Genomic DNA, 144,179 nt, shown 5'->3' on the forward strand with positions numbered 1-144,179 from the left:
CAGCGGCCCTCCTGTTGGTGCGGTACCTGCTGGCTACATCCTACAGTAGAGCAACGCTGCTAGTGTGGCAACCAATAGCTCTTTCCGGTTAGCATGTCCCCTGCCAGGGCCAGTCTGATCAACCGTTTTGTGGTGGTGAAGTGGAACAAGCCTAGTAATCTATGGGTAAAGGTTAATGTGGATGGGTCTTCCAAAAATAACCCAGGTTCAAAGGGAGGTGGTGGTGTTTGTAGAGGAGACAGTGGGCAGTTCATCTTTGCTTTCTCGATGGGTCATGGGGTCGGGTCCAACTCCTATGCGGAGCTCCGGTCGGTGCATGATGGGCTCGTTTTGTGCCTCTCTATGGGCTTCAATCGTGTAATAATCGAGTCAGACTCGCAGCAGGTGGTGAATGTATTAATGGGATCTCATAGCTGAGTTGGAAGTGGAGTTACTGGATCTGCAGGATCAACAGGCTAAAGAGTAGGGGTCAGATAGTGTTTTCCCACATCTTTAGGGAAGTGAATGCCCCAACGAATGCCTTGGCGCACCTGGGTAGCGAGGACCAAGTTTCTGTCTATTTTGGCCAATTTTCAGACCTCCCTTCCTGGATCAAAGGCCTCATTTTCCTGGATAAGATGGGCTTAGGGGCGATCAGGGAGCTTTAGAGGCAGGGTAGTGCGGGTCCCTCCTTTTGTCGAGTTTTGGTTTTTTATTTTGTCGGCTTCCTTGGTGTTTAGCGTTATGATAGGTTTCCCCATGTCCTTTTTCTCCCGGGGAAACCCGAAAATTCTATAATTACTTCCTTATATCAATGAAGCTACAATAAAAAAAAAAAAACAAAAAACAAAATAAAATACATTACATTGGTGAGTTGATTAGAGATATTAAAGTTAATTTAGGAATTAAATTCAAACCCCTATAAATATACCATACATTGCTACTTTTGAAATACAAGATATTCTAAATCCAGGGTGCTAAATACAACAAGAAAAATTCCAAATCCAAGTTATTTTAAATCCATGGTACCAAATGAGGCCTAAGCTTTAAAAGAATAAATAAATGAAAAGATGTATTTTGGGCACGATACATTCGGTGTGTTCAAATAATTGGTATGCATACCATACTGGAAGGAACCGGAATATCGCAGAGCCATCATCGTTTTGTCTAACCGGCATATTTGTCTACTAATCGGCTTCATTCATTTACTGGGGTTTGCAGGGATGGCCAGTTTCTGAAAAAATAACACGTATTAGAACTTCTTATCTTCCTGACCTTTGGCTATTAAAGCATCAATGGGTAACACGATTAATTAATAATCAGAAAATAATTGATAGATAGAATTGTCCCACAGCCTTGATTTTAGAATCATAACCCATTCTTAGTGGGGCCCAATTGATGGATGGACCCGATTGATAATTCATTCTTCAATGTGCACCACAGAAGGCGCAGTTCCCTACCAACTTCTTACAAAGAAAATGTAGCGATATGATTGGTGGAGGAAACTTCTTAGCATTATCGTTAGCTTGGCCGTCTATTCGGCAACGGATGGAAGTCAATTCATGTACACGCATCATTCATAATCCACCCAAAGTCTCCATTTCTCCTAGAGCTTAACCCAAGAAAGAGAATATCATCAGTCAAGGATCATGAGCGGGAATCTAGAAGCAGTCCTTAGTTCGGGAGAGAAGATCCCATTACTAGGCATGGGAACAGCGGCCGCGGCCATCTCTGATGATCTCGTGTCCACATTCATCCAGGCTATCGATCTTGGCTACAGGCACTTCGACACGGCGGCACTGTATGGGACGGAACGGTACCTTGGTGAAGCCATAGCAGAAGCACTCCAGCGTGGCATAATCAAGAACCGCAGCGAGCTCTTCATCACCTCCAAGTTATGGTGCACCGATGCGCACTGTGACCGGGTCCTTCCGGCGCTCAAGGAAACCTTAGGGTAATTATCTAATTCTCCTTGTCTTAGTTAACTCAAAACTCAGCCCAGTCCGATCGAATTATTTGGTCCAACTCGTTACTGGTGGGATCAAGGATGCTTCCAGCAAGAAATATATCAAAGGGTTGATGCCGGGCTAGCTGAAAATCTAAGCTTGTTGGAAGCTTGGTCTAAAATTTTCCAAAAACATAGTTTTTTATGATTACACCAGTAATGATCTGGTAAAAGGGGATTGTTCCGCGCAGGCTCACAGTGGTTTGAGTAGCTGGTTGATGGTTCGGACAACCCATCGAGTTGACTCATTAACCGAGTCGGCCAAGATTTTTAGCTGAGCTATCGTGAAACTCAAAACAAGCACTATAGAGAGAGAGGATTGGTTGCCCACGTGTAGTGGGCCTAAAATACGAACGGTCCATGTGATGCGGCACCCCATGAAACCCCATGATCAATTTTCACCATGATCCAGAACTCTAATGGGCCATAGCAAAGAGATGCAAATCAACCGAGGAAACTGTTTTGTTTTGCCAAGATAAAAGTTGGGCTAAGATATTTCACGGTGCTGCATCACATGCACTATTCTAATTTTGGGCTCACATCACATGTGATGACTTCTCAAAAAGATTTCACGAGGAGTGGAGTATGCAAGTAGTTAAACCAATATATATATATATATAGATATATATATATATATATATATATATATATATATATATATATATATATATAGGGAAAAGGTACTATGCGCTCCACCTCACAAGTCCGTCCCATGAGATCGAGCTATGTGGGCCCCACCGTGATGCGTTTCGAACATCTACCCCATCAGTCAGATGCACCATTCCATCCTGGTTCTAGGTCTCAAAAATCAAGTCAATCCCTGACTTGTTTGGGCCACACCACATACAGAAGTGGAGAGGGGCCGTGCACCATTAAAACATTCATAACCATTTTTTGGTCCCACCGAGATGTGGTTTGCAAATCCAGCCCATCCATTATGTGTGTCCCACTTGGATGAGGGTTCAGACCAAGTTTCAGATGCATGCAAATTTCAGGTGGGCCTCACCAAGTGCTTTTATATGTTTTAACGATGTCTTCACATGATTTTAGATGGTATGGCCCACCTGAGTTCCGTATACGGATGATTTTTGGGATATTCCATAATTTAAAGGGACTCATCAAATGCATGGTGTTGATGGTCGACACGCATCACGGTGGGGCCCACACAGCTCGACCTCACGGGAGCTTATCATGAGGTCTAACGCATAGTACCTTTTCCCATATATATATATATATATATATAGGGTGCGTTTGGTAGCATATCCAGCCAGTTGGACGACAAGTCACGGTATACACAGCTCATGACCTCTAGAAAACTAAGTGCATGTAAAGACAACCTTTCCAATGGGTTGACCCCACCATGAGAATTACACAGTGCAAAAATCAGATCCATCTACTTGTCGTTGAGCTACACCATTTAAAATAAATAAAAAAATAAATCTATATAATCATTCACAAATAGAAAAGTACAATTTTGATCAACTTGACAAATGGATCTAGTAGATCCTTACGGAAGCCGACCCTCATGAGGGCGACCAATGCACATGAAAATTTGAAAGTTATCCACTCGGTGGACCGTAGCTTACAATCCGATCGGTTCGATTTGAGACGTACAAGAGGTTGAGCTGGTTGAAGACACAGCCAAGCAATAATTTCGTGCGTGAGTGATTTTGGACTCGAATTCTTAGTGAACCCTCCAGTAGTCAGTGTTCTGGGGGCTCCACCATGATATATGTATTTCAACCGTGCTACCCAAAATGAGGCATATCCAAATGCAATGGACCACACCATAGGAAATAGTGATTATTGAATGTTAAAAACTGCTTGGAGCCGAATTAAGCTGATATTTGTGTTTTTTCTTCTATTTAAGTCTATGACCTAAGAAACAGGTTAGATGATCGAGAAATAATCATTACAGTGGGCCTAGAAAGTGTTAAGATGTGGAGCCACATCTGGGACCGTCCTCGACTGGTCGTGAGCCATGCTCGACCGGTCGTAGGGTCCGGCTCGACCGGTCGTGGACCGGCTCGACTCAAAGTCCAGCGAGCACTGTTTTTGATCCCGAGGTGTTCGACCGGTCGTGGCCCATTCACGACCGGTCGTGGGGTCCTCTCGACCGGTCGTGCAGACTGCACGACCAGTCGAGGTTAGGCAGATTCATTCTGCGATTTTGCGCGGATTTCGTGTCACAAGTCCTTTCGCAACTGGGATGCGGAAATGAGAGTTTTCTAAACTATAAATAAGGGTTCCTAGGGTTTTTTATATAGAGAAAAAGTAAGGAAAAATTATTCTAAGGTGTGGGCAAAGGGTTTTTTATGTGCTTCCAAGGGAGAGGTTAGTATATTGCTTTGTAATCTTCGTTCTTCATAGTGGAAGTTTGCATCCGTGATTTTTTACCCTAGTTTGGGGTTTTTCCACGTATATCTTGTCTTGTGGTTTGTTTTGAATGATTTGATCTATTTCTAGTTTATATTTCTTCCTGCTTATCGTTTGTGGGTGAGGCCTGAAATTGGATCTAGGCTCACTGCGTTGTTGGCGTGTTGCGCAACAACTGATATCAAAGCTATTGGTTTAGTTCTATTGGGAGCGATGATGGAAGAAAGGAAAACTAGAATTGAGAAGTTTGATGGTTCAAACTTTGCTTTCTGGAAGATGCAGATGGAAGATTATCTGTATCAGAAGGACCTCTATATTCCTCTAGGAGGAAAAAAGAAGAAACTACAAAAGATGACAGATGATGAATGGTTTTTACTAGATAGGAAGGCTTTAGGAACAATCCGACTCTCTTTGTCTAGGAGCGTCGCCTTAAATATATCCAATGTAAAAACGACAAAAGAATTAATGGAAGCCCTAGCCACCATGTATGAAAAACCCTCGGCATCCAACAAAGTTCATCTTATGAAACAGTTATTCAACATGAAGATGTTAGATGGTGGGAGCGTGGCTGAACATCTAAACGAGTTCAATACAGTCACGAGCCAGTTGGAATCCGTTGGCATTATTTTTAAGGATGAGGTAAGGGTGTTATTGATCTTATCCAGTTTACCAAACAAATGGGATGGTTTGGTGATTGCTGTGAGCAATTCTTCAAGGTCGATAAAGTTGAAATTTGATGATGTGGTTAGTCTAATTCTCAGTGAAGAATCTAGAAGAAAGGCATCAGGAGTTTTAGGGGATTCAGGGAATGCTCTAAATGTTGAAGGAAGAGGAAGATCGCTGAACAAATGAGGCAATAAACATGGGTGTTCTAAGTCAAGGACGAAATCCAAGGGACCTAAAGACAAAGACGGGTGTTGGCATTGCGGCAAGAAGGGGCACATGAAACGTGATTGCAGGACGCTCAAGAAACAAGAAGGAAGCCCTCAAGGCGGGAAGGATTCAGTGAATCTATCTGAGGAGAGTGACACAGAGGCCTTAATCTCGTCTCTTGATGCGAGGAATGAGTTTTGGGTTATAGACTCGGGTGCTTCGTTTTATGCCACTTCACGTAAGAAAGTTCTGCGTGATTATATGTCAGGTGACTTTGGGAGAGTCTACCTGGGTGATGATGAGTCGTGCAGTATTGTTGGAAAGGGAGACGTTCATGTCAATCAGAAAGATGGAACGGTTTTGAAATTGAAGGATGTCATACATGTACCAAGTTTGAAACAACTTGATCTCAGTGGAGCAATTGGCCAATACCGGTTATATGACGACATTCACTAGTGATTCCTGAAAGATCACAAAAGGTACCTTGGTGATATCTCGAGGGAAAAAGGAAGGTACTTTATACATGACTTCAGGATCGTATTGTTCACTCTCAGTCGCATCAACTGGAGTGAATGGGCAATTATGGCATCAGAAGTTGGGACATATGAGTGAGAAAGGGATGAAAGTGTTATTGTCAAAAGGGAAGCTACCAGGGCTGAAGTCTATTGACTTGGAATTCTGCGAGGACTGCGTATATGGCAAGCAGAAGAGGGTAAGTTTCAAGAAGACAGTACGCACTCCAAAGACGTATTTATTGGAGCTTGTACACACTGATGTGTGGGGACCGACACAGGTATCATCTCTTGGTGGCTCACGTTATTTTATTTCCTTTATTGATGATGCTAGTAGAACATTGTGGGTCTATTTCTTAAAGCATAAATTTGATGTATTTGACGTATTTAAGAAGTGGAAAGTTATGGTAGAAAACGAGACAGGTAGAACAGTAAAATGTCTCAGATCTGATAATGGGGGAGAGTACTATGATAAGAGATTTGAGGAATATTGTGCAGCAAATAGAATCAAATATCAGAAAATGATTCAAGGGACACCACAACAGAATGGTGTGGCTGAGCGCATTAAAAGGACCATCCTTGAGCGTGCCAGGAGCATGAGGCTACATGTAAGGTTGCCCAAGACCTTTTGGGCAGATGCTGTGAATACTGTCACATATCTCATCAATAGAAATCCCTCAGCATCATTGGATGGTGGGCTACCAGAAGAAACGTGGACTAGGAAAGAAGTGAACCTTGCACATCTCAAGGTGTTCAGTTGCACTTCATATGTTCACATTGATGTAGAGCACAGAAACAAGCTGGATGCGTGAAAAGGCCTATCTATATGTCCTAGAGGGGGGGGGGTGAATAGGACAATGCCAAATAAACCTTATAACAGCGGAATTAAAAAGAATATGATAGCCAAAATAAATGACAATGCAAGAAAGTAAAATAACCTCAAAATTCAGATCTTGAGAGGTTGATACAAATGTTGTTCTAAGGACAACCTTACACCAAAAACCAGAGTTTATGGTAGGACAACCTTATTTCTAGAAAGATCTTTGTATCAAATCTCAAATCGAAGAGGAATACAGAAATAAATACAAACTGAATTAAAATAAATTGTAATAAAAAATGTATTGTTCTAGGGACAGCCATACACCATAAAAATGGCAGGGCAACCTTGCTGGAACAACTTTTAATGGAAATTAAATAACAAGATGATAAAGGAATAGCAGAAAATAAATTCTATACTATTACAAAATTCTCACAATGCTTGAATTAAATGATTACAACATTCACCATCATACATACATCCCACAAAAGAATAATTAAAGATCAGAAGAATAAATCATTCAACCACAACACAAGGGATTATAGTGGTTCACCTGTGTGTTCACCAACTGTTAAACAACAGCCACACAAAATGCTACTCCACTCCTAATATCCTCACACAGGGGATATTAGCGTTCACTAACAAAATAGGTTTTCCCAGGTTCACCCAAAACCTTTACAATTGTGTCTTTATATGTGGGCTTACACAATTAAAAAACCCCACTTCTGAGTTTTCCAGGCTCTCCTCAGATAACCAATACAACAAGATTTTTCTGGCAAATCTTGAAAGAAACCAAAACAGAAAGGAATTTACATTTAAATGTAAAATACCTGATTATCTCCTTCGTTGTAGCAACCCGGTAGAACCAAATCAGAGTAGATGATTGAATGTCCAAGTTCAATGTCCAGTACTCAATTACAATGGTTCTAATTCTAATAGATTTTAAATTAAACCGAATAGGGCTTGCCTTAATTGATTTTGATTCCAAAGAAAGGGAATAACAATTCCTCTTATCAAATTACATTGGAATAGCAGAAACAAAATCAATTAAATAAAGCTAAGGAAAGAGAATATTAAATAAGCACACTTAGCTTAGATGGAGCACAAAATTATCTCTCAGAAGGTCGATGAAGATTGGCTTGAATGGATTAATTAATTCGATAATTTCTTCTGAGATTCGTGCACTATTTATAGGTGAGCAGATCGCGTCTTCGACTGGTCTAGGGAGCTCTTCGACTAGTCGAAGCAATAACAGATATTTGAAAGATCCAGCAGGATAAGCTCTAACCATTCTATGACTGGTCGAAGGTCTCCTTCGACTGGTCATAGGTCACCTTCGACTGGTCGAAGAACCTGAAAAACATCGCTGGATTTTGAGTCGAAGATTTTCGACTGGGTCGTTGTTCGAGGTGGTGAGGAGGGTCAAGAGGTATGTAGTGGATTAGGCTAACTATGTTAATTTTATCTGAAATTTGTAACAAACTCACGACTGATCGAGAAATTTCTTAGACTGGTCGAAGCAACTCTAGGACTAGTCGAAGAAGGCCTAGGACTAGTCGAAGAACAGACCAAACTCATATAAAATAACATTCGACTTATGTATCCAAAATGACCTACTTCTAAGGTCAACCTATGGTCAGTCAAACCTCAGCCATGAAGTAAGGACATTGAAACATTAGGAACTAGTGACCTTGAAGTATGAGCCTTGAAGTCTTGATGTAGTTCAATCTTGAAATCTTGATGTAGCTCAATCTTGAAAGTGTCTTGAGTTCTTTATAAACTGCCTTGTACTCTTCTTGAAGTCTTGCAGCTTGAGTCTTGTCTTGTGAGCAGTTCTTACATTCAAGTTTGATCCTTGTACCTGTGAGCTTTGCTTGTTGTGAGCTTTGGCTTGTTTATGAATGTTGATCCTTGAGAGAGCTTCACTCATGCAAGTTATATATAACAGTGATTTTGGCACCACAAATTTGACAACAGATAGGGATATAAACTATAGCACTTACATTCTCCCCCTTTGTCAAATTAGTGACAAAACACATAACCAAGATAAACATAAAGTAAAACAACTGGTTAAAGAGTTATGAACCAGGTCATGTAAACTGGCTTACCTGCAAATCAATATTCAATATTCAATATTCAACATTCAACCAGTTTCATTCAATCAACATTCAACATTCAAACATACTCCCCCTGAGTAACATAACTAATGCTACTCCTCTCACAATCACATCGTTAAGAACAAACTATTCTCTCTCTTTTTGTCACAATATGACAAAGGAAACAACAATAAAGAAGAACTAAATAAAGGGATATATGAGAGTAAACATGAGAAGTTATGAGAGTATAGTAACACAGTGATAGACATACTCAGCATAGCTTCACATAGAATAAATATCCAGCATAAAACATAGATAGTATCCAACTCAAAATCAGTCAATCAAGTGCTAGGTTATAAAGATATTACAGACCAAAAATCTCATATAAACTAGTCAGAACCAGAACCAGATGATGGAGCAGGAATAGAGGGATCAAGTTGGTGCATGCCTTTGCTCAATCGCCTAAGATATTTGCGCATGTACTTGAATTATAAATCATGAGCAACAGACATGTTTTTCAACTTTACATTTATATTCTCAACTTTATCCTCTAATGCACTCAGACGTGCATCAATATCAGATGGTTCAAAATCTGGATCATTTGTTGAGTCAGAATCCAGTTCCTCAAAAATGTCATCCATATTAATGTCATCACCAGCTTTTTCATGACCACCACTACCACCACCACCTTGTTCAGGAAGTAGATCCAGCTTCATCTTATTGATATTAGTATTGTTGAAGATTAGATGATGGATAGGTGCCTCATCAACCGGCATATCGACTAACATATGTGTAGCCAATACAGTCATTAAATAGGCAAAAGGAATGTCACTATGACCAGGATGGAGTCTAAACTGAAGAATGAAATGACAAATTAAGGATGGTAAACAAATTTGAGTACCATTGAAAATAGCATGGATAACACGAACCATAAACGAAGTCAAGTCAGATTTATTACCTGAACGAGGATACAGATTAGACACAAAGATTTTGTGGAGAATTCTGCATTTGGGTAACAAATACCTTGCGCGAAGCGCATTTCCTTTTTGAGTCCATTTAACATCCATGTCGCACAAGTCTCTAGTGAGCATGCGTTTTTCAGACATTGAGGGTTTATCAGTTAAGTTATGGATAGGAATACCCTCATCATTCACAGGAATGTCCATAAGGGCTGAAATTAAATGACGATCAACATCAAAAGGCCCTTCTCTAGTAGATATTTTAAAAGTTAAATTATCCTGTGAGAAAACACTAATACATGTAAACATGGATTGGGCAATGGACCGGTATGCAGGCCCACCCCAATGTAATAAGTTAACCCAACCTACAGCTTCAAGCATAGGAAGGATGTCAAAAGGTGTAATATGATTAACATCAACAGGATGTTCAACAATAACATTACGTAATCTAATGTCCTTAACATATGATGGATCATCATTGGGAACAAGAAGATGACGTTTAGAGATAACGGTCAATCTGGAGGAAGAAGAAGGACCACGGGAAGTAGTTTTTCTACCTCTAGAAGCCATTTGCAACAAGGATATCAAGGAATTAAGAAGTTGCAAAGGATTGAGAAGTGGGTTTACTCAAAACAGATTTTTCAAAATCCAAACCCCAAATCTCAATGAAATCCAAAATACAAAGCTTAAAGCTTGAAAAGAAAATAATCTAGACACAAATCTGCAAGAAAAACGAGATTTGGAATACTAACCTTGAAGAACAAGAAAGATGGGTTCGACAAGTCGAAGCACGGCTCTTGAGAGAAGAAAATCGAAATGAGGAAGAAAGCAAAAATCTCCAAATTTAAGTGATTCCTGAGTTCTACGACTGGTCGTGTGTATCTACGACCGGTCGTAGGTCGACTGGTCGACTATACTCACGACTGGTCGAAGAATGCCCAAAAATTCATATTTCTTGCAAATTATACAAAAATTGGAATTCAATCTAGCAAATATATACACTATAATATAAGTAGGCATAAATAATCAATTTAAAATGCACATGCTAAGATCAAATTTCATCTTTTTGAACCTGCTTTTATCGAGAGGTTTTGTGAAAATGTCAGCACGTTGATCTTCAGTAGGAATATATTCTAGAGATATAACTTTTTCTTCTACTAATTCCCTTATATAATGAAATCTAATATCAATGTGCTTAGTACGAGAATGCTGGATAGGATTTTTTGAAATATTTATCACACTAGAATTATCACAATGTAATAACATAGAATCCTGTTTAATTCCATAATCACTTAGCATTCTTTGCATCTAAACAAGTTGTGTACATGCATTACCAGCTGCGATATACTCAGCTTCAGCTGTTGAAAGTGATATAGAATTTTGTTTCTTACTAAACTAGGAAACTAGACAATTTCCAATGTAAAAACAACCACCACTGGTTGATTTTCTATCATCTAGATTACCAGCCCAGTCAGAGTACCCAGCTAATTGGGCACTAGTCTCATGAGGATACCAGAGACCGAGATTTACAGTACTTGCGACATATCTAATAATTTGCTTGACAGCAATCAAGTGAGATTCTTTTGGATCAGATTGATATCTTGCGCAAATACCAATACTTAGAGAAATATCAGGTCTACTAGCAGTTAAATATAACAAACTACCAATCATACTCCGATAAAGTTTTGAGTCAACATTTTTACCATTAGAGTCTTTTGAGAGTTTCAGGGTAGTACTCATAGGAGTATCGAAATTCTTGCCATTCTCAAATCCAAATCTCTTGATTAGATTCAAAGCATACTTAGATTGAGAAATGAATATTCCTTCAGGTTATTGCTTTACTTGCAATCCAAGGAAATAAGTCAATTCCCCAACCATGCTCATTTCGAACTGTGATTTCATCAAATCTGCAAACTCAGTAGTCAAGTTAGTACAAGTTGATCCATAAATGATATCATCAACATAAATCTGCACCATCAAGATATGATCATTATGTTTTTTAACAAACAGAGTTTTATCAACAGATCCCATTTGAAAATTATGACTTAAAAGAAATTTCGTTAGTTTCTCATATCATGCCCTGGGTGCTTGTTTTAATCCATAAAGTGCCTTTTTAAGCCGATATACATAATCAGTATTTTTGGAATCTTCAAAACCCATTGGCTATTCAACATAGACTTCTTCATGTAAATCGCCATTTAGAAAAGCACTTTTCACATCCATCTGATAGATCTTTATCTTTCTAAAACATGCAATGGATATAAATAGTCTGATAGATTCAAGACGTGCTACTGGTGCAAAAGTTTCATCGAAATCAATCCCTTTAATTTGAGTATAACCTTGTACCACTAGTCTAGCCTTGTTTCTAATTATATTTCCACACTTGTCAGACTTATTTTTGAAAATCCATTTTGTTCCAATGATGTGTTTATCTTTAGGTCTTGGTACGAGATACCAAACATTATTTCTTACAAATTGGTTGAGTTCTTCTTGCATCGCAACAATCCAGTTCTCATCAGCAAGAGCTTCTTTTACATTAGATGGTTCTATTTGGGATGTAAAACATACATAATTACATATATCCTCAAGTTGTCTACGGGTGCGAACACCGGTGAGAGGGTTTCCAAGAATTTGTGTGGTTAGATGATCTTTAACAGTCCTCAACTCAAAATCAGTCTGATTCGATGAAGTATCGGGTTTATCAATGATTAGTACTTCATCATTATCTGAATTAGAAATTGGCGTGTTTAAGTGATCATCAATGACAACATTAATGAATTCTTAAATCACACCAGTCTTTTTGTTCAGAACCCTATAAGCTCGACTGTTTAAGGAAAATCCTAGAAAAATACCTTTATCACACTTCGTATCGAATTTTCTCAAATTTTCACGATCACGTAAAATATAGCACTTGCTGTCAAAAACTTGAAAGTATTTAACAGTAGGCTTTTTATTGAACCACAATTCGTAAGCCGTTTTATTATTATCTTTGCTAGTGTAGACTCGATTAATAATATAGCAAGCTGTGTTGACTGCTTCAGCCCAAAGATTTTTAGAGAGCTTCATGCTATTCAACATGACATTAGCCATTTCTTGAAGTACCCTATTCTTTCTTTTTACAATTCCATTTTGTTGTGGAGTTTTGGGAGCAGAGAATTCATGTAATATTCCTTGGTCGATACAGAACTTCTCAAAATTGCTATTCTCAAATTCAGATCCATGATCACTCCGAATTTTACTGATTTGAGAAGATTTTTCAGTTTGAATCATTTTGAAAACTTTTCTTACTTCTTCAAGGGTTTCAGATTTATCCCTTAAGAAGACTACCCAAGTGAATCTGGTAAAGTCATCAACTATTACCAGGATATACTTTTTCCCACCATGACTTTCTGTTCCGGTAGGTCCTATCAGATCCATGTGGAGAAGTTCGAGTGGTCTTGATGTGGTATTTGAATTCACCTTTTTGTGTGAGTTCTTTGTTTGTTTGCCTATCTGGCACTCACCACATATTTTATCTAATTTCTGAAGTTTGGGTAAACCTCTTATAAGTTCTCGTTTGCTCAATCTATATAAATTTCGATAATGTACATATCCAAGATGTTTGTGCCATAAATCAGTCTCGTCTGTATGGACCATGTAACATGTTTGATTAGATGAGCTAGATTCGCTAATAATATAGCAATTTTCAGACGTTCTACGTCCAGTTAATATTACAGAACTCTTATTATTTAGTATCTCACAGCTTTGATTAGAAAACCGAATACTATGGTTATTATCACATATTTGAGATATATTAAGCAAGTTATGTTTTAAGCCTTCAACAAATAAAACATTTTTAAACACAGGAAGATTAAAAAGTTGAACCGTACCTTGGCCTATAATCTTGCAGTTGCTACCATCACCAAATGTAACTGAACCATCAGTCATATCTTTCAGATCCGTGAATAAAGCTTTGTCACCTGTCATATGCCTGGAGCATCCACTGTCTAGGTACCACTTTGAATGACTTGTTGCTTTGAAAGTAGTGTGAGCAACCAAGCAGGTAACTTTAGGAACCCATTTCATAACTGTTTTGGGTTTAGGAACATAATTGATCTTCTTTTGTGTATATTTGTATGAATGACCTATAGAGTTAGATTTTAAGAGCTCCTTGAGTAAATCAACTATCTTTTCAGCTAGTGGATTTCGTTTCTTATTAAAGTTGACATGGCTACTTCTAGGTTTTTGAAAAGTTTTTGAATTTCTAGAAAAATCTTGATAAGTACTTTTCCCTTTTGAGTTTGAGGACTCTCCTTTAACAAACATAGGAGGAGTATACTTTTGTTTAGGAGGTAGATTTTTATCATAGCCCAACCCGGATAGATCGCCACATTTTCTTGATTCGGATAAAAGTTTCTCTAACTTTGGATCACCTTGGGCATATTTTCATGTGTCCTTTAGACTCAGAAGAGAAGATACTTCAGTTTTAAGTTTCTCAATTTCAGATTTTAAATCAATAATTAGGGAGTTTTTGAAATCCAAATCGCATTTTGATTTTTCAAAACAATCTGAAATTTGTGATTTTTCTAAGACAAGTGATTCAAAACAATTTTTGAGTTTAGAAAACTTTTTTTTTTGAAGTTTAAGTTTGACAGCAATTTTACAACTTTCCTTATATAGGGCATTGTAAGCGTCTTGAAGATCATCTTCATTTTCACATTCACTACTCAGATTTTCTTCACTTGTTGAGTCATTATCTGAAAATGTGAATTTGACTAGAGTCATAAGAGCTTTAACCTCATTGCCCGACTCAGTTTCAGAATCTTCTGATTCAGAAGAACCTTCAGAATTAGATGATTCATCCCATGTAGCCAACATACCCTTCTTCTTGGGTTTGTCCCTTTTAGGACATCTATTTGCTGAGTGCCCATATTCTTGACAGTTGTAACATTGACTATCTTTCAAAGATTTTCGAGATTTGGGTCTAAACTTCTTTTTATCATTTGATTTTTGAAAATCAACCCTTTTCTTGCTTTTGAAAATCTTGTAAAATTTCTTAGCTAAAAGAGTCATATCATCTTCTGAATTAGAATTTTCTTCTGAATTACATTTAGAAGATTTTAGTGCGATAGATTTACCTTTAGGAGCTTTAAAGTTTAACTCGTAGGTTTGTAGAGAACCAACTAGTTCTTCTACCCTCATATTATCCATATCACGAAGTTCCTGGATTGCGGTTACTTTAGAATTGAACCGTTCAGGAAGTGAGCGTAATATTTTTGCACACACTTTACTTTCTGGGATTTTATCGCCAAGACCCCACATTGAGCTTACAATGTCATTCAATCTAGTGTAAAAGTTCATAAACATTTTATTTTCCTCCATATGAATTTCTTCAAATCTAGTTGTGAGGAGTTGGACTTTAGATTTTTTGACAATTGTAGTACCCTCGTGTGTCATTTTTAATATATCTCAAGCTTGCTTTGCAGTATCATAGGAAATGATTCTTTTGAACTCATCCGGTGATAGTGCGCAAGTAATTGCATTTAGTGCTTTAGCATTTGTACTACTCTCACTTTTCTGAAGAGTGGTCCATTGGTAATATGGTATGACTTTTATAGATTTTGAACCATCAACCCCAGTAACTTCCATGATAGGAGGATTCCATTCAATCATTGTGGCTTGCCACACATTTTCATCCATTGATTTGAGGAAGATCCTCATTCTGGCTTTCCAATAGGCATAGTTGGAGCCATCAAAGGGTGGAGGCCTTATGACTGAAAGGTTATCAAAATTTGACATCTTAAATAGCTTAAATCGTTAGCTCAGGAATTAAATCCAAGAATTAAAAAAGAGCTATTAGGCTCTGATACCACTTGAAAAGGCCTAGCTATATGTCCTAGAGGGGGGGGGAGGTGAATAGGACAATGCCAAATAAAACTTATAACAGCGGAATTAAAAAGAATATGATACCAAAAATAAATCACAATGCAAGAAAGTAAAATAACCTCAAAATTCAGATCTTGAGAGGTTGATACAAATGTTGTTCTAAGGACAACCTTATATCAAAAACCAGAGTTTATGGTAGGACAACCTTATTTCTAGAAAGATCTTTGTATCAAATCTCAAATCGAAGAGGAATACAGAAATAAATACAAACTGAATTAAAATAAATTATAATAAAAAATGTATTGTTCTAGGGACAGCCATACACCATAAAAATGGCAGGGCAACCTTGCTGGAACAACTTTTAATGGAAATTGAATAACAAGATGATAAAGGAATAGCAGAAAATAAATTCTATACTATTACAAAATTCTCACAATGCTTGAATTAAATGATTACAACATTCACCACCATACATACATCCCATAAAAGAATAATTAAAGATCAAAAGAATAAATCATTCAACCACAACACAAGGGATTATAGTGGTTCGCCTGTGTGTTCACCAACTGTTAAACAATAGCCACCCAAAATGCTACTCCACTCCTAATATCCTCACACAGGGGATATTAGCGTTCACTAACAAAATAGGTTTTCCGAGGTTCACCCAAAACCTTTACAATTGTGTCTTTGTATGTGGGCTTACACAATTAAAAAACTCCACTTCTGAGTTTTCTAGGCTCTCCTCAGATAACCAATACAACAAGATTTTTCTGACAAATCTTGAAAGAAACCAAAACAGAAAGGAATTTACAATTAAATGTAAAATACCTGATTATCTCCTTCGTTGTAACAGCCCAGTAGAACCAAATCAGAGTAGATGATTGAATGTCCAACTTCAATGTCCAGTACTCAATTACAATGGTTCTAATTCTAATAGATTTTAAATTAAACCAAATAGGGCTTGCCTTAATTGATTTTGATTCCAAAGAAAGGGAATAACAATTCCTCTTATCAAATTACATTGGAATAGCAGAAACAAAATCAATTAAATAAAGCTAAGGAAAGAGAATATTAAATAAGCACACTTAGCTTAGATGAAGCACAGAATTATCTCTCAGAAGTTCGACGAAGATTGGCTTGAATGGATTAATTAATTCGATAATTTCTTCTGAGATTCGTGCACTATTTATAGGTGAGCAGATCGCGTCTTCGACTGGTCTAGGGAGCTCTTCGACTAGTCGAAGCAATAATGAATATTTAAAAGATCCGTGGGATAAGCTCGATCGTTTCTACGATCGTCGAAGGTCTCCTTCGATCGGGTCGTAGTCACCTGATCGGTCGAAGGATTCCTACGATCGGTCGAAGAACTCGAAAAACATCGCTAGATTTTGAGTCGAAGATTTTCGATTGGTCGAAGATGATGTCTTAAATCTTGGATGTCCGAGATTCTCGACTAGTCGAAGCCTGACAGATTTTATCCGAAATTTGTAACAAACTCACGACTGATCGAGGAATTTCTTAGACTGGTCAAAGCAATTCTAGGACTAGTCGAAGAAGGCCTAGGACTAGTCGAAGAATAGACCAAACTCATGTAAAATAACATTCGACTTATGTATCCAAAATGACCTACTTCTAAGGTCAACTTATGGTCAGTCAAACCTCAACCATGAAGTAAGGACATTGAAACATTAGGAACTAGTGACCTTGAAGTATGAGCCTTGAAGTCTTGATGTAGTTCAATCTTAAAATCTTGATGTAGCTCAATCTTGAAAGTGTCTTGAGTTCTTTACAAACTGCCTTGTACTCTTCTTGAAGTCTTGCAGCTTGAGTCTTGTCTTGTGAGCAGTTCTTGCATTCAAGATTGATCCTTGTACTTGTGAGCTTTGCTTGTTGTGAGTTTTGGCTTGTTTATGAATGTTGATCCTTGAGAGAACTTCACTTATGCAAGTTATATATAACAGTGATTTTGGCACCTCAAATTTGACAACAGACAGGGATATAAACTATAGCACTTACAATGCGAAGTCCAGGAAGTGCACGTTTATAGGCTATGGGCAGCATAATTTTGGCTACAGGTTTTGGGATGCAGAAAATAAGAAAATCATCAGAAGCAAGGACGAAATCTTCAATGAAAAAGTGATGCATAAGGACAATATGCAGGAAAATGAGGCCGAGGAGAAAAAATTCGTAGAGATGGAAGAGTTACAGGACACGGGTGTTACAGCGCCACAGGATGATCATGCACAGGAACATTATGGGGCAGAGCCGCATACACCGGTTGTGAGGAGGTTTACTCGGGAGAGGAGACCCACGGTTCGATACTCACCCTCCTTATATTATCTACTGCTGACAGATAATGGTGAACCAGAATGTTTTAAAGAGGCATTAAAGATAGATACACGGGTTAAGTGGTAGCAGGCCATGGATGAGGAGATGGACTCTCTTGAGTCCAATCGTACATGGGAGCTAGTCACCCAACCTATGGGTAAGAAAGCTCTTCATAACAAGTGGGTTTACAGATTGAAGGAGGTGCACGATGGTTCGAAACGGTACAAGGCTACACTGGTTGTGAAAGGGTTTTAACAAAAGACAGGTATCGATTTCACTAAAATATTTTCACCTGTGGTGAAAATGTCTACGATTCGTATAGTCTTGAGTATAGTGGCTACAGAGGACTTACATATATAGCAACTAGATGTTAAGATAGCCTTTCTTCATGAGGACCTTGAAGAAGAGATATATATATGCATCAGCTGACAGGATACGTGGCACCAGGAAATGAGAACAAAGAGTGCAGACTGAAGAAGAGTGTATATGGCCTGAAGTAGGCCCCGAGGCAGTGGTACAAGAAATTTGATAGTTTCATGTCAGGAAGCGGTTATAGGAGATGTCATGCAAACCATTGTTGCTATTTGAAGAAGTTTGATACGTCATATATCATCTTTCTTCTGTACGTTGATGATATGCTTGTGGCCGGTTCAAACATAAAGGACATCTCAGATCTCAAAAGACAGCTGTCTAGAGAATTTGCCATGAAGGATTTAGGAACTGCAAAACAAATCCTAGGCATGAGGATAAAGCATGACAGGAAAAATAAGAAACTAGTTTTGTCACAGGGAGAGTACATAGCCAAGGTACTTAATCGATTCAATGTGGGAGGTGCTAAGCCAGTTAGCACTCCATTAGCCAACCACTTCAAGCTATCTAAGGAGCAAGGTGCAAAGACGCAGGAGGAACGAGACTACATGGCTAAAGTCCCATATGCGTCAGTTATTGGGAGTCTTATGTATGCTATGGTGAGCACGAGGCCAGACATTGCTCAAGCAGTGGGAGTTATTAGTAGGTTCATCAACAACCCCAGTAAGGAACATTGGGAAGCTGTGAAGTAGATTCTTAGATACTTAGTAGGTACTAAGGATGTAGGGCTGTACTATGGTGGATCAAAAATCAAGCTACAAGGCTATGTGGGATTTGGCAGGAGACATCAACAGCAGAAGAAACACTACAGGTTATGTCTTTACTCTAGGTAGTGCTGCAGCCAGTTGGGTCTCTCAATTACAGAAGATAATATTTATCAGTACGACAGAAACAGAATATGTTGCGGCTACAGAAGCGTGCAAGGAGATGGTGTGGATGCAAGGTTTTATAGAAGAGTTGGGTAAGAAGCAAGCAGATTGTAAGATGTACAGTGACAGTCAGAGTGCAATACACTTGGCTAAGAATTCAGCCTTTCATTCAAGGACCAATCATATTGCCATCAGATATCACTTCATTCATTTGTCACTGGAAGATGGATCGATTGCTCTGGAGAAGATTTATACAAGTGAGAATCCTACGGATATGCTGACTAAGGCGGTCACACGGGAGAAGCTAAAGCTCTGTTCAGCTTTAATTGGTCTTCAGGCTTGAAGACAGGGAGGTGATGCACTCCGGATGAAGAAGACGAAGGTTTAAGGCGATGTGTCTCAAAATGCGAGATTGTTAAGATGTGGAGCCACATCTGGGACCGTCCTCGACCGGTCGTGAGCCATGCTCGACCGGTCATGGATCGGCTCGACTCAAAGTCCAGCGAGCATTGTTTTTCAATCCCAATGTGTTCGACCGGTTGTAGCCCATTCATGACCGGTCGTGGGGTCCTCTCGACTGGTTGTGTAGGCTACACGACCAGTCGAGGTTACGCAGATTCATTTTGCGATTTTGCGTGGATTTCGTGTCGCAAGTCCTTTCGCAACTAGGATGCGGAAAGGGGAGTTTCCTAAAATATAAACAGGGGTTCCTAAGTTTTTTTATATAGAGAGAAAGCAAGGAAAAATTATTCTAAGGTGTGGGCAAAGGGTTTTCTATGTGCTTCCAAGGGAAAGGTTAGTATATTGCTTTGTAATCTTCGTTCTTCATAGTGGAAGTTTGCATCCGTGGTTTTTTACCCTAGTTTGGGATTTTTTCATGTGTATCTTGTCTTATGGTTTGTTTTGAATGCTTTGATCTATTTCTAGTTTATATTTCTTCCTGTTTATCGTTTGTGGGTGAGGCCTGAGATTGGATCTAGGCTCATGCGTTGTTGGCGTGCTGCGTAACAGAAAGTTCTCAGTGGTGGGCGTTAAAGCACCATTGTTTCCTATCGTGTGGTTTACTGAGATTTAATTAGATCTGCCTAGCTTTTGGATTCATGCCTTCATGCCTTGAAATGAGTTGAAAATGTGGATGGGCAGCATGGATAAGAACACTTACATTACAGTGGGCCCATAGAGCTTTTCCAGCACCAACTACCACCAAGTTTTTTTTTTTTTGGTAAAACTTTGATTTCATTTAACAAAAGAGAGGATTTACAGCTCTACCAACAAGACATCGATCCTTCGGACTCCCCCTAGAAAACGAAGGCAGAGTATATCATATAGAAAGAAACTACCTCTTGAATCTCCTTCTGACCACCCCTAAACCCACTCTGTCAAGGAAGAGTTGGCCCCTCACCACTTGACGGAGGTTAGCTTGGGAGGAGATCAGGGCACAAACTTGATTCTCACTACCCCACTTGGCCATCCCATCCGCCAGCCCATTACCCTCCCTACAAATATGAACAAAATTTACATTGCAAGTACTACTAATCTTCCGTATTCTATCTATCCAATACGTCCATTTCCAGCCCAGGAGAGAGCTTCCCAACAATAACTGGACCACCAGAAGGGAGTCGGACTTAATTATGATGTCTTTTAGGCCCTAGTGGTTGCAGTGAATAAGGCCATCATGTACTTCTTGAAACTCAGCGCATGTATTTGAGGCAAGGCCGTAACCTGCATAAAATCCAAAATGAAAATCACCCTTGTCACCCCCACAGACACCCCTGCCACCAGCCACACCCAGGTTCCCTCTAGATGACCGATCGACATTGAGTTTCACCTAATCCAGCGGGGGCTTACTCCAACGCACCACCTGAGAAATCTCCTATTGAGGCTGCCCCTGCCATACCCAAGGATCCCAATGCCCCTCCATGGCTGTGCACACGGGAGGGATGTGTGCCCCACCTAAGTATAATGGCCCGCAGCCAACCGGAGACACGTGAGATCAGTGTATTCATGCTAACTAAGGACCCATCGAATCTGGAGGCATTTCTGTCCTTCCATAACTACTAAAGAATGAAGCAGGGATTAAGGTTTTTGAATGGTCCAGCAGGCCTGTGCGTAGGACGCTGTCCCCATCAATGGTGTAGCCTCTCCTCTACCAAGCCATTGTGGCTCAGACATAAATTGAACAGCCAGGCGAAATGGGACCAGGTTTCCTTTGCTCGGGCACTGTGTAAGAAGAGGTGCTCTGTTGTCTCCACTGCAGGTCTCTGATTTTAGGACTCACTACAGCAGCTGCAATGGGATGCTAGGTGGATACCGCGATTCTGAATGGCCTAGTCAACCGGCAGTGCCCTTCTGATAATTCGCCACACAAGGACAGAGACTTTGGGAGGGATTTTCACATCCCAGATTTTCTCTCCTCAGCTTGTGCGTTGGCTATGAGCACGACTGATTTCCCACGCCGACGAAACTGAAAATATGTCCGAAGGGTTTGGCGGCCAGAAGGGGGTATCCTGGCCGTCCGTCAGATAGAAGCCTCCCTGAAAAATGGCGTTAATGTCTTATTGCGAGAGGAAGGAGAATGCCACCGATGGAGGAAGCAGGCCCATAGCACCCAGGAAATCCTGAACTCTAAGATTATAAAGGGATGGAGGAATCGAGGTTGTTGCTCTATCTTGCAAGAGGCCCAGGCCTGACCAGTTGGCACTCCATAGGCTAACCTTAGCATCACTAATTTGCCATTGGGTCATAGCTTTGATCAAAGGGAGAAGGGCTCTGATTCTTTTCCACAATGGAGACGCCACAGATGAAAGGAGGGGCTGCCCCTCCCGCCGGAGGTCCTGACTGTACCTAATTTTCATAAAAGAGCTCCACAGCCCCTTATCCACACCGTTCGACACGGTCCAGGCCATTTTCAGCCGAAACGCAGTCATGACATCTTTAAGGCACCTTATTCCCAGCCCCCCTTCACACTTGGGCAAGGAAATATGTTGCCAACTCCTCCAATAGAGTTTTTTCCGACCATTCGTCCAGCCCCATAGAAAATCAGCAAAGCGGCTTTCCATCACCTTCAAGATTCCATCAGGGACGTGGGTAGCTGCCAACGTGTGGACTGGGATGCTAGCTAGAACGTGGTTCACAAGCGTGACTCTCCCCGCCATCGATAAAAACTGCATTTTCTAGCCTTTGATATGAGCTTCCACCCTGTCAAGAAGCTTCTGAAAGAAGTCTTTCTTTCTTCTACCGGCTAAAATCGATACTCCTAAATATGTGATGCTCTCCCTACATTTAGTCATCCCTAATTCCCTTTGAATTGAAGCAGCCCTGGAAGCCCCTATGTTTTCCGTACAGAGGAAGACACTCTTGTGGAAGTTAACTTTCTAACTTGAGCTTTGCTGATAGAGTTAAAGGAAATGTTTAACCGCCCGGATAGAACGGAGGCGCCCATTCAAGAAACATAGTGTATCATCCGCAAACAGCAGGTGGGACACCACCAGATTTCCACATCGCCCTTGGAAAGGGAGACAGGAACCGGCCTCCACTAGATTTCTGAAACCTCTCCCAAGAACCTCAAAGGCTAGAATGAACAGGCTAGGTGACAATGGGTCGCCTTGGCGCAGCCCACGGGTGGCTTTGAAGTAGCCTCCGATTTCTCCATTGACTAGCACCGAGAACCAACAATTTCTCCAACTTCGTTCCAATAAGTTAATCCATAGGTCTGAGAAGCCAAAACGCCGCAAAACCCTCTTTAGAAAGAGCCAATCCACTTTGCCGTTCAGTACTAGAGAGTTCACTACCAAAACCAAGTCTGCCATTTTGGGCCACGGCCTACTCACTTGAGCATACGCAGTTTCGGTAGTGACCTCTCCAGTACCCATCTTGGTACAGTAGTGGTTGGTGTTGAAAAAAACTCCGTAGGTCCATCATGATGTTTTTATTTTATCTATGCCACTCATCCAATTTTTTTAGATCATTTTATGGCATGAGATTAAAAAAAGACGGATCCAAATGTTAGGTGGACCACACCATAGGGTAATTGAAGACATACCATTAAAAACCTCCTAGGGGCCATGATATTTTGGATCAAGTTAGATATTTCTATTATCCCTTCATCCAGGTCTGTATGATTAAATCCACAGGTGGATGGCAAATAACAATTACAGTGGGTTGTTGCGCACTCCTCTGTTCTTGGTAGACTTCTCCAATGGAGAAACGCCGAAGCTTCCCGCATCTCGGCAGGTTAGAATTATTCTCCCCCTCATTATCCTGTGGGAACTGTGGAGGGCCAGGAATGAGGCCACCTTCGGCGAAGTTGAGATGAACTCTGTTAATTCTATTGCTCGCATCAATTGGTGGGCTTCCCAAACTATTCCCAAATCCTCTCCCTCCTCGTTAGATCAGATCAGTCTCCATGGTCATTAAATGGATTCATCCCTCCCCAGGCTGGTTCAAATTAAATGTTGATGGATTAGCAAGGAACAACCCTGGCCTTTCCGATGGAGGAGGCATTTGCAGAAAGGATGATGGTTCTTTTATCTTTGCGTTCTCTGCCGGGTATGGGGCTGGCACCAATAACCTAGTGGAGATAAGAGCTATTCATGACGGATTGCTGATATGCTTAAGAAAAGGGTTGCACCAAACGATGGTGGAATTAGACTCAAAGTTCATAACAAACATCCTTCTTGGTGCTATTACGTGCCCATGGAATTGGAAACCATGGATTAACAGGATCAACATGCTGAACAGGGCAGGCAACTTTCAATTCAAGCATTATTTCTGTGAGGGCAACGGCCCGGCCGATGCTATGGCGAAGATTGGGAGCGAGTCCCAGGTGACTTTTCTTCATGACCACTATGATTCGCTCCCCAGGCAAATTAAGGGGTTAGTTTTTCTCGATAAGCTAAGCCTCGGATCGATTCGCACAACTTCTTAGCTCCCATTATTTCGTTGCGGTGTAGGTTTTGTTTTTTTGCTTTTCGGCTTCCCATCCATTTTCTATCGGGTTGTCTGGTCTTAGGTGTTTTGTTGATTTGTATAAATGGTTATAGGGGAGACACGATAGGAGAGGTCGGTAGTCTTTTTATTACGACCCTCCCGAAGGACTGTAAATTTTCAGCTTAATGGATTTTTGGTGGCAAGAGTCCACTTTCCCAAAAAATAAAAATAAAATTGGTGGGCATTCAGTCACCACTATAATGTTTCCTGTTGTGTGGTCCACTTGAGATTATTTTTGGGATCATGCCCTAAAATAAGCTGGAAAAATGAATGGATGGCATGGATAAGATGCATAAATCATTTTGGGACGCACAAATTTTTTTCTGCACCAACTAGTACTGAGCTCAATATGGAAGGGGCCACTATTAAAGCCGAGTTACACTTGAGCTACCATTGACAATTTGAATAAGCATAACCGTGTGGGGTCCATCCATCAACACATGGTAAACTAGCATGCATCTTATATGAGATGGACCCCATTAGGGGAAAAATGGACAAGTCAATAAGTCGGCTTATGGAATGGACCAACTCTACTGAACCAGCACGGGCCCAGTGAAACCTGAGCCTAATAAGGCCTCTACGTCCAAAAACAGACCGACCTCTAAGGAGGTCGATACAACTGTAAAGACACTCAAAGAACAGATTATGAGCCCATTCGGATAAACCGTATTATGACCCAGTGGGTCAATTACAGATTGACCACAGATCGGCCATAGGTCGGTCATAGGTCAGATATAAGTCGACCATAGATTGACCCTGTGACGAGATCAAGGTCTGCTAGTACCCAGCTAAACAGAACACGGACCCTCCGACGTAAACATTAGTCAAAGATAGTGAATGTTGATCTGTCGAGAAGGTCGGTATTACTTATTCCCGAGTTATCACCCGCCTATGGGAGCCGACCTGAAACCGTGCTACAAATTCGAAGAAATCCCTAATGTCCTGAATATCTCTCCCTAAATCTTTAGGGAATAAGATCAGATCCCAGTAATCTCGGAGGCTGGTAATCTCTAAGGATCCTGGATCTGGACGAATCTCCAAGATATCGGGAAAAATCCTCATTCAATCGGACTCCCTCTCCTACATATATAGAAGTATCCCCAACCTTAAAAGGTACGACAATTCTTACCCTAGCATTTGACTAGTGTCTCTTTTCTGGAAATCCTACCCTACAAAAAAAGGACCTTATTCCTGATTTAGGCATCAGAGAGTTCCCTGCACTAGCCAGGATCTCCTTTGTTTCTCTCTTACACCCGTGTAGGTATAAGAGGGTCAACCACCGAGGGTCTGCCAGAAAACGTTTCCCACTAAGATTTCTTGGTTGGTTGTAGGAATCTAGGGTTGGAGTACCTCGATCTCTATCTCATTCATTGGCCCGTGAGCTTGAAGCCAGGGAAAAGAGGATTTCCCATCAACAAGGACGACCTTCTCCCCATTGATTTAAAATCTGTATGGGAATCAATGGAGGAGTGTCAAAAGCTGGGCCTCACAAAATCAATTGGTGTCAGCAACTTCTCTTCCAAGAAGCTATTGGAACTAATGGCTCATGCCAAGATACCTCCAGCAGTGAATCAGGTATGATATGTGTACACGTGGACTATAACAATATTTATGTATTCATATGGCATACGTGCACTAAAAACACAAATTCTCGACCCTACTTAGATAGAGTATCAAATTATTTTGATGACTGCACATTTGTTAATTTCTTGAACTTGGACCATTGAAAAGTTTTCTATCATAATGGTCCGGGCAATCTTTGTCTGAATGTTTGTCTTGGGTTGTCAAACATCCGCAATGGGGTCAAGGATTTGGATGGTTTGGATCGGGGTACATTATGGCAGGAATTCAATGGCTGTATGCATGTGTAAGCGTAATACCTTGATGATGATAATTCGGATCACAATGACGAAGAAAGTGACGATGATGTTATGTTAGGTGGAAATGAACGCAGCATGGCAGCAAAGCAAGCTCAGAGAGTTCTGCAAGGCGCATGGAATTCACGTTACTGCATGGTCTCCACTTGCGGCCAATGGAGCCTCCTGGGGATCGCTTGTAGTGATGGAGAGTCCAATCCTTCAACAAATTGCAAACGCTAGGGGAAAAACCGTTGCTCAGGTTTGATCTCTCTCAACAAGCTCTCTCATTAAATCTCAGCTCTTGCCCGAATTGTAGAAAATGTAGCAAAAATTTTCCCTATGCCGTACTTTTTCATTTTGTGATTTTTATAAAGGAATTAGTTTAACAATTCTTATTTGCAAATTGGAAGATTAAATTTTTTTTTAAAATAAAATAAATAAAATAAAAATTGGGAGATTAAATACGAGACATTTTGTATCTATACACCCCAAAAATATGGAGTCGTTGAACAGATGAATAGATATTTGCTAGAGGTAACTAGAGCTAGGATGACTCATATGTTCATTCCTAAAAATATTGAGGTGATGTCGTTGTCACTGCCACTTATATGATAAACTATATGCCAATCTTATTATCTAAGAAATTGTAACCATCTCCGTATTTTAAAACCAGAGTATCTCCTATTTAGCTTACCTCCTAGGGTATATGGGTGTATGCTTTCTTCATGTTGGACACTCCAACTCCCAAAAGAGGTATAAATGTTATCATCCAATCACTCACCATAAATACGTATGTAAAGATGCCACTTTTTTAGGATATACCCTATTTTACACGAGTGCGGATCCTATGTTTCGCCGAAACAGTGAACGGCTGAATCCAGCTTTATTATTGGTCCACGTCACTGTAAGTGCCACATCACCAATTCTATTAAATATATTTAAAATATTACATTTCACGGAAAGTCGAACGGAAACGGTAGACGGTTTCCATTTGGAAATCGGACTGCGTACTGTGTACAATACACTCTTATCATACTGAGTAAACTCAGTTGGGCCCACCTTGTATGTATGTGGTCTATCCATGCCATCCATCCGTTTTTCCATCTAATTTGAAGGGTTGAGCCCAAAATTGAAGTATATCCAAATATCAAGTGGATCATACCACAGTAAACAGTGGGGATAATGATTTCCATTGCTGAAATCTTGCTAGGCCCTACAGTGATGTTTATTTGTCTGATGGAGGGAAAACAGAAATATAATATTGATTCAAAACTTTTGTAGCCCCCAATAAATTCAACGGACAAGGTTCAATTCAAGTGTTTCCTATAGTGTGGTCCATTTGAACATTGTATATGCTTCATTTTTGGTCTCAAGCCTTAAAATTATCTGGTAAAATTGATGGACAAAGCGGATAAAATACATAAATAATGGTGGAACCCACAGAGTTTACTCAGTACACTAAGCATAGTGAGTTACTCATTGGGCAATCCGATTAAGCAAAATCGGATTGCGTACTAAGTAACTCAATACGCTCTTAATGTACTGAGGAAACTTTGTTGGGCCCACCGTGAATGTATGTGGTTTATCCTCACCGTCCATTCGTTTTCCCAGCTCATTTAAGGGGTTGAGATCAAAATTGAACCATATCCGAAGCTGAAGTTGACCATACCACAGGAAACAGTGGAAATAATGATTTCCGCCATTGAAACCTTGCTAGGCCTCACAGGGACGTTTATTTGTCATCCAACCTGTTAATAAGATCACAAAAACATGAATGAAAGGGAAAACACAAATATAGCCTTGATCCAAAACTTTTGTGGCCCTCAAGATTTTTTCAACATTGGATTTTCAATTCACATTGTTTCCCATGGTGTGGTCCATTTGAGATTTATATATGCTTTAGTTTTGGGCTCAGGCCCTAAAGTTATGTGGTAAAATGGATGAAAGGAGTGGATTAAATATATAAATCATGGTGGACCCCACAGAATTTACTCAGTACGCTAAGCATACTGAGTTACTCACCGCAATCCGTTAGCGTACTGAGTTACTCACTCGCAATCCGCTTCCGGATTCAGGGCACTCGCTACTAAAGTGACGTCACCTAGTTATGTGGGTCCCACCATGATGTATGCTTTGTATCCACACCATCCATCCATTTGGAGAGATCATTTTAGGGCATGAGCCAAAGAATGAATTGGATCCAAAACTCGAGTGAACCCTAGCACAGAAAACAGTGGAGAGAGTCACGCCCACCATTAAAAACGATATTTGTGTTTTCCCTTCTTTAATGTTTGTGTTAACTTTAGGTCCACCATGATTTTTATTTAAGTTTCCATTTGGGGATTAAGCCCACAGGTTGAGTAGCAAGACTCGCTACTGAAGTGACATCACCTAGTTATGTCGGTCCCACCATGATGTATGTTTTGTATCCACACCGTCCATCCATTTGGAGAGATCATTTTAGGGCATGAGCCAAAGAATGAATCAGATCCAAAACTCGAGCGGACCCCACCACAAAAAATAGTGAAGAGAGTACTCTCACCAATAAAAACTTCTATGGGCCACAAAAGTTTTCAATCATGCTGATAGTTGTGTTTTCGCTTCTTTAATGTTTGTGTTAACTTATGAACAGGTTGGATCTCAAATAAAAATCACAGTGGACCTTAAGAAGGCTTCAACGGCGGATGTCACTCTCCTCACTGTTTTCTATGGTGGGATCCACTCTAGCTTTGGACCTGCCTCATTCTTTTGATCATGCCATAAAATGATCTCTCCAAATGGATGGACAATGTGGATATAACACATACATCATTGTGGGCCGCACAGAACTTGGTGGCGTCACTTTAGTAGCGAGTCTTGCTACTCAACCTGTCGGTAGCTAATCCACCTCCAATTTCTTTCTTCTAATATTTAATTAGGCCATGTCATCTCACGGCAATTTTATAAGATAAAAAAAAAAAAATTCAAAATCTGCTTGATTAACAAGGACTATTATCTACGACCCAAGATGAGTGATGTCCGTAGGATCCTCACTGTGGGCCCACCTTGATCTATGCGTTATATATCAACTCCATCCATCCATTTTCTCATATTATTTTAAGACTTAACCCGAATTGGTACTTGTGATCAGGTCAAACTCAGTCTGGATTAGTCCGGGCCAGACTTGGACTCAATCGAGTTAGGCATGCTAGACTTGGTACCTCGTCAGGTCAAGTTCAGGTCAAGCCTATTTCAAGCCCGAATCAAGTCAGATCAACCCTAACTTGGTTTGAATTGACTCGATGCCCACCTCTAACCATGATGATTGTTTTTTAATCCACACTGTTTATCCATTTGGCTCACTTACATTAGGGCATGAGTCTAAAAATAGATAGATCGATATCTCAAGTGGACCACACCATAGGAAAAGTGGTGATTGAACACATACCATTATAAACTTCATAGAGCCCAATGTAATGTTTATTTTCCATCCAACCAACTGATAACATCACAAAGACATGGATGAAGAGAAAATACAAATATCTGCCTGATCTAAAACTTTTGTAGCCCCCAATAAGTTTTTAATCTTCTAATCATCCATGTTTTTTGTGGTGTGGTCTACTAAGATTTAGATCCTCCTCAATTTTGTGCTCATGAACTATAATGATCTGTAAAAATGGATGGACAGTGTGGATAAAATACATACACCATGTGGGAGCTAATATAGCTTTTCCAATAACTCACAGTATTGCAGTTGGTGGTATATGCTACCAGTGTCCCCTTCGCCAAAGCCACTTATGTGAGCAAATAGTCAGTGACTCAGGTGAGCCATGCTATGAATTTTCTAGAAAATCAACCTGGATCACAAGGTACCTCACCCCATTTTAGGCCACAGGCCGAAAAAATCAGTTTTATCTATAATTTAGGTTGACCACATGATTGTAAACAGTGTATAGACAATCCCCGCCTTCCAAATTATTATTATTATTTTCAATAATCTAGTTGTTGAAGTGGATTTTGAGATAAGTATAATGTTTGACCCTTTAAAATAAAGGGTGGACATCTCTCTCCCAACTATTTCCTTTAGTGCATATCTTTAAGCTCGATAATGAACTTAATAGCCAATGATTATAATGGATATTACATAATCATCGTAGTGGGCCCCAGAAAAATTAAGAGTCACGCCCCATACAAATATATATATATATATATATATATATATATATATATATATATATATATATATATATATATATATATATATATAATATCTTTGCATGGGAATGGGAGTGGTTGTGACATGGGCCCACCATGATATGTATGTAAAATCTATTCTGACAATTAAATTTGTAATAATTTAGGTCTGAATCCAAAAAAAAAAAAAAAAAGTTAACACGAGATTCATGTGGACCACACCAAAGAAAATATTTGGAAGAGAGACATCCACCCTTGAAATTTAGAGGACCCACCTTGATAATTATATAAAATGGACACATTAGTTTATCTAATGGAACCCCAAGATTTTATCTAATGGAACCTTATCACTTTGTGAAATGAACTCGTCACTTTGTCTATTAAAACCTCGTCATTTTATTTGACAAGCCACTACTTTATCTAGTGAAATCCTGTCACTTTGCATAGTAACATCATCACTTTGTTTAGTGGAACCAAGTCACTTTATTCGAAAGCTCGTCATTTTATTAAGCAAAACTCTATCAATTTGTCTAGCAACCCCATCACATTATCTAGTTGAACATCATCACTTTGTCTAATGGAACCCCGTTACTTTGTTTAATAATCATGTCACTTTGTCTAGTAGAACCTTGTCACTATGTCTAGCACCTCTTTCACTTTATCTAGTAAAATCCCATCACTTTGTCTAACAACCTCGTCACTCTCTGTTTAGTAGAACCTCATGACTTGATATAGTAGAACTTTGTCACTTTATCATACTATATAGTCTCTTTATCTAGTAAAACCTCATCACTTTGTCCAGCAACCCAATCACTTTGTCTAGTGAACCTCGTCACTTCGTCCAATGGCCTCATCACTTTATCCAGCTACCTCATCACTTTGTTTAGTAGAACTCAATCACTGTCTTCCAGCCTCGTCACTTCATTTAGTGGAACTAGGTTACTTTGTCTGGCAACCCATCACTTTTTTCGATAATCCATAACTTTGTCTAATGGAACCCTATTTGCTTTGTCTCGTTTAACCTTATTACTTTGTTTAGAAAAATCATGTTACTTTGTTAGGCAAACTCGTCACTTTGTTTAGTATAATTCTATCACTTCGTTTAATAACATCATCACTTTGTCTAATGAACCCCATCACTTTGTCTAATGACTAAGAAAAATTATCGGGAATTGATGGTCTGTATTGTTGGTGTCCCCACATGATTTAAGGCCCACGTTGAATTGTGCCCTATATAATGTACGGTCCACATCAAAGGTTGCCCTCACATAAATAGAGGTTGGGGCTCTAAATCATGGATGTTGTATTGCTAACTAGTATAATGTGCTGAGTAAACTCCGAGGGGAAGTAGATTACATCTTTCCCACACATATACCATATTCCCTCTAGGTAGGGGCTATGTTGGGCCCACTGTAATGTATGGGTTTTATCCATGCCGCCCATCCAATTTTTCAAATCATTTGAGGGTTTTAGCCTAAAAATAGGTAGATATGAAGCTCAAATGGGCCACACTAGAAGAAGTGGTGATGATAGTGATTTGAAACCCTAAGATGGGTGTCATTATCACCACTACTTTTAGTGTGGCCTAAGGAGTTTGGAAGAAGAAGAAAGAAAAGAGAGAGAGAGAGAGAGAGAGAGAGAGAGAGAGAGAATAGAAGAGGAGAGAAGATGAAAGGGATTTCCAGTCTACTAAGTCAATTCAATCATCCATTTTGGTGCCAAATTTTCAGCGTTGTTGTTAGATCATTTAGGCTAAAGCGTTTTAATCTGGAAGAGGAAGGAAGAAAAATGAAGAAGGAGAGATGTCGATCTTAAAGTGCGAACATCCAACTCTAACAACATTGAGAGATAATTCAACTCTAAGGTGAGGATCACCCTTCAAGCTTTTCTACATCTTGATAGCTATATTTGTTTATTCATCTTCGTTCATTACCTCATTAATTGCTTAATATGGTTGATTTCTCTTATTGATTTTGATTATTTATAAATGATTGATGGATTGGATTTAAATTCAAATATTTGAACATGCGATGAAATTAATACTTCTATTTTGATTTCAAATGAACGCTTTAGATATGTGTGTGCTATCGATATTGTGTGTAATCTAATTTATCAAATTAACGAGGTTACATTAGACAAAGTGACGATATTCCACTAGATTAAGTGATGTGGTCGCAGCTAATATTCCTTGGTAATTAGGTATATTTTATAAATTAAAAAAATTATCTTATAAAATTGACATGAGATGACATGGCCTAATTAAATTTCAGAAGAAAGAAATTGGAGGCGGATTAGCTACCGACAGGAGGTTGAGTAGCTAGACTCGCTACTCAAGTGACGTCAACAAGTTATGTGGGGGCTACCATGATGTATGTGTTATATCCACACTGTCCATCCATTTGGAGAGATCATTTTAAGGCATGGTCAAAAGAATGAGGGAGATCCAAAGCTGGAGTGGACCCCACCATAAAAAATAGTGAGGAGAGTGACGTCCACCATTGAAGCCTTCCTAAGGTCCACCATGATTTTTATTTGAGATCCAACCTGTTCATAAGTTAACACAGACATTAAAGAAGGGAAAACACAAATATAAGCTTGATCGAAAACGTTTGTGACCCTTGGAAGTTTTTAATGGTGGGCGTGACTCTCTCCACTATTTTCTGTAGTGGGATCCACTCGAGTTTTGGATCTGATTCATTCTTTGGCTCATGCCATAAAATGATCTCTCCAAATGGATGGACGAGGTGGATACAAAACATATATCATGGTGAGACCCACAAAACTAGGTGACATCACTTTAGTAACGAGTCTAGCTACTTAAGCACTATGTTGAATCTCCAAATGGAAGGAAGCGGATTGCTTAGTGAGTAACTCACTAAGCTCAGCGTCCTGAGTAAACTCTGTGGGGTCCACCATGATTTATGTATTTTATCCACTTTATCCATCAATTTTACCTGATAATTTTAGGGCTTGAGACCAAAAATGAAGCATATACAATGTTCAAATGGACCACACCATAGGAAATAGTTGAATTGAACGTTCACCGTTGAAAATTTCTTGGGGGCTACAAAAGTTTTAGATCCAGCTTATATTTGTGTTTTCCTTTCATCTATATCTATATGATCTCATGAATAGGTAGGATGACAAATAAACATCACTGTGGGGCTTAGCAAGGTTTCAACAGTGGAAATCATTATCCCCACTTTTTATTGTGTTATGATCCACTTGATATTTGGATATACTTCAATTTTAGGCTCAACCCCTTAAATTAGATGGAAAAACGGATGGACAGTGTGGATAGACCACATACATACAAGGTGGGCCCAACTGAGTTTACTCAGTACAATAAGAGCGTACTGTGCACAATCCGATTTTCAAATGGAAACCGTCTAATGTCCGTGAAATGTAATATTTTAAATATATTTAATAAAACTGGTGATGTGGCACTTACAGTGACGTGGACCAATAATAAAGCTGGATTCAGCCGCTCACTGTTTCCACGAAACAGTGGATCCACACTCATTTTATAGACAGAATCTCTACATCATCTCTCCCTTTTCCAATTTTAGGACCTACGGACACCATTGAGCAATTAACTATTGAGACTCATTTTTCCTGCCTCATCTGACTCATCAGTTACCAATCCTTATGTTTTCACTTCATTGAGTGATCTTCCCATTGCCATCCAGAAAGCTACACACACTATTCTTCCTCCGGTCTGAAATCATACTGACTACAGTATTACTCACCCGATTGGTAATTATGTTTCTTATATATGCTCATTTATCATCATCATTTTGTGCATTTATTTATGTCATTTTTGACTATTTACATTCCTTCGATAGCTATAGAGGCCTTAAAAGATCCATGATGGAAGGCAGTAATACTTGATGAGATAACTACCCTTGATGGATAAGGGACATGGGAACATGTTTCTCTTCCCCATGAGCAACACATAGTGGGGTTTAAGTCGGTCTGCACTCTTAAATACAATCTCGATGGGGCCATTGCTTGGTATAAAGCTCGCCTTGTTAATAAAGGGTTTACTTAAAAGTCTAGTATAGATAACTATGATATATACCTTTTCTTTGGTAGCTAAGCTCACCTCTAATCATACCCTTCTCTCTATTATTGCCCATCGAAATTGGCTCATTCATCAACTTTATGTTAAGAATGCCTTTCTACGTGAAGATCTACAAGAAGAGATCTATATGTGTTTGCCCCCTAGATTTTGGCTTTCTGATTTAGAAGGAAAAGTGTGTGGACTAAAGGAGGCATTATATGGTCTGAATCAATCTCCTCACGCTTGTTTTAAATTCTTAAGTAAAGCTATGCTACAGATTAGATTTTAGCAGTGTACTTTTGATCATTAAACATTCATTAAAAGGCCTGGGGCTTCCTTTACTATTGTTGCTATATATGTCAATGATATTGTGGTGATAGGCAATGACACCAATGTCATCACATCCTTTTGAGGGAATTTTAGCTTGCCAGTTTGAAATTAAAGACTTTGGGCCGTTACGATATTTTCTCAGGATTAAAGTTGCCCATTCCACTCACAACATCTTTATTTCTCAATGAAAGTATGCCCTTGATCTCTTAAAAACTATAAGGATGTTAGGATCCCATCCTACGGATTCACCTATTGAGGTGAATCATCAATTATTTTTAATGGAATCTTGTTCTCTTGTTGAACCTAACTCTTATTGATGATTGGTTGGCAAACTCATCTACCTTTCCATCACTTGGCCTAATATCACCTATGTTATTAGTGTTGTTAGTCAATTCATACAAAATCTGTGGTCACATCATCTTGATGCGGCTCATCACATTCTTCATTATAGTAAGTCAATCCTAAGGAAATGAATTTTTTATACTAACCATGGCCATTTAGATGCGTGTGGTTATTGTGATGCTGACTGGGTTGGTTGTGCTAGCAATTGGCATTCATCTACAAGTTTGTATACATTTATTGGCAGTAACTTAGTTTCTCATAAAAGAAAAAACTAGGATATCATTGCTCATTCTTCAGTAGAGGTTAAGTATTAATGGGACATGCCACCAGTGAAATTTTGTGGTTACGTTCCTTTCTTTCAAAATTAGGAGGTCTCCATCCTACACATATCCCTCTTTTCCATGACAACCAGGAAGTGATCCATATAATCTCCAATCCAAATTTCATCAGTGTGCTAAAAATATCGAGGTTGATTGTCACTTCGTTCACGAGAAGCTAGAGGATGGAATTATCATTACTCCTCACCTTTCTTCTAAGGACCAACTTGCTGATGTTTTCACTAAGGTAACTATTGGAATTCAACTCTATGATTTTGTGAACAAGCCGGACACATGTGATCTCTATTCTCCGGCTTGAGGGGGAGTATTAGAGTCATGTGAGAGTGATTTGTATTAGCTGATCTTGCTAACTATAGTTTGATTTCTTGAATATATTTTTTTTTATTATAAATAAGAAAGGGGAGTGGAGAAATAGATTACCCTAATTAACCTAATTATTGATTTTCATCGCCATCTATAATCAAATTATAATTTTCTTTTAGTTCACAATGACTTCATTAGAAAGATGTTATGTTGCTACATATCTACTTCCTTCTTTAGTGTGTACAATAGCTTCCTCACAATTAGAGTAGTGTCCTCTGATTCATCATTATTGGGTGGTGGCTTGCGATTTGTCACCATTATCGCACCATAAATATGATGATTGCAAGCTCCATCACCGATCTCAAGTTGCTCATTATTATGAATACAGGCCTATCCTAAGGCCCCCGTTAATCGGTTGATTGCTCCCTACAATCCTTACTTGGCTCATAGATTCTCCCACTAGAAAGTTTTAAACGCCACTATTGTCATAGGATTGTTCCCTAGGGCACTGACCAAGGACTTGTTACTCAAACTACTGTTAGATGCCATCTAATTGAGGAAAAACCTAACTCTAATACCATTGGACGCATGGAAGGCGTGAAACAATAAGCAAAAGACAACAGACTTCCTTAACTAATTAAAACATTGAATTCACAAGGAGAGTTTTTTTTTAACACTTGATTTTTATATTCATAAAAGAGGAAAAAGAGCCGCACATTTGACATACATTCGGGTAGATCCAAGCCACATAAAACCCAGCACAAAGAGTCCACAAGAAAAGAAGAGAGAAAATTTGTGTATTTTATTGAATAACATGTGCATAATTTCTTGATTACACTACTAATAAAGAAAGCTCAAACTCTATTTCTTCTAGAAGTTTCCTTAAACAGAAAAATTCTTAATCACCCAAGATAGCTACTCTTTTAAAGCCTAATTTGCTAAAAATAGAAAGTCTTAATAAATCTTATCAAAATATTATAGGCCTAATTACAAGAAACTTCTAAAAAAAGTAGAAATCCTATGATAAAAATGGAAATAAAAAATTAAATTTAAAATAAAATAAAATAATTAATTATATTAAAAAAAACTGTAAATTTGTAGTGTTAAACCAGAAGTGTATGTATTTTTTTTTTTTCATGAAACAAAGGTACATGACAGGCCAGTTAACCCCAAAAGCAGCGTTGTATAAAGATTGATAGATAGCGCATCTTGTGATGATGCCTAGATTAAAAGTTATGATTGAGTATTGTCTTCATAGGACAATTTCATTCAACCCTTAATGGATTTCTTTTGATCAGGGCGGCCATTTACATCATATCCTTAGTAGTACTGGGTCCAGATTTTACATGTCCTACGTTATCTGACTATGGTGGAACCCGCGTCTTTCCAGAGTGCTAGGACCCTTTATCAACTACAATACATAGAGTGCATGGAATACATTCGCGTAGTTGTAGTGTTGTGCCAAAGGCAAAATGCCATCTGCTTGCATTCGAATGAGTGATAAATCTGTTGGGCAACCAACACATGCACCAATCCCTTGAGCCCCTTAGGTGGGATCTCTGTTACAGTATACAATGAGTAAAACTCCTCCTTGGGGTCTTCCTCTTCATTCCTCTAGTGGGCGATGCACACTCGGACATGCCTACGCACACTCTGGATACCCCTGCTCCATATATGTGCTTGTTTCGCTCGACCCTAACATCTATCATCCCCATCGCTTTCTGTGCAAATTTCTTGATCTCTTTTATGGCTTTGGGAGCCATCTTCTTGAAGGTGCATCCATGGAGACACCTGTGGAGATGGATGGTGTATTCTCTTGTCACGACCTCCTTCTTTTTCCTAATTTTGTCGTCTTCTTCACAAGCTTCATAGCGCTTTCCACCCCCGCTCTCTCAAAACCCTAGTCCCCGAAGTTTCAGCTGCGAGAGGGGAAGTCCATTGATTTTTTTTTAAATTTTAAGGAAATAGGTGGAATCAAGCTGACCTAAATTTTATTAGCAAAAGGGATATATAGCCATGTACTTCGGGCATGCTCCACAAAGCTTTGGGCCTCACCTATTTTTTGTTTTTAAGATAAATTGATTTCATTCAATTGGGAAGATATACGAGTATATCAAGAGGGCCACACAAAAAGTCGAAGGCCAGCCCTGCCCTAAAGTAATCCTAAGTATCCACAAATAAACAGAAAAAAAACCGCCCAACCTAACTGCAAACAGGGGGCAACTCAAAAGGATGGAGCCGCACTAGACAAAGAGAAAGGAAAAAATCTAAGGCTCCCTCAGGTAGCCCAAACCTACCCTATCCAGGAACAGGAGACCTCTAGTGGAGCGATGAAATGAAGCTAGAGAGGCATAGGACAAGTTTTCTAGGTCATCTGCTACTGCATTGGCCTCTCTGGGGGTGCGGGCGAAAGACATGCCCAAAGGGTCCCTCAATGCCTTCACCCTCGCAAACTAGTGGTGCAAGGACCACACTGGACATGCGTTCTTGGAGAGGATCACCACAATCGATTTAGAATCGCACGCCACTTCAACCTTCTAACTCATCACATTTTGTCAGGCCCTCACAGATTGCTCGAAACTCAGCACAGGAATTGGAGCCAGTGCCATAGCCTGAAGAAAAACCAAAAAGGAAGAGACCCTTAGCGCATCAACCGACATCCCCACCCCCAGATGGGCCTAAGTTCCCCAAAGTCGAGCCATCAACATTTATTTTGATCTAGCCCCTCTAGGGTCTAATCCATTTCACAACCATGGGATATTTCGGTCTAGATGTCTATCTATCAATATGGAGGTTAGCCAGCATGAAAGCTGGATGGCAAGATAGCAATCTAGGAAAGGGTAGAGAAAGACCTACGCTTTCAATCTAGCGGTGGACTTGAAGGATGACCATGGAAGAGCTTAAGGCCAAGTTATCGAAACAAGCTCTATTTCTCTCCAGCCAGATCTCTCAGAATATGAAGGAAGGCATGAGGGACGCAGGCTATGTAGACGGTTCCCAGAGTGTGGCGTGGCCCACCAATGACTCTGGCAATTACCGAAGATTGTGCAGAGAGTGCACAGCAAAAAAAGGTGAAAATGCTCCCAAATATGAACCACGGTGAGGCTCGCCGAGAATATGTGGTCAATAGATTCTGAGTCTGGCTAAAGAGGAGCAGGGCAGTAAATGCACTTGGAAGCCATCTGGACACCCTTTGCTTGGGTCCATCCATCCACTAGAACTACTTTCTAAATAATCTTCCAAGTAAAGAGAGAGTTTTTCTGGAATCGCCGGGTGCCACACCCATTTACCACGAAACCTTTAAACCCGCTAACCACAAAATATTCCAATCTGAGCTGACCTGGAACTCGCTAGAAGAGGAGGGGGCCCAGACACATTTGTCCACATCGGAGGAGGAGCAGCAACCTTCCTCAGAAACGTGGTGTAACATCCTAAATTTTCACGGCCAGAGTTTAAACTCAAGTCCGAGAAGACTGGGTGTTAATAATGTATGAACTAGATGCTTTAAAAATTGCACTATATTTTTTATTCATTTAGATCACAGCCAGTTACATATATGAAGGTAACATTCACAAGAATAAAATCATCTACATTGATTATTTCATTAGAGTAAAAGAATAATCAAATGGCCACTCAATGAGATCTTATTACATTTATCAGAGTTCACAGTGAAAGTATAGAACTAAATCATAAAGCTATCTTCATATTCTTTCAGCATGATCTTCCATAGAGAAATGGTACTCTAGGTCTTTAATCTGTATGTCACCTATATTATCTATATGGTCGGAGAGGGTTAATGCCCTACTCATATTGATGGTTATCCATTAAGATTAACAATAATTCAAGAGATTTATAAAAGTAATATAAAGGTTCTGATATGTCTCGTACTCTACTAATACATAAGATATCAGTATGCGCAAACAACCTACATGAGATGCATGCCTAGCAAAGCCTATGCGGCTCATTATACGTAGTAATCATCACAATGTGGAGTATAATTCATAGAAAACCCGACTCGACCCTCATCCCATAACTACGGATATTTGCCGACATGGTCAACGTTTATGTGGATTTACGTAACACAACACGCGGTTGAGGGATTTACGTGACACGATGTGTTCATGGAGCGACTATTTGCGACATCCAATTTAGAAAAAGTGATGTAACACATATGACAAATTACATGCATCGATTTGTGAGGGAACAGATTAATTCATACTACCTTAAATTATTACAAGCTTAAAGGAAAAACCCTCACCTCTAATGTTGTACTATAGGGTTAGCTTCTTCTTTGATTCACCTAGTTTAGATTTCAATTAGGATAAACCCAAGGAATAGTAGGCTTTAACTAAGCATGTTCTATTCTACCACTAAATCAACTCGGTTAGGTATAATGGGTCCCTGTTGCAATGGAAGTAATTTTAGGTAGAACTAATAGGAAAAGAAGGAAAGGAAAAACAAGTTTGAATCTGAACCAAAATCCAATAATGTCTCAGATCCGTTGTGTTTGAACTAGTGATTCAGTGGAGCTCGGGGACTGGTCGGACTCGAGTCTCTCTCTCTCTCTCTCTCTCTCTCTCTCTCTCTCTCTCTCTCTCTCTTGTTTCTTCTCTTTCTTTCTCCCTTTCTCTTCTTTTATTTCCTTTCTTTCCTCTTGTCAGACTTCCTCTCTTGTCGTGGTGTGTTGCCTAGCATCGGGCATGATAAATTTATATTAACTCGCACCCTCCAGAACGTTCCAGCGGAATGTTTTCTTGCGCGAACAAGTTGCGCAGGTTTCGTGCGCACGATGCGGTTGCACTTCGTTTTCTTCAGCTCGTCTTTTCTTCCCATAGTTGATCTCCTCTGCTTATTTCTTCTAACCATGCATTAATCCTAACGGTCCGTTGAATGATCATTTTGGATCATGGAACGAATGGTCAGTGAAGAGTGGACGGCCAATCTTCCGACGGGGAAGATGACCTCTGTTGTAAAGGCGAATTTCATCTTGATTTGTTTTCCTTCGTGTTGTTTCTTTCTGTTGGTTCGGATTAATCTAGGGAAGCTTGGGTGGGCCTTAGATTGAAGGTCCGGATTGTTTCTTCGAGGAGTCCAGTGAAAACATGTAACTGCCCCTACTTACGCGGTTTCGCAAATCAAGGCCGAATCTCCTGGAATTCCTGGTGTCGCAGGGACTCACCAAAATTTTCGGTAGTTTACCTTGTTGTCGGATTCTTTCTTGATGAAGATTGAACGGGTCAGATCATCCAAGACGATCGTGCCTGAGTTTTTGGAGATTGACTGAGTTCCTGTTGGAAACTGTTTTTGCGAAGGGATTTGCGACAGAAATCTGTTCGGCTAACCGATTAGGTTTGGTATGAAAGGGGTCCGGTTTTCGTCAATTTTTTTCCATCTACAAGATGGACGGTTCGGATCATAGAGATGGGCCCTCGTGCTGGGCCACAACATGTCCCAACGGACGGTGTCTGTTTCACCTGCGAACGGGCTGGAGGAGCTCTTCCTTTCCTTTTCGAATTCTGTCAAGTCAAACTGGGTTTGACCCGACTTTTAGTCCCGTGCTCCACCGGTACACGCACACCTGTGATGTTGCACTCTAAGGTGGGGCCCACAGTGACGACCTTCTGACGAATCTATACCATCCATTCATTTTTTCATCTAATTTAAGTGGTTGAGCACAAAATCAAAGTATATCCAAGGATCAGGTGGGCTATATTACCTGAAACGGTGGTTATTGGTGATTTCAACCGTTGAAACCTGCCTAGGCTCTACAATGGTGTTTATTTATCATCCAACTTGTTCATACGATTATACAGACACAGATGAATGGAAATTCCCTACCACAACTACCCAGGACCTTTCTTCGCTCAATGAACATCAACATCAACGGTTGAGGAGCTGATCTGTTGATTGTGTCACTTTTACAATGATCTAAGGCATGGTGTAAAATTTCACATTAAATGGATTGCGGGAACCATGTGATCTAGAATTCAAAAGTATAAGTTAGTGGCATTTTCATAATTATTGTTGATCTAAGAGTTTCATGAAATCTAATGGTTCTACATAGTTTTATGCACCTTTCCAAACAACTCTTATAAAAGAACTTACATTTAAATCATTATGGATAAGGAGTTATTCGCCAATTCATTTAAGGAAAAGTATGCACGTCAAACCACCTAATGGATGGTCTTGTCTCAAAATCCATGGTCAGATTGATTGATCTATGAATGAAGATCATTCCCAACAGTTAGATTCATGTCAAAGAATAGATGTGAGGTTAGGATAGTTAAATTTATATCGTACACATATACATATTATGTTACTTTGCATGGTAACACTCGAGAACTTTCAATATTCGGGTATTGAAATGTTCGGGGTGTTACACGTGGTCCACTACCACTAGGGGAAGAATGGCACGTGCTCTAAACTGATCAATCCAACCGTGTGGGCCAATGAAATCTTGGACCCTGGTAAACTAAGGAGGGGAAGAAAGGTGGGCCCATTTAGATAGCGGACCAATCCCAGACTAAAGGTATGTCCAGAAATTAAGATTTCCGAGGCAATGATCTAGCGAGATCTGGATTGCACTTTTGGAAGAAAACTGCAGATCCGCTTCCAAAAAGGGGACACGTGGGAGGATAGGTCGGTCCCACTAGGAGTAATGAGATCGTCATGGTATTTAGCTTTGATGAAATTCACCCAACAACTGCATTCTCCCCTGCAGCAAACTGTCCAGGCAAGCTTCATTTTGAAAGTGTCCATGACATGGGCCAGTTTCTTAATGCCAATGCCCCCTTCATCCCTGAGGCGAGAAACTAGATCCCATTTCATCCAGTGACATCATCTGCAGTCCCCATCCCAGCTCCAAAAAAAGTTAGCACAAGCCCTGTCGAGGTCCTCGAGAAGCGATAGGGGGATGTTAGTGGCAGTCATGATGTGAACTGGGATACTCTATAGCACGTGATTGATGAGGGTGGCTTAGCCAACCTGGGACAGAATCTTGGCTTTCCAACCTGATATACATTGCTAGATTTTTTCAACAAGGGGTCTGAAGTATCTCCTTAAAGATTGCCCTTTGTAGATCGAGATGCCCAGGTAGGTGAATGGGAATGCACCCCGATTGAAACCAAGCATGGTTTGGGCCCTGCTTTTTGATTGGGACACTGAGAGGATGAACAAACTCTTAGTGGAGTTGATTTTCTGGCCGGAAGTAGACTGAAAATGTTGGAGGAATAATTCAATCTTTCATAATGTGGCCCTCCCACCATTTGCCAGCAGCAGCGTGTCATCAGCAAATAGCTAGTGGGAGATGAGAGGGCAGGATCTGCGTGTGGAGAATGGGATGTAGTCGCCATTAATGAAGAGTTGTTGAAATCCCCTACTTAGAACCTCTGAAGCAAGAATAAACAGCCCCGGAGAAATCAGGTCGCCCTGATAAAGGCCTCTAGAAGAATGGAAGAAGCCTCCTAATTTGCCTTTGATCAGGATTGAGAACTAAGAGTTGGCCCAACATTTTTAGACCAAATTTAATTATCCAGCTAGGCCCGAAACCGAACCAGTGAAGGACCGATTTGAGGAAATTCTAGTCTAATATGTCGTAGGCTTTCTCCATATCAAACTTGATGAGAATGTTGCCCCCTCTAAATTTCCTGTCGATGTCCCTGAATATCTCTTGAGCGAGAGCACAATTTTCAGCGATGAATCTCCCTTAGATGAAGGCTGCTTGCTCAGGAGATCTAATTTTTGGGAGGACTTTACTTAGCCTATTTGCAAGCAACTTGGAGAAAATTTTATAAACACAATTACATAAGCTAATGGGGCGAAAATCAGAAAAATCTATTTGGGTTAAAGGTTTTGGGGATGAGGCATATCAGTGTGGCAGAAAAAGCCCTGGGAAGGGGACTCCCTCTGAAGAAAGAGAGGGCCACTTGGAATATATCCTGCCCAATGATATCCTAGCAACCTTGGAAGAAGGCACCGGTGAAACCATCTGGGCCCAGAGCTTCATCGGTAGGAAGGCCGTTAACGGCAGAGAGGACCTCATCAAGGGATGGCTCATGGAGGAGGCCCCTATTATCATCAGCTGAGATTAGAGAGGGGATGCAATTGAGAAGATCCTCATGCGCAGCAGTGGGCTCTGCCTTCATGAGAGAGGAGAAAAAAAATCAATCGCAGCCCTCTTAATCAAATCATTGTCGGATGCTTCCGAGCCACATCCTCCAGCTCAATGCATTGAATGAGTGATCTCCTCGCTTAGTCAGAAGCCATATTGTGGAAGAAACTTGTGTTTCAATCGCCCTCTTTTCAGGTAGTTGCATCTAGATTTTTTATTCCAGTAGATTTCCTCGCATAACTCCAGATAGGCGAGGTTATCTTTGGCAATGTCTAAGTGCTGCAGGTGCACCTGGGAAGCTAACAATAAGGAGGCATCGTCAACCCTGGCCAGCTCAATCTCAGCCTGCTTAATCTTGACGAAAATGTTGCCAAAGACCTCCTTGTTCCACGTTCTCAAGGCTGTTTTAACGTTTCTCAGCTTGCTATGCAAGGTGAAGAGCGGATCACCCACTATGTCTGACTTCCAGGAGGACGCAATGATCTCGCGAAAAGAAGCATGTTTCAGCCACATTCTTTGGAACTTGAAAGGTCTCGTGAAAGGAGAAGATATGGCCAAGAATGAGATTAGAAGGGGGGACGTGATCTGAATTTAGCCTAGCCAAGAGCTTGACATGAAAAGTAGGGAACAATTCCAACCAAGAAGTGTTATAATAGGCCCTGTCTATCCTTGTCCAGCTCCTAGCTTAACCGCTCTAGTTATTACACCATGTGAATAAATTCTCTGAGAAACCAACATCCGTTAAATTCACCTTTTCCAAGCCCTTAGTAAACTTAGCCGCACTCCGAGAGTCGAAAGGGCAAGATCCTCTTTGTTCAACTGAAGAAAGGGTCACATTGAAATCAGCTACTACTAGCCATGGGAAAATTGAGCTTGATGATAGGTTAGCCAGCTGATCCCAGAGGAGTCTGTGCAACACTCTAAAGCATTTAGTGTAGAGAGTTGACACCAGGAATTTAACAAGGCTCGGGCTGAGACAGAGAAGGATAACATCTGAGCAAAGCTATCAATCAGATCTATAGTGCAGGAGGAGTTGTAGAAAAGCCACACTTTTCCACCTTCAGAGGCATTGGATTTGGAAAAGTAGTAGCCTAATTTTAGGCCAATGCTAACTATCTTCCCATCACTGAGCATGGGTTCTAGAATTGCCACAATGGTAGGCTGGAATTTGTTGATGAGACGCTTTAAAGTCGCAATAGTGGGTTCGTTTCCCACTCCTCGGGCGTTCCAGAAGAGGAAACTATCCATAAACGAATTGCCTGGACCTGAATTCTCTGTTTTTTACCCTCTTAAGTCTCTCTTTCAAACTAGATGTAGGGGCTGTGGAAGCCTTAACTCGGATCTGACCCTTCCTCGAAGAAACTCTAGAAGACCTTCTTTAATAGGTTTGGGGGGTAGAGGTCCACTACCAAATTCTCATTAACACATAAGTCTGGCCAATGGGCTAAGCGTTTAGGAAAAGACTCCCAATCCAACAGATCCCTCACATCCTCATCATCTAGAAGGGGAGAGCACCCATTGAGGGGGCTATTCATCTTAGAGAGGGCCTTTTGATGACATAGCTTAAAGTAATGGTTGAAGCCCCTTACTAGGTTGTCCGAGGGGAAAATGGGCTAGTGATTGGAGAATGTGGTTTGGGGGGGGGGGGGGGGGGGGGGTGTAGAAAGGTTAGGGCTGAGGGAGGGATTGCTTGAGAGGGAGGGTTGTTGGGTAGGTAAGGTCTGATGGAGTGGTAAGGGCTATTGGAGAGGGAAGGGAGGGTAGATAGGGGAAGGTTGGCGAATAGGGGAGGGCAGTTGGGCAAAGGAAGCTATATGGGCAAGGAAAGGTTGATGGTTAGGGGAGGGCTGCGGGGCTGATGGAGGGGCAAGGGAAGGATGTAGGGTAGGAGATGGGAGATGCCTCAGGTCATTGGTTGGGGATATGGGAATTGAGGGAGGAAGGATTGGAGGGGAGAAAGTGGTCTCAAGGGGATTATCACAAGTTGACAGGGTGCTGGTTAGAGGATCCAAAGGATTGAAGGGAAGAATGGAGAGAGATGGGATGGAAGGATCCACAGGGGCGTTTAGTCGAGCATCTGGAATGGGTCCCAGTGTGGGAAGAGCCTGGTTAGGAGGAAAGGATGAAATCAGGAGACAAGGTTCGGGAGGGACTACAGGATGGGAAAAGGCTTTTTCCACCCATTCCTTGGTTGTAGGGTAAACCACAGGAACTAAAGCAGAGGATTGGAATACCCTATCAGCCATGAAAAACTGGGGATCAGCCACTGCCCAGATGGGGAAATCAACATTACCCACTACTAGCTTCCAAATCAGGTGAAAATCCCTCCTTGGCTGAAGGAGAACCTCGATTCTAGCCCTAAATTGGACTAAATCGAGGGAAGAGCATCTATCAATCTCCAAGACTTTCCCAAAAGTGGTACCAAGCCCAAAAAAGATTGGCTCTAGCCATGCATGGACATGGATGCCATATAGAGTGAGCCAAGTACCTTCCAAGGACGATCCTGAGGTTGGATGTTGAGGGTCAAATATTGTAGATTAGACCCCAGTTATTAACTGAATTTACAAACATGATACAGTTTAATGGCTTATTTTAATCGTGTTTGTGGTGTAAGGTGAATTTAGGAAGCTTGGACTCAAAAGAGTATTAAAAGCATGGATTTAACACTCAAGAATTACCAAGGCAAGGGATGAACCCCAAAGGACTGAGATTAAAGAACTTACAGGGTAGAGATCCTAGAAAATCAACCAATTCACATTAAAGAGACCTGAAAATCATCCAAAATGCAAGATCATAGGGTTCCCACCATCCGTTTGGCTCGAAACTTCATATCTGGCCTGAAGATCATGACGTAACCGTACAAGTAAAATTTCAACCATTTGATCTTTGTGAAAGTGACCCAACGGATAGATCAGCCATTAAATCTCTGATTTAGGGCCCACTTGATATCTGGATATGCTTCAATTTTGGTCTCAACCCCTTAAATTAGATGAGGAAGCAGGTGGTCAGAGTAGATATTCCAAGATACATCACCATGGGCCCCACTGGAAATTGCATGTGTACGGTGCACGAGCGTAGCCACCGTGCACTAAATCAACTAAGTCGATCAGCATGCGCTGACCTGACTGATTTTCAAAAATTAACGCCTGCCACTGAGAAATCCGGATGATCTCAGCGGGCCGTTAAGATGTACCCAGATGGCTGATCTGGACTGTCAAGTGGCCTCCCACAGGTCATCTGAGCAAGGCCTAGAGGAGGAAACTTCAAAATACAGCTAGAATGGCGTCCTAGCCATTCCAATGCAAGCTGAATGACTATAAGATTAATCAGGTGAGCCGCATCAAAAGACATCCAAAAACCGTCTATCCTATCTAAATTTCACCACGGAGCTGATGAACGGCGTGGATTTCTCTAACGACAAGGAGTGTGGCCCCACAGATTACTCACACATGAATTTCCGCATGCGTTGCGCATGGACGTGCATCCGAATGTCGCTCGATTCTCCGGCCGTTGTGCGATCATGGACAAAGTCGTACTGATGATCTGTACCGTCCAAAAGCCCAAGGAGGTGAACTCGACCCTAGCCATGGAGGCAAATCAGAGGTTGAGATGCTCAGCCGGCCCAAAAACATGATCCGATGCAAGATGTTTTTGCGTTTTTGCTGCAATAGAGATTGCGCATACATTTCTTTTACGAATTGAATGGCGGAAACAAGGTCAGTTCGTCTGATTATGACCGACCTAGCTACTCTCCATTGCCTATAAAACAAAGAAGGAAAGAGAGAAGAGAGGTGGATCTAGGCAGCCGTGGAGGCGAAGAGAGAGAGAGATAGAGAGAGAGAGAGAGAGCGATGGGCAGGCTAAGTTTTCTTCTTTCTTCTTCCTTGTTTTTCTTTCTTTTCCTTTGATGTTTTTCTTTAAGAGATCTAGCTGAATCATGCTTATGATTAGTTAAACCTCTTAACTAGGGCTAAGAGGTGAAGCTTGTAGTGTGATGGGCTGCTTTCTATGCTTTGATTCATGTTTAAGTTGAACTGTCTTTGAATTTAGTTTGATTATAAGGAATGCTTTTAGTTTTTAATGGTTTATTGTGACTTAAATTACAGTAGATCTGCGATGGCTTTGAGTATGTTCTTTTCATATTGAGATTGCGATTTTAGAAAATTCCGTTGTTCACCATCATCCCATGGGCATGGTAGGGTGACGAAATCCTTCCTAACGTTCATAACTCTCTTAGATTGGTTGTGAATTGGCTACATTCTGTTGTTTGCTTTGTCTCATGGGCATGGTTTTGTGATGGAATCAATTTTAATTCACATCCTTCTCATCTCTTGAAAACTAGATCAAAGGAAGTTTATAATTCGTTTTTAAGGATATATCTTCCAACTGGATGAAGATGGGACTCTAAGTCCAATTGAGTTCATGAATCAAACGGAGATCTCCTTGATCTGTACAAGTGGATCCTTGGAATCCCTAATTTTCCACCTTTGAATTTGACAAGTTTTAGTTAAAGTTATTCACAATTATTCCCTTAATTTTCCTAGTTCAAATTTCATCTTCTTCTAGTTCTAGTTCTAGTTACTTTCAGAATATGTACAAGGTTCAATCCCTGTGAATTCAACCTCGGTCTTACTGAGATTATTACTATATCGTAGCCATACACTTGGGGTTGTGAACAAGTTTTTGTCACCGTTGTCGGGAATTGACTGTTACGTTTTCTGAGATTGTCTAGTTTTGGGATTATTTTAAGATTGTGTTAGGATTAGGTTTTTCTTTTTTCTAATTTTTAGAAACTAACCTAACTTTCTTATTTTGTAGGATTCTGAGATAGAATTTCTAAATTGGTAATCTCTTTCTAGTTTTTTCTGTTTTTCTATTTTTAGATTAGGTCTTATTTTCTATTTTTAGAAATTTTCTAATTCTAAGATTTCTTTTATTTTTAAAATCTAACTTACTTTCTAATTCCAGGTTTAGAACCTTTCTTTAGAAACTTTCTATTATATATTTTTAGGAACTTTCTATTTTTAGAAACTAACTTGTTTTGTTTGTTTTTTAGATTTTAACTTCGGAATCTCTAATCTGATTACTTCTTTCTAACTTCTCCTCTTACTTTTCATATTGTTGTAGGAATGTTTTTCTTTTATTTTTAGGATTAGATTTAGAGTTAGGGTTTCACCATGCAAGAGTGGGTACGTCATTATGCTGAGATGGATAGGAGATATTGGGAAGGGCGGTCAGATGATTATATGACGAAACTACCCACGTCTCAAAATTTTTCTAAAAACATCGTTGAGAATCAAGTGGAATATAATGCTCCACCGGTTAAGAAGTCTTTACGCGATCATATGTGGGAGAACAATTACACCTCACAGACAATACATAAGTGTTGGGGTTATCATAATTATGGGAGTGAGAATTATTCTCACCCATCAAATAAGAAGAAAACAATGAGAGATTATATTATGTGTGATAATATGTATCAACAACCATTATACTCTCCCACCTATGATCTGAATGACTATAACTAGTGAAAACATCAAAATTGGGAAGATGAACCAACAATATGTTATAATGATATTCTCTTGGATCTCCTACCTTTTAGATCTAACCAAAAACGATCCTAGAGGATTCATTTCAACGTATCATGGACTATCTTTCGAAAATTAGAAAAACATTAGAAGAACTTAATTTGTGCATGGATAAGATAGTAAAGGCTAGTTCACCCCAGCCTCAAACCAGTTCATAAATACAATGTGAGGAAAGTGATCCTAACTCACTTTTGGAGAACTCTGGAATGTGGAATGAAGAGCTGGATTATGTTAATGAGCATATGGTTCACTTTCTCGATGAGTCGATCTCGATGACTATTCAAAGGAATGATTGAGAGACGTTGTTATTTTTCAAATATAATGATTATGACACACTTCACTCATATGATACGCCTGATTTCAATAATAAGGAAGAGGTTAGTTTATGCGAACCTCAACCCAATCTAGGAATAAAATGTGAGGAAAGCGATCCCATCCCAAGTGTGTACTACACTAAATTAGATGATGATAAGTATTGGGATGAGATTCATGGGAGCACAGTTTAAGATTCATTGGATTCAATCTCAATTTTGGCTTATATTAATGATCAAGAGGTCCAGGAAGTTGTCGTCCATAGTGATTTACACCACCTGTCTAACATGACCAATTTAAATGTGGAGGATGAACCACTTTCAACTAACCCTTCCAATCTTTGTGAGGTATGTCTAGATCACTCCCATGAATTGAATGATGATATATTTCAGGAGACGGATAATTTGTTCGATATGACTCTGGAATTTAAAACCACCAATTTGAGGCCACCATCTAAGCTGTACACTTTAGACTATTTAATGCCTCTACTGAGTAGCTTCAATGAACAGAGTGTTCACATCAATTCTTTGCTTATTGATTTTCAATCTATCTGTGCAGGGCAAGAGCAAGAGAGCATGTGTCCATCCACTTCTAGAGATGATGGAATCTTTGGGCAGATTATCACAAACCTCAATGAGGAAAATAAGTCACTCTCAGCTGAATTTTTCAACTCTTTGGATAATTGTTTCGCACACTTTGCATATTCAAATGACCCTATGATACAAGAAATAGTGGATGCCCTGCAAGATAGTACCTTGGTAGTTGTCACGGACCAAGAGAACCCTTATTCTGAAGCCCCTCCTTCCCCAGATCCTGAATGTCTACCATTAAATGAGAAGGAACTGACAATGGAACTGAAGTCCGGAACTTCGGAATATGTTGAGACTACATCACTTCCAGAGAATTTTTCTGAATTTTATCTACCTGTAATCTCAGATTCACCATCAAGTACTAACATTGAAACTTTTTTTTATCATAGGTGAATTATATATACTTTGGATACCTCAAGCGATTCAATAATAATTTTATACTGAGGTCCATAAATTTTTCTGGAAATTCATGTTCTAGGTCATCCAAGCCTATTGCAAAAGGGCTTTTGGATGATTTTGTTGAGAAACCTACTCAGAAATTTATCAAAATACTGGCCGGAAAAGGAACCTTGCGGCATGACTGAGTAATTTTTCCCCTGCTTTCATAGGACTAGGATAGTTTACTTGATGCTGTTCTAGGATAGTCGGCTTTATGCCGTTAGAATAGTTTGCTTGCTAGTTGTTTTAGGATAGTTTACTTTTGTTGGATTGAGTCTTGTGCCGTACCACCATCACGTTGAAATCTCTTTAGGAAAAAGTCATACGACTCCGTCATCAGGTACTATCTTTCCATCACTTCTCCTTCACTTTCATTTTCTCATGTGCATTGCATACTTATTTCTTTTACATTGAAGACAATGTAGATTTTAGGTTGGGGATGGGAGATTAGGTTACCTAATCAGTACTTTCTTTCTCTTGAGCTTGGCCTCGAGTTGGAAAAATTTTAAATTTTTTCTGAAAATTCTTGTGAATTCGAAGTGATTTTAACGGTCATCTTTGATTTAGAATTGTAAGATACTTAATGTTGGTGATTTACAACCCTTGGATTCAGTTATTTGTTCGAATTCACAGTTAAGTTCGAAGTGTTAATCAATGATTAGAAGTTTTAAACATTAATTGAGTCATGATTTCACATGTCACATCTCGCTTACACATCAAGGTTTTAATCTGATATTGAATTGTTAACTTGGTGATCATTAAGCATGGAAGGAACCAACCTGGGGAATTTGTCCATCACGTTCATTAAGAAGAATTGAAAAAAAAAAAAAAAAACCCAGCTAAAAAACAGTTGTTGTCGAAAAGGGTTACCTATTAAAGATTTTTAAAAAGATTGACATAGTATTAAAGCCATTGATGAAAAAATCAAAAGCTGGAAGAATGAAAAGTTGAACCGTAAGGTAAGTTTTGGTTTAGGTTATGGTTATCCTGAATGCTCTTGTGATTATCAATGTTATCATGAAAATTAAGAATTGAATCCTTAATTGTAATCAATCAAGGTTACACTTTACACCCATGGAACTCAATGTTTAGAATTGTTCTAATTAATGGATTAATACTTTGAACTTGACCATGAAGTTTACTGTGCGCTTAAGTTTAGGAGAAGGTAATGCTCAACCTTGATGTATCTTGGAATTCTATTGCTTTTCAAAAATCACTCGAGTTTATAGAAATTATCCTGTGGCTCTCACTTATTTTTACATACTTTGCTCGGGACTAGTAAAATACTGGTTAGGGATTGTGTTGAGGGTCAAATATTGCATATTAGACCCCAGTTATTACCTGAATTTTCGAACATGATACTGTTTAACGGCTTATTTTAATTGTGTTTGTGGTACAAGGTAAATTTAGGAAGCTTGGACTGAAAAGGGTATTAAAAGTATGGATTTAACGCTCAAGAATTACCAAGGCAAGGGATGGACCCTAGGGGACCGAGATCGAAGAATTTACACGCCAAAGATCCTAAAAATCAAGCAATTCACGTTACAGAGACCTGAAAATCATCCAGAATGCAAGATGATAAGGTTCCCACCATCCGTTTGGCTCAAAACTTCATATCTGACCTAAAGATCATAAATTAATCGTACACATAAAATTTCAGCCATTAGATCTTTATGGAAGTGGCCCAACGGACAGATCAACCACTAAATCACTGATTTGGGGCCCACCTGATATCTGGATATGCTTTAATTTTGGTCTCAACCCCTTAAATTAGATGAGGAAGCAGGTGGTCAGAGTAGATTTTCCAAGATACATCACCGTGGGCCCCACTGGAAATTGCATGTGTACGGTGCACGAGCGCAGCTACCATGCACCGAATCAACTAAGTCGCTCAGCATGCGTTGACCCAACTTATTTTCAAAAATCAGAACGCCCGCCGCTGCGAAATCTGGACGATCTCAGTGGGCCATCAAGATGTACCCAGATGGCTGATTTGGACCATCCAATGGCCTCCCACAGGTCATCTGAGCAAGGCCTAGAGGAGGAATCTTTAAAATATAGCTAGAATGGCGTCCCAACCATTCCAACGCAGGTTGAATGGCTGTAAGATTAATCAGGTGGGCCGCATCAAAAGATAGCCAAAAATCGTCCATCTTATCTAAATTTCACCATGAAGCTGATGGACGATTTTTGGCTATCTTTTGACAAGAAGTGTGGCGACACGAATTACACACACATGAATTTCTGCATGCGTTACACATGGACGTGCGTCCGGACACCACCCGATTCTCTGACCGTTGTGCGATCATGGACAGAGTCGGACTGATGATCCGAACCGTCCAAAAGCTCGAGGAGGTGATCTCAACCCCAGCCATGGAGGCAAATCAGAGGTCAAGATGCTCAGCTGGCCTAAAAACATGATCCGACGCAAGTTAATTTTGCATTTTTGCTACAATAGAGATTGCGCGTCTGTTTCTTTTGCGAATTGAATGGCAGAAACAGGGTCGGTTCATCCGACTCTGACCGACCTAGCTACTCTCCATTGCCTATAAAAGAAAGAAGGAAAGAGAGAAGAGAGGTGGATCCAGGTAGCCGTGAAGGCGAAGAGAGAGAGAGAGGGGGGGGAGAGCGTGGGCCGGCTAAGTTTTCTTCTTTCTTTTCCTTTGATGTTTTTCTTTAAGATATCTAGCTGAATCAGGCCTATGATTACCTAAACCTCTTAGCTAGGGCTAAGAGGTGAAGCTTGTAGTGTGATGGGCTAATTTCTATGCTTTGATTCATGTTTAAGTTAAACTATCTTTGAATTTAGTTTGATTATAAGGAATGCTTTCAGTTTTTAATGGTTTATTGTGACTTAAATTATAGTAGATCTGTAATAGCTTTGAGTATGTTCTTTTCATATTGAGATTGTGATTTTAGGAAATCCCGTTGTTCACCATTATCCCATGGGCATGGTAGGGTGACGGAAACCTTCCTAACGTTTATAACTCTCTTAGATTGGTTGTGAATTGGTTAAATTTTGTTGTTTGCTTTGTCTCATGGGTATGGTTTTGTGATGGAATCAATTCTAATTCACATCCTTCTCATCTCTTGAAAACTAGATCAAAGGAAGTTCATAATTCGTTTTTAAGGATATATCTTCCAATTGGATGAAGATGGGACTCTAAGTCCAGTTGAGTTCATGAATCAAGCGTAGATCTCCCTGATCTCTACAATTGGATCCTTGGAATCCCTAGTTTCCCACCTTTGAATTTTACAAGTTTTTGTTAAAGTTATTCACAATTATTCCTTTAATTTTCCTGGTTTAGATTTCATCTTCTTCTAATTCTAGTTCTAGTTACTTTCAGAATATGTACAAGGTTCAGTCCCTATGGATTTGACATCAGTCTTACTGAGATTATTACTACATCGCAGCCCTACACTTTGGGTTGTGAACACTGGACTCTAAACTTCAACTCTCACCATTCTCATTTTCACATGAAGAGAAGAATCGGAGTAGGAAGGGACAAGTTCCACCTTCGATTTGATGCAGAGAAGAAATCTGTTAGCAGCAATACAGGCTATGTCGATGGCTGAAGAAGAATATCTAGAAGCTATGATGGTCCGGGATAGATGGATGAGGGGGACCTCCTGGTTCTCAGCGAAGGCAATGAGGGAGAGAGCTAGCTTCTTCTCCCGACTCGCGACGTCGTCGCGGTTTTCCATGTAGGATGGTAAGAAGGTGTAGGGGGAGAGGAGTGGTTTTATTTATGGATTGGATTGGTGGGATGGGGTTTGGGGAAATGGCAGGGAGATGGCGAGGAGAGGGTCGCAGGTTAAGAGATGATGGGTTTGAGGGATTTCTGGAATTAGGGTGGTGAGGGTTTAAGGGTTTGGGAAGGTGAGATCGAGGATGTTGGGTTGGTGGGTATGGGGAAGGTAGGTGAGGGTCTGGGATGGTAGGATTTTGGGGCTTTTGGGAGTTAGCCATGGCTACTGTGAGGACCCCAGCGTCAACCATCCTGCTGTGGAGGATGCCTATGGCAGCTAGAGCGTCTGCCTCATGTGCGAATCTGATGAAGGCTGTTGAGGGTCAAATATTACATATCAGACCCCAGTTATTGCCTGATTTTACGTACATGATAATGCTTAATGTCATATTTTAATTGTGTTTTTATTGCAGGATGTAATCAGGAGCGTGGACTGAAAAATAGCACTAAAAGCGTGGATTTGACACTCCGAAGTCACCAGAGCAAGGGACGCACTCCAGAGAACCAAGACTAAAGAATTTACATGCCAGGGATCTGAGGAAATCAAGCCATACACGTTAAAGAGGCCCGAAATTAGTGAAGAATGCAAGATCACATAGTTCTCGCCATCTGATTGGCTCAAAACTTCATATGTGGCCTAAGGGCCATAAATTAACTGTACATATCAAATTTCAGCCCTCGGATCACTATGGAAGTGCCCCAACTAACAGATCAGCCCATAAACCGTTGATTCTGGGCCCACCTGATATCTGGATCTACCTCAAATCTGGTCTCAACGCCTTAAATAAGGAGATTCATTGAATGAATGGATTAGATTTTGTAAAAACATCACAATGGGCACCGTATGTACAGCGTGTGTACATAATGTACACACGTGCCGTCGCGCGCCGAACCGAGTAAGGCGGGTCAGCAGGCACTGACCCGCGTCTGCTTCTCAAAACGGCAATTGCCGTTTTGGCGTTGCGTAATGGACGGACGGCATCCGTTTTGTGGACGCTAGTGGGCCCCACAAAGTGACCGTACAGATGATCTAAGCCGTCCATCGTGTAGAGGGCCACGAATACATCAAACTATGCTGACTGTTTGTACCCATGCAAGCACACATGCATGATATAGAGGCCATAAGTGGACTGCCCTACAACGTTCAAATTGATTTTAACATGATTTCTTCTCTGGTCCGAGTCAATGGACATTCAAAACCATCCGTTGCTGACCGAAATTTTGAGGGCAATCTAATGGACGGGGTGGATTTCCATGAAAGCACCTCTGTGGGGCCCACCGATCACGACAGCGCTGGACATGGGAAAGGTTACGCACGTCCTCGAAATCCGGGTTTCCAGGCAGTTGTGGCCCACTATCTTTGATCATATGGCAGATTCAAGCCGTCCATCGTGTAGGCCAGCCAAAATACTTCCAAGAGACGTTGATTTTACAGAAATAATGTAAGGAACGCGAGAGTTATGAAGCTCCGAACTTGGCTGCAAAAAGGCTTTCGCTGCGCGTGCGATAGCTTTCCAAATCCCATTTCCACCACTCCAGCAACTATAAAAAGAGTTCCAAAACGTGGAGAAGGGGGGAGTGCTTGAACAGGGGACGTCAGATAGAGAAAGAGAGGCAGAGAGAGAAGTTTTGGGAATTTTTATCTATTTTTTTCATTTTTTTCTGCTTTTTCTTATGAATTATGTTGAGATTTAGTCTGATTATGTTTGGCTAAACCCCTTAGCTAGGGCTAAGAGGTGAAGCTTGTGGTGTGATGGGGTTGATCCTACGGCGTGGATGCATGTGATGAACTATATTTAATTCTAGTTAGATGAAAGAATGCTTTAGTTTTTAATGGTTTATTGTGACTTACATTACAATAGATCTACGATGGCTTGAGTATTTCCTTTTCCTTTCTTATGATTATGAAGCCAGGATGCCCTGTTGTTCACCATTGCCCCTTGGACATGGTGGGATGACAGAACTCTTCCTGACATTCATACATCACCCAGATTCGCTGTGAATTAGTTTAATTCTATTGTTTGCTTTATCTCATAGGCATGTTTTGTGATGGAATCCATTCTAATGTACACTTGTCTAATCACTTGAAAACTAGATTAAATGAAGTTCAGAATTGATTTTCAGGTATATCTTCCAACTGGATAAAGATGGGACTCGAAGTCCAGTTGAGTTCATGAATCGGCCGTAGATCTCCCTGATCTCTACAAGTGGATCCTCTGAATCCCTAGTTTCCTACTTCTAAATTTCTTAAGTTTTACATTAATATTTCACCATTACTCCTCAAATTATAATCAATTTAAATTTTGTTGTAGTCTAGTTCTAATTCTACCTAGTTTCAGATAACGTACAGGTTTCAGTCCCTTGGGATTCGACCTCGGTCTCACCGAGTTTATTACTACATCACAACCCTATACTTGGGGAGTGAACAAGTTTTTGGCGCCGTTGCCGGAGATTGACGGTTACATTTTCTGAGATTAATTAGTTTTAGAATTAGGTTAAGATTAGGATTTTACTAACTTTACGTTAAAGGTTTTTATTTTATTCTATTTTTAGGAACTAACCTGTTTTCCTGTTTTGTACGATCCTGAAATAACTTCTAAATTGGTAATCCCTTCCTAATTCCTCTACTTTTTCTAATTTTAGAATTAGGGTTTGAGTTTTAGAAATTTTCTTATTCTAGGCTTTCTTTTAATTTTAGAAATTTTCTATTTTCTAATATTTTTTTATTTTTAGGAACTAGTTTATTTTTAGAAACTTTCCTCTTTTGTTTTTAGAAACTAGGTTAGTTAGTTCCCTTTTAGAAATTCTTTCTAATTTTAGAAACTAACTTATCTTACATTTATTTTATTTTTAGAAACTTTCCTTTTTAGAAACTAACCTTCTATTTCAATTATAGGAACTTTTTTTCTATTTTAGAAACTAATCTTTTTTGTTTTCTTTTGTAGGATCTTAAATAGGAACTTTTCATTTGGTACATTCTTTCTAACTTCTCCTCCTCTTAATTTCCATATTGTTGTAGGATCTTTTCTTTTGTTTTTCTTAGTATTAAATTCAGAGTTCGGGTTTCACCATGTATATGCATGAATGGGAACGTCAGTATGCTAAGAATAATAACATCTATTGGGATGATGATTATGATAGAAAACAACCTATGCATCAAAAATTTTCTGAAACTATCATCGAGAACCGATCGGAATATAAAGATCCACCGGTTAAGAAGTCCTTACGTGATCATATGCAAGAAAACAATTATACCCCACGGATTAACAAAACAGTTCGTAAGTATTGGGGTTATCATAACTATGGGAGTGAGAATTATTATCACCCATCCGATAAAAAGAAAACAATACGTGATTATATCATGAGTGATAATAAGTATTACCCACCAGCAGATTCTCCCACCTATGATCAGTATGACTATAACCGGTGGGAACATCAAAATTGGGTAAATGAACCAACAACATATTATAATGATTATTCTCTTGGATCCCATACCCTTGAAATCCAACCAGAAACGACCCAAGAGGATTCATTTCAGCATGACATGGCCTGTCTTGCGAAAATTAGAAAAGCAATGGAAACACTCACTTCGTGCCTCGAAAGGATAGAGGAAGCTTTCTCATCCCAACCACAACCCAATCCAGAAGTACAATGCGAGGAAAGTGATCCTGACTCACTTTTGAAGGAATCTGGAATTTGGAATGAGGAGTTGGATTCCATCAATGAGCATGCGTTTCAATTTCCTGATGAGAAGATCTCGATGATTGTTCAAAAGAATAGTGAAGATACATGGGTGTCTTTTAAATATAGTAATGATGACACACCTTCCTTACTGGACATAGGATTTCAATGATGAGGTAAAGGTTAGTTTATTCGAACCTCAACTGAATTTAGGAATAAAATGTGAAGAAGGTGATCCCATCCCAAATGTGCACTGCACTGAACTAGAATATGATTAATATTAGGACGGCGATCCTGAATGTGCAGCCACAGTTTCCCTGGAATCTATCTCAAGTTTAGTCCAGGTCAATGATCAAGATGTACACAAAGTGGTCGGTCATAATAAGTCACTCCCCTCACCTGACATGTCTAATTTAAAGGTGGAAGAAGAGCTCCTTACAACCGACCCTTCTAATTCTTGTGAAATATGTTTGGACCACGCCTCTGAATTGAATGATGATGTGATTCAGGAGAAGGACGAGTTGCTCGCCACGACCCTGGAATTTGAAACCACTCAATTGAGGTCACCATCTGAGCTGTACACGTTTGACAATTCAACGCCTTAATTGAGTAGTCTCAATGAACAAAGTGATCACATCGATGCTTCCCCTATTGATTTTCAATCTATCTATGCAGGACTGGAGGAAGAAAGCGTACATCCGTCTATTTTCAAGGATGATGGATTCCTTGGGTAGATTATCACAAGCTCCAATGTGAAAAATAAGTCACACTCAACTGAACTTCCCAACTCATGGGATTACTTGGCACACTTTGCAGATTCAAACGATCCCATATCAAGAGATAAAGTGGATGCCTTGCAAGACAACATCCTGATAGTCATCACTGACTGAGAGAACCCTTATTCTGAAGCCCCTTCTTCCCTTGATCTTAAACGTCTACCATTAAAGGAGGAAGAGCTGACAATGGAACCGAAGTCCAATACTTTGGAATGTGTTGGGACTACCTCACTTCTTAAAGAGTTTTCTGAACTTTATTTACGTGTAGTCTCTGATTCACCATGGGATACTAATGTTGAAACTTCTTCTGTCATAGGTGAATCCTATATAGTCTGGATACCTCAAGTAATTCAATGGAAAATTTCTTATGAGGTACATAAGTCTCTCTGGAAAGTCATGCTCCAGGGCGCCCAAGCCTATTGCAAAAGGGCTTTTGGATGATCCTGTTGAGGAACTTACTGAGAAACTTATCAAGATATTGGCCGGAAGAGGAATCTTGCGGCATGATCGAGTAGTTCTTCCTGTGTAGTTTGCTTTATGCTGTTCTAGGTTCATTCGCTTCCTACATTGTTTTAGGATAGTTTTCTTTTATTGGTTTCTCTCTTGTGCTGACTTACTTTCATGCTGAGATCCTTATGTAAAAACTTCTTGAATCCCTCATCCAGGTACAATTTTTCCATCACTTCTCATTTACTTTCATTGTCTCATGTACATTGCGAGCATATCTTTTACATTGAGGACAATGTAGATTTTTAGTTGGGGGTGGGAGATTAGGTTACCTAATCAGTGTTTTCTTGGTCTTAAGCGCGAAAATTGTGAAAATTTTTAAATTTTTCTGAAATTTTGTATGAATTCGAAGTGATTTTGATGGCCATCTAGGACACTTAGAATTTCAAGATACGTGATGTTGGTTATGACTATTGAATTCAATTATTTGTTAGATTTCCCAGTTAAGTTTGAATTGTTAATCCATGATTAGAAGTTTTAAATATTGATTGAGTCATGATTTCACAAAACACATCTCGCTTGCACATTAAGGGTTCAGTTCGATATTAAAGGATTAACTTGGTGATCACTAAGCTTGGAAGGAACCAACCTGAGAAATTGAAAGGATCGGGCGAATGGTCTACACCATAGGTTTGCTCCCTATAGGTGTCGATTCAATCTCCCATGGATGATATGTGAAAAAAGTTGGGTGTACAGTCTTCACCATAGGTTTGCTCCCTATAGGTGAGGATTTGATTCCCCTTCTTAGAGTTACTTTTAATGGAAAAATCAAAAGCTAGAGGAATAAAAAGATGATCTGTGAGGTAAGTTTTGGTTATCATGAATTCTCTTGTTAGTTACTAATGATATCCTGAAATAGAGAAGTGAATTTTAATGATGATAAGTCGAGATTAGACTTACACCCATGGAACTTAATGTTTAGAATTGTTCTGATTGATGGATTAATACTTTGAACTTGACTATGAAGTTATCGTGCGCTCGAGTCCAGGAGAGAGTAATGCCCAACATTCATGAATCTTAAAATTCTATTATTTGATTTGTTTTTTCAAAAATCACTCGAGTTCATATAAATGTCCCGTAATTCTCAACTTATTTTTCGCATACTTTGCTTGGGACTAGCAAAATGCTGGTTAGGGGTTGTGTTGAGGGTCAAATATTACATATCAGACTCCAGTTACTGCCTGATTTTACGTACATGATAATGTTTAATGTCATATTTTAATTATGTTTTTATTGCAGGATGTAATCAAGAGCGTGGACTGAAAAATAACACTAAAAGCATGGATTTGACACTCTAATGTCAACAAGGGACACACTCCAGAGAACCAAGACTGAAGAATTTACATGCCAGGGATCTGAGGAAATCAAGTCATTCACGTTAAAGAGGCCCGAAATTGGTGAAGAATGCAAGATCACATAGTTCCCGTCATCTGATTGGCTCAAAACTTACAAGAAATAGGCTTTTTACCGACGAATCTTTTACCTACAATTTTTTTTTTCGTAGGTAAAAAGGACTTACCAATGAAAATGATTTTCGTTGGTAAAAGTTTACTTTTACCTACGAAATCCTAATTTCGTAGGGAAAAGTCTACTTTTATCAATGAAAATTTTAATTTCGTAGGTAAAAGTAAACTTTTAGCAACGTAACTTTTCATTGGTAATGGTTATTTTTATTTTCTAAAAAAAAAAAATGAAAAATTTTCTTTTACCAACGAAAATCAATTTTCGTAGGTAGAAGTGTTATTCCCGACGGACAAAAACCGTCGGCAAAAATCTGGTATGATCTAATTACCAACTAAATATATCTTCGTTGCAAGTGTTTTTCCCGACGGACATGACACGTCGGCACAAATCTGGTACATTGTTAGTACCGATGAAATAGTTTCATTGGCAAATGTGTTTTTACCGACGGACATCAATCGTCGGCAAAAATCCTATACAATTTTATAATCAACGCGAAGCATTAGTCGTCGGTAACAGTGTTTTCCCGACGGACTTGAAGCGTCGGAAAAAATCTGGTAGGATGTAAATACTGACGGACAGGCATCGGTAAAAATATGTTTTCCGACGGATATCAACCGTCGGAATAAATCCCATAAATTCGTAGCCCAAAGCAGGACCGTTTTACCGACGAACTAAAACCGTCGGAAAAAGGTTCCTACCAAAGCATGTTAATTTTTTCGACGAACTAAAACCGTCGGGGAAAGGTTCCCGCCAGGGACCAAAGATTCCCGCCTTGGCCGAAAGTATGACAGTTTTGCCGACGAAGTAAAACCGTCGGAAAAAGGTTCCCGCCAGGGACCAAAGATTCCCGCCTTGGCCGAAAGTATGACAGTTTTGCCGACGAACTAAAACCGTCGGGAAAAGGTTCCTACCATGGCATAATTGTTTTGCCGACGAACTTAAACCGTCGGAAAAAGGTTCCGCCAAAATATGTCAGTTTTTTCCAACAAACTAAAACCGTCGGGAAAAGGTTCCCACGCCGGTAAAAATAAATATTTAAATTTTTCCCGACGGCAGATAACCGTCGCTAATGTTTTTACCGACAAACAGAAGCCATTGGTAATAATCCTTTGTTTTTATTATATATATTGAAATGCTCACACACACTAGTTGGATATTGCATTTTCGTCCAACTAGTTGATGAATTCAAGGACCAATTAATGCTATTTAATATTAAGAAAAGTTATTTTTAAGAGGAAAAGTAGACACCAGTGGTGGCCCCACTTTAGTGTTAAAGTGAAATCTACCCCAACCATCCGGTGAGTCACCCGGTGTTAGAACCATGGGTTAAAAAATCAGCATCATCTATGGTTCAAATGGACCACATGATTGAAAACAATGTACAAGTAAAACTCACTCTCCAAACTATTTTCATTGGTTTGGCCCACCTGAATCACGTATGCCCCTAATTTTTGGACATTAGGCATAGATTTTTAGTGTGTCATCTTAATGGTTGAAGTAGATTTATTAACATTAGTTGATATCCAAAATAGGCAATGGATTTCAAGAGAAAATGGGATGAATTAGGAAGCTGCACACATGTAATATATTTATGCATGCAGTAAATGTAAATGAAATCTAGTCCATTAATTAGGTAGGAGTTCTTTTAAACGTGTGAAGGACATAAATTATTATTTTTAATGATTAATGGTATGATATCTATTTACAAAAAAAATGGAGCTATTAGAAATTCATTTTAGCCGTATACATTTAACTTGTATATTTGTGGCTTCATTGATGATGATCGTTTATTAAATTTTAATAGATAAAATATAATTAATAGGCCTTATTTAATGGACAGGCCGGATCTTTGACATATAATTTCTATCATACTTATGTAAAACTTGATATTACGGATCTCACATGTGGTATATTACTTGGGATAGAAAGTAATTTTTTGCTATTAAATGCACAGCTAGTTGGACCAATTTGATTTGTCCAACTAGTTGTGTGTGAGCATTACTCATATATATAATTTTTATATCATATGAGTGGAAAATTTTTTTATTTTTTATAATTAAAAAGTAATATTTAAATGATTTGTAATATCATGTGAAAAAGAATATTGAGAAGTTTAAAATTTTAACAATGTTTGAGAAAAATTTTGAAAATAAAATGATGCTTTTGAAGAAAAGAAAATTGGCATTTTGAAATTATTGAGAAAATATTTTGAAAATTTGAAAATAAAAATTTAGAATTTGTATTAATTTTTTTTTTTTTTTGAAATAATTTATAATAAAAATGTTTTTTTTTGTTAAAATGTTTTCAAAAATATACATTTTATAAAAGAATGTTATTTTTAAATGGAAATTAAAATTTATGTATGAAAAAAAAATTACTAAATTATTAGGCACATCCACTAATTGTACCTTCAACCATTTTTGGAAAATCTAATCAGTCTAGATTGAAGAGTAAATAACTTTAAATGTGTAAATCAAATTTCATTAAAATTGTTGATCAATCTTGTATGCTCAATATCTTTTTCATATGTAACCTGATGGGGACAAATAACTAGTGAAATTGAGTATTGATCAGAAAAATAGAGTGAATAGACCAGACAGGTAAAATGGGGCAAATATTTTGGTCAAAATTGTGACCAACTTTATTGACCTCATAGGAACCTAAGTGTTGATGTAAGTTTTGTGGGCCCCATCATAATGTGTGTCGAACATCAACACCATGAATTTAATGTGTCCCCTTCAGGTTATGAGATATGTAAAAAATCATCCGTATACGAAACTCAGGTGGGCTATGCCATCTAAAACCATGTGAAGACATCCTAAAAAATATAAAAGAACTTGGTGGGGCCCATGTGAGTTTTGGATGCGGCTGAAACTTGGTCTGACCCCTCATCCAAGTGGGACACACATAATGAGTGGGTTGGATATCTGAATCACATTTAGGTTAACCCAATATATGATTATGAAAGGAAACCCCTCTCCACTCTATTTAGGTGATTTACTAATTACCCTGAGTTAACTTTGTGGGGTCTACCATTAATTATTTATTTTATCCACTCTGTTCATCCATGTTAATAGATGATTTAGGATCTAAAGAACAAAAAGGAATCATATCCAAAGCTCAAGTGGACCACACTACAAGAAATAGTGTGATTGAACCTCTACTATTGAAAAAATTCTTGGAGGCCATAGAAGTTTTGGATCAAGCCGATGTTTGTGTTTTCTCTTCATTCATATCTTTTTGATATTATGAACAGGTTGGATGACAAATAAACATTATTGTGGGCCCAAGGAAGGTATTAATGGTGGAAATCATTATTTCACATTGTTTCGTGTGGCATGGTCTACTTGAGTTTTGGATTTACCGAAAATTTGGGATCAACCCACACCGTTCATCCATTTTTCGAGATCATTTTAGAAAATTATCCAAAAAATAAATCACATCCAAAGATTAAATGGACCGCACTACAAAGAAGGGGAACATATTGGCTACTTCTCCTGACACTAGCCAATGGCTAGTGGTTGGTGCTATGTGGGCCCCACCATGATGTATGTGTTTAATCCACACCTTCCATCCATTTGTAGAGATCATTTTAGGGCAATATCCAAAGAACGAGTTAAATCTAAAGCTCTAGTGGACCCCAGTACACAGAAAACAGTGGGACAGTGACGCCCACCATTAAAAACTTCTAAAGGCAGTAAAAGTTTTATATGAAGATGATATTTGTGTTTTCTCATATTTCATGTATTTTTATACTTTTGAACAGGTTGGATTTCAAATAAACATTATGGTGGGACTTAAGATAGTTTCAACAGTGGAAATTACTATCCCCGCTGTTTTCTATGGTGGGGTCCACTACAGATTTTTATCTGCCTCATTCTTTTGATCATGACTTAAAATGATATCTCAAAATGGATGGATGGTGTGGATATAACAAATATATCATAGTGGGGCCCACAAAACTTGGTGACGTCACTGACATAGGGACGCCCTCTGTCAGCGGCGGAAACGGAGGCTACTCCCCTGCCACCAGCAATTGGCTAGTTGTCGGTGGTCTGTGGGCCCCACCATGATTTATGTATTTCATCCATTCTGTCCATCTATTTTTATAGATCATTTTATGGCATGAAAGAAAAAATGAGGTATATCTCAATCTCAGCGGACCACGTTACAGAAACAGTGTTGAATGAGCGTTGAACATTAAAAATGTTTTGGGGGCCATAAAAGTTTTGGATCGTGCCGATTTTTATTGTTTCCCTTCATCCGGGTTTGTAAGACCTAATCAACATATTGGATGTCAAATAAACAAGAATGGCGGGCCTTAGGAGGATTTTAATGATAGATATCCAATCATTGTTTTTTTTCCTATGGTGTGGTCCACCTAAGATTTTTATCTCTATAATGTTTTGTATAAAGCCCTAAAATGATCTGTAAAAATGGATGAACGGAATGGATGAAACACATACATCATGGTGGGTCCCACAGAGTACCGACCACCAGCAAAGGGCCGGTGCCAGCGGGAGTAACCAATCCGCCTCGGGCGGATTTCCAGCGGAAGCCTTTCGCATGACTTCCGAGCGCAAGGATTCTAGGTGGGGCCCGTTGCGATGTTTGTGAGAAATCAAAGCCGTCCATATGTTTTCTGACCTCATTTTAAGCTATTATACCAAAAATGAGTAGGATCCAAAACTCAAGTGGGCCATAGGAGATGAAACAGTGGGGAATGGAATGCCTACCATTGCAACCTTCCTAGGCTCTACCTTGCCGTATATATGCCATATAAACCGTTTACAGCATCTAAACTGTTTATAAGGTCTTTTTCACTCAGATAAAGTGAAAAAATGAAAAAAATTATATCGTCAAAAACTTTTATAGACATATAAATATTTCAACGGTGGTCACTAACTATCCACTGTTTCCTCTCGTGTGGCCCACTTGAGTTTTTGATCCTCCTAGATTTTGGTCCCACGTCATAAAATGAGCTTAAAAAACGGATAGAGGGGTTAGATTTCACACAAACAACTAAGTAGGACCCACACAGAATTTTGTGCAAAATTGGAAATCCGCGTCCGTTCGTCTTCGTCAGCGACTCCTCGCTTATCTCTCTCTCTCTCTCTCTCTCTCTCTCTCTCTCTCTCACGGTCCTTTCTCACGCATTCTCTATCTTTCTCTCTCTCTCTCGGCCCTCTCTCTCTCTCTCTCTCTCTCTCTCTCTCTCACGGTCCTTTCTCACGCATCCTCTATCTTTCTCTCTCTCTCTCGGCCCTCTCTCTCTCACGCATCCTCTCCCCTTCAATGATAACAACACTTCCAGGCTAGAGTTATTACAGGAATTCAAGTCCATGGGAGTGAAGATTTTTCAGGTACATATATTTTCACTTGAGTTTCAACTTAGAAAAATGAAAGAGGAATTACAATTTTCAGTTGGCTTGGTAGGCCCACCTCCTCATGATCTGACCTGATCGTATGGTGAGTGAGCGTTGAAATTAAATAGGGTGTGAGACATACATCATCTTTAAATTCACTTCAGTCCCTTTCTTCTTCTTTTTTTTTGTCACATGCCCTAAAAGATATGAGAAAAAAATGGATGGACTGTATCAATCTATTTTTTCTGTGGTGTGGTCCACTTGGGCTTTGGATGTAACTCCTTTTTGGGATCATGCTTTAAAATTATCTTAAAAAATTGTTAGACGGTGTGAATCAAACACAAAAATCATGGTGGGCACGAAGAAGTTCTACACATTAAAAGTTGTGTTGTGCAGTAAGCAATTTATCTCAGAGAGAAATCTGGTCTATCTTGTGAACTGGACTCATCAAATGGCATCATGCAATGATAAGTGCCGGCACCGAAATTTCCATCATATGCAATCCTCACGTCCTCTTTAGATCCAAATAAATCAGACCAATCTAAAGCGTTGGTGGGGCCACAACATGTAAAATCATACCCAAAACCTGTAAAACCAAGTGGTATTGCCAACCTCAGTTTTGAAATGGCCTGATTTTTGGAGTACTCATTCATCCGGATGGGATAAATCTTATTCATGGGTTGAATGGCATATGTAAAACACGGTGGAGCCCAAACACAATCTGAAATGTTTTAATGGTGGTTGTCAATGTCCCAGCCTTATCCTGTGGAGTGACACACACATGTTTTGGGTCGGCTTGATTTTTATTAAACGGTGTTAAATTGAAGAGATGCACCTTATGTACGGAGTGGATTTGGACCCTACATCACAGCGGGCCCCACACACAACATCATAGAATAAGCCGAGAATCTGAAGGTACTGTACAACCTCTTGTCTATTTTATTGGAATACATCATTTTCCCGCACAAGCAATCGTTGTTGTCTGTACCATGTGATAGACCACGATATTGCACCACGAGATTGCAACATGTCTTTAAAACCGATGTATGGTATCCAAAGGACGTGTCCACCACATATATTACATTATTTCCCTTTACAACTAGCAATCACTAAATAAGAGTCATGATCCACTACAACTTCTCTATAACATTATTTCAGTGCAAATCTACATGTAGAGCCCAGGTGGGCCCACATATGATTAACAAAGACTTCAATTCACTACATAATAATAATAATAAATTTTCACCGGTGCATGTCTTCTGTGCCATGTGTTTGAAAGAGGTTAATTACTTGTATTCTAGATTACACTTTTAAATTTACTGATTTAATATTTGTCAGTAGCCATCTCAGTCTCTCTCGCATTCTCTCTCTCTCCTCTCAGTGATCGGGAACCCAATTTTCAGCGTGGACTCGTGATCGGGGCTCCAACTCAAACTCCTCTTGTTCTCTTCCTCAAAGCTCGAAAGGTAAAAATCCTAACCCTTTATCTAAGCTCCTCTCGTTCTCTTCCACAAAGCCCGAAAGATATGCAAAGAAAGCAAACCAACTTTACATCAAAATGACTAATTTTTTAACATTATCAAAATGACTAATATGTACATCCTGAACTAGATTCAACTTTCAGTTGGCCCACATCACAGGAAACAGTGGTGATTAACCATTAAAAACTTCTTATGGTCACAAACGTTTTGGATGAAGCTGATACTTGTGTTTTCCCATCGTCAAAGTTGACCTCATCAACTGATTATTGGGAGGGATCAACAATCGAAAGTAGGTCACAGATGATGATCGGTTCATAAACATTATTTGACCATTCAATGTACTTTATTATATTAGTTTGGGCCATCCATTTTTTTTCTTTAGATTGATTGGATGGTTAGGATCATTAGATCATAGTGACTTTTAAGAGACTCAACAATCAGAGGTGAGATACACATGATGGACGATCGAGATCATTGATTGGACCTTTTGTAGTACAAATAAATGGGAGCGGATTTATCATTGATAATGCCTTTTGCAAATTTTATCTATACATACCACAATCCCAACCGTCCAAATCATTGAACCCACCATGGTAGGGTACAGAAGAAATGTAAAAGTTGGTAGGAGGATTATAACCATCTGATTAGTGAACAATTTTCTGTAAATATTGAGTGTTTTTCCTTTTAACCATCCATTCTATGGCCACCAAATAGACGGTTAAGATCTTTCATTCAGTTTGATTACTGGGTCTGGCCCATATTCAAAGAGGTCACAAATTGGGCCTTTTGGGGTGGGGTACGTTTAATGCACGTGTACAGAGAAAATGGCATGCGTGTGATAGGGAATAATACTACCCTTTTGTTCTTTTGCTCTTTGCCTTTTTGTTTCGTCAACGAAATGGATCCAAGAACCGTAATTATTAAAGTATAATCTATTAATTTAATACGATAATAAGTTAATGATTAGTGATGGCGTCCTTTCTCCTAATCAGTTAGCTTTGGAGTTTTTTCTTATAATTTTTTACACGTTTGATGGTCCAACTAGAGTGGGGGCATCAAGTTGATCAACTTTTACCGGACTGAGTAAATTCAGTTAGGCCCACCTTGAATGTATGTGGTCTATGTAGCCCGTCCATCCGTTTTTCTATCTAATTTAGGGTTGAGCCCAAAATAGGAGAATATCCAAAGGTCAAATGAATCATACCACAGTAAACAGTGGGGATAATAATTTCCACCGTTGAAACCTTTACAGGCCCAACAGTAATGTTTATTTATCATCCAACCTGTTCATAATATCTACACCCTACACAATCCACTTCCCTACTATCCTACTGTGGTCTTTAAAAACTTAAAGGAGGGAGTGGGTTTGTCAGGGATATCTCTGGGCCCCACACAGCCCTCTGCACCAGTAGGGACATGCATTTCGGTCTTCTATATATATAGCCCTCTGCGCCAGTAGGCATATGCTTTCAAACAGCCCTTTAAGGCACAAGATACATATGTACACGTCAACGTTTGACATACGTGGAATATCCAGCTGCCACAAAAGGTGGACCACACTATGATGGTGATAACATGGTAAGAAAATTAGGCTGATCAACTTATGAGGTGGGCCACACCAGTACAATGAATAATGCCATTAGTTGTCTAATGTCCATACTGTCGTATCATGCTAAATGAGTGGATGGGCCTAATTTAGGCGGTACATCCTTTTCAGGATTGGATATAGGAGGGCTGGTATTTGGAATGTCAATGCATCCTGATGGGGCTCATCCCATTTTTTTTTCTTGGGGTTGTTAAGTAAATCCATTGCCTTCTGTCAATGTGCATATTGTTCCATTGCCTTCTGTTGCCTAAAATGATCCTTGCAAACCTTAATGAACTTGTATATTACATTTTTTTTGTCTTAAATTATTATTGTGATTAGTTAGTTTATAGTTGTGACTTGTAATTGTGATTTGTAAGTTAGATAATTAGTTACCCGTTTGAGGATTTCTATGGGGTCATACATAGATAAAGTGTGTTTTTGGTGGCATAGAAATCGCTCAAATTGTCCTATTTTGGATAGTTCAAGGTTAGATGGATAGTATGCTTTCATATAATCTATTTAAATGTTCATGCCTTAAACCTGTTGGGGACAATGCCAGGTTGTTTACATCGGAGGTCGGTGTCTTATGTCGATCTCTGATCCCTACCACCACCCCCCGTTGGGTAGACGTGACAGATGATGTGTGGCAGCACATCCGTCAGCGCCTTACGGTAAAATTTAGTAAATTAAATTTTATTTTGTAAATTTTCATTTATGGTTAAGTTATTTTCTTAATAAGTTTATTACCTTAATCCATTATTTACAAAATTACAGGATAAATTTGTCTTGGATTTGAGTGTTCCATACATTTCCCATGCCGTCGACGACATGATCAAGGAGCGGTTTAAGGAGTATTGCAGTGATTTACACCAGCGGTACAAGCGGTGCAGGAGCCTCGAGGAGGCCGTATTGACCGCACCGCCGCACGTGACCATTGACGATTGGCGGATACTCTGTGAGAGATTTTCGTCTGAGTCTTTTCAGGTAATATTTACATATTTACGATATCTTAAGGTAACAATTAAATTTTTTAATTAATAATAATATATTATGAATAATGTGTTCAGAAGAGGAGCAAAATAAATTCTGCGAACAGGGGAAAGTTGGAAGTGAACCACATAGCTGGTTCAAAGTCATTTGTACAACTTCGTCGCGACATGGTAAGAAGTTACTGGTTATTATTAAGTTGATATATTTTTCCATGTATTTATATTAGCTCTATTGTCATTTTGATTGTGCAGCGAGATTCCGTCACTGGACAGGAGCCCGGACCAGTAGACTTCTACAAAGAGACTCATTGTCGGCAGGCGACGGGATCTTGGGTACATCCTACAGCCAGCGAGAATTGGGTAAAAATTGTTACATTGTAAAATTTAATTGCATTGAATTATAATAATATTATTTGTTATGAAAATTCATGTTTTCATCACAGGCGGCGATGGACGCCATATGCAGTCAGCCCACTCCCGATGGTACTCAGCGGAGTGAGCCAGAGATCTTGAGCGAGGTGCTTGGCACGTTCTGGATATGTGCGTGGGCTTGGCCATGGTGCCAAGCTCATGGCACCCGCTAGAGTTGCATCCAGCCAATCCGTCGCTGGCGAGAGCGCCATATGCCGAGCTGATATCGCAGAGAAAGAGTTTCAACATTTACGGGGCGCCGTCGACGAGATCAAAGACCAACTGGCGAGGCAAAAGGAGGAGCATGAGAGGTAGAAGGAGGAGCAGGAGAGGCAGAGGGAGGAGCAAGAGAGGAGGATGGAGGATATGCGGGTGGAGCATGAGCGATGGATGCAGGAGATATTATAGGTTCTCGCTGCACACTTACCCATCGATGCCCCACCACCTCCGCCTTCATCTTTGTGATTTGTCATATTTTATTTATGATTTATTTTATATAAGAATGTTAAACTTATATGTATTTGTGCGTGGATGAATGTAATGTGGATAAGACTATTTGTGTATGTATGGATGTGATTTGTGTTTGGATGGATGTAGTTTATGTTTGTTTGGAAAAATGGAAATATGAATATAATGAAATATATTGTAACAGGTGTATAACAAGAATTTTTGCAAAAAAAAAAAGAAAAAAAAAGAGACTTTTACCTACGAAAATTTTCGTAGGTAAAAGTTTCAACGACATTTTTACCTACGAATTTTTTCGCAGGTAAAAGGTTCATTCACATTTTATTACTTACGAATCATTTCGTAGGTAAAAGTTTCATCAACAGTTTTACCTACATCAAATTTCATAGGTAAAAAGTCTTAGCACAATTTGTACCTACGAAACCTTTCGTAGGTAAAAGTCTTAACACCGTTTGTACCAACGCAAAATTTTGTAGGTAAAAGTATGAACACAGTTATTAGCTACGAAAACGTTCGTAGGTAAAAGTTTTAATACAGTTTGTACCTACGAAACATGTCATAGGTAAAAGCTTTAACAAAGTTTGTAGCTACGAAAACGTTCGTAGGTAAAAGTCTTAAAACCGTTTGTACCTACGAATAAATTCATAGGTAAAAGTTTCAACTAAGTTTATAGCTACAGAAACATTCGCAGGTAAAGGTCTTAATACAGTTTGTACCTACGAAACATGTCGTAGGTAAAAGTTTTAATGAAGTTTGTAGCTACGAAAATGCTCGTAGGTAAAAGTCCTAACACCGTTTGTACCTATGAAAAAATTCGTAGGTGGAAATTTTAACAAAGTTTTTAGCTACGAAAATGTTCGTAGGTAAAAGTTTTAACAAAGTTTTTAGCTACGAAATGTTCGTAGGGAAAAGTTTTAACACTTCGTAGCTAAAGTCTTAACAAAGTTTTTAATTTCGTTGGTAAAAGTCTTCCCATTGCCAACGATGACATTTTTGCGTCGGTAAAAGTCTTTAGCCACGGCTTTTTACCAACGAATTTACCGACGAAATATTTCGTAGGTAAAATTCTTTACCTACGAAATAATATCATTTACCTACGAAACTTTTCGTAGGTAAAAGTGAAATTTCTTGTAGTGATATACATGGCCTGAGGGCCATAAATTAACCATACATATCAAATTTCAGCCCTCAGATCACTATGGAAGTGCCCCAACTAACAGATCAGCCCATAAACCGTTGATTCTGGACCCACCTGATATCTGGATCTGCCTCAAATCTGGTCTCAACGCCTTAAATAGGGAGATTCATTGAATAAATGGATTGGATTTTGCAAAAACATCACAATGGGCCCCGTATGTACAGCGTGTGTACATAATGTACACACGTGCCGCTGCGCACCGAACCGAGTAAGGCGGGTCAACAGGCGCTGACCCGCGTCTGCTTCTCAAAACGGCAACTGCCATTTTGGTGTTGCGTAACAGACAGACGGCGTCCGTTTTGCGGACGCTAGTGGGCCCCACAAAGTGACCGTGCAGATGATCCAAGCCGTCCATCGTGTAGAGGGCCATGAATACACCAAACCTATGCTGACTGTTTGTACCCATGCAAGCACATGTGTGTGATACAGAGGCCATAAGTGAACTGCCCTGCAACGTTCAAATTGATTTTAGCATGATTTCTTCTCTGGTCCGAGTCAATGGACATTTAAAACCATCCATTTCTGACCGAAATTTTGAGGGCAATCTAATAGACAGGGTGGATTTTCATGAAAGCACCTCTGTGGGGCCCACCGATCACGAAAGTGCTGGACGTGCGAAAGGTTGCACACGTCTGTGAAATCCGAGATTCCAGGCGGTTGTGGCCCACCATCTTTGATCATACGGCAGATCCATGCCGTCCATCGTGTAGGCCAGCCAAAATACTTCTAAGAGACGTTGATTTTACAGAAATAATGCAATGAACGTGAGAGTTATGAAGCCCCGAACTTGGCTGCAAAAAGGCTTTCGTTGCGCTTGCGATAACTTTCCAAATCCGATTTCTATCACACCAGCAACTATAAAAAGAGTTCCAAAACACGGAGAAGGGGGGAGTGCTTAAACAGGGGACGTCAGATAGAGAAAGTTTTGGGAATTTTTATCTATTTTCTTCATTTTTTTCTACTTTTTCTTATGAATTATGTTGAGATTTAATCTGATTATGTTTGGCTTAACCCCTTAGCTAGGGCTAAGAGGTGAAGCTTGTGGCGTGATGGGGTTGATCCTACGGCATGGATGCATGTGATGAACTATATTTAATTCTAGTTAGATGAAAGAATGCTTTAGTTTTTAATGGTTTATTGTGACTTACATTACAGTAGATCTGCGATGGCTTGAGTATTTCCTTTTCCTCTCTTGTGATTATGAAGCCAAGATGCCCTATTGTTCACCATCGCCCCTTGGACATGGTGGGATGACGAAACTCTTCCTGACATTCATACATCACCCAGATTCGCTGTAAATTAGTTTAATTTTGTTATTTGCTTTGTCTCATGGGCATGGTTTTGTGATGGAATCCATTCTAATGTACACCTATCTGATCACTTGAAAACTAGATTAAATGAAGTTCAGAATTGATTTTCAGGTATATCTTCCAACTGGATGAAGATGGGACTCGAAGTCCAGTTGAGTTCATGAATCGGCCGTAGATCTCCCTGATCTCTACAAGTGGATCCTCTGAATCCCTAGTTTCCTACTTCTAAATTTCTTAAGTTTTACATTAATATTTCACCATTACTCCTCAAATTATAATCAATTTAAATTCCGTTGTAGTCTAGTTCTAATTCTACCTAGTTTCAGATAACGTACAGGTTTCAGTCCCTTGGGATTCGACCTCGGTCTCACCGAGTTTATTACTACATCACAACCCTATACTTGGGGAGTGAATAAAGGCAAAACCCTTTTGTCTCTTCATCTTCCCATCCCAAGGTGAGAAGCTATCTACGATCCTCCCGTTTCTGACTAAGATTCCGAAGAGGTCTTCCTCGGAGTTTTCCTTCGAGATGTTGCCAACAAAGACACTGAAACCCCAAAAGCCTCTGGACTTCTCTCCCGTACCCAATCTATTGGGGCTGGAATTAGTTAGAAATGGAGGTTAGAAGTTTACATTTTAGCCTCAGTTAAGAGCCTGACCTATCATATAGCATATATACAACCCACAAACCAACGGGCCTCAACTATCATATAGCATATACACAACCCACAAACCAATGGACCTCACCTATCATATAGCATATACACAACCCATAAACCAACGGGCCTCACCTATCATATAGCATATACACAACCCATAAACAAACGGACCTCACCTATCACCTGTCATATACACAACGCACAAACCACAGCCACCTCTCTGATCAAAGGCTTTTAGATCCGACTGGTGGGTATACTTTCACATGCATGGTTTCCGGGCGCCATCGAAGGGTTAGCCAAATCATATGGAGAAGTACTGGAAATCGACACAGTGGCAACTCTAGGTATATTTCAGGCGTTTGCAAGAGTCAAAATCAGACTGGCTCCGGATTTGGATATTCACAGCTTGAGATATTTGAAGGTAAATGGTATGTCCTTCCCTATGGTTGGTTATTTGGAGAAACCGAAATTCCAGATAACCCGTTTTTCCTCTTCAGATATGCAGCCCACTGGTTGCAATTCCACCAGAGAATGGGTGGAGAAGTCCTTCTACAAACATAATCCTACTCTATCTATATGCCTACCAGCTGCTTGTGGAAATGCCAAGGTGACTACCAGTCCATCTGAGCAGGTTCATTCACCCACTATGGTAACCAACATTCCCTCCTCCCATCACCCTGACCAATTTCTTCTGACTCGCTCAACATCCTTGGACCCGTCCTTCCCACAGTTGGGGGCGGGTGCCATGGATCCCCTGATTCTGGATCTGAACTGCCACCCTACCCAGTCTCCCCACCTCACCCTCCCACTTAGAGTCTCAGCTCCGTATCAAGCCAATTCTTCTCCTTCCCTCCTCAGTCCTATCCAAGCCTGCCATCCATCGAAGTTTGGAGGAAGTGAACCTCTAGTTCCAGATGCTTGGAGGGCCGGGTGTTGCTTCCCAGACCCCGACAGATGTGTGGATCATGCAGCTTTGCGGTCACAAGTTCTTTAGCTTAGATCTAAGGAAGGTACTAACTCCCCTACGCAGAGGGAAGAAGGGAACAGCTCCCCTATGAATGGAGCCATCTGCACGCGCCCTACTGACCGTGTGGATCAGGCTAATAACAGCTCCCTTGCAAATAGAGCAACCTGCATGCTCCCTACTAACTGTGTGGATCAGGCTAATACCAATTTCCCTAACAGACAGGGGAATCATGCCACTTGCAAGAAGGATGTTCTACCTGTCCAGACCACCAACCCCGACAATTTCCCCACCTGCGAGAGCAGAGAGGCCTTTTCCTTTCAGTACGTGTTGCGACCAAGCGGCCACATGGAAGGTAAGGTCCACTGGGTGCTCTCCCATCCACTGGCATCCTCACCCTCAGACATTGACTTCTACTCATGTACCTTTGCAACGGCATGTTGATCTGCTGAGAAGGAAGTGGCTCACTCCTTGTAATCGGGAAGGCACTAGAAGTGAAGCAGAACCCACAGGATGCCTAGAGGTTGACCTCTCCCCTTTCTTTGGGCAAGAAAACGGAGCAAGTAGTAAATCAGCAGGCAATGTTCAGGTCCAACTAGCCTAACATGCTTAGATGCCTATTCCCTCTTTTGATCTAGAAGATACAAGAAGCCACAAGCCTCAACAGAGCTCTTGCATACAGAGTATCGACTCATCGACAACCACAAATGAGGCCACGGGAAGGATCATTTCAGGCAGCAGGTCTATTAAAGGCAAGCAGGAAATGTGTCCAATAGGAAGGTGGCTAGACTGATTGAAGAAGGGGAGTGGTTCTGCAGACTGCGTCGCTTGAAGAGGAGGGCTGTGAACTCGGGGTGTGTCACTGATAGGTAGTGCCCTTATTTGGAATGCTCATGGGTTAGGCAACCAGCCTACCATCAGAACTCTGAAGAAGTTGATCAAGAATTTTAACCTGCTACTAGTAGCTATCCTCGAACCGATGACCAGAGAGGAGCGGAGGGTGGCCATCAGTCTGAAGCTAGGTTTTCACTCCTCGTTATTGAACAGCGAACACGGGGGTAAAATCTGGGTTTACTATCACAACCAAATCAATGCGACGGTGTACTCTAAATCGTCTCAAATGTTTTCTTTGCATATTTCTTTTCAGAATTGCAGTTTTGTTGTCCATTGTATATGTAAATGTTCATATATATCCAGAAGGTCCCTCTGGTTGGACCTGGAAAATCATAGCAAGAACATCACAAGACCATGGGCTGTTTGAGGCGATTTTAATGCAGTCGCTATAGCAAGCAAGTGTCGAAGTAATAGAGTGGCGAGAAGGCTAAGCATGTCAGATTTTGCTTCTGCGATTCTGCACACTGGGCTACTAGATGCAAGTTTCATTGGAAACAGCTTTACGTGGAGCAATAACAGATCCAGGAATGACAGAATTTGGACCAAGTTGGACAGAGTTCTCATGAACAATAAATGGGCGAAAGCCTTTCCTTCCATCCGGGTTGGACACCTTCCTTGTGTCAACTCCAACCATGCACCATTGTTACTTACATTTCCCCCTCAGCAAATTCCCTCCATCCATCCTTTTCGTTTCCTCCGTATGTGGACACTCCACGACTCTTTCTAGCTTGTTGTTAAGAAGGCGTGGGAGGAAATGTGCTCCATCAACCCCATGATAAATGTGCAGTTGAAGCTGAAAAAGACCAAGCAATTACTAAAAGTATGGAATAAAGAGGTTTTTTGGAAACATCTTCCGCCAGATCAAGGTAACTGAGGGTGATCTAGATTGGTTGGAGGGTCGTCTGCAGAATTCTAGAACTGAGGATTCTTTCCAAGATAGTCTAGCTACCAGGAGAAAGCTGGCCCACCTCGAACTGATGGAGGAAATCTTCTAGAAATAAAAAGCGAGGAACTCTTGGTTGGAGGATGGGGATAGAAATACAAAGCACTTCCATACTTCAGCTCGTGAGTGTGTTAGGAGAAGTAAGATTAACTCGATTAAGGATGATAGTGGAACTTCCTTCACTGGTTAGGCCTAGATCAAGGCTGCTGCGGTTCAGCATTTTGAAAGGCTGTTTCAGGCGGAGCCTACTGCGGATCTTAACATATTTCTTGTTGCCATTCCTCGAATCCTTTCTTTGGAAGATAATAATGCATTACTTGCCAATCCTTCCTTTCAGGAAACACAGTCTGTAGCCTTTAACATCCCTAAAGACGGTGCCCCAGGCCCTAATGGGTTTTCTTCTTCCTTCTTCATTAAGTGTTGGCGACGGTGGGAGAAGACATTCACAAAGTCGCATGCTTCATGTTCTCGGGAGAAGCGAGCCCTAAAGCCTTTACTGCACCTCTGATATGTCTCATTCCAAAGTCCTCGGAAGCCTCAAAATTTGTTGATTACTGCCCAATTAGCTTGTGCAATGTCATCTACAAAATATTCTCCAAGATCCTCGCTTCACGGTTGAGCAAGGTCCTCCCTAAACTGATCTCATTGGAACAAGGGGCTTTCGTTAAAGGAAGAGCTATCATAGAAAACATTGCGATGGCGCTGGAGGCAATGCAAAATCTCAACAGGAAAACTAGGGGCGGGAATATCATTCTGAAACTCGACTTGGAAAAAGCTTATGACAGGATTGATTGGAACTTCCTAAAGCAGGTCTTGCATAAATTTGGGTTCAGGGACAGATGGGTTGCTCTTATGGAAACCTGTTGGGGAAACAGTTGGTTCTCAGTCCTTATTAACGGGGAGGCAGCGGGTTTCTTCAAATCCTTTAGAGGTTTACGCTAGGGGGACTCTCTCTCCCCTGAGTTGTTCATCCTTGCAGAGGAAGCCTTCTCTAGATCCTTCAGACAGCTGGTAGTTAGAGGTTGGTGCAAGCTGTTCAGCCTTCTGAGAGGTTGTCCCCTCATCTCTCACCTATTGTTCGCAGATGATACATTGTTGTTTGTCAATGGCAGTCGGGAATCGCTCAATACTGTAAAGGAATTCTTAAGCTCCTTCCAAAATGTCTCTGGCCATAGGATTAACAACACCAAGAGCTGCTTTGTTCCCTCTAAGGATTTATCAGCTTCTAGGATCAAGAGTACAGAGCCCATTCTGGGATTCTCCAAAGCCAGATCAGGGTTCCTGTACCTCTGAGTTCCTCTCTACAAAGGAAAAATTTCTTCGGCTATGTTTCAGTCACTCATAGATAAAATTACTAGTAGGATTAGTGGGTGGAATGCTACGTTTCTATCCCAAGCTGGGAGGTTAACCCTCATCAAGCATGTGTTGGGAAGTATCCCCCTCCATACCATGACAACCATGAAGACGCCAGCTCAGGTGATCACCAATATGGAGCTCAATTTTGCTCAATTCTTTTGGGATGGGCCGATGGAAAAAAGAAATGCCAATGGATTGCATGGAGCAAGATTGCTAGGCCGATTAAGGAGGGTAGCCTTGGGGTCAAAAAGTTGAAAGATGTGTTATCTGCTCTTCGTATGAAGATGGCCTGGAATGTGAAGTATGGGGATAAGGAGGGCCCTTGGGTGGCCCACATGTGTACAATGTATCGGGGTGATCTGGAGGATGCGCTTGTGGTCCGAACATCCAATCATGCATCTCCTTATTGGAAAGAGATCAGAAACGTCCTTCCGACTATCGCTAGTAACGTTCAGTGGTAGGTGGGATCGGGTACGCTGAACTTATGGACTGAAAACTGGATGGGACCCGGACCTCTCCAGCAGTTACCCATCAACCCCATTCCGAGTTCGCTTCAATCCCTCCGGGTCAAGGATTTTATTGGGCCTTTTGATCCCATGACCCCCTCCGTTGTTCCTTTATACTTGCCCCAGGACTCACTTAACTTCATATTCCAGGGAGGTTTTGCTACTTCTAATGATAGGCCCGAGGTGTTCTGGCCGCATGATCCCACTGGCTCATTTTTGACGAAATCAGCATGGGAGCTCTTAAGAGACCCGACTCCAGGTAGATGGTGGTTCAATTGGATCTGGTACAGTAAAATGCCTCCAAAGATGTCCCTGTTTCTTTGGAGGGTGTTGCAGGGGGTGATTCCCGTTGATGGCAGAGTGCAGAAAAAAGGTATTTATCTAGCGTCTATTCACTCTTGTTATGCCGATGCAAACATTTCTAAGCCAAATCAGGAATCCATTCAGCATATGTTCCTCCTTGGGCAAATTGCATCTCGGATCTGGTCCCATTTCGGTGCGCTTTGTGGGGTTTCCCTCCTCTATCATCTTTCGGTGGAAGACAAGCTGGCGCAATGGAAAAATGCAGCAGCCTAGGGTTCGACAGTAGCCCCTATCAAGAGGGTCATCCCAATTCTCATCCTCTGGGAGCTTTAGCGTACAAGAAACGATGCAAGGAAGGAGAATCGCCCTATGTCTGCTATCTAATCCATTGTTAGGATTAAATGGTGGGCTACTTGCATCTTGGAGGACCAACGGGACTGCCTCCAGCATTTCGGCATGGTTGGTTTTGTTACTCGGTCTCACCCCATGCAAGCTCCTATTACGCAGACGATTTACTAGGCTAAGCCGGCTACTGGTTGGGTGAAACTAAATGTGGATGGTTCGGTGCGTGGTAACCTAGGCTTATTTGGAGGTGGCGGGATTTGCAAAAGGGATGATGGCAGTTTTGTGTTTGCTTTTTCAACTGCCCATGGGGTTGGTTTGAACGATAAAGTGGAGCTTTGGGCTATTTATGATGGTGTTGTACTCTGTTTGGGAAAAAGGCTTTTCAAAAATTGTTGTTGAAACAGATTCCAAGGTCGAGGCAGGCCTGCTGTCTGGGAATTTGATCACCCCTTGGAAATGGAGGCCTTGGGTATCTAGGTTCAAGAGCTTGGAAAGGAATGCGGCATTTGCCTTCTCGGTTATCCCCAGGGAAGGGAATGCCCCGGCTGATGGAATGGCTAGGGAGGCTAGCGAGGCCCAAGCTTCACTTGTGATCTCTCATCTTCGGGATCTCCCTCCCCGCATTCGTGGCCTTTTATTCTTAGACAAGGTCAGGTTAGGGGTGGTTAGAGAGACCCAAGCAAATTTGTAAAGTTTAAAAAGTGGTGTCTGGTGATAGGTGTTCCAGTCTTTTCGTTTTTTATGATAGGTGGTCCCAGTCCTTTTTGTAAGGGCCCACCTGAAAGGTTGTACATGTTTTTGTTGAATGAATTACTGTGGCCAAAGCCCACCTATAGCATATACACAACCCACAAATCAACGGGCCTCACCTATCTTATAGCATATACACAACCCACAAACCAACGGGCCTCACCTATCTAGAATCCATCCATATAAGACCCATCAAATAAATGGTCCAGATGCATGTCCCTATAAATCCAATGCACATTGTAAAAGAAAAGTAATTAAATTGCTAGATAGGCAACATAGTGGATGTGGACTACTGCCAATGGGTATGATACGTCCTCTCCGACTGTAGCCTCTTCGGATCTCTTTCTTACTGTATTATTTGCCTGCAAGACCCCATATTTAGATTGCTACGGAAAAATGTCGAGAGATTTACTCCACGCCATTTTCAAGTGAGGATAAATTGAGGGTCCAAAACCCCCGCCCATGATGGAGATACATTGAGACAAGAATCTGCTTTCAAATGAGTTCTTATTCCCATTATGCATGCTGGGGATGCAAGATGGGCTCATGTTGTTTTTTCGCTAAACTAACTATAATATATATCTTCTTCCTCATGTAGTATTTGACATGTAACACAGGTTTCTCTAAGGTGGTTGCATGAACAAGGAGTGAGTGTGGTGGTGAAAAGTTTCAACAAGGATAGAATGAAACAGAATCTTCAGATCTTCGATTGGGAATTGAGTGAGCAAGATTTGGCAGAAATCAGTCAGATTCCACAGCGTAGGGGATGTTCAGGAGAAATCTTTGTTTCACCAGGTGGGCCATTCAAAACAATAGAGGAGATATGGGACGAGGAGGCATAACACGCCTCGTATTATTGCCCCGTGTGTGTTATGATAGAACGGTCTGCTAATTCCTCACATGTGCCGATGTGGAACACATGTAAGATTTGGGATCCTTAAGGTGGGTTATACTTTTTAGATCTTATGAGCTAAAAATTTAAGCCATTGCGAGTCTCATAAGGGCCACAACATATGAAAGATATATTCATTTAATCTCTAGTTTATTACTTTGTACATTGTGGCCCACATGAGAGCTGAAACTGCCTAATCTTCCAGGCGAAGATTTAAGCGCTGTTTTCAACCAGATGAAAAGCTCCACAGGCATGTAAAATAATCAAACATGGTCCATATAGATACTATCAGTGAAAACTGATAAAAATGAACAATACTCTGCTTCAGATTTTTAATGTAATTGTGTGTTGCATTTTTTTTCCTTTTTTCTTTTTAACGAGCAACAGAATATATTACTATGAAGCTATACAGCTGAAATTAGAAATTAATGGCTAGTAAACTAGATATTTTTTATACAAGCAACAGAATAGATTTTTTTTATTTTTTTGCAAGCAACAGAATAATATATGTTGCATATGGCGAGTAAAATAGATTGAATTTTGATATAGAGAATGGTCATGGTTTCTACCGGATGAGTGACATGGATATTCTACTCTGGCATGTTTAGATCTGAAGCACTTTTAAGGCATGGTAAGGAAGGCAAGTGGGCTCAAAGCCTGTTCATTCCCTTGGTGGGGATATGTTTCTAACATCCCGTCTAACAAGCTGGAGATGAGCATTTGACTGGAGAATTTCTCTCACCCAGTTAAAGAAAAATGATGGTCGAGAGGCAGTGATGGACCACCTCTTGCCTGTTACGAAAAATGTTTTGATTAAAAATATTTTACATATATATATATATATATATATATATATGTATGAGGTTTATTAAAAACTTGAGTTTTTGGTGTTTTGGGAATAGTCCTATATCAGAAATGAGAGAAGAAAATTTTGGGTTTATAAGTAGGGCATTGAGTAGCTTACTATTTGCTTGGTGAATCCATGGAGCACTAAGACTTGCACTGGAACACACGCGCACCCACATGGGCTCGGGCATGGTGCGAGGGTGTGGACACATGAGGTAGTGTGGCTATAGAGGCGCTAGTGGCGCACTTTACATTTCGTGCGTAGATGGGTCACTCCCTCACAACCTTACGCGAACTGATACAAGACAAGTGAGACAATGGATATGGGTCAAGTGGCTAACGTGATGTGGGTAACACCTTATATAGGGGCAGGGACTAGCGGTTTAAGAAGTAGTGTAACTACTCATGCAGTATTAACCTGAACCATATAGAAATTGTTGCATATTGATAGCCAACAGTCATAATCGACTATATAGCCACTGGCTCTTAACTGCTAGCATGCAGCTGGTTTTCCCACATGCAAAACGGTTAATTGCAAATAACAGCTAGTTTCTCAACAATAGTCAAAAATGATCATTTGGAGTTATGAAGTTGGATCAAAACGTCCAACACCTATATAAACAGAGCTTGAATGGTTCATTGGACCATCACCAACCACTCAAAGCACTCTCTCATATGAACCAACTAGTAACAACTCAAGTGTTCTCTGATCAACCAGCAACGTTAAATATGAAGCTTAGCCATTAGCCAGCAAGTCCTCAAGAAATGGACAACTACAGTGGTTTAAGCTAGCAATTTCTTTTTTGACTTTCTCTCTGATTTGGGATTTTTTTCTTTAAAGCTCTTATCTACCAGGAAACTATGTACACAAAGTTCCATTAGTGGTTTCTTCGTGCTTACTTAACGCAAAGCCAAATATAGGCTCCTCGTATCCTAAAAGCTATTTTCCTGCAACCTGTCAGCAGTCTCAATTACTTTGAGAATGGACGCAATAATGTTTTAAGGAGAGCATGACCACATGTGCTTCAGTCTGTCCTTAATATTTTTGATTTCGTTTATTATTTTACAGAAATTACAAATCTGTAATTTGAGAATATTAGATAACATTGCTCACCTAGAAATATGAGCTATGTTTTCTAAATCGGCAGGGTCCATGGAAGTCACCATCACAAGAAAGGGTCTTTAGATTTCAAGGAAGCTGATTTCTTGACCTTAGCCACGTGTTGACGTCACCAAGTTATGTGAGCCCCATTATGATGTGTGTTATATCCAAATTGTTCATACATTTAAAGAGATTGTTCTATATAATGAAGCCAAAGATGAAGCTGATCCATAGCTCAAGTGGACCACACCTAAGAAAGCAGTGGAGACAATGATGCCCACCGTTGCAACCTTCCTCAGGCCTACCATGATGTTTATTTTCCTACCAACCTGTTCATGAGGTCACACTGACCAAGACAAAGGGAAGCAACAAATATCGACTTGATCCAAGACTTTTGATGCCCTCATGAAGTTTTCCACGGTCGACGTTGGCTCGATCCAAGACTTTTGATGCCCTCATGAAGTTTTCAGTGGTCAACATTCAATCTCCACCTCCACTACGAGTTAAGTGGAGATTGGGAAGGGTGGACAGTGGGAACCCAATTGCCAAATCCCAGACGCTGATCTAATCCCTAGTCTACCGAGATTTGGGGATATCCTGCCCTCCTCCTCCATCTAAGAAGTTCTCTATAGTGAGGTGGGTCAGGCCAAGGGAGGGTTGGGCAAAATTGAATGTGGACGGGTCCATAAAAAGGAACCCAGGGATATCTAGGGGAGGTGGCATTTGCAGAGATAACATCGGGAATCTCATCTTCACGTTTACCATAGGCTATGGGGAGGGTTCAAATAAAAGGGCAGAACTACGAGTGTTGCATGATGGAATGGCCCACTGTGTGAACCTCGAGATAACAAAAATAGTTATCGAATCAGGCTCAAAATTCACGGTGGATTCCTTTTATAAGCGGTCCAATATTGTATAGAAATGGAGGTACTGGCTAACTCGTATAAAAGGTCTAAAAAGAGGAGAAGTTTTGTGGTCTCCTTAATCTTGAGAGAAGGTAATGGCCCGATAGATGGGCTAGCCAGAGAAAGAAGCAACTATAACGCCCTGAGTTTTCACAGCCCGAGTACATACTCGTGCTTGAGAATTCTAGGTGTTAATAAAGTAATAATTGGATGCTTTAAAATTGCACATTATTTTTTTCATTTGGATCACATCAAGTTACCTTCACAAAGGTATACATTCACAAGAACAAAATCATATGTGCTTATTATTTCATCAAGACATAAAATTCAACTAATTGTCTAATGGATGGGCGGTATTACTGGCCATAATTGGTATGTGATGTGGGAAAAGTAGTGAAACGTTGTCGAGTTTGACAGACCTCCAAGGGGCAGTCTCAGAATAAGGGCCTCTACACCCCATTACCTGTGTCGGATGGCCCTTGGGAGGATTTATCTATGGACTTCGTGCTTGGTCTCCCATGAACACAATGCGGCATGGATTCGGTGTTCATGGTGGTAGATCGTTTCTAAAAATGGTTCACTTTATCACATGTAAGACGAACCTCGATGCAACACATGTGGCGAATTTATTTTTCAGAGAGGTCATGCAGCTATATGAGATTCCCAAGACCATCACTTCTGATCGTGACACGAGACTCGATTCAATACACAGCTTCAATTCAGCAATGCCTACCACCCACAAACTGATGGGCAAACTAAAGTTGTGAATCGCACGTTGAAAAACCTCCTTAAATGTATTTTAGGTGAAAAACTGAAGTAGTGGGATTTGGCCTTGTCTCAAGCGGAGTTTGCATTCAACAACATGGTGAACCGCTTGACAGGGAAGTCCCTGTTCGAAATTATTTACGATCGAGTGTCTTGCCACACAGTTGACTTGGTCCCTCTGCCTAAGCTCGCAGGCATGAGCGTTGTAAGAGAACATATGGCGGACAAGATCACGGGTATTCATCCGGAGGTGCAAACCAAGTTACATGCCTCGAATGAAAATTACAAGGAGTTATCCGAAAAGCATCGGTGACAAAAGGCGTTCGAGGTGGACGACTACATTATGGTCCATCTACATAAAGAGATATTTCTGACGGGGACGTATAAAAAATTTGAAGAATAAGAAGATTCAACCAGTACCGATCCTCTAAAAGATCAATGACAACGCTTATGCTGTTAATCTTTCGGATGACATGACGATCTCACGTACTTTCAATACCGTAGACCTGACCAAGTATCATGAACCAAAGCAAGATGAGAACTTGAGGATGAGTTCTTTTAAAGCGAAGGGGACTGATGTGGTCACGGATGAATTCATGGCTAAGATGGACCAGAAAAGGCCCAATCGGAGGCGGAAGTGATCTGGACCATCAGAACCTTAAAACGAACGTATCTCACAAACCAAATTGAGTTGTCTAACGTTCCAAATTTAATTTTGGGGTAGGACAAGCTACTTTAGCCACTTAACTTGGCTTAACCGAGTTCCCCATGCCGAATTTATGAGATTCCATCAGATCAACTATCGAATTTCCATTTTATTTTCGTTTTTACTATTTATAAAAAGTTTTAGTTTAATTATAACTCTTCATCCGTTGGGCTTTAGAAGCTGTCCTACATTAAAAGTGCTTAGAATAATTAGGAGAATCACGTGGTTTGGGCCAAATAGAACACTAACTATTTTTACTATTTTTGAACGAACACCTTGATGACTAGTAGGAATCACGACCATTATAAATAATAAGTTTACTATTTATAATAAGTCACAACTTTTAGGAGTTTTAGTTGTAGTTTAATTCTGAAACTTCCTCCAAGGTTTAGTATCCCTATTTAAAGGGTTGTAAACTCATTTATTTCAATTATCAATCAATTTATGAATTTCTAGAAATTATTTCTATTTTCTTCTTTTCCTCGTGGATTCGAGGTATCTCTGTGAGGAGTCCAGAGAAGCTCCATGGATTCAGAGTAGTTATCCCCCTGAGGAAGACGGTGCTCGACCTCATAACCTTCATCCCTGTATCACATATCAACAATGATTCTAGAGTCACTATCCACTCTAATTTTGTGGAAGTCATGATCCACAGAAGAGGAGAGGCAGCTAGCCAACTGAGGGCGTCTTAGCTAGAATAGTTTGGGACCACTTTCAGCCCATATTCAACGTCCCTTCAACTACCCTTCTGTCAGCAATAGGCAATGCAGTCGCGTGGTGGGTGGCGGCTAACACATCGGACCGTTTATGTATCCTGAGAGGCCTCACCCCGATGTTCATCTTCTGGGAAATCTAGTGTTCACACCCCAAGTATAGGGTTGCGATGTAGTAATAATCTCGGTAAGATGAAGGTCAAATCCACAAGGACTGAACCTTGTATGTAACATGAAAGTAACTAGAACTAGAACTAGAATAAGATGTAATCTAAATTAAGAAAATTGAGAGGTATGAGAATTAGAATTGATTCCATCACAAAACCATGCCTATGAGACAAAGCAAACAACAGAATTTATCCAATCCACAACCAATCTAATAGAGTTATGAACATTATGAAGGATTCCATCATCCAACCATGTCCAAGGGGCAATGGTGAACAACAGGGCTTCCTACCTTCGCAATCAAAATAATGAAAAGGAAATACTCAAAGTCATCACAGATCTGTTGTAATTTAAGTCACAACAAACCATTAAAAACTAAAAGCATTCCTTATAATCAAACTAGAATCAAAATCAGTTCATAAACATGAATTAAAGTCATAGAAAACTACCCATCACCCTACAAGCTTCACCTCTTAGCCCTACCTAAGAGGTTTAGCCAATCACAGTCATGATTAGCCAAAATCCCTTAAACAAAAGCATAAAAACAACTGAAACAAGCAAATCAGCCGATCCTTCTCTCGCTCTCTCTTTCCTTCTTCACATGCACACCTATGTCCTTGGATACCCATGCTCTCTCTCCTCTCTTTCTTTTATAGGCAGGGAGGTCAATGGAGATGGAGCTTTACGGAAGTCAGTTGAGAAGGAGCTTTCGCACAAGAGGCGGTTTAGAAACAGCGGAAGATCTTCCGCAACAGCGTGCGAAAGGCACAACATCTCTTGCATTTGGAATGGATTTTCAGGACCGTGAATGTCCTGAACTTCATTCTAACACCTAGGCTAGAGTCGTGGTGACCTGTTGCAGCGTATGGACGGTCCATATCGTCCATCTGATCATTCCCTTCATCGCACAACTACCACAAAAATCGGGCAGCATCCGGACGCCGTTCCTTGCGTGTTGAACTCGCTGTTGGAGTTGGTGGTGCTAGTGGGGTCCACATACTTTGGTATCTGAGAAATCCACTCCGTCCATTAAACTTGTAATGAAATTTCAGTTGGAGATGGGTGGTTTTGGAATATCATTGACACGACCGAAGGTAGTAATCATGCTACAATCGTTGCAGGACAGTCTGTTTGTGGTCGTTGTGGCTGGCACATATGCGTGCATGAGTTCCAGCGGTCAACACAGGTTTGACCGTCTCTCACCCCTCTGCATGATGGATGCCTCGGATTGGTCATGTGGGAACGATCCGTATGGAGGACGTGCACTACGTGAAAAATGGAAAAAAAAAAAAAAGGACGGATTTTGAGATGGTTATGGACCGTCTGCAAAATTCCTTGGTTTAAAGACAGTTTAGAGACGGCCGTAAACCGTCTCTAAAATTTTAAACAGCTCTTGACCGTCTTTAATATCGTCTTAAAAATTGTTAAACGTCCACAAATCATTTAAGACGGTCAGAATCCATCGTTAACTGCGGAGAAAAGACGGCTATCAACCGTCTGGAATAAAAGACGGTCTTTGACCATCTTATATGTGGTCATCTGAGATGGTCATTGGCCGTCTTTTACTAGTAATCTGAGACTGTCAAAGACCGTCTGCGTTAGAGACGGTCCTTAGCCATCTTATAGCGATCATTTGAGACTATCAAAGACCGTCTACATTAGAGACGGTCCTTAACCGTCTTATAGTGGTCATTTGAGTATCAAAGACCGTCTGCATTAGAGATGGTCCTTAGCCATCTTATAGCGGTCATTTGAGACTGTTAAAGACCGTCTGCATTAGAGACGGTCCTTAGCCATCTTATAGCGGTCATTTGAGACCGTCAAAGATTGTCTGCATTAGATACGGTCCTAAACCATCTCTAATGCTCAGGTCAAAAATTAAGAATTTAAAAAAAATTATGAATTTTGAAAAAAAAAAAAATAGTTGAGAAGCTTAGAAAAATAATTAACAATGTTTAAGAAAATTTTAGATTTAAAAAAAAAAACTGTGATTTTATAAAAATCTAGATTTTGGAAAAAAAAAAAGAAAAAGAACTTTGAATAATGTTGATAATTTTGAAAGAAAAAAAAAGATTTTAATAAAAAAATGATATTTTGAAGAAGAAAATTTAAAAAATTAAACAAAATTGTGAAAATTTTGACAAATTGTAAAAAAATATATATTTTAAAAAAGAAAACTAGATTTTGTATTTTGACATGAAAAATTAAAAAGTTATATAACAAAAGTGAGATTAAAAAATGATATTTTGAAAAAGAAAATTTAAAAAAATAAACAAAATTGTGAAAAAATTGACAAATTGTAAATATATATATATATATATATATATATATATATATAAAGAAAACTAGATTTTGTATTTTGACAAGAAAAATTGAAAAGTTAGATAACAAAAGTGATATTTTGATGATGTGTATATCCTTGCCGCCCATATGTTTCTCCACCCATTTTTGGGCCAGGTATAAAAAATTATGTAGATTTAAATCTTAAGTGGACCACACCACTGGAAAGAATGATAATATAGTACCTCGCCATTAAAAATTATAAAGATCGCATCGTAAGGTTTTAGTAATGTTTATTTGCTATCCAACTTGTTAATAATGTAAAGAAGATCTAGATGAAGGTAAACTACAAAGATCAAATTGATCCAAAACTATTGTGGCCTTTGGCCTTCAAAAGGTTTTTAATGGTTATTCATCATTGTCTTGATTGGTATGGCCCACCTGAGATTATTGAGTTCTTATGATTTGAAATCACATCCTAAAATATGATAGAAAAATATATGGACGGTGTCGATATACATAAAATATATCAAGGTGGACCCTACACAATTAAAGTAACACCCATGAAGGAGTTACCTAAATAGTGAAATGTTACTATAAGGTCACCTCATGGGAACTAATTCCCATGAGGTGAATTTGTGTGGGCCCCACCATGATGTGTGTAGAACATCAACACCATGCATTTGATGTGTCCCCTTTAAGTCAAAAAATCAGTCATATACGAAACTCAGGTGGGCCAAAGCATCTAAAACTATGTGAAGACATCCCTAAAACATATAAAAGCATTTGGTAGGGCCCACATGAGTTTTGGATGTGTATGAAACTTGGTCTGACTCCTCATCCAAGTGGGACACACATAAAGAATGGTCTGGATCCATGAACCACATCTAGGTGGGCCCAATAAATGCTTATGAATGTTTTTGGGAGGGTAACCCTATCAACTATAGTATGTGGTGTGGCCCAAGTCATGGATTGACTTTATTTTTAAGGTCGTGGCCCACCATGGAATGGGGCATCTGACTGACGAGGCAGATCGAAAGTTCAAGTCACTACAAGAAACAACGTTTTTAGCGACGAAATTTTTACCAACGAAAAAAAATTGTATTTTAAATATTTTTGAAATATTTTATAATAAAAATGATATTTAGTTAAAAGAGTAAAAAAAATATACATTTTGAAAAAAAAAATGTTAAATTTATTTGTGAAAAATAAAATTACTAAATTATTAGGCACGTCCACTAATTGAACCTTTAATCATTTTTGGACAATCTAATCAGTTCAAATTGAAGATTAAATAACTTCAGATGTTTAAATCAAATTTCATTGAAATTGTTGATCAATCTTGTATGCCCAATATCTTTCTCATATGTAGCCTGATTGAGGCGAGTAACTAGTCAAATTGAGAGTATTGATCAGTAAAATAGAGTGAATGGACCAGACATGTAAAATGAGCCAAATATTCTGGTTAAAATTGTGACCCAACTTACTGACCTCGTGAGAACCTAAGAATTGATGTTAGTAAGTTTCGTGGGCCCCATCATGATGTGTGTCGAACATCAACACTGTGGATTTAATGTGTCCCCTTTAGGTTATGAGATATCTCAAAAATCATCGGTAAACGAAACTCAAGTCGGCCATACCATTTAAAACTATGTGAAGACATCCTAAAAAATATAAAAGCACTTGGTGAGGCCCACATGAGTTTTGGATGTGGTTGAAACTTGGTCTAACCCCTCATCCAAATGGGACACACATAATGAGTGGGTTGGATATGTGAATCACATTTAGGCAGGCCCAATATATGATTATGAATATTTTAAGGAAACCCCTCTCCACTACATTTAGGTGAGTTACTCAGTACCCTTAGCATACTGTGTAAACTCTATGGGGTCCACCGTTATTTATTTAATTTATCCACTCCGTTCATCCATGTTAACAAATAACTTGAGGTCTAAAGAACAAAAGGAAAGCATATCCAAAGCTCAAGTGGACCACACCATAAGAAATAGTGTGATTGAACCTCTACCATTGAAAATTTCTTGGAGGCCATAGAAGTTTTGGTTCGAGCAAATATTTGTGTTTTCTCTTCATTCACATCTTTTTGATATTATGAACAGGTTGGATGGCAAATAAACATTACTGTGGGCCCAAGGAAGGTATCAACCTAGAAATCATTATTCCACACTATTTGGTGTGGCATGGTCCACTTGAGCTTTGGATTTACTGAAAATTTAGGATCAACCCACACCCTTCATCCATTTTTTGAGATAATTTTAGATAATTATCCAAAAAATGAATCATATCCAAAGATTAAATGGACCACACTACAAATAAGGGGAACGGATTGACTACTCCCCCTAACACCATCCAATGGTTGGTGGTTGGTGCTTTATGAGCCCTACCATGATGTATGTGTTTAATCCATGTCGTCTATCTATTTTTAAAGATCATCTTATGGTATGAGACCAAAAATGAGGTATATCCAAATCCTAAGTGGACCACATTCCAGGAAACAGTGTTGAATGAGCGTCAACCATTAAAAAACATTTTGGGGCTATAAAAGTTTTGGATCAAGCTGATTTTTGTTTTTCCCCTTCATCTGGCCATGTGTGACCTAATCAACATATTGGATGTCAAATAAACAGCATAGTGGGCCTTAGGAGGATTTTAATGATGGATATCCAATCACTATTGTTTTCATGTGGTGTGGTGCATCTAAGATATCGATTTATGTACTTCTCATTTTTGGGATCAAGTCATAAAATGATCTTTATATACCTCTCAATTTTGGGCCCCACCATGATGTATGTTCTGTATCCACACCTTCCATCCATTTGGAGAGATCATTTTAGGACAATGTCCAAAGAATGAATTAAATCCAAAGCTCCAGTGGACCCCAGCACAGAAAACAATGGGACAGTAATGCCCATCATTAAAAACTTCTAAAGGCCACAAAAGTTTTTGATCAAGTTGATATTTGTGTATTCCCTTATTTCATGTTTTTTTTTTTTTAAATCACCCTCCCCGTTGCTTTCTGTGGCGAGGTCCACTACAGATTTTTATCTGTCTCATTCTTTGGCTAATGACTTAAAATGATATCTCAGAATGGATGGACAATGTGGATATAACAAATACATCATAGGTTTTTATAATTTTTTAAATATTATATATATAGTAATAATATATATATATATATATGGAAAAAGGTTCTATACATCGAGCTCATGGGAACTCCCCATGAGGTTGAGCTGTGTGGGCCCCACCATGACGTGTGTCAAACATCAACACCGTGCATTTAATGGGTCCCCTTTAAATTATGGGAAATCCCAAAAATCAGCCGTATACGGAACTCTAGTGGGCTATACCATCTAAAATCATGTGAAGACATGCCTAAAACATATAAAAGCACTTGGTGGGGCCCCACCTGAAATTTGGATGCATCTAAAACATGGTATGACCCCTCATCCAAGTGGCACACACATAATGGATGGTCTGGATTTGTGAACCACATCTTTGTGGGCCTAAAAAATAATTATGAATGTTTTAATGGAGGGTAACCTCTATCAACTTTTGTATGTGGTGTGGCCCACACAAGTCACATATTGATTTGATTTTTAATCCCTGGGCCCACCATGGAATGGTGCATCTAACTGATGAGGTAGATGTTTGACACGCATCATGGTGGGGCCCACAGAGCCATACCAGATCCAAAGCTCAAGTACCGTTTTTAGATGAGAGTGAAAGAATGTGAGTTTTGTATTTAATTTAAAAAATGGTGACTCATTCATAACAATAGTGGCAAAGATTTAGAGTTATCCAGACCATCTAAATAATCGGTCTAGTTGTAGATGGTAAATATTTATAATTTTATTATATAATATAATTTAACCATCTAGAAAATGCTCCCATGCATGTACAGCTATTAATATAGCTTGTGTTATAAATAATGGAAAACTCACAGAATTCAGATTTCAAGTTTTTATCATATCCAAAAGAGGATATCCGTGAGTGCCATTTCCATCTTCTAAATTCATCTTCGAGCGCCATTTCCATCGAGCGCCATTGCCTCTTCTCCCACTTTCATCGAGCATCATCTTCCATCGAGCGTCATCGTCCATCTAGCGTCATCTTCCATTGAAGCATCATCTTCCAAATTCATCTCTCTCTCTCTCTCTCTCTCTCTCTCTCTCTCTCTCTCTCTCTCTCTCTCTCTCCTTCTCATTTGCATTTTCTAGTGAATCAGAGAGAAATCCTGTAAGTTTTGGTTCTGTTACTTGCCCCTAATCGCCTCTCTCTCTCTCTATATATAAATTTCTGTTTCTCAAACCTCAAGCTTTCATTTGAGAAATCCAACAAATTCAGAGAAAAAGAGGAGACGGGTCTTCTTCCAGGAGATTTTTTAGGGTTTCCCTTTGTAATCTCTCTTTGATTGATCCTGTAAAGGCGAACACGAATTTCAGGTCCATTCTCATCGTTTCCTCTGAATCTATTGAAAATTTTCCTATTTCCTTTTCTCTGATTAATGAATTTTCTGACGAATTGACGAACAATCCATAATCAATATACATTTTCTATAGTCCATAAGATAAATGTCTACAATACCATTATTCTTTGCCTAACATGTTTGTGAAAATGCCATTGCTCATGATGTGTTTGTGAAAATGGTCATGAAGTTTCTATTGGTTTCAAATGCTCTAGTCTATTTATTTGTGTATACATGTATTTCGAATATAATGTTGGTGTGATAGTGAATCTTAAGGGAGAAATAGAAGATTTGGAAATTATAAGACCAATTCAGAAGTAACATGTAGATTTGTAGCAAAGAATTTTGTGTGCAGCAAACACCATTGTTTAAGAGATGATGTCTGATGTTTGGATTTTTTACTTTGCTGAATTTGAAATTTTATTTGTCTGGGAAGAAACTAAGCAGGTGTTTTGTCGGTAGAAGCAGAGTTTATTTTAAATGATTTGAACCATTCATGTTCATGATGCTATCGTTTAGAGATATGGTCTTATAATCCTGACCTTTGAATCTTTGATTTGACTATGAGCTATTAAATATTCTTGTTTATACGAAATCACCCATTCAACAATGCTTCTTATGATGGCCAGGGAACCATGGAGTCTGGAACACGAACGGTTTGGCTAGGACCATGAGAAAAATAATTCATGATTATTAGTAATTCTACTTTTTGTAGAATTTCTAAAAATTGTGAAACAATGCACATGTGGATGTGAAAGAGCCCTTTTTGTCCAATACAGCACATAGGAGCCCCATTTCTCAATTGTTGGAAATTCTAGCCCCATTTATCAATTGTTGGAAATTCTACTAAGTGCAGAGATTCCAAAATCACAAATATTTTTCTCCATGTCAGCCCCAAACTCGAAAATTGGGCTCACAAAATTCCCGATCGCCGAATCCGACGCCGATAGCCTCCGTAGAACCCCATTCTTGGCTCCCAGCCCATTCGGCAAGTTTTGATCCTAGGATGCTACGAAGAGGATTTTCAACATTAGTTTGATTCGTAATAAGCATAACCAAAGGCATAACCCACAAACAAAAATCAAAAACTCCATCACATTTTCACTATGATCAAAAATGTTAAAAGTACAATGAGCATAAAGGAAAATACAATGATGATGAACAAAAACTCCAAAATGATCTGCAAAGCGCTCCTGCCTCAGCGCTGCTGCGCTCCAACGTCACCTACATGCAACGGTCGTGCATAAGCTTATAGAAAGCTCAGAGGGTGGTGTAAGTGTGTGCATAAGGTAGTAATACAATTATGCAGTATCAGAGTAATGCGGAATATACTGATGAATCCATGAATGCTATTAGCCGTACCAAGGCCATGCGGTCAAGGCATGAATGATGTCGGCCATAACAAAGCCATGCGGTGCGAAATGCAACTCAAGCATGCGAATCCTCATCTAAGTCCACATATCAAGACAGCCCAACTCTAGAATATCACCAGGGTCTAGTACACTCCAAGCCCAATTGCCGCCCCATTGCGCGCAATAAGATAAGTGGAAAAGACCTCACTATCAGCCTAGCAATATTAGGCTCGGCTCGTCGATAGCGGACCTATTCCTCGAGCTAGTCAAACTCAGCCTACATTTGCCCCCTCCACTCGGGCGGGTAAGGCCGCACCCCCTTCCAACTAACCACAACATAATGGAAAGCGCAACCATCTGGTAATCGGCACTCGGCGCTCATGCACCCATTCGGTCTAGACGTTGGAGCAACCTCTTGGTACCATAAGGGTTTAGGGACTTTTACCCAGGGATATCTATAGCACCCCATGTACAACAAAATTTTTAATATCCAATCCTGCCAACCACGATACGCCTGTAGAGGCTATAGCCCTGATGTCACTAGAGCGTATAATACCATATCACACAATGCGAATGCATGAATCACACTACACAGTCATCCAGCAATCCTGCGCATATCGTGCGCTCAAGTAGGGCAACACCGCTCATTCGAGAGCTCCTAAACAATCTGCCCAAAGGCATATGCTATGATCAGTCACTTCTCATATCAAGCATACATATGATGCGTATGATCATGAATCATGGAACTATACTAAACATGTTATATGGTGATGGATGCTATTCATAACGAAGATGGGCCTAGACAGCCTACAATTATAAGCCTAGTAATGGGCCCTAGGGAGAATTATAATGCGGACATTTAACCAACATTATTCTTACAATGTGGACGTCAAACCAACATTGCTCCCAAGGAACGACCGTCATTAACATCATTACACAAACCATGGTAGGGTCACACATTGCAATGGACCATAGATACATTCCATTGGGCCTTCAATACATCAAATGGGCCGTATCACATGGGCCTTACATTCATCAAATGGGCCGTATTAATGGGCCTTACATTCATCAAATGGGCCGCATTGATGGGCCTCACCAACGGACCTTATGTACATTGTAATGGGTCATAGCCCATGGGCCTTAAAATACATCACAATGGGCCTAATCACATGGGCCTTATGTATATCAAATGGGCCACACCAATTAGGCCCCATGCACATCTAATGGGCCACACCCAACATAAGTGGTGGTGATGATTCCCACCATTAAAATTCCTAAGGCCCACCATGAAATATGTTTCCCATCCAACCCCTTTCATAATTTACATAGTGATAGATGAAGTAGGAACAAATATCAACTTGATGGGAAATTGCTATGGCCCTTGGAAATTTTTGAACGGTGGGTGTCATTGACCACTATTTGAATGGTAGGGTCCACATGAATTTTAGATCTGGCTCATTCCTTAACTCCTGCCACAAAATGAGCTTTTAAAATGGTTGGGTGGATGGGATGCAACACATGCATCATGGTGGGTCCCACTGTCATTGGACAGTGTGAACAAAACACATACATCATGGTTCCACCGTCCGTGGACGGTGTGCATAAAGCACATACATCAATATGGGTCCCACATGGGGCCCACCATAACGTTTGCTTTCCATCCAGCCTATTGCTAAGGTCACATGGACCTGGACAGCAGAAAAGAAAACAAAAAAAGGTTTCAATGCTAGACGTTCAACCTCACTGTTTCCTACGGTGTGGGCCACCTGAGCTCTAGATTAGGCTGATTTTTGGAGTGGGCCCACTTCAGGGAGTGGTCCACCCGATGAACAGTGTGGATATCAAAAGTACATCATGGTGGGGCCCACGGCAGGGGCCGTGGGTTCCTACTTTTCTCCCGCCCGCCTACAGCGCGCGCAGGCGCTGCCTATGCCTCTGGCAGCAGCAGGCTACTGCTTGTTCTCTAATTTTTTTTAAAGAAAACTAATTTTTTTACGGTTTTTCATGCGTAAGGCCTGCATTGGATAAATCCAACCTCACCATTGTTTCCCATATCTCAAGATAAGCCAAACAAGCCCGATATTCAATATATTTTGGGGAATAAAAACGACAGGGGATATTTCAACAGTAAACCCGCTTTTTGCTATGCTATGGCCTACCCAAAAGTCTGATTAGTCCCATCTTTCGGCTCAACGCCTAAAATGAGCTTGAGAAAGGAATGGACGGTGTGGATTGAATACATACATCAAGGTGGGGCCTATAAGAGTGGACCACCCCATAAGCTTGGAAACAAGCTAATATTTGTGCTTTTTTCTCTTTTTGTCCAGCGTCCAGGGACGCTGGACGGCCTGGCGTTACACATGCACTGAGGTGGGCCCTGTTTAGGTGGGCCACCAAATGATGGATGGTGTGGGTACAACACATTTAAGGTGGGCCCCACTTCTAGATGTTCTGGACAAAATACATACCTCGTGGTGGGGTCCATCCAATCCACGTGGGCCACACAACCACATCATCATCACATAAAAAAACATAAAAAAAAATTAAAAAAAGAGGGAGAGAGAGAGAGAGAGAGGGAAAGAGAGTGGGACACGCGTGATGGAGGGACCCCGACACTATGGGCCCTCCATTGCAATCAATCATACATTAAGTGGGTCCCATTATATGTGGGCCCATTAATTCAAAAAAAAATCCAACCGTGGAGATTCCTTCTCCATAAAAATAGACGGTCTAGATGACCCATTTTTAAACTAGAAAGTAACGTCATGATGGGGTCCATGGAGAATGGCCCCATCATGGAATGATATTAATTATCAAGGTGGGCCATCGGCCACATCTTAGGGTCCAAAGTGAGATCCATACCATCGATCGTTATGCCTCACTTAGCCCATCATGAAAATAAGAAAAAACTAGCCTATAGAAGCACCCACTGTTCGATCTTCTTGCTCCCTTGGCTTCCTTTGCTCCTTAGCTTCGATCTTAACGGAGGAGATGAGGTTTGGATGGTTGAGATGGGAGATGAAAGGGTAGGAAAGGTGGGCCACACTTGTGGCTCTCTTGGAGTGGCTTGAGAGGCTTGGACGTATGGCTTTTTTTTTGTTGCTTGGAAATGAGTTTGAAAAAGTGAGAGAAAGAGTGTTGTAGAGAGAGAGAGAGAGAGAGAGAGATGTGATAGAGTGATGGATGGGAGAGAGAGGGATGGGTGTGTAAGAGACTTTTTAACTTTTGTGGTAAATGGTGTAAGAAAGGCATGGGTGGTATAAGAACTTTTTGACTTTGGGGTTACTTGGGGAAGGGTGAGAAGTGATGGTGTACTTGACATGTACTTGACATGATGGGATGGATGGATTGATTGATTGAGGTGACATCTCGTAGAGATTCTCTCGAAATTCGCACGCGGCGTTTTTCTAGTACTGAACGCTGGCCACATCTCCTGGCTAGAGTATCAAATCAGGGTGCGAGATGCGGCATCGGAACCGCGGCGATGGCGCGGTCGCAGGAGTACAAGTCTCGGGTTGAGCCGACTCGGGTTGATGGCGTGTGAATCAGGGTCGCATGTAAATACCGGCTAAGGGTCGAAGGTTGCTGGAATAAAACTGGGAAGACCGCGAAAGTCTACAGAACGATACAGTCTAGGATACGGTGCTTACAGCTCTCCCCTCCTAATACAAATTATCCTCAAAATTTACACAATCATCGCAACTAATCATAACTCATGAGAAAGAAGAAACATAGCATCACTATATAAAATCAGAGATAACATACAACACAATCAATCATCAAAAAGATGGGGATAACGCTCTCAAATCTCAGCCTCGCGCTCCCAAGAAGCTTCCTCGATAGAATGGTGACGCCACTGAACCTTCACCAATGGAATAACCTTGGTCCGGAGGACCTGCTCCTTCCGATCAAGGATACGGACTGGCTACTCAATATAGGAAGCGTCCTCACGAACCTCTAACGGCTTCCAATCAATAACAGGAACGATGTGTGACCCACACTTCCTCAACATGGAGACATGAAAAATGTTGTGGACGCCAGACAACTGAGATGGCAAGGCAAGCCGATAGGTCATAGCGCCAACACACCCAGTGATCTCAAAAGGTCCTATGAATCTAGGGGCAAGCTTGCCTTTCACTCCAAATCGAACTATGCCCTTCATGGGCGAGACCTTGAGATACACATGGTCCCCTACATCAAACCCCAAGGGACGATGCCGACAATCAGTAAAACTCTTCTGCCGGCTCTGAGCTATGCACATCCTTTGCCTAATGATATCAATAGCCTCTGACGTCTCCTACACAAGCTCGGGACCTAGGAGACGGCGCTCTCCAACCTCGGTCCAACAACTCATTAATCTGCATGGTCTGCCATATAGTGCCTCAAAAGGAGCCATGTCAATGGTCGCCTGATAGGTGTTATTGTATGTGAACTCAGTCAATCACAAATGCTCATCCCAGCTACCCCCGAAATCAATCGCACAAGCTCGAAGCATATCCTCAAGGATCTAGTTGACCCTCTCAGTCTGGCCATCGGTCTGTGGATGGTACGCAGTGCTGAGCTACAAATCAGTTCCCATCGCTCTCTGGAAGATCCCCCAAAATTGAGACGTGAACCTCAGGTCTCAGTTAGAAACGATCGAGACTAAAACACCATGCAGTCTCACAATATCCTTGATGAATAATCTCGTAAGCCGGTCCAAAGGCCAAGTCGCACGAATCGCAATAAAATGTACCGACTTCGTCAGACGATCCACAACAGCCCAGATGACGTCATGACCGCGTTGAGTCCTCGGCAAGCCCATAATGAAATTTGTCGACACGTGCTCCCACTTCCACATCGGGACACTCAACGGCCGCAATAGACCAGGGGGTCTCTGATGATCGGCCTTGACACGCTAGCACGTGTCACACTCGGCCGCAAAACTGGCGATCTGGCGCTTCATCCCCACCCAAAAATATTGTCGCCTCATGTCATGGTACATCTCCGTCGAGCCAGGATGGATATAAAACCACGATTGATGTGCCTCGATCATAAGATCTCTGCGTAAATCAGGAATATCCGGGACACATAATCGGCCTCTGAAGCGAAGTCCACCATTTGTACCAATATGTCAATCTGCCTGACTCTCAGATGCTACCTCTGCTCGGTAATCTTGTAATGACTCGTCTATCTGCTGAGCCACGATTACCCTCGCGACAAGAGAGGGTTGAATCGACAGGCTCAATAACTGTACGATAGAAAACTGCAGACTAAACTCAAAGTCATACTCTGTTATATCTTCATGCATCCGCCACTCTTGAATCATCATATGCGCCACCAAACCTCGTGGTTGATGGCTAAGGGCATCCACCATCACGTTCGCCTTACCCGGGTGGTACTGGAGATCGAAATCATAGTCCTTAAGGAGCTCCATCCAGCGCCTCTGCCTCATTTTCAACTCAGACTGCGAGAAGAGGTACTTCAAGCTCTTGTGGTCGGAGAAGAGCTCAAACCTAAACCCATAGAGATAGTGTCTCCACACCTTTAGTGCGAAGACAACTGCAGCCAGCTCTAAATCATGCGTGGGGTAGTTCAGCTCATGGACCTTGAGCTGACGAGATGAGAAGGCCACTGGTCTCCCATGCTGCATCAGGACAGCACCCAAACCAATATACAAGGCATCGGTGAATACAATAAATCCATTACCCCCAGAGGGAAGAGTGAGGACAGGAGCGAACGTGAGGCAGTCCTTCAACTCCATAAATGCTCGCTCACAGGTGTCGCTCCAAATAAACTTTACGCTCTTTTAAGTCAACCTGGTTAACGGGGTTGTAATACGAGAGAAGCCCTCAATAAAACGCGAGTAGTAGCCCGCTAAACCAAGGAAACTGCGGATCTCAGACACGTTCGTGGGCTAGCCCCACTGACGCACTGCCTTAACCTTCGAGGGGTCCACTGCGACACCCTCCCTCGTCACCACGTGACCGAGGAACTTCACCTCCTCTTGCCAGAACTCGCACTTCTCCAGCTTTGCATAGAGCTGATGTGCGCGGAAGGTCTGCAACGTAACCTCCAGATGCTGCTCATACTTTTCACGGGTCCTCGAATAAATCAGAATGTCGTCGATGAAGACTACAACAAATTGATCGAGATAAAGGCGGAAGACCTCGTTCATCAGCTGCATAAACACTGCGGGCACATTGGTCAGTCCGAAGGACATGACCTGAAACTCAAAATGACCGTAACGAGTCCTGAAAGCCGTCTTCGGAATGTCCTCCTCTCGGACCCGAATCTAATGATAACTGAAACATAAGTCAATCTTTGAAAAGAACTGTGTACCCTGTAGCTGATCAAACAAATCATCAATCCTCGAGAGCGGGTACTTGTTCTTGATCGTAACCTTGTTAAGCTCGCGGTAATCTACGCAGAGCCTCAACGAGCCATCCTTCTTCTTTACAAAGAGTACCAGTGCTCCTCACGGCGAACTGCTCAGACGGATAAAGCCCAACTCGCGCAACTCGTCCAACTACTTCTGCAGTTCTCGCAACTCCAACGGCGTCATACGATACGGGGTCTTTAAAATAGGCGCAGTACTAGGCACGAGATCAATCTGAAACTCGGTGAGTAGGCGAGGCGGTAATTTAGGAATCCCCTGGAATACATCAGAAAAATCGCAAACCACGGGCAACTGGTCGATGCTCACCGCTATGGGCTCCTCTATGGCACACGACATCATGCAAGACAATGGCTCTCCTCTAGGCTCAGCAACAAACTGGAACTGCGGCAAGCCAGGTATACAAAATGTGACTGTCCTCACCGAGCAATCCAATATGGCGTGGTACTCGGTAAGCCAATCCATGCCCAAGATGACGTCGAACTCAAACATCGGTAATGCAAACAGATCGGCAGGCAAAAAGATATCTCCAACTAGAACGGGGCAAGACGAACAAAGTCGGCCCAACACTGCAGTCTTTCCCAAGGGAGTCGATACTGACATGCCTCACGAGCAGACTCCAACGGCAAACCAGTCGATCGGTAAAAACTCTCAGCCACAAAAGAATACGATGCACCAGAATCAAATAACACATGTGCAATGCATGCAGATACTAAAAGTATACCATCGACGACTCCTCCAGATGACTGAGGATCCTGCTGGGCTACGTAGAATCTAGCCTGAGCCTGCTGCGGAGGTGCATGTCCCCTATGAGCGTGTTGCTGCTGCTGTTGCTAAGGCGATCTAAACTGCTGCCTTTGTTGCTGCAGTCTCAGAGGCTAGTGCTGATGTTGCTGCTAAGGTGGCCTCTGTGGTGGGGGCTGCTGTCGATACTGCTGTGGGGGTCTCTGCTGCTATGGCGGTGGAGGTTGTTGTGGACCTCTCTGCTATTGCTGCTGCTGGGGGCGAGGACACTCCCACATATGGTGCCCCGTCGCACCGCACCTAAAATAAGAGCTGGTGAACTGCCTCAGAGGTGGTGCTGGAGGTGCTGCTGGTGCTCGTAAGGCTAGGCGACCTGTGCGCCTCTGCTGTGGTCGACCCTGCTGGGAATCATTAAAAGGAGTCTGCCTCTTCCGGTCTTTCCTCTGACCGTGATCAGATTGAGAACCGGCCCACTCAGTCTTAAAAATCTGGGCCTTCCGTACCACTCCCTCGAAAGTCGGGAGCTTATTCCAAATAACACAGCCTCGAAGACCATAACGTAAGCCATCCTCGAAGCGGCGGGCTCTCCGCTCCTCATCATCTACTAAGTATGGTGCAAATCTAGACAACGCTACAAAACGAGCGGCATACTGAGCCACCGTCATATCACCCTACACCAAGGCCTCAAACTCCAACTCCCGCTGTCGACGGATGTGATCAGGAAAGTACTGTCGGTCAAACCGATCTACAAAATCCTCCCAAGTCCATACAAATCAGCGCCAACTGCTCGGGAGACTGGCATCCACCAGTGCTCAGCCTCACCATGGAGGAGAAATATGGCTGATTGGACTTGCCGCTTGGTCGTACATCCCATCATCTCGAAATATCTTCTCCACATCGGCGCGCTATCTCTTAGCTACCATCAGGTCTGGCTCACCCTGGAAAACAGTACATCGAGCCGTCGGAACTCTCGAAGGAGTGTACTCGCGTAATCCTGCTCTGCCTAGGCTGGGGAAACAACGGGGTGTCTACTCTGCCCCTGAAGTGCAATTGTCACAGCCTGTAACATCTGTTGTAACTGGGAAGCACTCACGGATACGGTCGGATCCGCACCGGTCTCTGGTAGAGGAGCTGCATCCATAAGCTGGGCAGTAGGAATCTCTGGTGGTGGAGTAGGAATCGTAGGTGGTAGTGCAGGGGTCTCAGGTGGTGATGCGGGGGTCTAAGGTGGTACTGCGGGAGTCGATCGGGTCACTTTCCTGGGCATCTTGTCCTACAGGAAAGAGCGAAGGCACCTATCAACTTTTAAAACTCTCGAAGGCATGCATGTTAAGGGTCTGTAATCCCCTTAGCCATTCATAGTGGATATGTAATGTTGTTCTTAGTTATTTTCAAGTTATGCTCTGATACCACCTTCTGTCACGCCCCAAACTCAGAAACCGGGCTCACAAAATTCTCGATCGCCGAATCCAGCGCCAACAACCTCCGTAGAACCCCATTCTCGGCTCCCAGCGCCCATTCTGTAAGTTTCGATCCTGGGATGCTACGAGGAGGATTTTCAATATTAGTTTGATTCGTAATAAGCATAACCAAAGGCATAACCCACAAATAAAAATAAAAAACTCCATCACATTTTCACTATGATCAAAAATGTTAAAAGTACAATGAGCATAAAGGGAAATACAATGATGATGAACAAAAACTCCAAAATGACCTGCAAAGCGCTCCTGCCTCAGCGCTGCTGCGCTTCAACGTCACCTGCACGCAACGGTCGTGCATAAGCTTATAGAAAGCTTAGAGGGTGGTGTAAGTGTGTGCATAAGGTAGTAATATAATTATGCAGTATCAGAGTAATGCGGAATATGCTGATGAATCTATGAATGCTATTAGCCGTACCAAGGCCATGCGGTGCAAGGCATGAATGATGTCGGCCATAACAAAGCCATGCGGTGCGAAATGCAACTCAAGCATGCGAATCCTCATCTAAGTCCACATATCAATACAGCTCAACTCTGAAATATCACCAGGGTCTAGTACACTCCAAGCCCGATTGCTGCCCCATCGCACGCAATAAGGTGAGTGAAAAAGACCTTACTATCCTCCTGCCAATATCAGGCTCGACTCATCGATAGCGGACCTATTCCTCGAGCTAATCAAACTCAGCCTACCTTTGTCCCCTCCACTTGGGTGGGTAAGGCCACACCCTTCCAACCGACCACGACACAGTGGAAAGTGCAATCGTCTGGTAATCGGCACTCGACGCTCATGCACCCACTCGGTCTAGACGTTGGAGCAACCTCTTGGTACCATAACGGTTTAGGGACTTTCACCCAAGGATTTCTATAGCACCCCATGTAGAACAAGATTTTCGGTATCCAATCCTGCCAACCACGATACGCCTTTGGAGGCTATGGCCCTGATGTCACTAGGGCGTACAGTACCATACACACAATGTGAATGCATGAATCACACTAACCAATCATGTAGTAATCCTGCACATATCGTGCCCTCAAGTAGGGCAACACCGCTCATTTAGTAGCCCCTAAACAATCTGCCCAAAGGCATATGCTATGATCAGTCACTTCTCATATCAAGCATACATATGATGTGTATGATCATGAATAATGGACCTATACTAAACATGTTATATGGTGATAGATGTTATTCATAATGAAGATGGGCCTAGACACCCTACAAGTATGGGCCTAGTAATGGGCCCTAGGGAAAATTATAATGCGGACATTTAACCAACATTATTCTTACAATGTGGACGTCAAACCAACATTGCTCCCAAGGTACGACCGTCATGAACATCATTACACAAACCATGGTAGGGTCACATATTGCAATGGACCTTCAATACATCCCATTGGGCCTTTAATACATCAAATGGGTCGTATCACATGGGCCTTACATTCATCAAATAGGCCGCATTAATGGGCCTTACATTCATCAAATGGGCCGAATTGATGGTCCTCACCAATGGGCCTTATGTACATTGCAATGGGTCATAGTCCATGGGCCTTAAAATACATCACAATGGGCCTAATCACATGGGCCTTATGTATATCAAATGGGCCACGCCAATTAGGCCCCATGCACATCTAATGGGCCACACCCAACATAAGTGGTGGTGATGATTCCCACCATTAAAATTCCTAAGGCCCACCATGAAATATGTTTTCCATCCAACCCTTTCATAATTTACATAGTGATAGATGAAGTGAGAACAAATATCAACTTGATGGGAAACTGCTATGGCCCTTGGAAATTTTTGAACGGTGGGCGTCATTGACCACTATTTGAATGGTGGGGTCCACATGAATTTTAGATCTAGCTCATTCCTTAACTCCTGCCACAAAATGAGCTTTTAAAATGGTTGGGTGGATGGGATGCAGCACATGCATCATGGTGGGTCCCACTGTCATTGGACAGTGTGAACAAAACACATACATCATGGTTCCATCGTCCGTGGACGGTGTGCATAAAGCACATACATCAATGTGGGTCCCACGTGGGGCCCACCATAATGTTTGCTTTCCATCTAGCCTATTGCTAAGGTCGCATGGACCTGGACAGCAGAAAAGAAAACCAAAAAAAAGGTTTCAATGCTAGACGTTCAACCTCACTGTTTCCTACGATGTGGGCCACCTGAACTCTAGATCAGGCTGATTTTTGAAGTGGGCCCACTTCAGGGTGTGGTCCACCCGATGAACAGTGTGGATATCAAAAGTACATCATGGTGGGCCCACGGCAAGGGCCATGGGTTCCTACTTTTCGCCCGCCTGCCTACAGCGCACGCAGGCGCTACCTACGCCTCTGACAGTAGCAGGCTGCTGCTTGTTCTCTAATTTTTTTAAAGAAAACTAATTTTTTTACCGTTTTTCATGCGTAGGGCCTGCATTGGATAAATCCAACCTCGCCATTGTTTCCCATATCGCAAGACAAGCCAAACAAGCCCGATATTCAATATATTTTGGGGTATACAAACGACAGGAGATATTTCAACAGTAAACCCACTTTTTACTATGCTATGGCCCGCCCAAAAGTCTGTTTAGTCCCATCTTTCGGCTCAACGCCTAAAATGAGCTTGGAAAAGGAATGGACGGCGTGGATTGAATACATACATCAAGGTGGGGCCTATAAGAGTGGGCCACCCCATAAGCTTGGAAACAAGCTAATATTTGTGCTTTTTTCCTTTTTTGTCCAGATCCAGGGACGCTGGACGGCCTGGCGTTACACATGCACTAAGGTGGGCCCTGCTTAGGTGGGCCACCAAATGATGGATGGTGTGGGTACAACACATATAAGGTGGGCCCCACTTCTAGATGTTCTGGACAAAATACATACCTCGTGGTGGGGTCCATCCAATTCAGGTGGGCCACACAACCACATCATCATCACATAAAAAACATAAAAAAATAATAAAAAAAGAGGGAGAGAGAGAGAGAGGGAAAGAGAGTGGGACACGCGTGATGGAGGGACCCCGACACTTTGGGCCCTTCATTGCAATCAATCATACATCAAGTGGGTCCCATTATATGTGGGCCCATTAATTCAAAAAAAATCCAACGATGGAGATTCCTTCTCCATAAAAATAGACGGTCTAGATGACCCATTTTCAAACTAGAAAGTAACGTCATGATGGGGTCCATGGAGAGTGGCCCCATCATGGAATGATATTGATAATCAAGGTAGGTCATCAGCTACATCTTAGGGTCCAAAGTGAGATCCATACCATCGATCGGTATGCCTCACTTAGCCCATCATGAAAATAAGAAAAAACTAGCCTATAAAAGTAGCCACCGTTCGATCTTCTTGCTCCCTTGGCTTCCTTTGCTCCTTAGCTTTGATCTTAACAGAGGAGATGAGGTTTGGATGGTTGAGATGGGAGATGAAAGGGTAGGAAAGGTGGGCCACACTTGTTGCTCTCTTGGAGTGGCTTAGGAGGCTTGGACGTATGGCTTTTTTTTGGTTGCTTGGAAATGAGTTTGAAAAAGTGAGAGAAAGAGTGTTGTAAAGAGAGAGAGAGAGAGAGAGAGATGTGATAGAGTGATGGATGGGAGAGAGAGGGATGGGTGTGTAAGAGACTTTTTGACTTTTGTGATAAATGGTGTAAGAAAGGCATGGGTGGTGTAAGAACTTTTTGACTTTGGGGTTGCTTGGGGAAGGGTGAGAGGTGATGATGTACTTGACATGATGAGATGGATTGATTGATTGATTGAGGTGACATCTCGTAGAGATTCTCTCAGAATTCGCACGCGCGGCATTTTTCTCGCACCGAACGCTGGCCCACATCTCCTGGCCAGAGTATCGGATCGGTGCACGAGACGCGGCATCAGAACCGCAGCGACGGCACGGTCACAGGGGTACAAGTCTCGGGTTGAGTCAACTCGAGTTGACGACATGTGAATCAGGGTTGCACACAAATACCGGTTAAGGGTCGAAGGTTGCCGAAATTCGACTGGTAAAACCGCGGAAGTCTACGAAACGGTATGGTCTAGGATACAGAGCTTACACTCCATTTTTCAAGGTTACAAGCCAAATGCACCATAAAACCAGATCATTGGAAACACATTCAGATATGCATACAACTACTTCAAAATAGGTGTGGAAGAAATGGCAAAGTTTCTGTAATGATCATAGGGCAGTTATGTTGGATAGTTGCTAAGTGAAAATTGGAATGGGAGCAAGGAAAATGTCCAAGTTGTAATTAGGATAATATGTACCAAGGAACTGTTTCATTTGTTCCTTTTTTTTCATTTTATGTCTGTCCATCTTGGTAATATTAGTTAAAGTAGAAGAAGTTATTTTATTGTGTAAGCTTGAGAGGAGGTCCGCAATGTTTCGCTGGAGAGTTCACATGGGTGCATGATCAAAGCTTTCTACCAAGTGCAAGCCATAATCTAGCTTCTACTGCACATAAAATTCAGGCAAGTCTAACTCACCTTGTCTAATAGGTACGTAGCCCATTGATGAAGTAAGTTATTACTATTATTTCTTATATATCTATCTAGAATTAGATGCATAATTTGGACAATTCAATCTAAGTTACATGTGTGCCATGGTGGCATTTTTAATGCCTATGCATCAACCATTCCACTCAAGTAGAGTATCAAATTTTTTTGTATACAAATAATGGCCTTGGTGCACTTGTGCAACGGTATCCAAAGCATGAATGGACCCTCATGGTTGCCAACAACATTCTAGAAGTTTTCTAGACAAATACCTTCATGGTGATCAACAACATAATGGCCTTAGTGCACCTGTGCATGCATGCTTGCGTGAGTATAGCTCACCTCCTGTTAAAGAGGCATTTGTAGGATGACCTATCTAGGAATGCTTTCTATTCTTTAGGTTGTCATGGTAATGAATATCAGTTGTGTTGTTGGCATATTTTATTAGTTTTGTATTTTATATCTCATCCAACTTGATTAAATGTTAACAATCATTTTTGTCCATGGTTCTTGGTTTGTAGGACTCCACTTGATGGAGTCATGAGTTCATACTCAGATATGTAACAGGTTTCTAATAGGGACATGAAAACTTGTATGAAAACGAAGTCATCTTAGGCATTTGGTTTTTTTCTTGAAGTAAAAGTATTGCATTTGGTATGCGTTTTTGCTTCTTTGATTAGTTACAAGTGCCTTTAGTAGTCCTCTCTATATTTGAGTTTCCAATTTAATTAATATGATGATCATGATGTTAAGTAGTTATGTTAACTTCGCAAGACTAATGCACATCATATTGTTTGTTTTTCACTACTTTGTTCTTTCGATGATGTGTAATCCTCATAATAACTCTGTTCTTTTCTTGAAAAGAAATAGAAATATAGTGGTATCTAGTTCCTTGCAAGAATATAAATGATGCTGGTTCTATTTCTTACTCCCACTGGAGTTGGATGTGTATTGTAATCTGCAGGACAATATCTTCAGACATCAGTCTTGTGATTCAGACAGTTTATCTGCCAAGCCCATCGATGACTTATTTCCTAAAAGTTTTTCCAACCACATGATTTAGGGACAGTTTGGATAGAAATTTCAGTAAAAAAAAATGTGAAAATAAATCTTCTTGTATCTTCAGACAGTTTATCCATAGATCTGCTTGTAATGTAGCTACTTTTCATGGTTGACTAAAATAAGTGATGAATGCTTCCTTGTGTATAACATGTTTCAATGAAATTCATATTAGCAAACTTTTCATTACATCAGCTAATCTATTGGGGAATATCATATCAGAATACAATGACTTATTATCCAAGAAAAACATCATTGAGGTATATTGCTGTATTTCTTAGCCTGTAAAGGATCTCTCTCTCTTTTTTATTTTATTTTTTAAAATTGAATTTGTTTTTGTCTGAAGTTGTTTGTTATTCTTCTCTTACTTACAATGATAAGTCAAAAATCAAGAAGGTGATTGAAGAGCCTGATGAAAAGAAGAAGGAAACACTAAAATCCCTAAACCTAAACCTACACCTAATCCCACAGTTGTGCTTTTGAAGTCATACAGTATCAGTTCTGTCAGTTTCATCCTACACTAAGATCCATCCTACATCTATTATAACAATTACAACCATTCCAGGTACAAGGATAATCGATAGTGCAGCCATCTTATTACAGAAGCCCTTGATCCCGATGGAAAAGTTTCTCAATGTTGCTTCAAAGAAAAAGATGCCTAATGTTGATGAGCCTTTTTCAGGTGGAGATGATCAAGTCAGGGTTGGGCATTCAAAGAGTGCCACCAACGCTCAACTTCCCTCAAACGAATTAGAGAATGGTTCTTTCTCAAGAAATTCCTCGTAAGTGTTCAGTCTAGCACCAATGTTGTTTCCTTCATAAATTGAATGCCCAAGATTGTCTGGTCATTCAGGTGCCCCATTTTTTATTTTTTATTTGGTAAATAAGATGACGGTGGAGATCAATTATTCAACTCATACCGCCAAATTCAATTCATTCCCGAGAAAAAGAACTCAGTTGCCTTTGCTTTTGAGTTTCATGTGCAGTAACTGCAAGAAATTTATTGAGTTATCAACAAATAAATTTTGAGTGGTTGTAGTAGATTTGCCATTAAACATATGTTATAGGATTAACTACATAATTTTTTTCAACCTTTGTAACCAAGCTTTAGATGCTTATTTTAGACTATGGAGTGCCTTTTTTAGTTTGCATGCATGCCTTAGCTTCATATGATCATAAAATTCCATAGGTTGATCAATATATATGATGAAACCCTACTCTCTCACAACAATGTGAGAATAACAGCACTCCAGATATGCATATCCTTTATCTTTCTTGTATCTAGTTGCATGTCGAATTTCTTCGTTCTTTGATTCATTACACTCAATTTAGGTATGGTTTGCACCAATTCAAGAGACTGTACATTAGGCATTCAATATATAAGACTAGAGTGAGACTGATTAGTCATTTAAATGTGTTGCAAGATGTTGTTTGAATTGCTTGTCCTAACTTCTATCTTGAGAAAACGCCTTGATTTCAGGTAGTTATTATTGTAATGGAAAGTTAAAATTTAAAAGAGAGAGATAATGAATTCATGGAAAGAAATGTTCTTTATCATTAAGGTTGCTTTCACCGGGTTTGATGCAGAAATCGTCACCAACTTCACAGAAAGACAAATAGTATCAGTGGCCACAGAATCCTCCAGGTCAGATTATTGATTGGACCTGATTTTATTTAAATGATCTTGATAATCCATTTTATTTAAATGAGCAGACCCGGATGTGTGTCAAAGCTATCCGGATGTTGAGTGGGAGTCCCTGGAAGGTGAGAACTGCTGTTATGACCATGATGAAGCTGTTTATTTCCTATAGACATCATTGGAGTAGCCTAGCCATTTGGACAGGCCGTGTTTATATCTGTATTTCCTTAAAATTGATGGAGCAGACCCGGATGTGTGTTGGAGCTATCCGGATGTTGAGAAGGGGTCCTTGGAAGGTGGGAACTGCTGTTATGACTATGATGAAGCTATCCATTTCCTATGGACAGCATTGGAGTAGCCTGGCCATTTGAACAGGCCGTGTTTATATCTGTATTTGCTCGAAACTGATGGAGCAGACTCGAATGTGCGTCGAAGCTATCCAACTGTTGAGTAGGAGTCCCTAGAAGATGGGAATCGCTGTTATGACCATGATGAAGTTGTCCATTTCCTATAGACAGCATTGAAGGGGCCTAGCCAATTGGAGCAGGCCGTGTTTATATCTGTATTTGCAGGGACCACACCGTTAACTTATAACCTAAACCTATTCTCAAATCCCAAAACCTATAACTACAACCTAAACCTTAACCTAAATCTATAACCTATAACCTAAACTCAATTCCCTAAACTTTAACCTACAACCTAACTTAAACCTATACTTATAACCTAAACCTATTCTCAAATCCCAAAACCTATAACCTATAACCTAAACTCAATTCCCTAAACCTTAACCTATAACCTAACCTAAACCTATACTTATAACATAAACCTATTCTTAAATCCCAAAACCTATAACTATAACCTAAACCTTAAACAAAAACCTATAACCTAGCCTAAACCTATAACCTAAACCTTAACCTAAACCTAAACCTATAACCTTAACCTTAACCTATAACCTTAACCTAAACCTATAACCTAAACCTAAACCTATTCTCAAATCCCTAAACCTAAACCTAAACCTAAACCTATTCTCAAATCCCTAAACCTAAACCTAAACCTAAACCTAAACCTATAACCTAAATTCATTTCCTTAAACCTTAACCTACACCGTAACCTAAACTTATTCTCAAATCCCAAAACCTATAACTTAAACTTATAACCTTAACCTAAACCTATTCTCAAATCCCAAAACCTATACTTATAACCAAAACCTAAACCTTAACCTATAACCTAAACCTATACTTATAACCTTAACTTAAACTTATAACCTTAACCTAAACCTATTATCAAATCCCAAAACCTATGCTTATAACCTAAACCTAAACCTTAACCTATAACCTAAACATATACTTATAACCTTAACCTAAACTTACAACCTTAACCTAAACCTATTCTTAAATCCCAAAACCTATACTTATAACCTAAACCTAAACCTTAATCTATAACCTAAACCTATACTTATAACCTTAACATAAACTTATAACCTTAACCTATAACCTAAACCTATGCATATAACCTAAACCTATATTTATAACCTTAACCTAAACTTCTAACATTAACCTAAACCTATTCTCAAATCCCAAAACCTATAGCCTAAAACTTAACCTATAACCTATATCTATAACCTATAACCTAAACTCAATTCCCTAAACCTTAACCTATAACCTATAACCTATAACCTATAACCTAAACTTAATTCCCTAAACCTTAACCTATAACCTATAACCTTAACCTATAACCTATAACCTATAACCTATAACCTATAACCTATAACTTATAACCTAAACGCAATTCCCTAAACCTTAACCTATAACCTAACTTAAACCTAAACCTATAACCTACACTTACAACCTAACTATAATCTAAACTTAAAACCTAAGCCTAAAACCCAAACCTAAACCCGATCCCGAACCAGAACCCAATTTCCTAAACCTAAACCTATACGTATTCTCAAATCCCTAAACCTAAACCTACACCTAATCCTAATCTCAACTCCCTAACCTAAACCTAAACCTAAACTTGAAAACCCAAACCTAAACTCGATCCCGAATCCGAACCCGATTTCTTAAACCTAAACCTTAACCTATTTTTAATTCCCTAAAGCTATAACCTAAACCTAAACCTAACCTAAACCTATAACCTTAACCTAAACCTAAAACCTAAAATCTAAATGTATTCTCAAATCCTTAAACCTAAACCTACCCCTAATCCTAATCTCAACTCCTTAATCTAAACCTAAACTTGAAAACCCAAACCTAAACCTGATCCCGAACCCGATTTCTTAAACCTAAACCTTAACCTTTTCCCAATTCCCTAAATCTATAACCTAAACCTCAACCTAAACCTAAACCTAAACCTATAACCTAAACCTAAACCTTAACCTATAACCTATAACCTATAACCTAAACCCAAACCTAAACCTATAACCTTAACCAAAACCTATAACCTATAACCTAAACCTAAACCAATAATCTAAATGTATTCTCAAATCCTTAAACCTAAACCTACACCTAATCCTATTCTCAACTCCTTAACCTAAACCTAAACTTGAAAACCCAAACCTAAACCCGATCCTGAACCCGACCTGATTTCATAAACCTAAACCTTAACCTATTCTCAATTCCCTAAATCTATAACCTAAATCTAAACCTAAACCTTAACCTAAATCTATAACGTAAATCTATAACTTAAAACCTAAAACCTAAACCTAAACCTAAAACCTAAACATATTCTCAAATCCCTAAACCTAAACCTACACCTAATCTTAATCTCAAATCCCTAAACCTAAACTTACACCTAATCCTAATCTCAACTCCCTAACCTAAACCTAAACCTGATCCCGAACCCGATTCTGAATCCTTAAACCCTTAGCCTAAACCTAAACCTAAACCTATAACCTAAACTTAATTCACTTAACTTAAACCTACACCTTAACCCAAACATATAACCCGAACCTAAACCTAAACTCAAATTCCTAAACCTAAACCTATAACCTATAACCTAAACCTATTCTCAAATCCTAAAACCTATAACTACAACCTAAACCTTAGCCTAAACCTATAACCTATAACCTAAACTCATTTCCCTTAACGTTAACCTACAACCTAACCTAAACATATACTTATAACCTAAACCTATTCTTAAATCCCAAAACCAATAACCTAAACCTAAATCTATAACCTATAACCTAAACCTATAACCTAAACTCAATTCCCTAAACCTTAACCTATAACCTAACCTAAACCTATACTTATAACCTAAACCTATTCTCAAATCTCAAAACCTATAACTATAACCTAAACCTTAACTAAAAACCTATAACCTATAACCTAAACCTATAACCTAAACTCAATTCCCTAAACCTTAACCTACACCCTAACCTAAACCTATACTTATAACCTAAACCTATTCTCAAATCTCAAAACCTATAACCTATAACCTAAACCCAAACATAAACTCGAACCCGAACCCGAACCCGAATTCCTAAACCTAAACCTATACTTATAGCCTAAACCTATTCTGAAATCCCAAATCCTATACTTATAACCAAAACCTAAACCTTAACCTATAACCGAAACCTATACTTATAACCTTAACCAAAACCTATTCTCAAATCCCAAAACCTATACTTATAACTGAAACCTTAACCTATAATCTAAACCTATACTTATAACCTTAACCAAAACTTATAACCTTAACCAAAACCTATTCTCAAATCCCAAAACCTATACTTATAACTTAAACTTTACCTATAACCTAAACATATACTTATAACCTTAACCTAAACTTATAACCTTAACCAAAACCTATTCTCAAATCCCAAAACCTATACTTATAATCTAAACCTTAACCTATAACCTAAACCTATACTTATAACCTTAACCAAAACCTATTCTCAAATCCCAAAACATATACGTATAACCTAAACCTTAACCTATAACCTAAACCTATACTTATAACATTAACCTAAACTTCTAACCTTAACCTAAACCTATTCTCAAATCCCAAAACCGATAACCTAAACCTAAAACTTAACCTATAACCTAACCTATAACTTATAACATATACCTATAACCTATAACCTAAACTCAATTCCCTAAACCTTAACCTATAACCTATAACCTAAACCTATAACCTATAACCTAAACTTAATTCCCTAAACCTTAACCTATAACCTATAACCTAAACACAATTCCCTAAACCTTAACCTATAACCTACACTTATAACCTAACTATAATCTAAACCTAAAACCTATGCCTAAAACCCAAACGTAAACCCGAACCTGAACCCGAACCCGATTTCCTAAACCTAAACCTTAACGTACTCTCAAATCCCTAAACCTAAACCTACACCTAATCCTAATCTCAACTCCCTAACCTAAACCTAAACCTAGACTTGAAAACCCAAACCTAAACCCGATCCTGAACCCGAACCCGATTTCTTAAACCTAAACCTTAACCTATTCTCAATTCCCTAAATCTATAACCTAAACCTAAACCTAAACCTTAACCTATAACCTATAGCCTATAGCCTAAATGTATAACCTGTCAAGCCCCAAACTCGGAAACCGGGCTCACAAAATTTTTGATCGCCGAATCCGGCGCCGACAGCCTCCGTAGAACCCCATTCTCGGCTCCCAGTGCCCATTCGCCAGGTTCCGATCCTGGGATGCTACAAGGAGGATTTTCAACATCAGTTTGATTCGTAATAAGCATAACCAAAGGCATAACCCACAAACAACAACCAAAAACTCCATCACATTTCCACTATAATCAAAAACTTTATAAGTACAATGAGCATAAGGGAAATACAATGATGATAGACTAAAAGCTCCAACAAGATCTGCCACGCGTCCAAGCCTCAGCGCTGCTGCGATCCAACGTCACCTGCACGCAACGGTCGTGCATAAGCTTATAGAAAGCTTAGAAGGTGGTAAAAGTGTATGCTCAAGGTGGCAATGCAGTTATGCAGTATCAGAGTAATGCGGGACATGCTGATGAATGCCAAGAATACCATTAGCCGTACCAAGGCCATGTGGTGCAAAGAATGATGTCGGCCATACTAAGGCCATGCAATGCGAAATGCAACTCAAGCATGCAAATCCTCATCTAAGTCCACATATCAATACAGCTCAAAATCTAGAATATCACCGGGGTCTAGTACACTCCAAGCCAGATTGCCGCCCCATCGCGCGCAATAAGGTGAGTGGAAAAGACCTCACTATCCGCCTGCCAATATCGGGCTCGGCTCGTCAATAGCGGACCCATTCCTCGAGCTAGTCAAACTCAGCCTAGCTTTGCCCCTCCTCTCGGGCGTGTAAGGCCGCACCCCCTTCCAACCGACCACGACACAGTGGAAAGCGCGACCGTCTGATAATCGGCATTCAGCGCTCATGCACCCACTCGGTCTAGACGTTAGAGCAACCTCTTAGTACCATAAGGGTTTAGGGACTTACACCCAGGGATATCTATAGCACCCCATGTAGAACAAGATTTTCGGTATCCAATCCTGTCAACCTCGATATGCCTGTGGAGGCTACGACCCTTATGTCGCTAGGGCATACATTAACCATATCACCCAATGCAAAATGCATGAATTACGCTATCCAATCATGCGACAAACCTGCATGTATCGTGCGCTCATGTAGGGCAACACTGCACGGAGCCCCTAAACAATCTGCCCAAAGGCATATGCTATGATCAGTCATTTCTCATATCAAGCATACATATGATGCATATGATCATGAATCATGGAACTAAACATGTTATATGGGATAGATGATGTTCATAACGAAGATGGGCCTAGACGGCCTACACATTACATGCATGGGCCCAACAATGGGCCCTAGGGAAAGGCATAATGCGGACATTTAACCCACATTATACTTGCAATGTGGACGTCAAACCAACATTGCTCCCAAGGCACGACTGTCATAAATCATGTTGGGATTGCACATTGCAATGGACCTTTGGTATATCCCATTGGGCCATCAATACATCAAATGGGCCATATCATATGGGCCTATATTCATTAAGTGGGCCACATCAATAGGCCACACCAATGGGCCTTATGTACATTGCAATGGGCTATAACCCGTGGGCCTTAGAGTGCATCAAATGGGCCTACTCACATGGGCCTTATGTGTATCAAATGGGCCTCGCCAATTGGGCCCCATATGTACATCAAATGGGCCTCAACCCATAGGTCCTAATACATCTTAACGGGCCTTAACCCATGGGCCCCTAACACATCAAATGGGCCTCGACCCATGGGCCCATAACACATTAAATGGGCCTCGACCCATGGGCCTTACATATAAATCAAAGTGGGCCTCAATCACGGGCCAAAAATAACTGAGATGGGCCTCCCACCATCATTATATTAAATATGATATAATATAATATATATATATAATACATATAATATTATATATAATATAATATTATATATATATATATAAATATACACACACGCATACAACACACGCACGCACACAAGAGGCCCACCGTCCCTGGACGGTGGGGATAAAACACTTACATCACTGCTGGCCCCACCGTCCGCCTGGACGGTGGCCATAGAACTCATACATCACTGTGGGCTCCATGTGGGGCCCACCATAATGTTTATATTCCATCCAACCTGTTGGTAAGGCCACGTGGGCCTAGATGAAGGGTGAAAATAAATTTCACCCTGATCCAAAACTTCTGTGGACCCCAAAAGGATTTCAAAGGTAGAGGTCCAATCCCACTGTTTCCTACGGTGTGGGCCACCTGAGTCTTAGATCAGGCTAATTTTTGGGGTGGGCCCACGTCAGGTAGTAGCCCACCCTATGAACGGTTTAGATGGTAAATAAACATTAAGGTGGGGCCCACAGCTACAGCCGTGGGTGGCTGCCCGACCGTCCGTCCCCTGGACGCTGGGCGCAGGCAGCGCCTGCTGCCGTCCCTGACACAGCAGCATTGCTGCTGTGTTATGGATTTATTTATTTTTTTTATTTTTAGTTTTTTCATGGATTTTGCAGGTGGGGTCCACATCTTGCAAATTCACTCCGTCCAATGGCTCTCCATGCCTCACGACAGGCAAAACAAGCCCAATATTGGGCCTGTTTCAGTGTATAGAAGCAATAGGGGATGTTTCAAGGGTAAGCCCACTGTTTGCCATGTTATGGCCCGCCTGGAAGTCTAATTGGTCCCATCTTCTGGCTCAACGCCTAAAACAATCTTGGGAAAGGAATGGACGGCATGGATTTAATACATACATCAAGGTGGGGCCTACATGAGTGGACCATCCCAAAGCTTGGGAAGAAGCTAATATTTGTGTTTCTTTCCAGCAAATGTCCAGCGTCCCTGGACGCTGGACTTGGCACATACGTTGGAGGTGGGCCTTGCTTAGGTGGGCCACCAAGTGATGGATGGCATGGGTACTACACATATAAGATGGGCCCCACTTATAAATAGTATGGATAAAATACCTACCTCATGGTGGGGTCCATTCAAGTGGGCCACACAATCTCATTATCATTACAAAAAAAAATAAAATAAAATAAAAGAGAGAGGGATAGAGAGTGAGACCCGCGTGATGGAGGGACCCCAGCACTATGGCCCCTCCCTTGCACTAAATCATACATCAAGTGGGTCCCATTACATATGGGTTCATGAAATCGAAATCCAACGGTGGAGATCCCTTCTCCACTAAAATAGACGGTCTAGATGACCCTAAGCATGCAAGGAAATAAACATCATGATGGGGTCTATGGAGAATGGCCCCATCATGGAATGATCATGATGATCCAAGTGGGCCATTGGCCACATCTTAGGGTCCAAAGTGAAATCTGAACCATTGATCGGTTGGCCTCACTTGGCCCATCTTAAAAACATCAAAAACTATCCTATCAAAACACCCACCGCTTGATCTTCTTGCTCCCTTGGCTTCCTTAGCTCCTTGTGCTTCTCTTTGATGGAGGAAGATGAGAAATGGATGGTTGAGATGAGAGATCTAAGGATGGAAAGGTAGGTCACACTTGCATTTTTTTCACCATGGGAGGGCTCATACGTATGGATTTTTGCTTATGGGAGAGTTTGAAATTGAGATAGACTTGTAAGGGAGAGAGAGAGAGAGAGAGAGAGAGAGAGTGATGGGTGATGGAGTGATGGATGGGAGAGAGGGATGGGTGTAAGAGCTCTTTTTGACTTTTCTGGTAAAAGTTATAAGAGAGGGTATGGGTGGTGTAAGAACTTTTTGACTTTGGGGTTTGCTTGGGAAAGGGTGAAAGGTAATGTGTACTTGACATGATGGGATTGATGGGATTGATTGATTGATGTGACACCTTATAGAGATTCCCTCGGAATTCGCACGCGCGGCGTTTTCCTCGTACCGAATGCTGGCCCACATCTCCCAACCAGGGTATCGCCTCGGCGCGCACGTCGCGGCATCGGAACCGCGGCGATGACGCGGTCGCTAAGGTATAAGTCTTGGGTTGAGTCGACTCGGGTTGACGGCATGAGAACCAGGGTCACGCGTAAATACCGATTAAGGGTCGAAGGTTGTCGGAATTCGACCGGAAAGATCGCGGAAGCCTATGAAACGGTACGGTTTAGGATACGGAGCTTACATAACCTATAACCTAAACCTATAACCTATAACCTAAACATAAACCTAAACCTATAACCTTAACCTAAACCTATAACCTAAACCTAAACCTAAACCTTAACCTATAACCTAAACCTAAAATCTAAATGTATTCTCAAATCCTTGAACGTAAACCTACACCTAATCCTAATCTCAAATCCTTAACCTAAACCTAAACTTGAAAACCTAAACCTAAACCTGATCCCGAATTCTTAAACCTAAACCTTAACCTACTCTCAATTCCCTAAATCTATAACCTAAATCTAAACCTATAACCTAAACTTAAAACCTATAACCTATAACCTAAACCTATTCTTAAATCTCTAAACCTAAACCTACACCTAATCTTAATCTCAAATCCCTAAACCTAAACGTACACCTAATCCTGATCTCAACTCCCTAACCTAAACCTAAACCCGATCCCGAACCCGAATCTGAATCCCTAAACCCTTAGCCTAAACCTAAACCTTAACCTGTAACCTAAACATAATTCACTTAACTTAAACCTACACCTTAACTCAAACATATAACCCGAACCAGAACCTGAACCCGAATTCTTAAACCTAAACCTAAACCTATAACATATAACCTTAACCTATAACCTTAAACTAAACCTATAACCTATAACCTAACCTAAACCTAAACCTATAACCTAAACTTATTCTCAAATCCCTAAACCTATAACCTAAACCTAAACCTAAACCTAAACGTAAACCTAAACCTATTCTCAAATTCCTAAACCTATAACCTAAACCTAAACCTTTAACCTATAACCTATAACCTAAACCCAAACCTAAACCTATAACCTTAACCTAAACCTAAACCTTAACCTTAACCTTAACCTATAACCTAAACCTAAAACCTAAAACCTAAAACCTAAACACAGTCTCGAACCCGAACCCAATTTCTTAAACCTAAACCTTAAACTATTCTCAATTCCCTAAAGTTATAACCTATAACTTAAACCTAAACCTATAACCTTAACCTAAGCCTAAAACCTAAACCTAAAACCTAAATGTATTCTCAAATTCCTAAACCTAAACCTACACCTAATCCTAATCACAACTCCTTAACCTAAACCTAAACTTGAAAACCTGAACCCGAACCTAGTTTCCTAAACCTAAACCTTAACCTATTCTCAATTCCCTAGACCTTAACCTATAACCTAACCTAAACCTAAACCTATAACCTACACTTATAACTTAAACCTAAACCTACAACCTAAACGTAAAACCTAAACCTAAACCTAAATCCTAAATGTATTCTCAAATCCCAAAACCTAAACCTAAACCTAAACCTATAACCTACAACATTAACATAAATTTATAACCTAAACCTATAACCTACAACATTAACATAAACCTATTCTCAAATCCCAAAACCTATAACCTAAATCTAAACCTATAACCTAAACCTAAACCTTAACCTATGACCTAAACCTTAACCTATAACGTATAACCTATAACGTAAACCTATAACCTATAACCTAAACTCAATTCCCTAAGCCTTAACCTATAACCTAACCTAAACCTAACTTAAACCTAAACCTATAACCTACACTTATAACCTAAACCTACAACCTAAACCTAAACCTAAACCTAAACCTAAAACCTAAATGTATTCTCAAATCCCTAAACCTAAACCTACACCTAATCCTAATCTCAACTCCTTAACCTAAACTTAAACCTAAACTTGAAAACCCAAACCTAAACCCGATCTCAAACTCGAACCCGATTTCCTAAACCTAAACCTTAACCTATTCTCAATTCCCGAAAGCGATAACCTATAACCTAAAGCTAAACCTTAACCTAAACCTATAACCTAAACCTAAACCTTAACCTAAACCTAAACCTATAACCTTAACCTAAACCAAAACCTAAAACCTAAACCTTTAGCCTATAACCTAAGCCTATAACCTATAACCTAAACCTAAAACCTAAACCTAACCTTAACATATTGTTGTTTCTATATTTTTTTTAAACTCTCTTTTAATTCATTGCTTAGTTTCAATAAGATTGTACATAATCTGTTACAACGAAAAAGAAAAGGGCTTAGTTTTTGAGTTCTTTTAAGCTTCTTTATCATCCATGCATAGCACTGCAAACCTTTACTAAACTGTAACTCTAATCAAAACTTTATGTGCAATCTGATCAAGTGCATTAACATCTAATATTATCCTATTCCTTTGCAAGATAACATTGTTGTATTTATGGGCCCTTGTGCTGCGATTCTTGTTCTCATCATCACTGGACTCTCATGTATGGGAATCAAGGATGTATCCCTTCAACACATGCCACTTTTTACAAAGCTTTAATTTTTGTTATTTTTTCTATTAACTTGAATTGAAACATTTTTTTGCATTATTTGCTTGCATTAGTTTTACTTAAATGATCAGTTTTATTTTACAAAAGTGTGCCCACTTTTTTTTTTTTTTTTTTAAAAGCAAATGAAGTTTCTATAATTCTTCATAATTCTGAATTATAATATTTTGTTGGTTGAATATTCTTTTATTAGGTGAAAGACACAAAATGAAAATTGTTGCTAATTTTTTTTCTATTTTTTTAATGCAAGAAATTTTCTGACAGCTTTAAGCCGTCCATATTTTTCAAAAATATTCAAATCTGAGACGATCCATAACCGTCCTTTTAAGGTTCATCAGAGACGGCTCATAACGGTCCTTTTTAAGGACGGTCCATAACCGTCCTTTCAAGGTTCATTAGAGACGGCTCATAACGGTCCTTTTTAAGGACGGTCCATAACCATCCTTTATAAAGACAGTCCATGATCGTCCTTTCAAGGTTCATTAGAGACTGCTAATCACAGTTCTTTTTCAAGACGGTCCATGACCATCCTTTTTAAGGACGGTCCAGGACCATCCTTTTAAGGTTCATCAGAGACCTTATAATGTCTATATTTATTGACGGTCCATGACCATTCTTCTTTACAGATGGTCCATAACCGTCCTTTAAATGTCCATAGAAATGACGGTTCATGACCGTCCTTTAAGTAATACGATGCCCTAAAATAGGACGGCCCTTGCGACAGTCCAAAATCGTCCTTTATTGTCTTTTGAGACGATTTTCAACTATCTTTTTTTCCCAATTTTGGCATAGTGGTGGGTCTGGTTTCGCAACAGCAGAAAATGGCAATTGCCATTTTTGAATGGAATCGGGTCAAAGTCGGTTTGACCCGACTTGAGTTACAATGCACGATTGGTGCATGCACATTGTGCACCTGCATACCCTTAAGTGGAGTCCCCTGGGGTCCGTGTGAGAAATACGCTCCGTCCAGCCCTTGCTCATCTCATTTAAGCAGTTGACACCAAAATTGAGGCATATCTGGATAGCAGGTGGGGCGCCCCAAATTAGAGATTGATGGGCTGATCTATCTGTTGGGCCACTTCCACAAGGATCCAATGGCTGAAATTCGATGTGTACGATTAATATATGGTCCTCAAGCCATATACAAAGTTTCGAGCCGAACGGATGGTGGGAACCCTATGATCTTGCATTCTGGATGATTTTCGGGCCCGTTTAACGTGAGTGGCCTAATTTTCTCAGATCTCTGGCGTGTAAATTCTTTAATCTCTGTCCCCTGGAGTCCATCCCTTGCCTCAGTGATTTTAGAGCATTAAATCCATACTTTTAATACCCTTTTCAATCCAAGCTCTTTAAATTCACCTTGCAACAAAAGAACGATTAAAATAGGACGTTAAACATTATCATGTTTGTAAAATCAGGTAATAATTGGGGTCTAATATGCAATATTTGACCCTCAACACAATCCCCAACCAGCATTTTGCTAGTCCTGAGCAAAGTATGTGAAAAATAAGTTAAGAATTATAGGACAATTTCTATAAACTCGAGCGATTTGTGAAAAACATTCCAGATACTAGAGTTCTAAGATTCATGAATGTTGGGCATTACTTTTTCCTAGACTCAAGCGCACGGTAAACATCATAATCAAATTCAAAATATTAATCCATCAATTAGAAAAATTCTAAACATTGAGTTCCATGGGTGTATAGTGTAATCTCAGTTTATCATCATTAAGAGATCCAATCATCAATTTCATGATAACATTGATAATCAACAAGAGAATTCATGACAACCAAAACTTACCTCACAGATCATCTTTTTATTCTTCTAGTTTTTTATTTTTCCATTAAAAGTAACGCCAAGAAGGGGAATCAAATCCTCACCTATAGGGAGCAAACCTATGGTGAAGACTAGTCGCCCAACCCTTTCCAAATGTCAACCTTGGGGAATCGAATCTTCACCTATAAGGAGTAAACCTATGGTGAAGACCATTCACCCAACCCTTTCCAAAGGCAGCTGTTTTTATTTATTTTTCTTTTTCTTTTTCTTCAATTCTTCTTTATGAGCATGATGGGCAAATTTCTCAGGCTAGTTCCTTTCATGCTTAGTGATTACCAAGTTAATCCTTCAATATCGAACTGAATCTATAATGTGTAAGCTAGGTGTGACATGTGAAATCATGACTCAATCAATGTTTAAAGCTTCTAATCCTGGATTAATAATTCATACTTAATTGTGAAATCTAACAGATAACTGAATCCAATAATCATAAATTACCAACATTACGTATCTTATACGTCTAAATTAAAGATGGCTGTCAAAATCACTTCAAATTCACAAAAAATTTTAGAAAATTTTTAAAAATATTTACAATTTTTGCTCAAGACTAAGAAAACACTGATTAGGTAACCTAATCTCCCATCCCCAACCTACAATCTACATTATCCTCAATGTTAGAGATATAAGCATGCAATGCATATGAGACAACGAAAGTAAAGAAGTAGTGATGGAAAGATAGTACTTGATGAGGAAATTGAACGACCTTTCTAGAGAGATATCAGCGTGAGAGCGGGCCAACACAAGAGTGAAACCAATGAAAGCAACCTATCTTAAAACAACTCAAAAAGCAAACTAACCTAATGGCATAAAGCCAACTATCCTAGAACGGCATAAAGCAAATTACCCTAGTCTTATGAAAGTAGGGGAAAAGCTACTCAGTCATGCCATAAGGTTCCTCTTCCAACCAATATCTGGATAAATTTCTCAGTAGGTTTCTCAACAGGCTTATCTAAAAGCCTTTTTTATAATAAGCTTGGATACCCTAGAGCATGAATGTACAGAAAAATTTATGGACATCATCAAAAATTTGTCATTGATTTGCCTAAAGTATCCAAAGTATATATGATTCACCTGTGACAAAAAAAAGTTTCAAAGTTAGTATTCTATGGTGAATCAGAGACTATAAGTAAATAAAACTTAGAAAATTTCTCAGAAAGTGATGTAGTCTCGATACATTCCGAAGTTTCAGACTTCGGTTTAATTTTTAATTCCTCCCTTAATGGTAAACATTCAGGGTTTGGGGAAGGAGGGGCTTCAGAATAAGGGTTTTCTTGGTCCATGACAACTACTGAGGTATTATCTTGCAAGGCATCTACTTTGTCTTTTATCATGGGATCATATGAATCTACAAAGTGTGCTAAGCAATCATCCAAAGAGTTGAGAAATTCAACTGATAGTTACTCGTTTTCCACATTGAAGCTTGTGATGATTTGCCCATGGATTCTATCTTCTCTGAAACTGGATGGACGTATGATCTCTTACTCTTGTCCTACACAGACAGATTGAAAATCAACAGGGAAAGCATTGATGTGAACACTCTGTTCATTAAAACTATTCAGTAGAGACATTGAATCGTCAAGAGTGTATAGCTCAGATGGTTGCCTCAACTGGGTGGTTTCAAATTCTAGAGTCCTTTTGAGCGACTCATCCTTCTTCTGAATCATATCATCATTCAATTTAGGGAAGTGGTCTAGACATGTCTCACAAGAGTTAGAAGGGTCAGTTGTAAGGGGCTCATCCTCCACATTTAAATTAGGCATGTTAGATAAGTGGAGTAGGTTCTTATGATCGATCACTTTGTATACTTCTTGATCACTGACCTGGGCCATACTTGAGATTAATTACAGGAAAATTTAGACTGAACATTCATAATTATCATACCAATATGCATCATCGTCCAATTCAGTGCAGCACACACTTGGGATGAGATTGCTTTCCTCGCATTCTATTCCTGAATTGGGTTAAGGTTTGAATAAACTAACCTCTCCCTCATCATTGAAACCTAGTGTGTCATGTGAGTGAAGTGCGTCATCATCATTATATTTGAAAGACACTCACCTCTCTTGACCATTCCCTTGGACCGTCATTGAGATCGACTCTTCAGAAAATTGAACCATATGCTTATTAACATAATCCAACTCTTCATTTAAAATTTCAGAGTTCTTCAAAAGCGAGTTAGGATCACTTTCCCATTACGTCAAAACTGTGAAAAAAGGACGGTCCAAAAACATCTCAAATGACAAAAAAGGACAATCATGGACCGTCGCAAGGGCCGTCAAATTTTGATGTGTCGTATTACTTAAAGGACAGTTGAAAATCGTCATTCTTATTGACGAAAAAAGTACGATCATGGACCGTCTCTTAAGAGCTTCTAAAGGATAGCCATCGACGGTCCCTTTTAAGGACAGTCATGGACCATCCTTAAAAAAGACTGTTATAGACCATCTCTAATGAGCCTTCAAAGGACGGCTATGGACTGTCCTTTAAAAGGATGGTCATGGACTATCCTTATAAAGGACTGTCATGGACCGTCTCTTATCGTCATTCAAAGGACGGCTACGAACTGTCCATTAAAAGGACGGTCATGGACCATCCTTAAAAAGGACTGTCATGGACCGTCTCTTATGAGCCTTTAAAGGACGGCCACAAACCGTCCTTAAAAAGTACTATTATGGATCATCCCTTATGAGCCTTCAAAGCACATTTTCAAATTTAAGAGGATCAATATACACCTGTTACAATATATTTCATCGTATTCTTCCTGATATACACCTGTTATATAATTTATTTCATCATATTCACATTCATATCCATCTAAACCCAAACTATATAAATCCAACATAAACTACATTCATCCAAACATAAACCACATCCATCCAAACACAAATAATCGTATCCACATTACATTCATCCACGCATAAATACATATAAGTTTAACATCATAAATAAAAAAAGGAAAAAAAAATCGACAACAATTTTCTGTCTTTCATCTAAAAAAAAAAGAAATATTAAACCAACAAAACATTATAATTTAGAATAATGAAGAATTGCATAAACTTCTTCCAAAAAAGTGGACACTTTTTTAAAATAAAACTAATGCAAGCAAATAATGCAAAAAAGTGTTTCAATTCAAGTTAATAGAAACAACAACAAAAATTAAAGCTTTGTAAAAAGGGGCATGTGTTAAAAGAGATACATTCTTGTTTCTTGCCATGTGATTGGGCTACATTATTACAGCAATTGGGTTTGGGTTCAGGATTGGGTTTAGGTTTGGGTTTTCAAGTTTAGGTTTAGGTTTAGATTAGGGAGTTGAGATTAAGATTAGGTGTAGGTCTAGGTTTAAGGATTTGATAATACATTTAGGTTATAGGTTTAGGTTTTAGGTTTTAGGTTATAGGTTTAGGTTTAGGTTTAGGATTAGGTTTTAGGTTATAGGTTATAAGTTCAGATTATAGGTTATAGGTTATAGGTTAAGGTTTAGGTTATAGGTTTTGGTTTAGGTTAAGGTTTAGGTTTAAGTTATAGGTTTAGGTTAAGGTTTAGGTTTTAGTTATAGGTTATAGTATATAGGTTATACTTTAGGGAATTGAGAATAGGTTAAGGTTAAGGTTTAGGTTTAGGAAATCAGGACCGGGTTCGGGATCGAGTTTAGGTTTGGATTTTCAAGTTTAGGTTTAAGTTTAGGTTAGGGAGTTGAGATTAGGATTAGGTGTAGGTTTAGGTTTAAGGATTTGAGAATACAATTCGATTTTAGGTTCAGGTTTAAGTTTTAGGCTTATGTTTAGGTTATAGGTTTAGGCTATAAGTGCAGGTTATAGGTTTAGGTTTAGGTTAGGTTATAGGTTAAGGTTTAGGGAATTGAGAATAGGTTAAGGTTTGGGTTTAGGAAATCGGGTTCGGGTTCGGCATCAGGTTTAGGTTTGGGTTTTTAAGTTTAGGTTTAGGTTTATGTATAGAAAATCGGGTTTGGGTTCAGCATCGGGTTAGGTTTGGGTTTTCAAGTTTAGGTTTAGGTTTAGGTTAGGGAGTTGAGATTAGGATTAGGTGTAGGTTTAGGTTTAGGGATTTGAGAATACATTTAGGTTATAGGTTTAGGTTTAGGTTTAGGTTAAGGTTTAGGTATAGGTTTAGGTTTAGCTTATAAGTTATAGGTTTAGGGAATTGAGAATAGGTTAATGTTTAGTTTAAGGAAATCAGGTTCGGGTTCGGGATCGGGTATAGGTTTGGGTTTTCAAGTTTAGGTTTAGGTTTAGGTTAGGGAGTTAAGATTAGGATTAGGTGTAGGTTTAGGTTTTGGGATTCGAGAATACATTTAGTTTTTAGGTTTAGGTTTAGGTTATAGGTTAATGGTTTAGGTTAAGGTTTAGGTTTAGGTCTAGGTTTAGGTTATAAGCTATAGGTTTAGCGAATTGAGAATAGGTTAAGGTTTAAGTTTAGGAAATCAGGTTCGGGTTCGGGATCGGGCTTAGGGTTGGGTTTTCAAGTTTAGGTTTAGGTTTAGGTTAGGAAGTTAAGATTAGGATTAGGTGTAGGTTTAGGTTTAGGGATTTAAGAATACATTAGGTTTTAGGTTTAGGTTTAGGTTTAGGTTATATATTATATAGGTTTAGGTTTAGGTTTAGGTTTAGGTTTAGGAAATCGGGTTCGGGTTCGAGATCGGGTTTAGGTTTGGGTTTTCAAGTTTAGGTTTAGGTTTAGGTTAGGGAGTTGAGATTAGGATTAGGTGTAGGTTTAGGTTTAGGGATTTGAGAATACTTTTAGGTTTTATGTTTAGGTTTAGGTTATAGGTTTAGGCTTTGGTTTAGACTTAGGTTTAGGTTATAAGATATAGGTTTAAGGAATTAAGAATAGGTTAAGGTTTAGGTTTAGGAAATCGGGTTCGGGTTTGAGATCAGGTTTAGGTTTGGGTTTTCAAGTTTAGGTTTAGGTTTATGGTAGGGAGTTGAGATTAGGATTAGGTGTAGGTTTAAGTTTAGGGATTTGAAATTACATTAAGGTTTAGGTTTAGGAAATTGGGTTCGGGTTCGGGATCCGGTTTAGGTTTAAGTTTTCAAGTTTAGGTTTAGGTTTAGGTTAGGGAGTTGAGATTAGGATTAGGTGTAGGTTTAGGTTTAGCGATTTGAGAATACATTTAGGTTTTAAGTTTATGTTTAGGTTATAGGTTATAGGTTTAGGTTAAGGTATAGGTTTAGGTTTCTGTTTAGGTTATAAGCAATAGGTTTAGGAAATTGAGAATAGGCTAAGGTTTAGGTTTAGGAAGTCGGGTTCGGGATCGGGTTTAGGTTTTGGTTTTCAGGTTTAGGTTTAGGTTTAGGTTAGGGAGTTATGATTAGGATTAGGTGTAGGTTTAGGTTTAGGGATTTGAGAATACATTTAGGTTTTAGGTTTAAGTTTATGTTACAGGTTACAGGTTTAGGTTTAGATTTAGGTTTAGGTTAAGGTTTAGGTTTAGGCTTAGGTTTAGATTATAAGCTATAGGTTTAGGGAATTGAGAATAGGTTAAGGTTTAGGTTTAGGAAATCGAATTCGGGTTCAGGATTGGGTTTAGGTTTTGGTTTTCAAGTTTAAGTTTAAGTTTAGGTTAAGGAGTTGAGATTAGGATTAGGTGTAGGTTTAGGTTTAGGGATTTGAGAATACATTTAGGTTATAGGTTTAGGTTTAGGTTTAGGTTAAGGCTTAGGTTTAGGTTTAGGTTTAGCTTATAAGCTATAGGTTTAGGGAATTGAGAATAGGTTAATGTTTAGGTTAAGGAAATCAGGTACGGGTTCGGGATCGGGTTTAGGGTTGGGCTTTCAAGTTTAGGTTTAGGTTTAGGTTAAGGAGTTGAGATTAGGATTAGATGTAGGTTTAGGTTTAGGGATTCGAGAATACATTTAGGTTTTAGGTTTAGGTTTAGGTTATAGGTTACAGGTTTAGGTTTAGGTTTAGGCTTAGGTTTAGGTTATAAGATATAGGTTTAGGGAATTGAGAATAGGTTAAGGTTTGAGTTTAGGAAATCGGGTTCGGGTTCGAGATCAGGTTTAGGTTTGGATTTTCAGGTTTAAGTTTAGGTTTAGGTTTAGGTTAGGGAGTTGAGATTAGGATTAGGTGTAGGTTTAGGTTTAAGGATTTGAGAATACATTTAGGTTTTAGGTTTAGGTTTAGGTTTAGGTTATAGGTTACAAGTTTAGGTTTAGGTTATAAGCTATAGGTTTAGGGAATTGAGAATAGGTTAAGGTTTAGGTTTAGGAAATCGGGTTCGGGTTCGGATCTGGTTTAGGTTTGAGTTTTCAAGTTTAGGTTTAAGTTTAGGTTAGGGAGTTGAGATTAGGATTAAGTGTAAGTTTAGGTTTATGGATTTGAGAATACATTTAGGTTTTAGGTTTAGGTTTAGGTTATAGGTTACAGGTTTAGGTTTAGGTTTAGGCTTCAGTTTAGGTTATAAGATATAGGTTTAAGGAATTGAGAATAGGTTAAGGTTTTGGATTAGGAAATCGGGTTCGGGTTCGGGATCGGGTTTAGGTTTGGGTTTTCAAGTTTAACTTTAGGTTTAGGTTAGGGAGTTGAGATTAGTATTAGGTGTAGGTTTAAGTTTAAGGATTTGAGAATACATTTAGGTTTTAGGTTTAGGTTTAGGTTATAGGTTACAGGTTTAGGTTTAGGTTTAGGTTATAGGTTATAGGTTTAGGTTTAGGTTTAGGTTAAGGCTATAGGTTATAGGTTTAGTTTAAGGTTTAGGTTAAGGTTTAGGCTTAGGTTTAGGTTTAGGGAATTGAGAATATGTTAAGGTTTAGGTTTAGGAAATCGGGTTCGGGTTCGGTATCGGGTTTAGGTTTTGGTTTTCAAGTTTAGGTTTAGGTTTAGATTAGGGTGTTGAGATTAGGATTAGGTGTAGGTTTAGGTTTTGGGATTTGAGATTACATTAGGTTTTAGGTTTAGGTTTAGGTTATAGGTGTAGGTTTAGGTTTAGGCTTAGGTTTAGGTTTAGGTTTAGGTTTCAGTTTACATTATAAGCAATAGGTTTAGGGAATTGAGAATAGGTTAATGTTTAGGTTAAGGAAATCGGGTTCGGGTTCAGGATTGGGTTTAGGTTTGAGTTTTCAAATTTAGGTTTAGGTTTAGGTTAGGGAGTTGAGATTAGGATTAGGTGTAGGTTCAGGTTTAGGTATTTGAGAATACATTAGGTTTTAGGTTTAGGTTTAGGTTTAGGTTATAGGTTATTGGTTTAGGTTTAGGTTTAGGTTTCGATTAAGGTTTATATTATAAGCTATAGGTTTAGGGAATTGAGAATAGGTTAAGGTTTACGTTTAGGAAATCGGGTTCGGGTTCGGGATCGGGTTTAGGTTTTGGTTTTCAAGTTTAGGTTTAGGTTTAGGTTAGGGAGTTGAGATTAGGATTAGGTATAGGTTTAGGTTTGGGGATTTGAGAATACATTTAGGTTTTAGGTTTAGGTTTAGGTTATAGGTTACTGGTTTAGGTTTAGGTTTAAGCTTAGGTCTAGGTTATAAGATATAGGTTTAGGGAATTGAGAATAGGTTAAGGTTTAGGTTTAGGAAATCAGGTTCGGGTTCAGGATCGGGTTTAGGTTTGGGTTTTCAAGTTTAAGTTTAGGTTTAGGTTAGGAAGTTGAGATTAGGATTAGGTGTAGGTTTAGGTGTAAGGACTTGAGAATACATTTAGGTTTTAGGTTTAGGTTTAGGTTATAAGTTACAGGTTTAGGTTTAGGTTTAGGTTAAGGTTATAGGTTATAGGTTTAGGTTTAGGGTATAAGCTATAGGTTTTGGGAATTGGGAATAGGTTAAGGTTTAGGTTTAGGAAATGGGTTCGGGTTCAGGATCGGGTTTAGGTTTGAGTTTTCAAGTTTAGGTTTAGGTTAGGGAGTTGAGATTAGGATTAGGTGTAGGTTTAGGTTTAGGGATTTGAGAATACATTTAGGTTTTAGGTTTATGTTTAGGTTATAAGTTATAGGTTTAGGTTTAGGTTTAGGTTAAGGTATAGGTTTAGGTTTCGGTTTAGGTTATAAGCAATAGGTTTAGGGAATTGAGAATAGGTTAATGTTTAGGTTAAGGAAATCGGGTTCGGGTTCAGGATCGGGTTTAGGTTTGAGTTTTCAAATTTAGGCTTAGGTTTAGGTTAGGGAGTTGAGATTAGGATTAGGTGTAGGTTTAGGTTTAGGGATTTGAGAATACATTAGGTTTTAGGTTTAGGTTTAGGTTTAGGTTATAGGTTATTGGTTTAGGTTTAGGTTTAGGTTTAGGTTAAGGTTTAGGTTATAAGCTATAGGTTTAGGGAATTGAGAATAGGTTAATGTTTTAGTTTTGGAAATCGGGTTTGGGTTCGGGATCGGGTTTAGGTTTGGGTTTTCAAGTTTATGTTTAGGTTTAGGTTAGGGAGTTGAGATTAGGATTAGGTGTAGGTTTAGGTTTAGGGATTTGATAATACATTAGGTTTTAGGTTTATGTTTAGGTTATAGGTTATAGGTTTAGGTTAAGGTATAGGTTTGAGTTTCGGTTTCGGTTATAAGATATAGGTTTAGGGAATTGAGAATAGGTTAATGTTTAGGTTTAGGAAATCGGGTTTGGGTTCGGGATCGGGTTTAGGTTTGGATTTTCAAGTTTAGGTTTAGGTTTAGGTTAGGGAGTTAAGATTAGTATTAGGTATAGGTTTAGGTTTAGGGATTTGAGAATACATTTAGGTTTTAAGTTTAGGTTTAAGTTATAGGTTGTAGGTGTAGGTTTAGGTTTAGGTTTAAGAAATCGGGTTTGGGTTCAGAATTGGGTTTAGGTTTGGGTTTTCAAGTTTAGGTTTAGGTTTAGGTTAGCGAGTTTAGATTAGGATTAGGTGTAGGTTTAGGTTGTGGGATTTAAGAATACATTAAGGTTTAGGTTTAGGTTTAGGGATTTGGAAATAGGTTTAGGTTTAGGTTTACTTTTAGGTTAAGGTTATATGTTAAGGTTAAGGTTATAGGTATAGGTTATAGGTTTAGGTTTAGGTTAAGTTATCGGTTTTTGGTTAAGGTTTAGGTTATAGTTATAGGTTTTGGGATTTGAGAATAGGTTTAGGTTATAAGTATAGGTTTAGGTTAGGTTATAGGTTAAGGTTTAGAGAATTGAGTTTAGGTTATAAGTTCAGGTTATAGGTTATAGGTTATAGGTTTTGGGATTTGAGAATAGGTTTAAGTTATAAGTATAAGTTTAGGTTAGGTTATAGGTTAAGGTTTAGGGAATTGAGTTTAGGTTATAGGTTCAGGTTATAGGTTATAGGTTTAGGGTATGGTTTAGGTTATAGGTTTTGGGATTTGAGAATAGGTTTAGGGAATAAGTATAGGTTTAGGTTAGGTTGTAGGTTAAAGTTTAGGGAATTGAGTTTAGGTTATAGGTTTAGGTTATAGTTTATTAGTTTAGGTTATAGGTTTGGGTTGTAGTTATAGGTTTTGGAGATTTGAGAATAGGTTTAGGTTATAGGTTAAGGGTGTGGTCCCTGCAAATACAGATATAAACACGGCCTGCTCCAATTGGTCAGGCCCTTCCAATGCTGGCCATAGGAAATGGACAGCTTCATCATAGTCATAACAGCAGTTCCCATCTTTCAGGGACCCCGCTCAACATCCGGATAGCTCCGACGCACATCCGGGTCTGCTCCATCAATTTCGAATAAATATATAAACATGGCCTATCCAAATGGCCAGGCCCTTCTAATGCTGTCCATAGGAAATGGACAGCTTCATCATGGTCATAACAGTGGTTCCCACCTTCCACGGACCCCCGCTCAATGTCTGGATAACTCCGACGCACATCCGGGTCTGCTACATCAATTTCGATCTAATACATTTAAAAATAACATAATTATATCTAAAAGCATTTGGATACCTGGGGAAGGCCTCTCATATTCGTATTGTTGATTACTCATCCCTTTGTCTATAAGCCACAATCGACCAACACTTTCTATTGCTACCTGTACTCTGAAACCAACACAAATACAAGTGGGAAACAATATAAGGAATAAGAAAAAATGAATTTACCTGTACACATCATTAAATGTTTCCCTATAAGGAGGTCATATTATATCTTTGATAGCCACAACCTATATGACTGAGAAAAATGCAACCGATACAGTCTATTACAATTCAAAGGAGAAAAAAGATTTGTGGCTGCACTGATATTCTAGTACATTACGAATGGCTACCTACATACCCAAAAAGTCAGATTGGGATCAAGCCACTACGTAGTTCTTTTTAATTAACCAAGTAACTAAAGATCATAAATTTCATTTTTAACAAAGTATCATTGAACGTCGTCTCAAATCGTTTCTGGTTGGTGCATTTAAAAAAATTCAAATACACAATGTATATTCTTGTTACATCTCGTACTACAACAAGAGACAACGTTCTGTCAATACTTCAGTTACATTTGAAATTGAAATCCTTTAGTGACTTGGTTAATAAAAAACAAATGACAACAAGCCATAATTAATAAAAAGGATACTAAAGATTAAATAAATAAAAAAGGCAACTTGATCAAAAAAGGATTTCAGTGAATAATCAAGTTTTCGTCATACAATATGTCCTAGAGTTCAAAAAGTTAAACAAAACTACTGAATATTCAAATTCTCATTAGGAATTTGGGTCAAACAACAATTTCACCCAATTGAATATCTTCAAATGTCCTGTCATCATTAAACAACTCTGTTGTGCGAACATTGATATCATCTATTACAACTCTGATGCATTTTGGAGGGATGCCTGTAGTATCTGACACCATCCACCCACTAGCAACAGTCCGAGCACAGATATCTCTCAATTGGTAAATTTGTTCCATTGATGGGTTTGTTGCAAAGTCTTCTTGAATACTTGAGGGCTCACCAGATCGACGATGGGCCTATAAATAAAATGGAAAAAAAGGTTTAAGTTTAGGTTTAGGTTAGGGAGTTGAGATTAGGATTAGGTGTAGGTATAGGTTTAGGGATGTGAGAATATATTTAGGTTTTAGGTTTAGGTTTAGGTTATAGGTTATAGGTTTAGGTTTAGGTTAGGTTAAGGTTATAGGTTATGGGTTATAGGTTTAGGTTTAGGTTTAGGTTTAGGTTAAGGTTAAGGTTTAGGTTTAGGTTATAAGATGTAGGTTTAGGGAATTGAGAATATGTTAATATTTAGGTTTAGGAAATCGGGTTCGGGTTCGGGATCGGGTTTAGGTTTGGGTTTACAAGTTTAAGTTTAAGTTTAGGTTTAGGTTAGGACGTTGAGATTAGGATTAGGTGTAGGTTTGGGTCTAAGGATTTGAGAATACATTAGGTTTTAGGTTTAGGTTTAGGTTATATGTTATAGGTTTAGGTTTAGGTTTAGGTTACAAGCTATAGGTTTAGGAAATTAAGAATAGGTTTAGGTTTAGGTTTAGGAAATCGGGTTCAGGTTTGGGATCGGGTTTAGGTTTTGGTTTCCAAGTTTAGGTTTAGGTTTAGGTTAGGGAGTTGAGATTAGGATTAGGTGTAGGTTTAGGTTTAGGGATTTGAGAATACATTTAGGTTTTAGGTTTAGGTTTAGGTTATAGGTTACAGGTTTAGGTTTAGGTTAGGTTAAGGTTATAGGTTATAGGTTTAGGTTTAGGTTTAGGTTAAGGTTTAGGTTTAGGTTATAGGTTTAGGGAATTGAGAATAGGTTAATGTTTAGATTTAGGAAATCGGGTTTAGATATGTCAGGTTCACTTTCACTTCAGTAATGTAACTTGCCTTGAATTTATAAAGCGAAAGTATGAGTATGTATTTGGTCGACATTCAGTTCACTTTGGTCATTTCGTAGAAGCCAGAAATTAGGGTACCGAGTTTTACAAGATCTTGTCTATAATAAAGTCAAAAACAGGAAATTGCAGGTAAGGGTAACATACCAACAAATGATTGGGACTGTACAATCACTGTAATTTTGTTCTATGACCCATTCATAATTGTCCCAGATTGAAAGAATGGTTCAGATCATCATATAAATTTAATCATCCCACATTGGCTAGATCTCCTCAGTGTACATTATCAAGTTTAGTTCACCACTTTCACTAAAACTGAACAATCTCGAGCAGAATTTCGAAGGAACAAATTAGGAGGGAAGAAAGACCAGATCACCCTATATGTCTTAAAAAAGTTATTATTGTATAAAAATCCAAATCCTGTAACTAGATGCAATGAAAAAAAGAACTGTTATTGTGACTGTGCATGTATTGGATGTTGCAGGAAATTTGTTCAGGAATTAGAATCTTGCCTGAGTTAAAAATCCGATGATAAAGACAGAATCCAACAGTGGTGGCTGATGATGACTTGCTAATGAAAGATGAAATCATGAAGGCAAAACCAATCTGCAAAAGACTCTCAGGTTAATGCAATAGGACAATTCCAAATGGGCATGTTAAAGTTTTACAGCATGTTCTAAAACTTCTATCCTCAACAGCATTGCATGAGCTGAAGAGCATCCATTGATTAAGAACAGTAGAAGGCATATAAGAAAATAGGTTCAGTGAAACAATGAGAACTGCACAGAAGAGCTTACCATATTGAATTGAAAAAGGAAGAACACAAGGAACAGAATCACGAAACTGTTGTGAAGGAAGAAGTCAAACTGAAACATCATTCCGAAGAGTATTGAGAAAAGTGATGATAGAAGTGTCGGAAAAGTCTCCCATGTAAGCCATGACAACCAATAGGCAGATTCATAGAGACCCATAATAGACATTGCCTGCAAGTTACCACTAAGATCTTCAGATGATTTCAAGTGTCGTAAAGTAGATAAGAATAACCACATGCCTTCATTGGTGTGACAAACTTAAAGATGCAGTTACCCATTTGAAGAAGTCAGAAGCATACAAAAATAATACTAAAAAGAAATACCTGGCGAAGTTTAACTTCTTTCTCAGTGATCAAAGAACCAACTTGAAACACAAAACCAAACATGGCAATTGCAACGAAAAATGTTTGTCCTATTGTTCCAACAGCAGAGAAAGTTTGAGTAGTTGAGTGTGCGAATTCCTTAAGCCCGACAATCCAATTAAAATTTGGATTTGTACATCAAAATCCAAGTTAGTAGAATTCCACAAAGGAAAAGACAGCTCTATGTTTACTAATGACAGAGTATTATTAGCATTACTGATCTTCTAGTTCTATCACCCTAATGTGGTGAACAAGATACATCAATGCACATGCTTGCCCATAGATGGGATGTCTCTTGGATTGGCTATTGCCCAAAAATCTCGCCATGTGGATGATCCCCACAAGAGAATCAGTTGCCTACTCTTTTATTGATATTAACAACCTATAAACATTTCAATTGATTGGCGATCAGAACCATCGTATTGATGCCATTTCTGGAATGTGGTCCATACAAGAGGCAAACATCAGTTGAATGGTCTAGATCTGTGAGAACATGCACGGATTATAGTGCATAGAGGAGATGTACCATACACCTAAAATATGGATTTGGGGATTATAGTGATAAGTGGGGCCATAAATCATGGTGGTGCTGCAGAGGAAATCGGATTGCATATTGAGTTACTCAGTACGCTCTTATTGTACTGAGTAAACTCAGTAGGGCCACCTTAATCCCTAAATCCCTAAATCCCCAAATCCCCAAATCCCCAAATCTCTAAATCCCTAAATCCCTAAATCGTTTCAATCAGTATTGAGATTGAGAGAGATTGAGAGAGAGAGAGAGATACCTCATGTGGATGCGCGAGAGAGAGCGCACCGAGAGAGATAGAGAAACAGAGAGAGAAGGCACGGTGGAGAGAGGACCGAGAGAGAGAGAGAGAGAGAGAGAGAGAGTGAGGATGCGCGAGAGTGAGAGCGGATGGCGAGGGAGGGCGGCGAGGGAGGGCAGGGGTGAGAGAGAGATAGAGTGAGAAAGAGAGAGAGGGAAGAGGGAGGGTGTAAAGTGAGGGATTGGGCGCGCGCGGCTCTGTTTTGAGCGCGCACCCAATTTTGGGTTGGCTAGTGGTCGGTGCTCTATGGGCCCTACCATGATGTATGTGTTTCATCCATTCCGTTCATCCATTTTTAAAGATCATTTTAGAGCTTTATGTCAAAAATTAGAGGAATATAAATCTCAAGTGGTCCACACCACTTGAGAACAATAGTGATTGGATATCCACCATTAAAATCCTCCTAAGGCCCACTGTACTCTTTATTTGACATCCAATATATTGATCTGGTCATAAAGGCCCAAATGAAGGTAAAAAACAAATATCAGCTTGTTCCAATACTTTTATGGCTCCCAAAAAGTTTTTAGTTGTCGACATTCATTCAACACTTTTTTCAGTAATGTGGTTCACTCGAGATTGGGATATAACTCATTTTTTTTGTAATGTCATAAAATGATCTATAAAAATAGATGGACGGCATGGATGAAACACATACATCATGGTGGGGCCCACAGACCACCGAACACAGAAGTTGAGAGGGGTTACCCTCCATTAAAACATTCATAATTATTTGTTAGGCCCACAGAGATGTGGTTCACAAATCTAGCCCATCCATTATGTGTGTGCCACTTGGATGAGGGGTCATACCAAGTTTCAGACGCATCCAAATTTCAGGTGGGGCCCCACCAAGTGCTTGTATATGTTTTAGGCATGTCTTCACATGATTTTAAATGGTATGACCCACCAGAGTTTTGTATACGGCTGATTTTTGGGATATCCCATAATTTAAAGGGGACCCATCAAATGCGCGGTGTTGATTTACAACACACATCATGGTGGGCCCCACACAGCTCGACCTCATGGGGAGTTCCCATGAGCTCGACGTATAGAACCTTTTCCATATATATATATATATATATATATATATATATATATATATATATATATATATATATATATATAATATTTTTAAAATATAAAAACTTATGATGTATTTGTTATATCCACACCGTCCATCCATTTTGAGATATCATTTTAAGTCACGAGCCAAAGAATGAGACAGATAAAAAATCTGTAGTGGACCCCACCACAGAAAACAATAGGAGGGTGATTCCCACCGTTGAAACTATCCTAAAGCCCATCGTAATGTTTATTTGAAATCCAACTGGTTCAAAAGTTTTTAAAAAAATGGTCGTGGGGCCATAAATCATGGTGGGGCCCACACAGCACCAACCACTAGCCATTGGATGGTGTAGGGGAAGTAGCCAATCTGTTCCCCTTACTTGTGGTGTGGTCCATTTAATCTTTAAATATGATTTATTTTTTAGATAATTCTATAAAATGATCTCAAAAAAGGGATGAATGGTGTGTGTTGATCCCAAATTTTCGATAAATCCAAAACTCAAGTGGACCATGCCACACAAAACAGTGTGGAATAATGATTTCCACCATTGATACCTTCCTTGGGCCCATAGTAATGTTTGTCATCCAACATGTTCATAATATAAAAAAGATATGAATGATGGGAAAACACAAATATCAACTAGATCCAAAACTTCTATCAAATGCACGGTGTTGATGTTCGACACACATCATGATGAGCCCTACAAAACTTACTAACATTAATTCTTAGAGTCTCAGGGTGTCAATAAGTTGGGTCACAGTTTTGACTAGAATATTTGACCCATTTTACATGTCTGGTCCATTCACTCTATTTTACTGATCATTATAGTTACTCGCCCCGATCATGCTACATATGAGAAAGATATTGGGCAAACAAGATTGATCAACAATTTGAGTGAATTTTGATTTAAACATCTGAAGTTATTTACTCTTCAATCTGAACTGATCAGATTGTCCAAAAATGGTTAAAGGTTGTTCATAATATCAAAAATATATGAATGAATAGAAAACACAAACATCAGCTTGATCCAAAACTTCTATGGCCTCCAAGAAATTTTAAACGATAGAGGTTCAATCACACTATTTCCTGTGGTGTGGTCCACCTGAGCTTTGGATATGCTTCCTTTTTGTTCTTTAGACGTCAAATTATCTGTTAACATGGATGAATAGAGTGGATAAAATAAATAAATAACAGTGGACCCCCACAGAGTTTAATTACTCTAGTAAGGGTAACGAGTAACTCACCTAAATGTAGTAGAGAAGGGTTTCCTTAAAACATTCATAATCATATATTAGGCCTGCCTAAATGTGATTCACATATCCTGTGTCTCACTTGGATGAGGGGTCAGACCAAGTTTCAACCACATCCATGTCTGTATTAACTTATAAACATGTTGGATCTCAAATAAACATCGTGGTGGGCCCTAAGAAGGTTTCAATAGTGGGTGTCACTATCCCACTCTTTTCTATGGTGTGGGTCCACTTGAACTTTGGATCTACCCTGTCAGTCAGATGCACCATTCCATGGTAGGCCACGAGCTTAAAAATAAAGTCAATCCATAACTTGGGTGGGCCACACCACATGCTATAGTTGAGAGGGTCACCCTCCCATTAAAACATTCATAATCATTTATTGGACCCACCTAGATGTGGTTCATAGATCCAGCCCATTCATTATATACGTGTCCCACTTGGATGAGGAGTCAGCCCAAGTTTCACACACATCCAAAACTCATGTGGGCCCCACCAATTAAATGCTTTTATATGTTTTAGGGATGTCTTCACATAGTTTTAGATGCTATGGCTCACCTGAGTTTTGTATACGACTAATTTTTGGACTTAAATGGGACACATCAAATGCATGGTGTTGATGTTCTACATACATCATGGTGGGGCGCACACAGATTAACCTCATAAGAAGTTCCCATGAGGTGACCTTATAGTACCATTTCACTATTTAGGTAACTCCATGGGTGTTACTCTAACTGTGTATGGCCCACCTTGATATATTTTATGTATATCGACATTGTCCATATATTTTTCCATCATATATTTAGGATGTGATTTCAAATCATAAGAACTCAATAATCTCAGGTGGGTCATACCAATCAAAATAATGATGAATAACTACCTTTGGATTTTGCTGTTTTGATGAGGTTGTATGCTGAATTCTAGGGGTTGTAGGGTTTGATTTTGTTTTCTTGTTAAAGATTGTTCGATTCTACTAGTGGTGTTTGGAAACTAACCTCTGATATTAATTTGATTCCATTTGGAAAAAATTTTGTCTGTGTCAATGTCTTGTGTTTCTGCAAGTTCTAGGGTTTCTAGTGAGACTTATGTGTTGCATTTTACTGTTTTAGAATCCTTGGAGCAATATGTGGGGGTCGACTGTAGATGGGTGGAGAGCTGGGAATGCCTTTCATGGAACAATCTCTGCCGCCTGATTGGTGGACTTGGTGCGATTGGATGGATGTCGGTCGTCTTTTTTTTTTTTTTTTTGAGATTCCATTTAGCTTAAACTATATTCCAGTTCCTTTTCAATTAACAAGCAACTTAAACTATATCTAAGCTGTGTAAGTTTACATCTCATTGCTTTGGAGACGAGTTAATAGCCGAAAAACGATAACATGAGAATGGCCTATACTAATGTATGCATTTGGTACCAATTCTTAATGTTGGCAACTCACCCACCCTGCACCTGGCATACCTGTACCTCTCCAAAGGTCACACTGATTGGATGATCTTAACTGTCTGAAATTACAGTTGGATTAATTTGGACCATTTTCTTTTTTACTATCCTGAGGAACATTGACTTGTATTATTCTTTTTAAACGTCTATATGCTTCAATCTCCTTTGGTCTGCACTCCTATTGTGTTGAAGGGCACATCTATTCTGCTAGGTAGAACACTTATTTTAATATCACAATGATTGGATAATCTCAATCATCTGATATTACCGTTGAATTTAAACCATTTTCTTTTTTACCAAGGTATTGAGGAACTTTGATTTGCACTCCTCTTTCTTAAACGTATATATTTTTTCTTAACCTTGAGTTAACACTATTCTTCTTCTTCTTCTTTTTCTTTTCACGTTTACATGTTTTTAATCCCACCTTGTGTATTGTAGGCCACATCCATTCAATTTGGTATAGATCCCTTTTTTTTTCAATTTTTCTTGTCAAAATATAAAATCTAGCTTTCTTTTTTAAAATATATATTTTTTTACATTTTTTCAATTTTTTCACAATTTTGTTTAATTTCTTTTTTTTTTTTCAAAATATCATTTTTTAATCTCACTTTTGTTATATAACTTTTTAATTTTTGTTCTCAAAAAACAAAATCTAGTATTCTTTTTTAAAAAATATATTTTTTTTTTTTTTTACAATTTGTCAATTTTTTCACAATTTTGTTTAATTTTTTAAATTTTCTTTTTCAAAATATCATTTTTTTATTGAAATCTTGTTATATAACTTTTTAATTTTTCTTTTCAAAATACAAAATCTACTTTTCTTTTTTAATATATATATATATATATATATTATTTACAATTTGTCAATTTTTTCACAATTTTGTTTAATTTTTTAAATTTTCTTTTTCAAAACATCGTTTTTTTAATATCATTTTTGTTATATAATTTTTTAATTTTTCATTTCAAAATACAAAATCTAGTTTTCTTTTTTAAAATATATATTTTTTTACAATTTGTCAATTTTTTCACAGTTTTCTTTAATTTTTTAAATTTTCTTTTTCAAAATATCATTTTTTAAATATCACTTTTGTTATACAACTTTTTAATTTTTCTTTTCAAAATACAAAATCTAGGTTTCTTTTTTAAAATATATATTTTTTTACAATTTGTCAATTTTTTTACAATTTTATTTTATTTTTAAAATTTTCTGTTTTAAAATATCATTTTCTTATCGAATTTTTTTTTTCAAAATTATCAACATTATTAAAAGTTCTTCATTTTTATATCAAAATCTAGATTTTTATAAAATTACATTTTTTTTTCAAAATCTAAATTTTTTTCTTAAACATTATTAGTTATTTTTCTAAGCTTTTTAACATTTTTTTTTTGAAATTCATAATTTTTTTTGTTCTTAATTTTTGACTTGAGCATTAGAGACGGTTTAGGACCGTCTCTAATGCAGACGGTATTTGACAGTCTCAAATAACCACAATAAGACAGCTAAGGACCGTCTCTAATAGAGACGGTCTTTGACAGTCTCAAATAGAGACTACTAAGGACTGTCCCTAATACAGGCTTTTTTTGACTTACTTAGAAAACCAGTAAAAGACGGCCAATGACCGTCTATAATTGAGACGGTCCATGATAGTCTCAAATTACCAATACAAGACGGCCAATGACCGTCTCTAATACGGATGGTCTTTGACCATCTCAAATGACCGCATATGAGACGGTCCTTGACAGTCTCAAACGGAGACAGCTAAGAACCATCCTTAATACAGACTATTGTTGACAGTCCCAAATTACAGGAAAAGACGGCCAACGACCGTCTCTAATTGAGACGGTCCTTGACAGTCTCAAATTACCAGTAAGAGATGGCCAATGACTATCTCTAATACGGACGGTCTTTGACCGTCTCAAATTTCAGCATATAAGACGGTCAGAGACCGTATCTTATTCCAAACGGTCAATGGCCATCTTTTATCTGCAGTTAACGACGGTTTTTGACTGTCTTAAATGATTTATGGACATTCAAATTTTTAAGACAATAATAAGGACGGTCAAGGGCCGTCTAAAAGTTTAGAGATGATTTACGGCCGTCTCTAAAGCGTCTTTAAACCAAGCAATTTTAGAGATGGTCCAGAACCATCTCTAAATCCGTCATTTTTTTCCATTTTTCACGTAGTGTCCTCGCATTGTATTTCTGGATTGGGTTGTGGTTGGGATGAACGAGCTTCCTTTATCTCAACGAGGTGCGAATTAAGTGCTTCCAATGTTTTTCTAATTTCCACAAGATAGTCCATGTTACGCTGAAATGAATCCTCTTGGATCATTTCTGGTTAGATCTCAAAGGTAGGGTATCTAAGAGAATAATCATTATAACATGTTATTGATTCATCTTCCCAATTTTGATGTTTCCACTAGTTATAGTCATAATGATCATATGTGGGAGAATATTATGGTTGATAATAGTTCTCATTCCCCTAATTATGATCGCATAAGGACTTATTAACCAATGGAGAATAATATTCCAATCGGTTCTCGATGATGGTTTCAGAAAAATCTTGAGATATAGGTTGAATTACATCGTAATCATTATACATCCCTCCCCAATATCTCTTATCGATCCATCTCAGAATAGTGACATACCCACTCTTCCATGGTGAAACCCTAACTCTTAATCTAATCCTAAGAAAAATAAAAGAAAAGATCATATAGTAGTATGGAAAGTAAGAAGAGCAGAGTTAGAAGGAAGTTGCCAAATTAGAAGTTCCTATGTTAAGATCCTGCAAAAGAAAACAAAAGAAATTAGTTTCTAAAACTTGAAATCCTAAAGTTTGAAAGCTCTTACAACCTAAAAATAGAAAGTAAGCTAGTTTCTAAAAATGGGAAAAACTTCTAAAAATAGAAAGTTTTTAAAACCGATTAGGAAAGTTCTAAACCTAAATTAGAAAGTAAGTTAGTTTCTAAAAATAAAAGAAATCCTAGAATTAGAAAGTTTCTAAAAATACAAAATAAAACCTAATCTAAAAATAGAAGATAGAAAAACTAGAAAATTAGAAAGAAATTACCAATTTAGAAATTTTATACCAAAGATCCTACAAAATAGGAAAGTTAGGTTAGTTTCTAAAATTTAAACAGAAAAACCTAGACCTAAAATTAGAAAACTAGAAAAACCCTAATCTTTGACTAATTCTAAAGCTCGATATTCTCAGAAAAATGTAACCGTCAGTCCCCGATCGACTACGGCGCAAAAAACTTGTTCACACCCTAAGTATAGGATTGCGATGCAGTAATAATCTCGATAAGACCGAGGTCAACTCCACAAGGACTGAACCTTGTATGTAATCTAAAAGTAACAAGAACTAGAACTAGAATAAAATGTAATCTAAATCAAGAAAATTTAAGAGAATAATGATAAACGATTAAACTAAAACTCATAAATTTCAAAGGTGGGAAACTAGGGTGCCAAGGATCCACTTGTAGAGATCAAGGAGATCTACACTAGATTCATGCATCTTCATCCAGTTGGAAGATAATCCATTAAAAATCAATCTAAACTTCCTTTGATCTAGTTTTCAAGAGATGAGAGGTATGAGAATTAGAATTGATTCCATCACAAAACCATGCCCATGAGACAAAGCAAACAACAGAATTTAGCCAATCCACAACCAATCTAAGTGATTTATGAACGTTTGGAAGGATTCTATCATCCAACCATGTCCAAGGGCAATGGTGAACAACAGGGCTTCCTAACTTCA

The 144,179-nt window shown here is 39.6% G+C and overlaps 1 protein-coding gene across 1 annotated transcript; it reads left to right on the forward strand.

The window, feature by feature from the left end:
• Nucleotides 1-1,556: 1,556 nt before the first annotated feature.
• On the forward strand, nucleotides 1,557-81,410 carry LOC131226707 (non-functional NADPH-dependent codeinone reductase 2-like). Its single transcript, XM_058222345.1, has 4 exons — nucleotides 1,557-1,933; nucleotides 25,369-25,612; nucleotides 25,976-26,155; nucleotides 80,806-81,410. Exons 1-4 carry the CDS (start codon nucleotides 1,629-1,631, stop codon nucleotides 81,028-81,030), a joined length of 954 nt encoding a protein of 317 aa, XP_058078328.1. The 5' UTR covers nucleotides 1,557-1,628; the 3' UTR covers nucleotides 81,031-81,410.
• The last annotated feature ends 62,769 nt before the right edge of the window (nucleotides 81,411-144,179 follow it).

Source organism: Magnolia sinica, chromosome 15 (assembly GCF_029962835.1).
Source record: "Magnolia sinica isolate HGM2019 chromosome 15, MsV1, whole genome shotgun sequence".
Classification (NCBI taxonomy): Eukaryota; Viridiplantae; Streptophyta; class Magnoliopsida; order Magnoliales; family Magnoliaceae; genus Magnolia; species Magnolia sinica.

Bases quoted from the DNA above. Each gene is read 5' to 3' on its own strand.
- LOC131226707 (XM_058222345.1), top strand. From the start codon at position 1,629: ATGAGCGGGAATCTAGAAGCAGTCCTTAGTTCGGGAGAGAAGATCCCA. The intron at 1,934-25,368 runs GTAATTATCTAA...GGTTGGTTGTAG, and splicing joins GCGCTCAAGGAAACCTTAGG to GAATCTAGGGTTGGAGTACC. The intron at 26,156-80,805 runs GTTTGATCTCTC...CATGTAACACAG, and splicing joins GGGGAAAAACCGTTGCTCAG to GTTTCTCTAAGGTGGTTGCA.